Source organism: Sphaeramia orbicularis, chromosome 19 (assembly GCF_902148855.1).
Source record: "Sphaeramia orbicularis chromosome 19, fSphaOr1.1, whole genome shotgun sequence".
Lineage (NCBI taxonomy): Eukaryota > Metazoa > Chordata > Actinopteri > Kurtiformes > Apogonidae > Sphaeramia > Sphaeramia orbicularis.
The window spans coordinates 23,102,268-23,246,446 of record NC_043975.1 but is presented as its reverse complement, the minus strand read 5'-3'; the positions used below and the strand labels follow the sequence as shown (position 1 = coordinate 23,246,446).

The 144,179-nt window shown below is 37.7% G+C and overlaps 1 protein-coding gene and 1 long non-coding RNA gene across 2 annotated transcripts; both read right to left on the bottom strand.

Moving 5' to 3' along the window:
- Window positions 1–81,127: 81,127 nt before the first annotated feature.
- LOC115410158 (uncharacterized) lies at window positions 81,128–100,785 on the bottom strand. The gene is made up of 3 exons (XR_003934066.1): window positions 100,775–100,785; window positions 96,352–96,356; window positions 81,128–81,551 (listed from the first exon to the last, which is right to left on the bottom strand). It is a non-coding gene; the product is annotated as an uncharacterized LOC115410158 (long non-coding RNA).
- On the bottom strand, window positions 88,297–134,073 carry cdc42ep4b (CDC42 effector protein (Rho GTPase binding) 4b). Its single transcript, XM_030121635.1, has 3 exons — window positions 133,857–134,073; window positions 89,863–91,486; window positions 88,297–88,795 (listed from the first exon to the last, which is right to left on the bottom strand). Exon 2 carries the CDS (start codon window positions 91,289–91,291, stop codon window positions 90,281–90,283), a length of 1,011 nt encoding a protein of 336 aa, XP_029977495.1. The 5' UTR covers window positions 91,292–91,486; window positions 133,857–134,073; the 3' UTR covers window positions 88,297–88,795; window positions 89,863–90,280.
- Window positions 134,074–144,179: the final 10,106 nt, after the last annotated feature.

Sequence of the window (144,179 nt, the reverse complement as noted above, 5' to 3'; positions counted from 1 at the left end):
GGATACTTGCAGTGCCATTGTAAATAAACCCTTCACCTAAAATGGAGACGTGGGGTTCCTCTGTGTGTGGTCCTTCTGCTCATGTCTTTGCCGCTTGCAAGTCTGACAAGAAGGTTCCTGGAAATGAGCAGAATTGAGGTTAATCGTTGAACTCTGGAAGTCTTTGTGGTCCACCTCACTATTGTACCAGTCTTTCCACATTCATAGGCTTTTATCAGTAATTTATGCGATCCATCTTTGTAATGTTTAACCCTTTCATGCACGAATTATGAGAACCTTAATCAAATTTTTTTTCTTGAGTGTTTTTATTCTTCTTCAGGCATGAAAAAAACAATGCGATTGAAAATTTTCTTCTAAAAAATAAATAAATAAATAATAATAATTTAAAAATGTTTTAAAAAAAATACATTAAAAAATAATAATGAAAAAAAAAAAAAAAATTCTTATAGACCTATTTTTCATGAAGTTGCAAAAATGTCCACTCAGCTGGACACCACATATTTAATTTTTGACGCACAGAAACATGTATTTACTGATAAATTGTGTGAAAACTATGGGGAGGGCTTTGTGATTCTAGGGGTTTATGCTCAAAAGAGATCTACATAATGTTACCAATTCATGTCAGAAAAGATATGTAGAGTCGTAAAACTTTAATAAAGATATGTGTGGAAAAAAAACAAACAACGGAAACAACAAAATCCATGAATATAGAAGAGAAAAGCTGTAGAATAGCTGTCCACTGTAGTGACCAGTATGCATGAAAGGGTTAAAGTTTAAGCTGATTAAAACACACAACAGCTGAGTACATGACTTCATTTGTTGCTTTAAATTCTCTGTAGCAGATACTACATAATCTGCTTTACAAATTATTATGCTTTAACCCGGGGGTGTCAAACTCATTTTCTTTCATGGGTCATATTCATATTTACGTTTACATTTATGCATTTGGCAGACGCTTCTTTCCAAAGCGACTTACAGGGGAAAACCAATCAAATCAATCAATCAATCAATCAAATTTTATTTATATAGCGACAGATCACAACAATTTGATCTCCAGTGGGCCGGATGAGTAAAATAATAGCATAATAGCCTATAAATAATGACGACTCCAAATTTTTTAGTGCAAAACATAACATTAAATGAAACTATTTCTATCCAAAACAAAAAAAAAAAGTGAATAACTGGGAAAAAAATGAAATTTCTGAAGAAAAATAAGTACAATTTGATCAATATTATGCCTCAACTTATGGTTTCTACATGTGCATTACAGATCAGATCTACCAAGACACAAAACAGGCAGAATATTGTTAAAATTGTATTTATTTTTCTTTAGACATTCCAGGTTGTTCATATTTGTTCAGGTCATTGCCATTTTATTGTTAATGGAGATCAGAATTTAATGTTCTTTGCAATAAATCAAAGAGAAAAAAATGATGTTGCCATTATTTTGAAGCATAATATCATATTATTTTTTTCACATTAAACCAAGAAGAACATTTGGAGTCATTATTTGTAGGTTATTATGCTGTTATTTTTGAGTTTTATACCCTTGACTGTTAATATGTTCAGGGTAATTTTTGCATTTTGCACTTTGTAAATTCATCTCGCGGGCCACATTGGAACTTTTGGCGGGACGGTTTTGGCCCCCGGGCCGCATGTTTGACACCTGTGCTTTAACCCATAAAGACCCAAACAGCCACTGGTGACTGAAACCATCTACTGATCTAAACTGTTTAATATCTGTTGATCCATTAATTCTATCAATACATGTAAATAATTGGTGTAAAATACAGTTTGTCGTCTTTTCATGGTCATCTGATATGACCCATTTGGATGTTCAGAGGCTCCGTAGTTACCATGGAAACACTGTCATCTTCTACAAAAAGGGGTTCCCAAAGTGGTGTACGCGTACCCCCAGGGGTACTTGGAAGACGCCCAGGGGGTTTATTGTTACTTTCGCCACAAGGTATTGTGATCACTTTGCTTTGTGTTTGTTTGTTAGCATCTTTACGGGAAAACTATTACAACCATCTTTACCAAATTTTACCCACAGATACAGGGTGGGGAAGCAAAATTTACAATGAACATTTAGTTGTTTTTTCTCAGCAGGCACTACGTCAATTGTTTTGAAACCAAACATATATTGATGTCATAATCATACCTAACACTATTATCCATACCTTTTCAGAAACTTTTGCCCATATGAGTAATCAGGAAAGCAAACGTCAAAGAGTGTGTGATTTGCTGAATGCACTCGTCACACCAAAGGAGATTTCAAAAATAGTTGGAGTGTCCATAAAGACTGTTTATAATGGAAAGAAGAGAATGACTACGAGCAAAACTATTACCAGAAAGTCTGGAAGATACTATTAAAGAAGAATGGGAGAAGTTGTCACCCGAATATTTGAGGAACACTTGCGCAAGTTTCAGGAAGCGTGTGAAGGCAGTTATTGAGAAAGAAGGAGGACACATAGAATAAAAACATTTTCTATTATGTCAATTTTCTTGTGGCAAATAAATTCTCATGACTTTCAATAAACTAATTGGTCATACACTGTCTTTCAATCCCTGCCTCAAAATATTGTAAATTTTACTTCCCCACCCTGTAGGCCTAGGCCCTGGGATGAACCCATTAAATTTTGGGCCAAGTAGGCCAAAGTTCAAGGTCACAGCAAGGTCACAAAATCTACAATTTTCCTATCACTCACCATTGAGCAATTTTTGAAAATTCATAAAAAAATTTCAAAACAACTCCAATTAGCCTCCAATTTGATCCACTCGTAGCTTATAACAATATCTTGTATCTGGAACAACATTGTCCACATCCACTGTGGAATGTGGACTCCGTGGACATTTCAATTTCACATTGAAAATCCCATTTCTGACACATTTTTCATGAAAACTCAACAAATATTGATTGGAATTTAATATAATTTGACATACACATGACTGGTACCAAGCTTCAACTTTTTCTGCTGTATGGAACAACCTGGAAACTGTTTAATTTAAAAAGAAATAGTCGATCCACACATGCACACCGTTCGGAGTGCTTGGCGGAGGTTCGTATTATAGTAATGAGATTGTTAATTTCCCTGTATTAGATGATGTCCTGTGCATTGGGCTACTGTGTTATGTACTGGTTTATGCTAGTTTTGGTTGTCTGTTTCAGTTGTCAAGTGTTTAGTTGTGTGTTTTTTGATTTGATATCTATTGTTGTATACAGTTGCGGAAAAAATTATTAAAACCATCCCTTGTTTTCTTCAATTTCTTGTTTCTTGTTTATTTGGATCCCCATTAGCTTCCACTATAGTGGTTGCAACTCTTCCTGGGGTCCGTTAAAATACAAATACAGTTATAAAATACATTCATAAATAAAACAAGTTTACAATTCATTGTTATCAACAGCAAATTAAAAATTTCAGTTCACCACATAAACCTGAAAACATTTAAACTTTATCTTTACAGCAACTTGGACTGCAAGACGGGTACTTCAAATACATTAAATAAGTCATCATGTAATGAATACAAAATAAATAATGTGAGTTAATGCTGAAATATAAAACACAATAAACATTCATATAATAGTTCTATTGTCAATCATCTTGTTTATGCTTTGGTAGCATTTTAAGAACATTTGGATTTGATATTATTTAAAATGAGTTCATTTGAGTAGCTAAGTAATTATTTTTTGTTGATGAAAGGTTCATTTATTAATTAATGACCAATTTATTTATTTTTCTTATCAATGAAAGAGGGCACTTTTCAGTTTATATTCTGAACACAAATACTTTTTTAATTTAAAAAAAAAAAAAAAAAAAAAAAGGATTATTTTTTATGTTACAGTCAAATATATGTTGTTTGTTTACAAAGTTTTGAAAATATAAACAGAGACCTTTGGCACAGGAACAAATTTTGCCTATTTTTTTTGTTTGTTTGTTTGTTTTTTAATCAAAAATGCTGAAGCAAGAGTTGGGGGTACTTGGCTAAAAAAAAGTATATTTCAGGGGGTACTCCACTGTAAAAAGTTTGAGAGCCACTGATCTACAACTTTAATTCACCAGGAAAAAAAAAAATTGGCAAAAATGACAGTGGGTGGAAACACTTGGTTTATGTTATTTTTGCTGAAAAAGTCACTTTTTCTTCAGATTTCTCCATTTCTGATATAATAACCCTCGACTTTAATCTGAGCTTTTATGAAGATCTACATAATTGATTAATTTATTATAGAAAAATATATGATTTTCACATTAAAAAAACATAGGATATTATTATAAAAAATACTGATAAACACTTAACCCATAGACCCAGCGCTACTTTGGAGGCACTTCCAAATTTTTTTTTTTTTCTTTATATTTGACTTTGCTTAAGTGATTTATCACCATTTATTCTAACATTATCCTCTGTATTTTGTGTTTTCTCAGTGTAAATCATGTATTTTTCTACATTTAATTCACAGATCATGTAGATGTTCATTAAACCTCATATTAAAGTTGAGGGTTATTTTATAAGAAACAGAGAAAACTGAAGAAAAACTTGACTTTTTCAGTAAAATATATCATTAACTGAACATAAAACAAGTCTGTCCATTCACTCTCATTAATCCAACTCAATGGGTTTTACTAGTGAATCAATGTTGTAGAAGATGGCAGTGTTTCCATGGTAACTGCGAAGCCTCTGAACGTCCAAATGGGTCATATCTGATGATAATGAAAAGCATTTTACACCAATTATTTACATGTATTGATAGGATTAGTGGATCAACAGGTATTAAACAGTTTAGATCAGTAGATGGTTTAAGTCGATAGTGGATGTTTGGGTCTTTATGGGTTAAAAAATGGTTAAATAGAGAGAAAACAAAAGTAGCGCTGGGTCTTTATGGGTTAACTAGTACGAGACGATGCTGTTTTCATTGCCTGCCAGCAGTGTTGTTGGTAATGCATGACAGAAAACCAGCCAGGGGTTTAGCATCAGGCTAACAAATCTGCCAGTTGTTTTGATCATCGTCAGTCAACATGGGAATTTCATGGTTTGCAAAGTAAACGTTAGGAATTAGGTATCAAGCATTTAGACTGTTATAAATTCTTCATCATAAAAGTATCTCATAGCACACTGGTTGGTATGTGCAATATTTTAATCTGGAGGTTTAGAGGCCCTGTCCTCTGTAGTGGAAAAAACTCATAAAATAAAACGTAGGCCTGACCACATAAGAATTAAGCTTTAAATGTAATGACTTCTGAAATGAATCCAAGCTCTTCAGTGACTCTGCATTCTACAGGAAACGTCTACGAAGAACTAAGCAGCGCTCAGCAGTACCCGGTGAGATTCCAATATGTCAGGTACTAGTCTTTTTAGTCTAAGGCAGGGCTGTCAAACTCATTTTAGTTCAGGGCTCATATTCAGCTAAGTTTGATCTGAAGTGGGCCAGACCAGAAAAATAATAACATAATAACATATATATATAATGACAACTCCAAATTTTTGTCTTTGTTTTAGTGTAAAAAAAAAAAACCCATTAAATTAGGAAAATACTTACTTTTATAAACTATCAAAAAAAAAAAAAAAAACCTGAAAAAATTGAAATTTAAATTAAAAAACGTAAGAAAATTTAGTGCAATTTTAACAATATTATTCCTCAACTTATCATTTCTACATGTGCATTATGGATCAGATCTACAAAGACACTAAACACGTCGTCTGTCGTCTAGAAAAAAAAAATGAGATTTTGGTCCAACTTTTTATTTTTTGCTCAAAAACACTTCTAAACAATCCCAAAGGCATCAATTAGTCACATGTGAGGTATTTCAGACTGCTTAAAACCATTTTTCAAGAGGGTCATTTTCGACCACCGATACGGAAAATCGTAAGAGCGCAATATGTCGTCTAGAAAGAAAACAACAAGAAGATTTTGGTGCAATTTTTTTTTTCCTTAAAGATACTTCTAAATAATCCCAAAGGCATTAATTAGTCGCATGTGAGGTATTTCAGACTGTTTGAAACCATTTTTGAAGAGGGTCATTTTCGACTACCGGTACGGAAAATCGTAAGGGGGGGGGGGGGGGTCGTCCCGAAAAAAAAAATGGAAAATCGTAAGGGGGGGGGGTCGTCCCGAAAAAAAAATGGAAAATCGTAAGTGGGGGGGGCGGGGTATGTCATTCCATTACAGGATACTACCGACTTTACACTACCTGGTCGTCATAGCGATGCGGCGCGTTACTTCCGTGTCGTCTGTTCAGAGAGTTGCTGATAAACTAGCTCGTTGCGTGTTGTCTCGTCTGAATTTTTACGTCTGCCACCAAAGACTGAACCACCTCGACTTGTTTATTAATTGACAAATATCTTGTGTAATTACAGGAGGTTTCACAACAAAAATGTGGAATAAATGTGTTTTTGTGAAAGTATAACATGTATAAGCACTGATAAACTGTCCAAATATTGTTTTTATCAGTGGATTGTACAACTTAGTGTCATTGAAAATTTTATATATATATATGTAATTTGATTGCTTTAATACAGGGGTGTCAAACATGTGGCCAGGGGGCCAAATATGGCCCCCCAAAGGGTCCAGTTTGGCCCCTGAGATGTTTTTGCCAAGTGCAAAAATTCCACAGTCTTGAATTGAATTAAGTAAAAAAAAAAAAAAAAAAAAAGCTTAAATTAAGGAAAAAATCTTGAATTAAGCCAAAATAAAAAATAAAATAAAAAATCTTGAATTAAGCCAAAAAAATATCTTCAATTAAGTAAAAAAAAAAAAAAAAAATTGAATTAAGCCAATAAAAAACTTCAATTAAGTAAAAAAATCTAGAATTAACAACTTAATTTTTTAATTTGTTTTAGTGCAAAAAATAACATTAAATTATGAAAATATTTACATTTCCGAACTATCCTGTAACACTAAAATGTGACTAACCTGAACAAATATGAACAACCAGAAATGTCTAAAGAAAATTCAGCCCAATCTGAGCTATTTTCTTCCTGTTCCTCAGTGTTTAGTGTCTTTGTAGATCTGATCCATAATGTACATGAACAAATGAGAAGTTGAGGAATAATATTGTTTAAATTGCACTAAATTTTCTTACGTTTTTTCATTTAAATTTCAGTTTCTTCAGGCTTTTTTTTTTTTTTTTTTTTGGATAGTTTTCAAAAGTAAGTATTTTCATAATTTAATGTTTTTTGGGTTTTTTTTTTTTTTTACACTAAAACAAAGACAAAAATTTGGAGTTGTCATTAGGTTATTATGTTATTATTTTTCCGGTCCAGCCCACTTCAGATCAAATTTAACTGAATGACCCCTGAACTAAAATGAGTTTGACACCCCAGTTTTAATACATGTAAATATTCTTTATTAAACATTAAAAAGTCAACAACAACAAAAAACAAAAGCAAAATCTCATGTAAAGTTAGGGCAAAAAACTATATTTTAATTATGGAAAATTACCGTATTTTTATGTTATTTTCCATTATTTAACAGTATTTTGTGACACCCCTGCTGCCGAAATAATGCTGTTTTTTTTTTTTTGTTTTTTTTTACAGTGTGAGTTTTCCTATATTCAATTTACTGATCATGTCGATGTTCATAAAAGCTCATATTAAAGTGGTGCGTTATTTCATCAAAAACGGAGAAAACAGAAGAAAATGTAATTTTTCAGCAGTGATATCAATAAATGAACATAAACCCAGTGTGTCCATCCACTGTCATTGATCCAACCCCACAGTGTTTCCACGGTATTCTTTATTAAACATTAAAAAGTCAAAAAAAAAAAAAAAAAAAGCAAATCTCATGTAAAGTTAGGGCAAAACACTATATTTTAATTATGGAAAATTACCGTATTTTTATGTTATTTTACGTTATTTAACAGTATTTTGAGACACCCCTGCTGCCGAAATAATGCTGTTTTTTTTTTGTTTTGTTTTTTACAGTGTGAGTTTTCCTATATTCAATTTACTGATCATGTCGATGTTCATAAAAGCTCATATTAAAGTGGTGCGTTATTTCATCAAAAACGGAGAAAACAGAAGAAAATGTAATTTTTCAGCAGTGATATCAATAAATGAACATAAACCCAGTGTGTCCATCCACTGTCATTGATCCAACCCCACAGTGTTTCCACGGTATTCTTTATTAAACATTAAAAAGTCAAAAAAAAAAAAAAAAAAAAATTTAATTATGGAAAATTACTGTATTTTTATGTTATTTTCCATTATTTAACAGTATTTTTTGGCACCCCTGCTGCTGGAATAATACTGTTTTTTTATGTTTGTTTGTTTTTTTGTTTTTTTTACAGTGTATCCAAACACACACACTGACACACATCTGGCAAAAAATAAACACTAGAAGGAAGAGGGAGGTGCTGATGTTGGAGAAGTGAAGTATGAGTCCGTTCCGTTTCCTCCGTGTGTTTCTTTGTGGAATCCCTGTGGACCCCACCCCAGCTTCTTCACTCATGTACGTGACGCAGGAGTTTTCTGGAAATATGTGGGGTTTGCTGGGTGCCACCTCCTCCCAGGGCATAGATGGAGCCGAACATCTACCCCCACCTCCTCCTCCTCCTCCTCATGGGGAAGGAAGCTGACCCTCTCCACCCAGTAGAGGTTAAATCCCATGGGGCGGAAGAAGCGGGTGTCACCCTGGACCCTTCAGCTGACAGCAGGAAACACTAGGAGGAAACAGAATGGAATGGTGTGTCTGTTTTTCAATAATAACAGGCAGGATGTGGAATGTCAGAGTGGTGTTTCAACGCTGAGGCATGTGAGCGAAGTGTGGAAACACCCACAGCTTCACAGCATTATAGATCTGAAACAACCAGTGGTTCTCTGAGTTTAAGTTCAGGTTTCCCAAACGGAAATGTACCGTACGACATATACTGCTCTGGACCAGGACTGATGTTCCTGTAGAACGTATGTTCAACTGTAAGTGATTATTATCATTTCTGTTGATATGTTTAGAAATTATGCCAAATATCTGTAGTGAAAATTGGGTTTTTTTTATGTACAATATATGGACAAAAATATTGGGGAACATCTTACCTACAGCTTATTCCCAAAACATCGTCATGAAAAAAAAAAAAGTTCCTGTCAGTTGTCCAATTATCACAATAAACATGTAGAACATTTAAAACAATTATAGTGATTAAAAATGTCCAATACTTTTGTCCATCTAGGGTATATATAGGCCTCCATATGTACCCATAATGCAACTGTTTCACTATCTATCTATCTATCTATCTATCTATCTATCTATCTATCTATCTATCTATCTATCTATCTATCTATCTATCTATCTGTTTGCCCACTTGCCCATCCAACTATCCATCCATCCATCCATCATCCAACCACTTGCCCATCCATCCATCCATCCATCCATCCATCACCCAATCATTTGCCCATCCATCCATCCATCCATCCATCCATCCATCCATCATCCAACCACTTGCCCATCCATCCATCCATCCATCCATCCATCCATCCATCCATCCATCATCCAACCACTTGCCCATCCATCCATCATCCAACCACTTGCCCATCCATCCATCCATCCATCCATCATCCAACCACTTGCCCATCCATCCATCCATCCATCCATCTAACTATCCATCCATCCATCCATCCATCCACTTGCCCATCCAACTATCCATCCATCCATCCATCCATCATCCAACCACTTGCCCATCCATCCATCCATCCATCCACTTGCCCATCCAACTATCCATCCATCCATCCATCCATCCATCCATCCAACCACTTGCCCATCCAACTATCCATCCATCCATCCACCCACTTATTAGGGTGGTCTCAAATTTAGCAAAAAATCTTGAATTAAGCAAAAAAAAAAAAAACTTCGATTAAGTAAAAAAAAATCTTCAATTAAGCTAAAAAAAAACTTCAATTAAGTAAAAAAATTTTCAATTAAGCAAAAAAAATCTCAAATTTAGCAAAAAATCTTGAATTAAGCCAAAAAAAATCTCCAATTAAGTTAAAAAATCTTGAATTAAGCAAAAAAAAATCTTCAATTAAGAAAAAAAAATCTTGAATTAAGCCAAAAAAAAAAAAATAATCTTCAATTAAGTAAAAAAAAGTCTTGAATTAAGCCAAAAAAAATCTCCAATTAAATAAAAAAAAATCTTGAATTAAGCCAAAAAAAAATCTTCAATTAAGTAAAAAAAATCTTGAATTTAGCCAAAAAAATCTTCAATTAAGAAAAAAAAAAATCTTCAATTAAGCCAAAAAAATATTCAATTAAGAAAAAAAAAAATCTTCAATTAAGTAAAAAAAATTCTAATACAGCCAGGTTCTGACTTTGCTTCTTACATAAGTGCTTGCCTTTGGGAATGCACGATTCATGCTCGAAGAGGGGCACGCGGGGGGGGGGGGGGGGGGGGGGGGGGAATGGCAGTTGAGTTTGATTGACATATCACCATTCAATCATTTTGAGTGGGCGCCAAAATGATTGGATGGTGTTTTTTCAGTCCTGTCCATTCCACAGGTGACTGATTTTTTTTTTTATTTTTGTGTTAGAGCATTTAATTAATTAGTTGTAATCGGGGTGTGAAGGGGATTTTCAGGAGTATAGTAAAAAATGCTCCAGAAAAACATCTCAGACCCCACCTTTAACCCTTTCATGCATGAATTGTGCGAACCTTAGTCAAGATTTTTTTCTTCAGTGTTTTTATTCCTCCTTAGGCATGAAAAAAACAATGCAATCAAGTTTTTTTTTTTTTTTTTCCTACGGAGTTACAAAACTATCCATGCATTTAATTTTTGAAGTACAGAAACATGTTTAAAACCCAATATCAGAAAGTGATATGAAAACAATGAAATAAAAACATTTTTAATGCTGCTAATCTGATGTCTTCTCACATTTTAACATATTCTAATGCTAGTAATTACTCACTTCATGGAGATAATATGCAAAAAAAAAAACTTCTTGTCTAATAAATAACAACTGACTTACACTTAAACATGTTAGTGCAGATCAGGTTTATCAACAACAGCGAAGTTACAGTAATGGTCTGAATGTCAGTGTATGGGATGGTGCGTAAGTGTTCACTGTGTTGAATGATATGAAACTAAAACATCAAAACCAATTATTATACAAGAGACCATCTGGAGAAGAACTGTCCACTGTAGTGACCTATGCATGAAAGGGTTAATTATTCACCAAAGTGTTTCTGCAGCGACCTCAGCTTGTAGCTTTTTACCGCAGACGTCGAAGCCTAACCACCAGGAACAGGAAGACCCACAAATAAAGACCAGAAGGCGAGTCCCACTGCGGAGCTATTCATCTTTAAAACATGCTTAAATATTGTGCATTAGCATACTTTCAATATTTATACGGAAACACAGGATAATAACACTTTTAATTGTGCCACCTGGATAAACTTGAGCGACGGGTCGGTTTGAGGGTTCCCAGAGCCTGAAGCCTACTTAAAAGAACAAAGGCTAGGAAAACAGTTCCATCCAATGCAGTCAAACTTCCACAAAGGGGCCATTTCCAAACCTCTGCTTCCCTAAAGTGCTCCACTGAAAGCCCTTAATGCGCGGCTGTTAACCCTTCAGTCAAATGTGCTTTGCTCAGCTGAAAGTGCCTGAAATGGTTTGAGGAAAAAAAAAAAAATAAAAAAAAACACCTGCCAGATTCATTAAATATAATTTGAGACCTTTATAGACCTTCAGAATGGATGGATCAAAATCAGCCAATACGTTGATGGAGGTTGTAAACACAGCAGCACCAGCATCAAATGTTCTGTGAATCGTCTTTCCCGTCACTGTTTTTCCGTAATCTCAATCGCGCTCCAATTCGTATTTCGGAGCTGGTTTCATTATGGTTTGTTTGACCGCTCTCTCATTTAAAGAGATTAATTGTGTGGCTCAGACCGCCTGGGCTCAACTAAACTAAATATTTAAGTGTTTGAGGTGCGTGTGGTTGGTTTCAAACCCCTCTGCGATGGGTCGACACTTGAGCGTGGGTTGGTTTTCGTAACCAACGCAGCCGTCGCAGCTCTCCGTACGACAGTTTATAGTGTTCACGTGTCGGATAAAAATGTGGAAAATGCTCTCACGTGGGCTTGATTCTCTCTCTCTCTTTTATAATCTGTTTTATTAGGACACATTTTCAGTATTCATATTCTCTCAGTACAGGAAGAACCGTGTCCAGTTTTCCAAAAACCAACTAACAACTAGGGATGTAACGATTACTGGTAATAATAATAATAATAATAATAATAATAATAATAATAATAATAATGATAATGATAATGATAATGATAATAATAATGATGATAATGATAATGATGATGATGATAATAATAATAATGATGAGGATGATGATGATAATAATAATAATAATAATAATGATGATGATGATAATGATAAGAATAATAATGATGATAATGATAATGATGATATAATAATAATAATAATGATGAGGATGATGATGATAATAATAATAATAATAATGATGATGATGATGATAATGATAATAATAATGATGATAATGATGATGATGATGATGATGATGATAATAATAATGATGAGGATGATGATGATAATAATAATAATAATAATAATAATAATAATAATAATAATAATAATAATAATAATAATAATAATAATAATAATGATGATGATGATGATAATAATAATAATAATAATACATTTTATTTATAGGCGCCTTTCAGGACACTCAAGGTCACGGTACAAAGTTGTTAAAAATAAATAAAACACAATTAAAATTACACATATACATATATAAAACACATAAGTTATTAAGATAGCAGTATGGTGGTATATCGATAAACCGCGGTAAAATTGCCAACGGTTAGTATTACCATTTAAGTTCTAATTATCATGATAACTGTGCTTGATTACCGCACTTTTCCGGAGAAAACGCCAATGTAAAGATCTGCTTTTATGTCAAATATTTAAGTATAGTTTTAATTTATTACAATTCTAATTGTATACACCGAATATTTGGAACCAATATTCACTTTTAAAGTCTTTGAAAAGGTTCATTAAGTATCTTTGTGTTATTTATGCAATAAATTATATACATTTTTCAATCAGATTTTATATATTTTTTGTGTGTTTTTTGGCCTTTCATGTTGATATCGTAGGTTAAAGTGAAAAAAATATTAGGCAGTTGATATAAATGAAATTGTGCTGAAAAAAAGATCCCAAACATGGGTAATATAAACATGTGTTTATATAGTATATAAAGGCAAAATCGAAAGGACTGAAAAGAGGACAAAATAGGCTCAGACCACTAAGGGTTAATACTTGAATGTTTCTGCAACAGAAGGTACATTGTGTCGATTATTATTATTATTATTATTATTATTATTATTATTGTTATTATTATTATTATTATTATTATTATTATTATTATTATTATTATTATTATTATGTATTTTGTTTTTTGTTTTTTTTAACCCTTTCATGCATGAACTATTAGAACCTTAATCAAGATTTTTTTTTTCCTGAGTGTTTTTATTCCTCTTTAGGCATGGAAAAAAAACAATGTGATTGAATTTTTTTTTTTTTTTTTTAAATCATCCTGTTTTTCATGGAGTTACAAAAATGTCCACTCAGCTACACCATGAATTTTATTCTTGAAGCAAAGAAACATGTATTTAAAACCCAATATTATAAAGTGATACGAAAACAGTGAAATGAAACCATGTTTAATGCAGCTGATCTGATGTTTTCTCACATTTTAACATATTCTAATAGTAGTTATTACTCACTTCATGGAGATTATATGCAAAAAATAAATATTAACAATTGATTTCCACTCAAGAACCAACCAAGAACAGCAAAGTTACAATAATGGTGTGAAATGCAGTTTATGAGATGATGCATAAGTGTCCATTGTGTTGGTTGATATGGAACTAAAACAACTAAACCCATGAATGTACAAGATTAAAGCTGTAGAGTAACTGTCCACTGTAGTGACCACTATGCATGAAAGGGTTAATACAACTTGGTTAAATATTATTTCAGTGTGTGTATAAGTACTTTCTGAACATTTTGAGCACAATTTCAACAATACTGCAATAATAATGAGAACCGTGATATGAAAATTTTATATCGTTACATCCCTACTAACAACAAAAAAAACCTTAAACTAAAAAAAAAAAAAAAAAAAAAAAAAAAGAAGAAAGCCATTACATCCATTATCCAGGTGTGTTCTACTGGAGGTTTAGGCGACTTCCAGTGTAGGAGGATACATGTGTGCTTGATTCTCATGTATTTTATTCACCTGTTCTTGTATTAAAGTCTGTTGTGTTTTAAGTGACTATTTCTGCTCTTTTCTGCACACATTCACATTCTAAGACAGTGATAGCTCCAGTTCCAGTGAGGACAGTGAGTCAACAATCTCAGGTCCAATGTGGTCTACAGGGTCTGTAAGGTCCACCTCTGCATGAACAGTGAGTGGACCTGCTTTGTTAGGTACCATGAAGTAATGGTACTAATGTAAGGAATGATGTTCAAAGGGGTAATGTGGATGTGGACAGGGGTCTGGATCAGAACTAGGGATGTAACGATGTGAAAATTTCGTATCACGGTTATTGTGACCAAAATTATCACGGTTATCATTATTATTGCGGTATTGTTGAAATTGTGCTGAAAATGTTCAAAAAGTACTAATACACACACTGAAATAACTGAAACAAGTTGTATTTTGGAAAAACAAACAAACAAACAAAGAAAAATAATAATAAAATAATCGACACAATGTACCTTCTGTCACAGAAACATTCAAATATTAACCCTTAGTGGTCTGAGCCTGTTTTGTCCGTTTTTCAGTACTTTTGATTTTGCCTTTATATACTATATAAACAAATGTTTACTATACCCATGTTTGGGATCTGTTTTTTTTTTTTTTAGCACAACTTCATCTATCTCATCTGTCTTTTATTTTTTTCACTTTAACCTACTATATCAACACAAAAAAACAGAAAACAAAAAAAAAACAAAAAACAAAATCCGATTTAAAAAATGTATATACTTTATTGCATAAATAACACACAGATGCCTAACGAACCTTTTCAAAGACTTTAAAAGTGAATATTGGTTCTAAATATTAGGTATAGAAAAGTAAAATTATAATAAATTAAAACTATACTCAAATATTTGACATAAAAGCAGATCATTACATAGGCGTTTTCTCCCCTAAAAGTGCAAGTAATCAAACACGGTTATCATGATAATTAGAATTTAAACGGTAATACTAACCGTCTGCAATTTTACCGCGGTTTATCGTTATACCGGTAATCGTTACGTCCCTAATCAGAACACATGTTTTTTGAATGTTCCAAATGTGATGTTCTATTGTTCAAAAATACATGTTCCTTTCACATTACAAGTGTTTTTGTCGTATTTTGTGTACATACTTCTTGGATTTATTTTTTTTTTTTTTTGCCAGTTATGAGTAAGGAACCAAATATGGTAACTTCATTGACCTTGATTTTCTATATAACAATAAAAAATGTTGAAAAAATTCCCAAAAGTACAGTCTTGTTACGTCCTCCGATAACCCACTAAGGTTGAACGTTTTAATTTCAGAGTATTTCTGCGAGTGCCCTTTAAAGGGTTAACACAGTATTGTCTCATTACAGGCCTGAGGGTGGATTACAAGGAATACACATCTGCTCAGACTAAACAAAGGCCAGAGTGATGGTCGGTGAGTCTGTGAAAGATTTTCACTGTTTACTTAAATGTGTATTTAAGTGTTGCAGTATTAAAGGACTGGGCTGGGCTTGTTGATAACAATCGTTCTGAAATAAATGAGCTGTAATCTTAAACTTCCAAAATTACAGCCCAGGTAGGATTTGAGCTGAAGTCTGCTTCGTCAAGTTAGAGTGTGTTAGTTAAGGGGCGAGGACTCTAAAATGAAGCTGATGTTGAAGTTGTAATACCGGGAACGGCCACTAGACGCAGGTTTGCTCTCTCAGAACACTAACATTTGTATACAGTGGTGGGTTTTCTCTGCTGGATTTAAGAATCAGAACCAATGACCGACAGTTACACTAAGTTTTTATATTTGTTCCATGAAGATGTATGTGTGTTATTATGACCCTGGGTCATAATTTATGTTTATTTATGTTTATATGTATATATGTGTATATATACATGTATATGGATATATATGTTTATATGTATTTGTGGAATTTAAAGTATTTTTTACTATTGTGTTTTTACTACTGTTGTTTTTAAGTTTGTGACACTCCTGGAACCTGGAAATTTCCCTATTGGATGAATAAAGTATCTATCTATCTATCTATCTATCTATCTATCTATCTATCTATCTATCTATCTATCTATCTATCTATCTATCTATCTATCTATCTATCTATCTATCTATCTATCTGCCCACACACCCATCCATCCATCCATCCATCTACCCACTCACCCATTTATCATCCATCCATCCATCCATCTGCCCACTCGCCCATTTATCATCCATCCATCCATCCATCCATCCACTTGCCCATCCAACTATCTATCCATCCATCCATCCATCTGCCTACTCATCCATCCATCCATCCATCCATCCACACACCCACTTGCCCATCCATCCATCCACTTACCCATCCAACTATCCATCCCATCCATCCATCCACTTGCCCATCCAACTATCTATCCATCCATCCATCCATCCATCCATCATCCTATCTGCCTACTCATCCATCCATCCATCCACCCACCCACTTGCCCATCCATCCATCCATCCATCCATCCATCCACTTGCCCATCCAACTATCCATCCATCCATCCACTTGCCCATCCAACTATCTATCCATCCATCCATCCATCCATCATCCATCCATCCACTTGCCCATCCAACTATCCATCCATCCATCCATCTGCCTACTCATCCCTCCGTCCCTCCCTCCCTCCCTCCCAACCACCCACCCACCCACCCACCTATCTATCTATCTATCTATCTATCTATCTATCTATCTATCTATCTATCTATCTATCTATCTATCTATCTATCTATCTATCTATCTATCTATCTATCTATCTATCTGCCCACACACCCATCCATCCATCCATCCATCCATCTACCCACTCGCCCATTTATCATCCATCCATCCATCCATCTGCCCACTCGCCCATTTATCATCCATCGATCCATCCATCCACTTGGCCATCCAACTATCCATCCATCCACTTGCCCATCCAACTATCTATCCATCCATCCATCCATCTGCCTACTCATCCATCCATCCATCCATCCACACACCCACTTGCCCATCCATCCATCCACTTACCCATCCAACTGTCCATCCATCCATCCATCCATCCATCCATCCATCCATCCATCCACTTGCCCATCCAACTATCTATCCATCCATCCATCCATCCATCCATCCATCCATCCATCCATCCCTACTCCATCCATCCATCCACCCACCCACTTGCCATCCATCCATCCATCCACTTGCCCATCCAACTATCCATCCATCCATCCACTTGCCCATCCAACTATCTATCCATCCATCCATCCATCCATCCATCCATCCATCATCCATCCATCCACTTGCCCATCCAACTATCCATCCATCCATCCATCCATCCATCTGCCTACTCATCCCTCCGTCCCTCCCTCCCTCCCTCCCTCCCAACCACCCACCCACCTATCTATCTATCTATCTATCTATCTATCTATCTATCTATCTATCTATCTATCTATCTATCTATCTATCTATCTATCTATCTATCTATCTATCTATCTATCTATCTATCTATCTATCTATCTATCTATCTTCTGGCCTAGTGTGTATTTTCCCTCCAGTCCTGCAGGGTGCTGTGCTTTTTGTTTCTTCTTTATTTCCCATGCAGGTGAAGCTGCTGATTGGTGGAGCCAGATGAGCCCGCCCTTTAAAAATGGCCGTGGATGCAGCAGCTCATTCTCTCTCTGTTCTCTGTCAGGTTGAAAAAAAGTTGAAAAACACTGTTACATAGCATAAATATTCCCTAAAATTAACATGTATTTGCAACGTGGTAGAGCAAACTATTACATTATCAAAAACAAATTAATTTTAGCAAAATAAATAAATAAAAAAGTCTCTGTTTTGAATGTTGGGGGTCACCAGAAATTTGGAGTCACGAGACAAAAAAGGTGGGGAACCACTGACCTAGATAGTTGTTAGGTTAGAAATGGAGTTAGCTAAAAAAAAAAAAAAAAAAAAATCAACAAACAACCAGCACAACATAAAGTTCATGGTTATGATATATGATAAAAAAGAAAAATACATATTTAAAAAAAAAAATTGCAACTGAGAAAATCGGGGAAGGCGTTTATTTTTATAGTAGCCTTAGATCCGTTCACATATTGGAAATTAAAACCAATACATGCATATTTCTTCACGTATAAGTTCCCCAGTCCGATATAAACCTAACACTAATCTTCGCATATTTGTGTATATTTGTGCATTACTTCTCAAAATTATCAAGTATTTCTGAAAAAAAAAAAGAACAGGGCAGACTGGTTGAGATAAATACGTGTTTATAACTGCACACCACATTTGTTCGGACCTTTTGACTCCATAATTCTATCAAAATTCCTTAACACACATGGCAGTCATTATTAAATACTAGATTGCTCCAATTTATGGAGTGAAAACATGGCCGCTGTGGATTTACTTGTTGTCAGAGGCTACTTTTGGTCCAAGAAAAGCAAAAATTACCACATGTGAAAGGAAATACCTACAGCAACGCCAGCATTACAGACATAGTGTACACTGTGAGAACCACACGTTCTGGTTCATGTGAAGTGATTTTCCACAAAGGATTTATTTAGGAAATCACCCTGTTTGTGAAGCATTCGATAGTGGGTAGAAAAGGGTTGAGAAGTGAAGACATGAGGCAGAAAGGGAAACAAACTGCATGGATTTGGTTTGATGGTATAGAGCAGAGGTGTCAAAGTCATTTAAGTTCAGGGGTCATATTCAGCTAAATTTGATCTGAAGTGGGCCGGAGCAGAAAAATAGTAACATAATAATGACAACTCCAAATTTTTGTCTTTGTTTTAGTGTAAAAAAAAACATTAAATTATGAAAATTCTTACTTTTCTAAACTATAAAAAAAAAAAAAAAAAAGAAATTTAAATTAAAAAACACAAGAAAATTTAGTGCAATTTTAACAATATTATTCCTCAACTTATCATGTCTACATGTGCATTATGGATCAGATCTACAAAGATACTAAACACTGAGGAACAGGCAGAAAAATTTTTTGTGTACAGTGTAATGTTACAGGATAGTTTATAATGTAAATATTTGCATAATTTAATATTTTTGCACTAAAACAAAGAAAAATAATTAAGTGTTTAATTCTAGATTTTATTTGGCTTAATTCAAGATTTTTTTTACTTAATTGAAGTTTGGTTTTTTTTTAGCTTAATTGAATATTTTTTTTAAATTAAGTTAAGATTTTTTTTGGCTTGATTCAAGATTTTTTTTTTTTTAAATTAACTGAAGGGTTTTTTTTTTTTTGCTTAATTCAAGATTTTTTACAAAATTTGAGTTTTTTTTTTTTTTGCTGAATTGAAGATTTTTTTTTTTTTACTTAATTGAAGGTTTTTTGCTAAATAGAAGATTTTTTTTATATTTAATTGAAGAATTTTTTTTTGCTTAATTCAAGATTTTTTGCTAAATTTGAGATTTTTTTTTTTTGTCTTACTTGAAGATTTTTTTTTTTCACTTCATTGAAGTTTTTTTTGCTTAATAGAAGAATTTTTTTATTTAATTGAAGATTTATTGTTTTTGCTTAATTCAAGATTTTTTGCTAAATTTGAGTTTTTTTGTTTTGTTTTTTTTGGCTTACTTGAAGATTTTTTTTACTTAATTGAAGTTTTTTTTTTGGCTTAATAGAAGTTTTTTTTTTACCTAATTGAAGATTTTTTTTTTTTTTTTTTTGTTTTTGCTTTATTGAAGATTTTTTTACTTAACAGAATATTTTTTTGGGCTTAATTCAAGACTTTTTTTTACTTAATTGAAGATTTATTTATTTTTGGCTTAATTTAAGATTTTTTGCTAAATTTGAGTTTGTTTGTTTTTTTTTTTGGCTTAATTGAAGATTTTTTTTTACTTAATTGAAGTTTTTTTTTTTTTTTTTTTGCTTAATTGAAGATTTTTTTTTTTAACTTAACTGAAGTTTTTTTGGTTTGTTTTGGGGTTTTTTCGGTTTAATTCAAGATTTTTTTTCTTTAACTCAAGCTACATTTTTTTGCTTAATTAAATTCAAGATTGTGGAATTTTTGCACTTGGCAAAAACATCCCAGGGGCCAAACCGGACCCTTTGGCGGGCCACATTTGGCCCCTGGGCTGCATGTTTGACACCCCTGGTATAGAGACAGACCACAGTGATGACAGGTAATAAAGAGAGAATTAATACAGTGGAATAAAAGCCACTGGCTCCATCTACTGGTCATTAGAAGACATGACAAGCATGTGTGCAGCACATGAGTGTAATTCTGGAGTTTACTTTGCATTTTTTTGGTTTGGTAACGACTGTATGAATGAATATTTAACTGATTTACTAAAGAGGAAAGGTGTCTGTGTTATTTTTACATATGAACTCAGGGGTAAAGGATAATTAGTTGCTTATATTATATTGTTGTTGTTTTTTTTAATGCATAATCGTATCCATGTTCTAATCTTTTATGTTGTAAATTAGGGATTTCCAAATTTTAAAACCTTGACAAGACTCGGAATAAAAATAAGAACATCAAAGACGGTGTTGTTTTTTTTTTTTTCGTTTTTTTTTCTCTAGTTTTAATATTTAAAGCCCGTCACACAGTCATTAATGTTTAGTGGAATATTTCATCTCTTTGAACACAGACTGTTTCATACAGAAGCTCCGCTGACTCACTGTTCTGATCCAGCTATTTGTTCTTCTCCAGACAGACTGAACGAAAACAGAGACATTACTGAAAGCACAATTGAAAATCCTCTTAGCAGTCCATGCAAATACGTTTTGCACGCTTTTGGCTGCATTGTTATAAAGAAGCAGCATAAGGGTAGGGGTATTATAGGAAATTAGAGAAACGTAAACAGACAAGAGTAAAGCTCTTAGATATTCTCTGTACTCGTTCGGTGACTGAAATAGAAACAGTAGGATTCTTTACAGACTTCATGTCCTTCTTTCAACAAAAACGTCAATATTATTGATGTCGGTTGAAGATGCCGTTTTCAGACGAGGGAATGGCATCTATTAAGTGGAACTTCCTTTCACATACTAACACAGATTCAAGCCTCACAGCTACTGTATCCATTTATTTCTTTAAAAGATAATTCATCTCCAGCTCCAAAAACTTACAAGAATGTTTTTTATGGTTGTTACAAAGTTGCTTAAATAGAACCTCTGCTCCTCAAAGAGTCAGCTAAGAATCTAAATGAACAAAAAGTGTAGTCTGGTGCACGATAAAAACATGTTTGTAAGACTTTGACGGTAGAAATATAATAATTCATAAATAATTATCTTGTACACTTTTTAACCAAATTTAATGATGTGTCCAGAATGACCACTAGATGGCACTCTGAAAAATTTTTTATTACACGGTTATGACGCGTCGCACGACAACGCCTTTATTACACGGTTGTGACGCGTCGCACGACAACGCCTTTATTACACGGTTGTGACGCGTCGCACGACAACGCCTTTATTACACGGTTGTGACGCGTCGCACGACAACGCCTTTATTACACGGTTGTGACGCGTCGCACGACAACGCCTTTATTACACGGTTGTGACGCGTCGCACGACAACGCCTTTATTGCACGGTTGTGACGCGTCGCACGACAACGCCTTTATTACACGGTTGTGACGCGTCGCACGACAACGCCTTTATTACACGGTTGTGACGCGTCGCACGACAACGCCTTTATTACACGGTTGTGACGCGTCGCACGACAACGCCTTTATTACACGGTTGTGACGCGTCGCACGACAAGGCCTTTATTACACGGTTGTGACGCGTCGCACGACAAGGCCTTTATTACACGGTTGTGACGCGTCGCACGACAAGGCCTTTATTACACGGTTGTGACGCGTCGCACGACAAGGCCTTTATTACACGGTTGTGACGCGTCGCACGACAAGGCCTTTATTACACGGTTGTGACGCGTCGCACGACAAGGCCTTTATTACACGGTTGTGACGCGTCGCACGACAAGGCCTTTATTACACGGTTGTGACGCGTCGCACGACAAGGCCTTTATTACACGGTTGTGACGCGTCGCACGACAAGGCCTTTATTACACGGTTGTGACGCGTCGCACGACAAGGCCTTTATTACACGGTTGTGACGCGTCGCACGACAAGGCCTTTATTACACGGTTATGACGCGTCGCACGACAACGCCTTTATTGCACGGTTATGACGCGTCGCACGACAACGCCTTTATTGCACGGTTATGACGCGTCGCACGACAACGCCTTTATTACACGGTTATAACGCGTCGCACGACAACGCCTTTATTACACGGTTATGACGCGTCGCACGACAACGCCTTTATTACACGGTTATAACGCGTCGCACGACAACGCCTTTATTACACGGTTATAACGCGTCGCACGACAACGCCTTTATTACACGGTTATAACGCGTCGCACGACAACGCCTTTATTACACGGTTATAACGCGTCGCACGACAACGGCCTTTATTACACGGTTATAACGCGTCGCACGACAACGGCCTTTATTACACGGTTATAACGCGTCGCACGACAACGCCTTTATTACACGGTTATAACGCGTCGCACGACAAGCCTTTATTACACGGTTATAACGCGTCGCACGACAACGCCTTTATTACACGGTTATAACGCGTCGCACGACAAGGCCTTTATTACACGGTTATGACGCGTCGCACGACAAGGCCTTTATTACACGGTTATGACGCGTCGCACGACAAGGCCTTTATTACACGGTTATGACGCGTCGCACGACAAGGCCTTTATTACACGGTTATGACGCGTCGCACGACAAGGCCTTTATTACACGGTTATGACGCGTCGCACGACAAGGCCTTTATTACACGGTTATGACGCGTCGCACGACAAGGCCTTTATTACACGGTTGTGACGCGTCGCACGACAAGGCCTTTATTACACGGTTATGACGCGTCGCACGACAAGGCCTTTATTACACGGTTATGACGCGTCGCACGACAAGGCCTTTATTACACGGTTATGACGCGTCGCACGACAAGGCCTTATTACACGGTTATGACGCGTCGCACGACAAGGCCTTTATTACACGGTTATAACGCGTCGCACGACAAGGCCTTTATTACACGGTTATGACGCGTCGCACGACAAGGCCTTTATTACACGGTTATAACGCGTCGCACGACAACGCCTTTATTACACGGTTATAACGCGTCGCACGACAACGCCTTTATTACACGGTTATAACGCGTCGCACGACAAGGCCTTTATTACACGGTTATAACGCGTCGCACGACAAGGCCTTTATTACACGGTTATAACGCGTCGCACGAAAAGGGCCTTTATTACACGGTTATAACGCGTCGCACGACAAGGCCTTTATTACACGGTTATAACGCGTCGCACGACAAGGCCTTTATTACACGGTTATAACGCGTCGCACGACAAGGCCTTTATTACACGGTTATAACGCGTCGCACGACAAGGCCTTTATTACACGGTTATGACGCGTCGCACGACAAGGCCTTTATTACACGGTTATAACGCGTCGCACGACAAGGCCTTTATTACACGGTTATAACGCGTCGCACGACAAGGCCTTTATTACACGGTTATAACGCGTCGCACGACAAGGCCTTTATTACACGGTTATAACGCGTCGCACGACAAGGCCTTTATTACACGGTTATAACGCGTCGCACGACAACGCCTTTATTACACGGTTATAACGCGTCGCACGACAACGCCTTTATTACACGGTTATAACGCGTCGCACGACAAGGCCTTTATTACACGGTTATAACGCGTCGCACGACAACGCCTTTATTACACGGTTATAACGCGTCGCACGACAACGCCTTTATTACACGGTTATAACGCGTCGCACGACAACGGCCTTTATTACACGGTTATAACGCGTCGCACGACAACGCCTTTATTACACGGTTATAACGCGTCGCACGACAGCGCCTTTATTACACGGTTATAACGCGTCGCACGACAGCGCCTTTATTACACGGTTATAACGCGTCGCACGACAACGCCTTTATTACACGGTTATAACGCGTCGCACGACAAGCGCCTTTATTACACGGTTATAACGCGTCGCACGACAAGGCCTTTATTACACGGTTATAACGCGTCGCACGACAAGGCCTTTATTACACGGTTATAACGCGTCGCACGACAAGGCCTTTATTACACGGTTATAACGCGTCGCACGACAAGGCCTTTATTACACGGTTATAACGCGTCGCACGACAAGGCCTTTATTACACGGTTATAACGCGTCGCACGACAAGGCCTTTATTACACGGTTATAACGCGTCGCACGACAAGGCCTTTATTACACGGTTATAACGCGTCGCACGACAAGGCCTTTATTACACGGTTATAACGCGTCGCACGACAAGGCCTTTATTACACGGTTATAACGCGTCGCACGACAAGGCCTTTATTACACGGTTATAACGCGTCGCACGACAGCGCCTTTATTACACGGTTATAACGCGTCGCACGACAAGGCCTTTATTACACGGTTATAACGCGTCGCACGACAAGGCCTTTATTACACGGTTATAACGCGTCGCACGACAAGGCCTTTATTACACGGTTATAACGCGTCGCACGACAAGGCCTTTATTACACGGTTATAACGCGTCGCACGACAAGGCCTTTATTACACGGTTATAACGCGTCGCACGACAAGGCCTTTATTACACGGTTATAACGCGTCGCACGACAAGGCCTTTATTACACGGTTATAACGCGTCGCACGACAAGGCCTTTATTACACGGTTATAACGCGTCGCACGACAAGGCCTTTATTACACGGTTATAACGCGTCGCACGACAAGGCCTTTATTACACGGTTATGACGCGTCGCACGACAAGGCCTTTATTACACGGTTATAACGCGTCGCACGACAAGGCCTTTATTACACGGTTATAACGCGTCGCACGACAAGGCCTTTATTACACGGTTATAACGCGTCGCACGACAAGGCCTTTATTACACGGTTATAACGCGTCGCACGACAACGCCTTTATTACACGGTTATAACGCGTCGCACGACAGCGCCTTTATTACACGGTTATAACGCGTCGCACGACAAGGCCTTTATTACACGGTTATAACGCGTCGCACGACAAGGCCTTTATTACACGGTTATAACGCGTCGCACGACAAGGCCTTTATTACACGGTTATAACGCGTCGCACGACAAGGCCTTTATTACACGGTTATAACGCGTCGCACGACAACGCCTTTATTACACGGTTATAACGCGTCGCACGACAAGGCCTTTATTACACGGTTATAACGCGTCGCACGACAAGGCCTTTATTACACGGTTATAACGCGTCGCACGACAAGGCCTTTATTACACGGTTATAACGCGTCGCACGACAAGGCCTTTATTACACGGTTATAACGCGTCGCACGAAAAAGGCCTTTATTACACGGTTATAACGCGTCGCACGACAAGGCCTTTATTACACGGTTATAACGCGTCGCACGACAAGGCCTTTATTACACGGTTATAACGCGTCGCACGACAAGGCCTTTATTACACGGTTATAACGCGTCGCACGACAAGGCCTTTATTACACGGTTATAACGCGTCGCACGACAAGGCCTTTATTACACGGTTATAACGCGTCGCACGACAAGGCCTTTATTACACGGTTATAACGCGTCGCACGACAAGGCCTTTATTACACGGTTATAACGCGTCGCACGACAAGGCCTTTATTACACGGTTATAACGCGTCGCACGACAAGGCCTTTATTACACGGTTATAACGCGTCGCACGACAAGGCCTTTATTACACGGTTATAACGCGTCGCACGACAACGCCTTTATTACACGGTTATAACGCGTCGCACGACAAGGCCTTTATTACACGGTTATAACGCGTCGCACGACAAGGCCTTTATTACACGGTTATAACGCGTCGCACGACAACGCCTTTATTACACGGTTATAACGCGTCGCACGACAAGGCCTTTATTACACGGTTATAACGCGTCGCACGACAAGGCCTTTATTACACGGTTATAACGCGTCGCACGACAACGGCCTTTATTACACGGTTATAACGCGTCGCACGACAACGCCTTTATTACACGGTTATAACGCGTCGCACGACAAGGCCTTTATTACACGGTTATAACGCGTCGCACGACAAGGCCTTTATTACACGGTTATAACGCGTCGCACGACAAGGCCTTTATTACACGGTTATAACGCGTCGCACGACAAGGCCTTTATTACACGGTTATAACGCGTCGCACGACAAGGCCTTTATTACACGGTTATAACGCGTCGCACGACAAGGCCTTTATTACACGGTTATAACGCGTCGCACGACAAGGCCTTTATTACACGGTTATAACGCGTCGCACGACAAGGCCTTTATTACACGGTTATAACGCGTCGCACGACAAGGCCTTTATTACACGGTTATAACGCGTCGCACGACAAGGCCTTTATTACACGGTTATAACGCGTCGCACGACAAGGCCTTTATTACACGGTTATAACGCGTCGCACGACAACGCCTTTATTACACGGTTATAACGCGTCGCACGACAACGCCTTTATTACACGGTTATAACGCGTCGCACGACAACGCCTTTATTACACGGTTATAACGCGTCGCACGACAACGCCTTTATTACACGGTTATAACGCGTCGCACGACAACGCCTTTATTACACGGTTATAACGCGTCGCACGACAACGCCTTTATTACACGGTTATAACGCGTCGCACGACAACGCCTTTATTACACGGTTATAACGCGTCGCACGACAACGCCTTTATTACACGGTTATAACGCGTCGCACGACAACGCCTTTATTACACGGTTATAACGCGTCGCACGACAACGCCTTTATTACACGGTTATAACGCGTCGCACGACAACGCCTTTATTACACGGTTATAACGCGTCGCACGACAACGCCTTTATTACACGGTTATAACGCGTCGCACGACAACGCCTTTATTACACGGTTATAACGCGTCGCACGACAACGCCTTTATTACACGGTTATAACGCGTCGCACGACAAGGCCTTTATTACACGGTTATAACGCGTCGCACGACAACGCCTTTATTACACGGTTATAACGCGTCGCACGACAACGCCTTTATTACACGGTTATAACGCGTCGCACGACAAGGCCTTTATTACACGGTTATAACGCGTCGCACGACAAGGCCTTTATTACACGGTTATAACGCGTCGCACGACAACGCCTTTATTACACGGTTATAACGCGTCGCACGACAACGCCTTTATTACACGGTTATAACGCGTCGCACGACAACGCCTTTATTACACGGTTATAACGCGTCGCACGACAACGCCTTTATTACACGGTTATAACGCGTCGCACGACAACGCCTTTATTACACGGTTATAACGCGTCGCACGACAACGCCTTTATTACACGGTTATAACGCGTCGCACGACAAGGCCTTTATTACACGGTTATAACGCGTCGCACGACAACGCCTTTATTACACGGTTATAACGCGTCGCACGACAACGCCTTTATTACACGGTTATAACGCGTCGCACGACAAGGCCTTTATTACACGGTTATAACGCGTCGCACGACAACGCCTTTATTACACGGTTATAACGCGTCGCACGACAACGCCTTTATTACACGGTTATAACGCGTCGCACGACAAGGCCTTTATTACACGGTTATAACGCGTCGCACGACAAGGCCTTTATTACACGGTTATAACGCGTCGCACGACAAGGCCTTTATTACACGGTTATAACGCGTCGCACGACAAGGCCTTTATTACACGGTTATAACGCGTCGCACGACAACGCCTTTATTACACGGTTATAACGCGGCGCACGACAACGCCTTTATTACACGGTTATAACGCGTCGCACGACAACGCCTTTATTACACGGTTATAACGCGTCGCACGACAACGCCTTTATTACACGGTTATAACGCGTCGCACGACAACGCCTTTATTACACGGTTATAACGCGTCGCACGACAACGCCTTTATTACACGGTTATAACGCGTCGCACGACAACGCCTTTATTACACGGTTATAACGCGTCGCACGACAACGCCTTTATTACACGGTTATAACGCGTCGCACGACAAGGCCTTTATTACACGGTTATAACGCGTCGCACGACAAGGCCTTTATTACACGGTTATAACGCGTCGCACGACAACGCCTTTATTACACGGTTATAACGCGTCGCACGACAACGCCTTTATTACACGGTTATAACGCGTCGCACGACAACGCCTTTATTACACGGTTATAACGCGTCGCACGACAACGCCTTTATTACACGGTTATAACGCGTCGCACGACAACGCCTTTATTACACGGTTATAACGCGTCGCACGACAAGGCCTTTATTACACGGTTATAACGCGTCGCACGACAACGCCTTTATTACACGGTTATAACGCGTCGCACGACAACGCCTTTATTACACGGTTATAACGCGTCGCACGACAACGCCTTTATTACACGGTTATAACGCGTCGCACGACAACGCCTTTATTACACGGTTATAACGCGTCGCACGACAACGCCTTTATTACACGGTTATAACGCGTCGCACGACAACGCCTTTATTACACGGTTATAACGCGTCGCACGACAAGGCCTTTATTACACGGTTATAACGCGTCGCACGACAACGCCTTTATTACACGGTTATAACGCGTCGCACGACAACGCCTTTATTACACGGTTATAACGCGTCGCACGACAAGGCCTTTATTACACGGTTATAACGCGTCGCACGACAAGGCCTTTATTACACGGTTATAACGCGTCGCACGACAAGGCCTTTATTACACGGTTATAACGCGTCGCACGACAAGGCCTTTATTACACGGTTATAACGCGTCGCACGACAAAGGCCTTTATTACACGGTTATAACGCGTCGCACGACAAGGCCTTTATTACACGGTTATAACGCGTCGCACGACAAGGCCTTTATTACACGGTTATAACGCGTCGCACGACAAGGCCTTTATTACACGGTTATAACGCGTCGCACGACAAGGCCTTTATTACACGGTTATAACGCGTCGCACGACAAGGCCTTTATTACACGGTTATAACGCGTCGCACGACAAGGCCTTTATTACACGGTTATAACGCGTCGCACGACAAGGCCTTTATTACACGGTTATAACGCGTCGCACGACAACGCCTTTATTACACGGTTATAACGCGTCGCACGACAAGGCCTTTATTACACGGTTATAACGCGTCGCACGACAAGGCCTTTATTACACGGTTATAACGCGTCGCACGACAAGGCCTTTATTACACGGTTATAACGCGTCGCACGACAAGGCCTTTATTACACGGTTATAACGCGTCGCACGACAAGGCCTTTATTACACGGTTATAACGCGTCGCACGACAACGCCTTTATTACACGGTTATAACGCGTCGCACGACAAGGCCTTTATTACACGGTTATAACGCGTCGCACGACAAGGCCTTTATTACACGGTTATAACGCGTCGCACGACAAGGCCTTTATTACACGGTTATAACGCGTCGCACGACAAGGCCTTTATTACACGGTTATAACGCGTCGCACGACAAGGCCTTTATTACACGGTTATAACGCGTCGCACGACAAGGCCTTTATTACACGGTTATAACGCGTCGCACGACAAGGCCTTTATTACACGGTTATAACGCGTCGCACGACAACGCCTTTATTACACGGTTATAACGCGTCGCACGACAACGCCTTTATTACACGGTTATAACGCGTCGCACGACAAGGCCTTTATTACACGGTTATAACGCGTCGCACGACAAGGCCTTTATTACACGGTTATAACGCGTCGCACGACAAGGCCTTTATTACACGGTTATAACGCGTCGCACGACAAGGCCTTTATTACACGGTTATAACGCGTCGCACGACAAGGCCTTTATTACACGGTTATAACGCGTCGCACGACAAGGCCTTTATTACACGGTTATAACGCGTCGCACGACAACGCCTTTATTACACGGTTATAACGCGTCGCACGACAACGCCTTTATTACACGGTTATAACGCGTCGCACGACAACGCCTTTATTACACGGTTATAACGCGTCGCACGACAACGCCTTTATTACACGGTTATAACGCGTCGCACGACAACGCCTTTATTACACGGTTATAACGCGTCGCACGACAACGCCTTTATTACACGGTTATAACGCGTCGCACGACAACGCCTTTATTACACGGTTATAACGCGTCGCACGACAACGCCTTTATTACACGGTTATAACGCGTCGCACGACAACGCCTTTATTACACGGTTATAACGCGTCGCACGACAACGCCTTTATTACACGGTTATAACGCGTCGCACGACAACGCCTTTATTACACGGTTATAACGCGTCGCACGACAACGCCTTTATTACACGGTTATAACGCGTCGCACGACAACGCCTTTATTACACGGTTATAACGCGTCGCACGACAACGCCTTTATTACACGGTTATAACGCGTCGCACGACAACGCCTTTATTACACGGTTATAACGCGTCGCACGACAAGGCCTTTATTACACGGTTATAACGCGTCGCACGACAAGGCCTTTATTACACGGTTATAACGCGTCGCACGACAAGGCCTTTATTACACGGTTATAACGCGTCGCACGACAAGGCCTTTATTACACGGTTATAACGCGTCGCACGACAAGGCCTTTATTACACGGTTATAACGCGTCGCACGACAACGCCTTTATTACACGGTTATACCGCGTCGCACGACCACGCCTTTATTACACGGTTATAACGCGTCGCACGACAACGCCTTTATTACACGGTTATAACGCGTCGCACGACAACGCCTTTATTACACGGTTATAACGCGTCGCACGACAACGCCTTTATTACACGGTTATAACGCGTCGCACGACAACGCCTTTATTACACGGTTATAACGCGTCGCACGACAACGCCTTTATTACACGGTTATAACGCGTCGCACGACAACGCCTTTATTACACGGTTATAACGCGTCGCACGACAACGCCTTTATTACACGGTTATAACGCGTCGCACGACAACGCCTTTATTACACGGTTATAACGCGTCGCACGACAACGCCTTTATTACACGGTTATAACGCGTCGCACGACAACGCCTTTATTACACGGTTATAACGCGTCGCACGACAAGGCCTTTATTACACGGTTATAACGCGTCGCACGACAACGCCTTTATTACACGGTTATAACGCGTCGCACGACAAGGCCTTTATTACACGGTTATAACGCGTCGCACGACAAGGCCTTTATTACACGGTTATAACGCGTCGCACGACAACGCCTTTATTACACGGTTATAACGCGTCGCACGACAACGCCTTTATTACACGGTTATAACGCGTCGCACGACAACGCCTTTATTACACGGTTATAACGCGTCGCACGACAACGCCTTTATTACACGGTTATAACGCGTCGCACGACAACGCCTTTATTACACGGTTATAACGCGTCGCACGACAACGCCTTTATTACACGGTTATAACGCGTCGCACGACAACGCCTTTATTACACGGTTATAACGCGTCGCACGACAACGCCTTTATTACACGGTTATAACGCGTCGCACGACAACGCCTTTATTACACGGTTATAACGCGTCGCACGACAACGCCTTTATTACACGGTTATAACGCGTCGCACGACAACGCCTTTATTACACGGTTATAACGCGTCGCACGACAACGCCTTTATTACACGGTTATAACGCGTCGCACGACAACGCCTTTATTACACGGTTATAACGCGTCGCACGACAACGCCTTTATTACACGGTTATAACGCGTCGCACGACAACGCCTTTATTACACGGTTATAACGCGTCGCACGACAACGCCTTTATTACACGGTTATAACGCGTCGCACGACAACGCCTTTATTACACGGTTATAACGCGTCGCACGACAACGCCTTTATTACACGGTTATAACGCGTCGCACGACAACGCCTTTATTACACGGTTATAACGCGTCGCACGACAACGCCTTTATTACACGGTTATAACGCGTCGCACGACAACGCCTTTATTACACGGTTATAACGCGTCGCACGACAACGCCTTATTACACGGTTATAACGCGTCGCACGACAACGCCTTTATTACACGGTTATAACGCGTCGCACGACAACGCCTTTATTACACGGTTATAACGCGTCGCACGACAACGCCTTTATTACACGGTTATAACGCGTCGCACGACAACGCCTTTATTACACGGTTATAACGCGTCGCACGACAACGCCTTTATTACACGGTTATAACGCGTCGCACGACAACGCCTTTATTACACGGTTATAACGCGTCGCACGACAACGCCTTTATTACACGGTTATAACGCGTCGCACGACAACGCCTTTATTACACGGTTATAACGCGTCGCACGACAACGCCTTTATTACACGGTTATAACGCGTCGCACGACAACGCCTTTATTACACGGTTATAACGCGTCGCACGACAACGCCTTTATTACACGGTTATAACGCGTCGCACGACAACGCCTTTATTACACGGTTATAACGCGTCGCACGACAACGCCTTTATTACACGGTTATAACGCGTCGCACGACAACGCCTTTATTACACGGTTATAACGCGTCGCACGACAACGCCTTTATTACACGGTTATAACGCGTCGCACGACAAGGCCTTTATTACACGGTTATAACGCGTCGCACGACAACGCCTTTATTACACGGTTATAACGCGTCGCACGACAACGCCTTTATTACACGGTTATAACGCGTCGCACGACAACGCCTTTATTACACGGTTATAACGCGTCGCACGACAACGCCTTAATTACACGGTTATAACGCGTCGCACGACAACGCCTTTATTACACGGTTATAACGCGTCGCACGACAACGCCTTTATTACACGGTTATAACGCGTCGCACGACAACGCCTTTATTACACGGTTATAACGCGTCGCACGACAACGCCTTTATTACACGGTTATAACGCGTCGCACGACAACGCCTTTATTACATGGTTATGACGCGTCACACGACAACGCCTTTATTACACGGTTATAACGCGTCGCACGACAACGCCTTTATTACACGGTTATAACGCGTCGCACGACAACGCCTTTATTACACGGTTATAACGCGTCGCACGACAACGCCTTTATTACACGGTTATAACGCGTCGCACGACAACGCCTTTATTACACGGTTATAACGCGTCGCACGACAACGCCTTTATTACACGGTTATAACGCGTCGCACGACAACGCCTTTATTACACGGTTATAACGCGTCGCACGACAACGCCTTTATTACACGGTTATAACGCGTCGCACGACAACGCCTTTATTACACGGTTATAACGCGTCGCACGACAACGCCTTTATTACACGGTTATAACGCGTCGCACGACAACGCCTTTATTACACGGTTATAACGCGTCGCACGACAACGCCTTTATTACACGGTTATAACGCGTCGCACGACAACGCCTTTATTACACGGTTATAACGCGTCGCACGACAACGCCTTTATTACACGGTTATAACGCGTCGCACGACAACGCCTTTATTACACGGTTATAACGCGTCGCACGACAACGCCTTTATTACACGGTTATAACGCGTCGCACGACAACGCCTTTATTACACGGTTATAACGCGTCGCACGACAACGCCTTTATTACACGGTTATAACGCGTCGCACGACAACGCCTTTATTACACGGTTATAACGCGTCGCACGACAACGCCTTTATTACACGGTTATAACGCGTCGCACGACAAGGCCTTTATTACACGGTTATAACGCGTCGCACGACAAGGCCTTTATTACACGGTTATAACGCGTCGCACGACAAGGCCTTTATTACACGGTTATAACGCGTCGCACGACAACGCCTTTATTACACGGTTATAACGCGTCGCACGACAAGGCCTTTATTACACGGTTATAACGCGTCGCACGACAACGCCTTTATTACACGGTTATAACGCGTCGCACGACAACGCCTTTATTACACGGTTATAACGCGTCGCACGACAACGCCTTTATTACACGGTTATAACGCGTCGCACGACAACGCCTTTATTACACGGTTATAACGCGTCGCACGACAACGCCTTTATTACACGGTTATAACGCGTCGCACGACAACGCCTTTATTACACGGTTATAACGCGTCGCACGACAACGCCTTTATTACACGGTTATAACGCGTCGCACGACAACGCCTTTATTACACGGTTATAACGCGTCGCACGACAACGCCTTTATTACACGGTTATAACGCGTCGCACGACAAGGCCTTTATTACACGGTTATAACGCGTCGCACGACAACGCCTTTATTACACGGTTATAACGCGTCGCACGACAACGCCTTTATTACACGGTTATAACGCGTCGCACGACAAGGCCTTTATTACACGGTTATAACGCGTCGCACGACAACGCCTTTATTACACGGTTATAACGCGTCGCACGACAAGGCCTTTATTACACGGTTATAACGCGTCGCACGACAAGGCCTTTATTACACGGTTATAACGCGTCGCACGACAACGCCTTTATTACACGGTTATAACGCGTCGCACGACAAGGCCTTTATTACACGGTTATAACGCGTCGCACGACAACGCCTTTATTACACGGTTATAACGCGTCGCACGACAACCCCTTTATTACACGGTTATAACGCGTCGCACGACAACGCCTTTATTACACGGTTATAACGCGTCGCACGACAACGCCTTTATTACACGGTTATAACGCGTCGCACGACAACGCCTTTATTACACGGTTATAACGCGTCGCACGACAACGCCTTTATTACACGGTTATAACGCGTCGCACGACAACGCCTTTATTACACGGTTATAACGCGTCGCACGACAACGCCTTTATTACACGGTTATAACGCGTCGCACGACAACGCCTTTATTACACGGTTATAACGCGTCGCACGACAACGCCTTTATTACACGGTTATAACGCGTCGCACGACAACGCCTTTATTACACGGTTATAACGCGTCGCACGACAACGCCTTTATTACACGGTTATAACGCGTCGCACGACAACGCCTTTATTACACGGTTATAACGCGTCGCACGACAACGCCTTTATTACACGGTTATAACGCGTCGCACGACAACGCCTTTATTACACGGTTATAACGCGTCGCACGACAACGCCTTTATTACACGGTTATAACGCGTCGCACGACAACGCCTTTATTACACGGTTATAACGCGTCGCACGACAACGCCTTTATTACACGGTTATAACGCGTCGCACGACAACGCCTTTATTACACGGTTATAACGCGTCGCACGACAACGCCTTTATTACACGGTTATAACGCGTCGCACGACAACGCCTTTATTACACGGTTATAACGCGTCGCACGACAACGCCTTTATTACACGGTTATAACGCGTCGCACGACAACGCCTTTATTACACGGTTATAACGCGTCGCACGACAACGCCTTTATTACACGGTTATAACGCGTCGCACGACAACGCCTTTATTACACGGTTATAACGCGTCGCACGACAACGCCTTTATTACACGGTTATAACGCGTCGCACGACAACGCCTTTATTACACGGTTATAACGCGTCGCACGACAACGCCTTTATTACACGGTTATAACGCGTCGCACGACAACGCCTTTATTACACGGTTATAACGCGTCGCACGACAACGCCTTTATTACACGGTTATAACGCGTCGCACGACAACGCCTTTATTACACGGTTATAACGCGTCGCACGACAACGCCTTTATTACACGGTTATAACGCGTCGCACGACAACGCCTTTATTACACGGTTATAACGCGTCGCACGACAACGCCTTTATTACACGGTTATAACGCGTCGCACGACAACGCCTTTATTACACGGTTATAACGCGTCGCACGACAACGCCTTTATTACACGGTTATAACGCGTCGCACGACAACGCCTTTATTACACGGTTATAACGCGTCGCACGACAACGCCTTTATTACACGGTTATAACGCGTCGCACGACAACGCCTTTATTACACGGTTATAACGCGTCGCACGACAACGCCTTTATTACACGGTTATAACGCGTCGCACGACAACGCCTTTATTACACGGTTATAACGCGTCGCACGACAACGCCTTTATTACACGGTTATAACGCGTCGCACGACAACGCCTTTATTACACGGTTATAACGCGTCGCACGACAACGCCTTTATTACACGGTTATAACGCGTCGCACGACAACGCCTTTATTACACGGTTATAACGCGTCGCACGACAACGCCTTTATTACACGGTTATAACGCGTCGCACGACAACGCCTTTATTACACGGTTATAACGCGTCGCACGACAACGCCTTTATTACACGGTTATAACGCGTCGCACGACAACGCCTTTATTACACGGTTATAACGCGTCGCACGACAACGCCTTTATTACACGGTTATAACGCGTCGCACGACAACGCCTTTATTACACGGTTATAACGCGTCGCACGACAACGCCTTTATTACACGGTTATAACGCGTCGCACGACAACGCCTTTATTACACGGTTATAACGCGTCGCACGACAACGCCTTTATTACACGGTTATAACGCGTCGCACGACAACGCCTTTATTACACGGTTATAACGCGTCGCACGACAACGCCTTTATTACACGGTTATAACGCGTCGCACGACAACGCCTTTATTACACGGTTATAACGCGTCGCACGACACGCCTTTATTACACGGTTATAACGCGTCGCACGACAACGCCTTTATTACACGGTTATAACGCGTCGCACGACAACGCCTTTATTACACGGTTATAACGCGTCGCACGACAACGCCTTTATTACACGGTTATAACGCGTCGCACGACAACGCCTTTATTACACGGTTATAACGCGTCGCACGACAACGCCTTTATTACACGGTTATAACGCGTCGCACGACAACGCCTTTATTACACGGTTATAACGCGTCGCACGACAACGCCTTTATTACACGGTTATAACGCGTCGCACGACAACGCCTTTATTACACGGTTATAACGCGTCGCACGACAACGCCTTTATTACACGGTTATAACGCGTCGCACGACAACGCCTTTATTACACGGTTATAACGCGTCGCACGACAACGCCTTTATTACACGGTTATAACGCGTCGCACGACAACGCCTTTATTACACGGTTATAACGCGTCGCACGACAACGCCTTTATTACACGGTTATAACGCGTCGCACGACAACGCCTTTATTACACGGTTATAACGCGTCGCACGACAACGCCTTTATTACACGGTTATAACGCGTCGCACGACAACGCCTTTATTACACGGTTATAACGCGTCGCACGACAACGCCTTTATTACACGGTTATAACGCGTCGCACGACAACGCCTTTATTACACGGTTATAACGCGTCGCACGACAACGCCTTTATTACACGGTTATAACGCGTCGCACGACAACGCCTTTATTACACGGTTATAACGCGTCGCACGACAACGCCTTTATTACACGGTTATAACGCGTCGCACGACAACGCCTTTATTACACGGTTATAACGCGTCGCACGACAACGCCTTTATTACACGGTTATAACGCGTCGCACGACAACGCCTTTATTACACGGTTATAACGCGTCGCACGACAACGCCTTTATTACACGGTTATAACGCGTCGCACGACAACGCCTTTATTACACGGTTATAACGCGTCGCACGACAACGCCTTTATTACACGGTTATAACGCGTCGCACGACAACGCCTTTATTACACGGTTATAACGCGTCGCACGACAACGCCTTTATTACACGGTTATAACGCGTCGCACGACAACGCCTTTATTACACGGTTATAACGCGTCGCACGACAACGCCTTTATTACACGGTTATAACGCGTCGCACGACAACGCCTTTATTACACGGTTATAACGCGTCGCACGACAACGCCTTTATTACACGGTTATAACGCGTCGCACGACAACGCCTTTATTACACGGTTATAACGCGTCGCACGACAACGCCTTTATTACACGGTTATAACGCGTCGCACGACAACGCCTTTATTACACGGTTATAACGCGTCGCACGACAACGCCTTTATTACACGGTTATAACGCGTCGCACGACAACGCCTTTATTACACGGTTATAACGCGTCGCACGACAACGCCTTTATTACACGGTTATAACGCGTCGCACGACAACGCCTTTATTACACGGTTATAACGCGTCGCACGACAACGCCTTTATTACACGGTTATAACGCGTCGCACGACAACGCCTTTATTACACGGTTATAACGCGTCGCACGACAACGCCTTTATTACACGGTTATAACGCGTCGCACGACAACGCCTTTATTACACGGTTATAACGCGTCGCACGACAACGCCTTTATTACACGGTTATAACGCGTCGCACGACAACGCCTTTATTACACGGTTATAACGCGTCGCACGACAACGCCTTTATTACACGGTTATAACGCGTCGCACGACAACGCCTTTATTACACGGTTATAACGCGTCGCACGACAACGCCTTTATTACACGGTTATAACGCGTCGCACGACAACGCCTTTATTACACGGTTATAACGCGTCGCACGACAACGCCTTTATTACACGGTTATAACGCGTCGCACGACAACGCCTTTATTACACGGTTATAACGCGTCGCACGACAACGCCTTTATTACACGGTTATAACGCGTCGCACGACAACGCCTTTATTACACGGTTATAACGCGTCGCACGACAACGCCTTTATTACACGGTTATAACGCGTCGCACGACAACGCCTTTATTACACGGTTATAACGCGTCGCACGACAACGCCTTTATTACACGGTTATAACGCGTCGCACGACAACGCCTTTATTACACGGTTATAACGCGTCGCACGACAACGCCTTTATTACACGGTTATAACGCGTCGCACGACAACGCCTTTATTACACGGTTATAACGCGTCGCACGACAACGCCTTTATTACACGGTTATAACGCGTCGCACGACAACGCCTTTATTACACGGTTATAACGCGTCGCACGCCCACGCCTTTATTACACGGTTATAACGCGTCGCACGACAACGCCTTTATTACACGGTTATAACGCGTCGCACGACAACGCCTTTATTACACGGTTATAACGCGTCGCACGACAACGCCTTTATTACACGGTTATAACGCGTCGCACGACAACGCCTTTATTCGAAAATGACCCTTCTTCAAAAAGATTTCAAAATGTCTAAAATACCTCATAGGTGACTAATTGATGCCTTTTGGATTGTTTAGAAGTATTTTTAGGCAAAAAAAATTTTGGAGCAACATCTCTTTTTTTTTTCATATCGCGCCCTAACGATTTTTTGTACCGGTGGTCGAAAATGACCCTCTTCAAAAAGGTTTCAAAATGTCTGAAATGCCTCACATGTGATTAATTGATGCCTTTGGGACTGTTTAGAAGTATTTTTAAGAAAAAACAATTTTTGACCAAAATCTCATTTTTTTACGATTTTCTGTACATTTCTTTACATTTCTTACAATTTTCTGTACCGGTGGTCGAAAATGACCCTCTTCAAAATGGTTTCAAAATTTCTGAAATGCCTCAAATATGACTAATTGAGTCCTTTGGTATCATTTAGAAGTATTTTTAAGCAAAAAAAATTTTGGACCAAAATCTCATTTCTTTTCACATCGCGCCCTTACGATTTTTTTTGCCGGTGGTTGAAAATGACCCTCTTCGAAATGGTTTCAAAATGTCTGAATAACCTCACATGAGACTAATTGATGCCTTTGGGATTGTTTAGAAGTATTTTTAAGCAAAAAAAATTTTGGACCAAAATCTCATTTCTTTTCACATCGCGCCCTTACGATTTTTTTGTACCGGTGGTCGAAAATGACCCTCTTCAAAATGGTTTAAAAATCTCTTAATTACCCCAAACGTGACAAACTGATGCCTTTGGGATTGTTTAGAAGTACTTTTAAGCAAAAAAAAATTTGTACCGGTTTGTATTTTTTGTACTGTTGGTCGAAAATGACCCTCTTCAAAATGGATTTCAAAATTTCTGAAATACCTCACCGGTGACTAATTGATGCCTTTGGTATCATTTGGAAGTATTTTTAAGAACAAAAAATTTGGACCAAAATCTCATCTTTTTTCATACCGCGCCCATACGATTTTTTATGGTGGTAGTCGAAAATGACCCTCCTCAAAATAGTTTTAAAATGTTTGAAATATCTCACATGTGACTAATTGATGCCTTTGGAATTGTTTAGAAGGTTTTTTAAGCAAAAAAGTTTTTTTTCCAAAATCTCTCTTTTTTTTTTTTCATACCGTGCCCTTAAAATTTTTTGTACCGGTGGTCGAAAATGACCCTCTTCAAAATGGTTTCAAAATCTCTGAAATACCTCACAGGTGACTAATTGATGCCTTTGGTGTCATTTAGAAGTATTTTAAGAAAAAAGAAATTCATACCAAAATTTCGGGTTTTTTTTTCATACCGCGCCCTTTTGATTCTTTGTACCGGTGGTCGAAAGTGCCCCTCTTCAAAATGGTTTCAAAATGTCTGAAATACCTAACACGTGACTAATTGATGTCATTGGGATTGTTTCGAAGTATTTTTAAGCAAAAAATATTTTGGACCCAAACCTCATTTTTTTTTCATACGATTTTTCCTTACGATTTTTTGTGTTGGTGGTCGAAAATGACCCTCTTCAAAATGGTTTCAAAATGTCTGAAATACTTCAAATGTGACTAATTGATGCCTTTGGGATTGTTTAGATGTATTTTTAAGAAAAAAATAATTTTGGACCAAAATCTCATTTTTTTCATACCGCTGTTATGACCCTGGGTCATAATTTATCTATTTATATGTATATGTATGTGTTTTCTGTTTAGTGTGTGTGTGTTCTCCCCCGTCCTGTAGGTGTGCTGTGCCCCTTTTGTGTCTGTTTGTTACAGGAAGCTGATTGGTGGAAGGTGATTTCCCGGCCCTTTAAAAATGGCCCTGGAACTTCCGTCCTGGCTCTCTCTTACCTTCTTCCACCTTCCAACCCTGTGTTCGTGTGTGTGACCGTCAGTCTTCCTTCGATAATTCGATTGTACATTTATAGTTGTAAATAGTTTTGTTAAATTGAACCCTTTTCTGGTAGGGGAGGTCGGCTCTTTTGTTTTCCCGTTTTCTCCTGGTTTTGGTTAGGTAAGTTTTCTGTATTTTATTTCTTGCATTTATTTTGAGTAGGTAAGTTAAACTTTAAAGAAGATATTTTGTTTGTTGTTTTAGCCGCCCCCTCCCCTAACCCTTCCTTAGTTGTTGAGAAAAATACTAATAATAAATATTGTGAAATTTTAGTTTTGACTGACGTGTGTGCTTGGGAGCTGGGAGGGGTCAAAGTTGAGCACATTATGTTCGCCCTGGTGAACCCCTAGGCCGGGGCAAAACATAATTTGGGGGCTCGTCCGATTTTTTTTCCGAGTGTGTGTTTTTTTTGCGGTAAGTTTTGGTGAGTATTTTTTGACACATTTCTGGTCTGTGGTTTTTCTGTGTAAAATGGATTTTGATTTGGAAGCGTTTACCGCGCATCCTACACTGGAGCGGTTAGACACCTGTAGGACAGTGGATTTAATGCTGGTTGCCACTCGTTTTGGTGTGCATTCCTACTAATATTAGGAAGGAGGAGCTGCGGGAGCTCCTCATTGAGAAGCTTCGGGAGAGGGGAGTGTTGACAGCAGGAGCTGGTGACGTGGAGGAGGAGCTCCGTCAGCCTCAGCCGTCGTCACCCACCGCATCAGCGGAACCTCCGGTTGTACAGAGGATGTCGGCGGAAGAACTCCGACTGACTCTGCGCATAAAGGAGGTGGAGGTAAGACATAAAGAGCCGGAGGTGGAGGCCATGCTCCTCAGGGTGAAAGCCCTGGAGCTGGAACGTCAGCCTGTTACTCCCCACTCGCCTGTGGAACACACATCCACACACTCTCCCCGTGACAGCTTCCATGTGAGCCGGCACATAGCACTGGTGCCTCCGTTCAGAGAGGCGGAGGTGGACTGTTACTTCAGTGCTTTTGAGCGCATAGCAGGCACCCTGAACTGGCCAAAGGATGTTTGGTCTGTGCTGCTCCAGTGTAAGCTGACAGGAAAAGCACAGGAGGTGTGTTCCACACTAACTGTTGAACAGAGTTTGGATTATGAGGTTGTTAAAGCCACTGTTCTCCGTGCTTATGAGTTGGTGCCGGAGGCTTACCGGCAAAAATTTAGAAAGTGTGTAAAAACCCCTGACCAGACATATGTGGAGTTTGCGCGGGAGAAAGGTGTTTTGTTTGACAAATGGTGTCACTCCAGTAAAGTAAATGATTTTGCGCAGCTGCGAGAACTCGTCCTGTTAGAGGAATTTAAACAGTGTTTGCCGGAGCGCATAGTTGTGTATCTGAATGAGCAGAAAGTCGGGTCACTTTCTGAAGCTGCTGTTCTCGCAGATGAGTTCGCTTTGACCCATAAAAGTGTCTTTATGACTCTGGTGCGCCGAGAGGCTTCTGATGGTGAACGGGTGCGTTCTCCTAAGGACGCCCGGCGTGCGTTTGTGTCTGAAGGTGGTGAGAGCCGGGAGTGTTTTTACTGTGGGCAGCCAGGCCACCTGACTGCAGTTTGTCCGGTTTTAAAGAAGAAAGAGCAAACAAAAACCAAACATCCCTCTGCTGTGGGATTAATACAGTGTACATCTGCGTCTCCCACAAAACCGGCAAAATGTGTACAGTCTGTGTTTGATGAGTTCCGCCCTTTTATTTCACATGGTTTTTTGTCATTGGGTGAGGGGGACCAGGTTCCCATCACCATTTTGAGAGATACCGGTGCGAAGAACCCGTTTTCAGATAAAACTTATTGTGGTTCTGATTTGTTGGTGTGGGGAATAAAACTGAGTGTTTTCCGCATGCCGCTGCTCTCTGCTGTACTCTCCTGTCCACTGGTCTCCGGCACCGTGCGCGTAGGTGTGCGTGATCAGCTGCCCGTGGCAGGGGTTGATCTGATCCTTGGAAATGATTTGGCCGGTCAGAAAGTTTTTCCTTCCGTACCCGAAGTAACCGATTGCCCCGTTGCTGATTAGGGTAATTCCATTGCCGTCTGCGATCCAACCGTTTTTCCGGTGTGCGCGGTGACGCGTGCCCAGGCTCGCCGGCTAGGAGATCTGCCGGATCTGTCCGACTCCTTTTTGTGCGCGCCGTGTGAATCCAACAGCCCTCCTTCTGAGTTAAATGAAACTGTGTGTATTGATGTAAAACCAGAGTTTGAAAACTTGCATTTAGATGTGTCCAAAAAGAAGCTTATCCCATAAAGACCCAAACATCCACCGACGACCAAAACATCTACTGATCTAAAATGTTTAATATCTTCTGACCCACTAATTCTATCAATCCATGTAAATAATTGATATAAAATGCAGTTTGTCATCTTTTTATGGTCATCAGATATGACCCATTTGGATGATCAGAGGCTCCGTAGTTACCGTGGAAACATTTTCATCTTCTACAGCATTGATTCACCAGTAAAACCCATGGAGTTGGATCAATGACAGTGGATGGAGACACTGGATTAATGCTCAGTTAATGAGAGATTTTGCAGAAAAAGTCACTTTTTCCTCAGTTTTCTCTGTTTCTGCTATAATAACCCTCAAACTGAATCTAAGTTTTAATGAACATCTACATGATCAATAAATTAAATATAGGAAAATACCTGATGTTCACTGAAAAAACACAAAATACAGAGGATTATGTCATAAAAAATTGTGATAAATCACTTAAGAAAACTTAAATATGGAGAAAAAAATATTTTGGAACTGACACAAAAGTAACACTGGGTCTTTATGGGTTATAGAGTCCCAGCAGGTGGATGAAACCTTAACCAGCTGTTTATCTGCTGCTCAAAGTGATCCTGTTAAATCGCCTGTGCATTCCGTAACATACTTGGTTGAAGACGGAGTGTTAATGTGTAAATGGTTTCCTGTGTCCGGAGCGGAATGTGATGCAGTCTTACAAATTGTTGTGCCAAAACAATTCCCTCTCCAAGTGTTAAGTTTAGCTCATGATCATCATCTTTCTGGTCATTAAGAAAACTTATGATCAGGTGCTCCGATATTTTTTCTGGCCAGGTTTAAAGTCTGACGTCATCAAATTCTGTCGTTCGTGTCATGTGTGTTAAGTGTGTGGGAAGCCTAACCAGGTCATTCCCCCAGCTCCTTTACATCTGGTCCCAGTTATTTCTGAACCATTTGAACATGTCATTGTGGACTGTGTTGGCCCATTGCCAAAAACAAAATCTGGAAATCAATATCTGCTCACCATAATGTGTTCCGCAACCCGGTTCCCAGAGGCGGTTCCGCTGTGCGCACTAAGGGCAAAAGCTGTGGTAAAAGCCTTGGTTAAGTTTTTTTCTACTTTCGGCTTACCCAAACGTATTCAAACTGACCAGGGATCTAACTTTATGTCAAATGTGTTTTCCCAGGTGATGGAACAATTGGCCATTAAGCATCGATTCTCCAGTGCGTACCATCCTGAGGGCCAGGGCGCACTGGAAAGATTTCATCAAACCCTTAAGTCTATGCTTCGTAAATTTTGTGTTGAATCTAAGGCCCCGTTTACACGGCATAGGATTCGGTCGACTCCAGGAAGATTTCATCGCGGATTAGCCTTCTGTTAACATGGAAACGGTGCCTAGAGTGCCTGAATCCGGAAACTTTTGATACCAGGGTCCAGGGTGGAATGTTATCGATACGCTCCGCATTTCAGCTCCGTGTTAACGCGAATCGGAGCGTTCCGGGGTAAAATATGACGTCACCGCATGCGCACGCAGCCAAGCACCGCCAGTTAACCCACTCCAGGCCAGTTGGTGGCGGTAATGCACCTCCAAGCTGGTTTGCCAGCCTCTATGACACAATAAAGCTGCAGAAAAAGAAGGAAGAACCACAACAACAATGGCCGGTTTCAGAACAACATACGTGCTGCTAACTGTGCTCAGCTCGTCTGTCCAGACAAAGAAGTCCTGCGTCTTTGTACGACCACTCGCCATTGTTGTTTGTAAATAGTGTTGTCCGCCTCTTCTTCTTCTTCTTCTTCTTCTCCTCATTTAAAGGCTGTCTAAACCGGAAATCGTTTGTGCGCAGGCGCGTGTTTTACCGCCACTGTTTCACTACAGCTCTACATCGCCAGCTACTGGTCTGGCATGGACACTACAGCGTATTCAGCCGTCCTCGCGGACTCATGTTAATGCAGATCGTTATCATAGCGGCTTCGTCTTAACGCGGAATGATTTTATAACGCAAAGGAGAAATCTTTGCGGAGTGTTGCCGTGTAAATGTACCCTAACAGGGAGTGGGATGAAGGTCTGACCCTGTTAATGTTCGCTGTCCGGGAGACTACTCAGGAGTCTCTCCGGTTTAGTCCTGCAGAGCTGGTTTTCGGGCACACTGTGCGCGGACCGCTGCGGCTGCTGCAGGAGAAGTGGCTGACGGATAAGCCGACCCCCGTGCACAATGTGTTGGACTATGTCAGTTCGTTTAGAGAGCGGTTCCATACTGCTTGTGAGACGGCCCGTCAGTGTGTCTCTGCTGCCCAGTCTAAAATGAAACAGAATTATGAGAAGTGTGCGCGTAGTCGTCAGTTTCAGCCAGGTGATCTGGTGCTTGTGTTGTTACCTGTTGTGGGTTCTAGTCTCCACGCAAGGTTTGCTGGTCCTTATAAGGTGGAGTGGAAAGTGAGTGACACGGATTATGTAATTAAAACACCAGATAGACAGAAAAAGTCACGTGTTTGCCGTGTGAATATGTGTTGGTCTCAGGGACGTGCACAGGATTCTAGAGGGGCAGGGGTTCAAAGTCACAAAAGGGCAGTATGTGTGTGCCAGATTTTTTTCAGGCCTTAATAACGCAATATGTGGCTTAATGTAAAATTAATAAAGTAGCCATAGATAACAACAACAACATAGCTGTGTATATTGTGCAGCTGTGAGTGATGCAATTGCTGTTTCTCTTGAGTCAGCAAATTATTGTCAAAACATATCATAATACTGAAGTTTGGAGGACATGCGATTCAGCTGCAATTCTAAAAAGCAATAAAACATTGGCCTATAACCTTTAACCTTTGATAAGCAACAAAGGTTGAAGTCAATCCACTGTCCTGTCTCATCTGTGCAGGTACTACACAGTAGAGGTGTGACCGGCTTGTACTACTCTCTCTCTCTCTCTCTCCGCCCCGCTCCTCAGAGACAGCGGACAGAGAAGCGACATCAGACTCAACACACGTACGTGCTATAACAAGGAAATGCGTACGGTAGATAACCGTGGCGTTTTTATACAGCCGTTTTCTTTTAAAAGTAAAAAGGGCACTTTTTCTACGATGAGAAAAGGGCAGGGGCTCAAGCCCCCTTTGGGCCCTATGTATGCATGTGCCTGGTTGGTCTTATGTCGTTTCAGATGGCGCAGATAAGACAGCCATAGCCCCGTTGTCCTGCGTCACCCCTGTTCAGAGTGTATCTACCCCGTCCTACAGTCCTGAGGACTGTTTAAGTGGACAGCGTATTTCAGGTCCATGTGCCCAGTTGGCGAACTTCAAAGCTTTAAAAGGATTTTTTCATAGGTTAGAGGGGGCTGCGTTACCTATCCACCCAGCCCAAGGTATCCCAGGAAAAGCTGTTGTCACCTGTCCGAGGAGCCGGATGTGGCTGCGGCAGGTGCGCCGCCTGGTGGCGAAAGTGCAGGCGATCTTAGATTTCAACAGCTGCACCTTTTGGCCAACTCACTACTTTGATTACTTTCTTGTGTATCAGGAATTATTTGAGTCCTTGGAAGCCCTTTTCTGTCCTGGGTTTTAGGGTTTAAACATTTCCTTAGGGGCGGAAATGTTTAAACTTAGGTGGGGGGGGTGTTAGGACCCTGGGTAATAATTTATCTATTTATATGTATATGTATATGTATGTGTTTTCTGTTTAGTGTGTGTGTGTTCTCCCCCGTCCTGTAGGTGTGCTGTGCCCCTTTTGTGTCTGTTTGTTGCAGGAAGCTGATTGGTGGAAGGTGATTTCCCGGCCCTTTAAAAATGGCCCTGGAACTTCCGTCCTGGCTCTCTCTTACCTTCTTCCAGCTTCCAACCCTGTGTTCGTGTGTGTGACCGTCAGTCTTCGTGCGATAATTCGATTGTACATTTATAGTTGTAAATAGTTTTGTTAAATTGAACCTTTTTCTGGTAGGGGAGGTCAGCTCTTTTGTTTTCCCGTTTTCTCCTGTTTTTGGTTAGGTAGTTAGGTAAGTTTTCTGTATTTTATTTCTTGCATTTATTTTGAGTAGGTAAGTTAGTTTAAACTTTAAAGAAGATATTTTGTTTGTTGTTTTAGCCGCTCCCTCCCCTAACCCTTCCTTAGTTGTTGAGAAAAATACTAACAATAAATATTGTAAATTTTTAGTTTTGATTAACATGTGTGCTTGGGAGCTGGGAGGGGTCAAAGTTGAGCACATTATGTTCGCCCTGGTAAACCCCTAGGCCGGGGCGCAAAAACCGCCCCCTTAAAATTTTTTGTGCCGGTGGTCGAAAATGACCCTCCTCAAAATGGTTTTAAAATGTCTTAAATACCTCACATGCGACTAATTGATGCCTTTGGGATTGTTTAGAAGTATTTTTAAGCAAAAGAAAATTTGGACCAAAATATCTTTTTTTTTTCATACCGCTCCCTTATGATTTTTTGTACCGGTATTTTAACATGACCCTCTTCAAAATAGTTTCAAAATGTCTGAAATACCTCACAGGTAACTAATTGATGCCTTTGGGATTGTTTAGAATTATTTTTGAGCAAAAAAAATTTTGGACCAAAATCTAATTTTTTTTTTTTTCATATGGCGCCATTAGAATTTTTTAATCCGGTGGTTGAAAATGACCCTCTTCAACATGGTTTCAAAATGTCTGAAATGCCTAACATGAGACTAATTGATGCCTTTGGGATAGTTTAGAAATATTTTAAAGCAAAAAAAATTTTGGACCAAAATCTCATTTTTTTTTTTTCATCGTTCCCTTACGATTTTTTGTACCGGTGGTGGAAAATGACCTTCTTCAGAATGGTTTCAAAATATCTGAAATACCTCACAGGTGAGTGATTGATGCCTTTGGTATCATTTAGAAGTATTTTTAAACAAAAGAAATTGTGCACCAAAATCTTTTTTTTTTCATACCGCACCCTTACGATTTTTTGTACTGGTGGTCTAAAATGACCCTCTTCAAAATGGTATCAAAATGTCTGAAATACCTCACAGGTGACTAATTGATGCCTTTGGGATTGTTTAGACGTGTTTTTAAGAAAAGAACATTTTGGACCAAAATTTTATTTTGTTTCATACCGCGCCCTTACAATTGTTTGTACCTGTGGTCGAAAATGACCCTCTTCAAAATGGTTTCAAAATGTCTGAAACACCTCACAGGTGACTAATTGATTCCTTTGGTATCATTTAGAAGTTTTTTTAAGAAAAAAAAAATTTTGGACCAAAATCTCATTTTTTTTCATACCACGCCCTTACGATTTTTTGTACCGGTGGTAAAAAATGACCCTCTTCAAAATGTTTTCAAAATGTCGGAAACACCTCACATGTGACGTATTGTTGCCTTTGGGATTGTTACCTCCGCCAAGGAGGTTATGTTTTTTCCAGGGTTTGTTTGTTTATTTGTTTGTTTGTTTGTCTGTCCGTTAGTGTGCAACATAACTCAAAAAGTTATGGACACATTTGGATGAAATTTTCAGGGTTTGTTGGAAATGGGATAAGGAAGAAATGATTAAATTTTGGTGGTGATCGGGGGTGGGGGGGCCCACGGGGGGGGGGGGGGGGGGCAACTGATCAGCCTTGGCGGAGGTCTACGCTGTCCGAGTGCTTCTAGTTTAGAAGTATTTTTAAGCTAAAAAAAATTTTGGACCAAACTATCTTTTTTTTTTTTTCATCGCTTAATATTTTTGGTACCGGTGATCGAAAATGACCCTCTTCAAAATGGTTTCAAAATGTCTGAAATACCTCAAAGGTGACTAATTCATACATTTTGTATCATCTAGAAGTATTTTTAAGAAAAAATTTTTTTGGACAAAAATCTCATTATTTTTTCATGTCGCGCCCTTACGATTTTTTGTACCAGTGGTTGAAAATGACCCTCTTCAAAATGGTTTCAAAATTTCTGAAATACCTCACACGTGACAAGTTGATGCTTTTAGGATTGTTTAGAAGTATTTTAAAGCTAAAAAAAAATTTGGACCAAAATCTAATTTTTTTTTTAATATCGCACCCTTACGATTTTTTGTACCGGTCGTCGAAAATGACCCTCTTCAAAATGGTTTCAAAATTTCTCAAATACCTAACATTTGACTAATTGATGCCTTTTTTTATCATCTAGAAGTATTTTTAAGCAAAAAAAATTTTTGACAAAAATTTAATTTTTTTCATATCGCACCCTTACGATTTTTTTTTACCGGTGGTCGAAAATGACCCTCTTCAAAAGGGTTTCAAAATGTCTGAAATACCTCACAGGTGACTGTTTGATACCTTTGGTATTTTATAGAAGTATTTTTTTAACAAAAAAGATTTTGGACCAAAATCTTTTTTTTTTCACATCGCGCCCTTACGATTTTTTGTACCGGTGGTAAAAAATAACCCTCTTCAAAATGGTTTCAAATTGTCTAAAATACCTCACACATGACTAATTTATGCCTTTGGGATCATTTAGAAGTATTTCAAAGCAAAAAAAATTTTGGACCAAAATCTCATTTTTTTTTCATATCGCGCCCTCACGATTTTTTTTACCGGCGGTCAAAATGACACTCTTCAAAATGGTATCAAAATGTCTGAAATACCTCACAGGTGACTAATTCATACATTTTGTATCATCTAGAAGTATTTTTAAGCAAAAAAATTTTGGACCAAAATCTCTTTTTTTTTCATATCGCGCCCTTACAATTTTTTGTACCGGTGGTCGACAATGACCCTCTTCAAACTGGTTTCAAAATTTCTTAAATACCTCACACGTGACAAATTGATGCCTTTGGGATTGTTTAGAAGTATTTTAAAGAAAAAAAAAATTTGGACCAAGATCTAATTTTTTTTTTTAATATCGCGCCCTTACAATTTTTTGTACCGGTGGTCGAAAATGACCCTCTTCAAAAGGGTTTCAAAATGTCTGAAATACCTCACGTGTATATTTATTACCTTTGGGATTATTTAGAAGTGTTTTTGAGCAAAAAAAATTTTGGACCAAAATCTCATTTTTTTCATACTGCGTCCTTACGATTTTTTTTACCGGTGGTCAAAAATGACCCTCTTCAAAAGGGTTTCAAAATGTCTGAAATACCTAACAAAGTGACTATTTGATGCCTTTGGGATTATTTAGAAGTATTTTTAAGCAAAAAAAATTTTGGACCAAAATCTCATTTTTTTCATACCACGTCCTTACGATTTTTTGTACCGGTGGTCTAAAATGACCCTCTTCAAAATGGTTTCAAAATTTCTGAAATACCTCACACGTGAAAAATTGATGCTTTTAAGATTGTTTAGAAGTATTTTAAAGCTAAAAAAAAATTTGGACCAAAATCTAATTTTTTTTTCATATCGCACCCTTACGATTTTTTGTACCGGTCGTCGAAAATGACCCTCTTCAAAATGGTTTCAAAATTTCTGAAATACCTAACATTTGACTAATTGATGCCTTTTGTATCATCTATAAGTATTTTTAAGCAAAAAAAATTTTGGACCAAAATCTCATTTTTTTTTCATATCGCGCCCTTACGATTTTTTTTTTTACCGGGGGTCGAAAATGACCCTCTTCAAAAGGGTTTCAAAATGTCTGAAATACCTCACGGGTGACTGTTTTATACCTTTGGTATTTTTTAGCAGTATTTTTTAACAAAAAAGTTTTTGGACCAAAATCTCATTTTTTTTCACATCGCGCCCTCACGATTTTTTTTACCGGCGGTCGAAAATGACCCTCTTCAAAATGGTTTCAAAATTTCTTAAATACCTCACAAGTGACTATTTGATGCCTTTGGGATTATTTAGAAGTGGTTTTAAATAAAAAAAATTTTGGACCAAAATCTCATTTTTGTTCATACCACGTCCTTACGATTTTTTTATACCGGTGGTCTAAAATGACCCTCTTAAAAAAGGGTTTCAAAATGTCTGAAATACCTCACAAGTGACTATTTGATGCCTTTGGGATTATTTAGAAGTGTTTTTAAGCAAAAAGAATTTTGGACCAAAATCTCATTTTTTTTCATACCGCGTCCTTACGATTTTTTTTTACCGGTGATCGAAAATGACCCTCTTCAAAATGGTTTCAAAATGTCTGAAATACCTCACATGTGATTAATTGATGCCATTGGGATTAATTAGAAATATTTTTAAGCAAAAATAATTTTGGACCAAAATCTCATTTTTTTTCATACCACGCCCTTAAATTTTTTTTTACCGGTGGTCAAAAATGACCCTCTTCAAAAGGGTTTCAGAATGTCTGAAATACCTCATATGTGAGTAATTTATGCCGTTGGGATTGTTTAGAAGTATTTTTAAGCAAAAAAATTTGTTGACCCAAATCTCTTTTTTTTCATACTGCGCCTTTACGATTTTTTTTACTCGTGGTCGAAAATGACCCTCTTCAAAAGGGTTTCAAAATGTCTGAAATACCTTACATGTGACTAACTGATGCGGTTGGGATTGTTTAGAAGTGTTTTTCAGAAAAAAAAAATTTTGGACCAAAATCTCATTTTTTCCATACCGTGTCCTTACGATTTTTTGTACCGGTGGTCGAAAATGACCCTCTTCAAAATGGTTTCAAAACGTCTGAAATACCTCACATGTGATGAATTGATGCCATTGGGATTGTTTAGAAGTATTTTTCAGCAAAAAAAAATTTGGACCAAAATCTCATTTTTGTTCATACCACGTCCTTAGGATTTTTTGTACCGGTGGTCTAAAATGACCCTCTTAAAAAAGGGTTTCAGAATGTCTGAAATACCTCATATGTGAGTAATTTATGCCGTTGGGATTGTTTAGAAGTATTTTTAAGCAAAAAAATTTTTGGACCCAAATCTTTTTTTTTATACCGTGTCCTTACGATTTTTTGTACCGGTTGTTGAAAATGACTCTTCAAAAGGGTTTCAAAATGTCTGAAATAACTCACAGGTGACTATTTGATGTCTTTGGGATTATTTAGAAGTCTTTTTAAGCAAAAACTTTTTTGACCGAAATGTCATTTTTTTTCATACCGCGTCCATACGATTTTTTTTACCGGTGGTCAAAAATGACCCTCTTCAAAATTGTTTGAAAATATCTTATATACCTCAAATGTGACTAATTGATGCCTTTGGGATTGTTTAGAAGTATTTTTAAGCAAAAAAAATTTTGGACCAAAATCTCATTTTTTTTTCATACCGCGTCCTTACGATTATTTTTACCGGTGGTAGAAAATGACCCTCTTCAAAAGGGTTTCAAAATGTCTGAAATACCTCACAAGTGACTATTTGATGTCTTTGGGATTATTTAGAAGTGTTTTTAAGCAAAAAAAAATTTGGGCCAAAATTTTTTTTTTTCATTCTTTACGTCCTTACGATTTCTTGTACAGGTGGTCGAAAATGACCCTCTTCAAAATGGTTTCAAAATGTCTGAAATACCTCACATGTGATGAATTGATGCCATTGGGATTGTTTGGTGTTTTTTAGCAGTATTTTTTAACAAAAAAGTTTTTGGACCAAAATCTCATTTTTTTTCACATCGCGCCCTCACAATTTTATTTACCGGCGGTCGAAAATGACCGTCTTCAAAATGGTATCAAAATGTCTGAAATTCCTCACAAGTGACTATTTGATGCCTTTGGGATTATTTAGAAGTGGTTTTAAATAAAAAAAATTTTGGACCAAAATCTCATTTTTTTTTCATCCCGCGTCCTTACGATTTTTAGTACCGGTAGTCTAAAATGACCCTTTTCAAAAGAGTTTCAAAATGTCTAAAATTCCTCACAAGTGACTATTTGATGTCTTTCGGATTATTTAGAAGTCTTTTTAAACAAAAAACTTTTGGACCAAAATGTCTTTTTTTTTCCATACCGCGTCATTACGATTTTTTTTTTTTACTATTGGTCAAAAATGACCCTCTTCAAAATGGTTTCAAAATGTCTTAAATACCTCACATGTGACTAATTGATGCCATTGTGATTGTTTAGAAGTATTTTTAAGCAAAAAAAATTTTGGACCAAAATCTCATTTTTTTTCATACCGCGTCCTTACAATTTTTTGTACCGGTGGTTGAAAATGGCCCTCTTCAAAAGGGTTTCAGAATGTCTGAAATACCTCATATGTGAGTAATTTATGCCGTTGGGATTGTTTAGAAGTATTTTTAAGCAAAAACTTTTTTGACCGAAATCTCATTTTTTTTCATACCGCGTCCATACGATTTTTTTTACCGGTGGTCAAAAATGACCCTCTTCAAAATTGTTTGAAAATATCTTATATACCTCAAATGTGACTAATTGATGCCTTTGGGATTGTTTAGAAGTATTTTTAAGCAAAAAAAATTTTGGACCAAAATCTCATTTTTTTTCATACCGCGTCCTTACGATTATTTTTACTGGTGGTAGAAAATGACCCTCTTCAAAAGGGTTTCAAAATGTCTGAAATACCTCGCAAGTGACTATTTGATGTCTTTGGGATTATTTAGAAGTGTTTTTAAGCAAAAAAAAATTTGGGCCAAAATTTTTTTTTTTCATTCTTTACGTCCTTACGATTTCTTGTACAGGTGGTCGAAAATGACCCTCTTCAAAATGGTTTCAAAATGTCTGAAATACCTCACATGTGATGAATTGATGCCATTGGGATTGTTTGGTATTTTTTAGCAGTATTTTTTAACAAAAAAGTTTTTGGACCAAAATCTCATTTTTTTTCACATCGCGCCCTCACAATTTTTTTTACTGGCGGTCGAAAATGACCGTCTTCAAAATGGTATCAAAATGTCTTAAATACCTCACATGTGACTAATTGATGCCATTGTGATTGTTTAGAAGTATTTTTAAGCAAAAAAAATTTTGGACCAAAATCTCATTTTTTTTCATACCGCGTCCTTACAATTTTTTGTACCGGTGGTTGAAAATGGCCCACTTCAAAAGGGTTTCAAAATGTCTGAAATACCTCACAAGTGAGTATTTGATGCCTTTGGGATTGTTTAGAAGTATTTTTAAACAAAAAAAATTTTGGACCAAAATCTCATTTTTTTTCATACCGCGTCCTTACAATTTTTTGTACTGGTGGTTGAAAATGACCCACTTCAAAAGGTTTTCAAAATGTCTGAAATACCTCACAAGTGAGTATTTGATGCCTTTGGGATTTGTAAGAAGTGTTTTTAAGCAAAAAAAATTTTGGACCAAAATCTCATTTTTTTTTCATACCGCGTCCTTACAATTTTTTGTACTGGTGGTTGAAAATGACCCACTTCAAAAGGTTTTCAAAATGTCTGAAATACCTCACAAGTGATTATTTGATGTCTGAGATTATTTAGAAGTGTTTTAAAACAGAACAAATTTTGGACCAAAATCTCATTTTTTTTTCACACCGCGTCCTTACGATTTTTTGTATCGGTGGTCTAAAATGACCCTCTTAAAGTGTTTCAAAATGTCTGCAATACCTTACAAGTGACTATTTGATGCCTTTGGGATTATTTAGAAGTTTTTTTAAGCAAAAAGAATTTTGTACAAAAATCTCATTTTTTTTCATATCACGCCCTTAAATTTGTTTTACCGGTGGTCAAAAATGACCCTCTTCAAAAGGGTGTCAGAATGTCTGAAATACCTCATATGTGAGTAATTTATGCTGTTGGGATTGTTTAAAAGTATTTTTTAGCAAAAAAATTTTTGGACCAAAATCTCATTTTTTTTCATACCGTGGACCCAAATCTCTTTTGTGTTCAAACCTTTACGATTTTTTTTTACCCGTGGTAGAAAATGACCCTCTTCAAAAGGGTTTCAAAATGTCTGAAATACCTTACATGTGACTAACTGATGCAGTTGGGATTGTTTAGAAGTGTTTTTAAGAAAAAAAAATTTTGGACCAAAATCTCTTTTTTTTTCATACCGTGTCCTTACGATTTTTTTGTATCGGTGGTCTAAAATGACCCTCTTAAAAAAGTGTTTCAAAATGTCTGCAATACCTTACAAGTGACTATTTGATGCCTTTGGGATTATTTAGAAGTTTTTTTAAGCAAAAAGAATTTTGTACAAAAATCTCATTTTTTTTCATATCACGCCCTTAAATTTGTTTTACCGGTGGTCAAAAATGACCCTCTTCAAAAGGGTGTCAGAATGTCTGAAATACCTCATATGTGAGTAATTTATGCTGTTGGGATTGTTTAAAAGTATTTTTTAGCAAAAAAATTTTTGGACCAAAATCTCATTTTTTTTCATACCGTGGACCCAAATCTCTTTTGTGTTCAAACCTTTACGATTTTTTTTTACCCGTGGTAGAAAATGACCCTCTTCAAAAGGGTTTCAAAATGTCTGAAATACCTTACATGTGACTAACTGATGCAGTTGGGATTGTTTAGAAGTGTTTTTAAGAAAAAAAAATTTTGGACCAAAATCTCTTTTTTTTTCATACCGTGTCCTTACGATTTTTTGTACCGGTTGTTGAAAATGACCCTCTTCAAAAGGGTTTCAAAATGTCTGAAATACCTCACAGGTGACTATTTGATGTCTTTGGTATTAGTTAGAAGTCTTTTTAAGCAAAATCTTTTTTGACCAAAATCTCATTTTTTTTTCATACCGCGTCCATACGATTTTTTTTACCGGTGGTCAAAATGACCCTCTCCAAAATTGTTTCAAAATATCTTATATACCTCACATGTGACTAATTGATGCCTTTGGGATTGTTTAGAAGTATTTTTAAGCAAAAAAAATTTTGGACCAAAATCTCATTTTTTTTTCATTCTTTACGTCCTTACGATTTCTTGTACAGGTGGTTGAAAATGACCCTCTTCAAAATGGTTTCAAAATGTCTGAAATACCTCACATGTGACTAATTGATGCCATTGGGATTAATTAGAAATATTTTTAAGCAAAAAAATTTTGGACCAAAATCTCATTTTTTTTCATACCGCGTCCTTACGATTTTTTTTGCCGGTGGTCAAAAATGAACCTCTTAAAAAAGGGTTTCAAAATGTCTGAAATACCTTACAAGTGACTATGTGATGCCTTTGGGATTATTTAGAAGTGTTTTTAAGCAAAAAGAATTTTGGACCAAAACCTCTTTTTTTTTTCATACCTTACGATTTTTTTTTACCGGTGATCGAAAATGACCCTCTTCAAAATGGTTTCAAAATGTCTAAAATACCTCACATGTGACTAACTGATGCCATTGGGATTGTTTAGAAGTATTTTTGAGCAAAAAAAATTTTGGACCACAATCTCATTTTTTTTTTTCAGACCGCGTCCTTACGATTTTTTGTACCGGTGGTCGAAAATGACCCTCTTCAAAAGGGTTTCAAAATGTCTGAAATACCTCACATGTGAATATTTATTACCTTTGGGATTATTTAGAAGTGTTTTTAAGCAAAAAGAATTTTGGACCAAAATCTCATTTTTTTTCATATTGCGTAATTACGAGTTTGTTGTACCAGTGGTCAAAAATGACCCTCTTCAAAAGGGTTTCAAAATGTCTTATATACCTCACATGTGAATATTTATGACCTTTGGGATAATTTAGAGGTGTTTTTAAGCAAAAAAAACTTTGGACAAAAATCTCTTTTTTTTTTCATACCGCGTCCTTATGATTTTTTTTTACCGATGGTCGAAAATGACCCTCTTCAAAAGGGTTTCAAAATGTCTGAAATACCTCACAAGTGACTATTTGATGCCTTTGGGATTATTTAGAAGTGTTTTTAAGCAAAAAGAATTTTTGACCAAAATCTCATTTTTTTTCATATGAGATTTCATTACGAGTTTTTTGTACCGGTGGTCAAAAATGACCCTCTTCAAAAGGGTTTCAAAATGTCTGAAATACCTCACATGTGAATATTTATTACCTTTGGGATATATTTGAGGTGTTTTTAAGCAAAAAAAATGTTGGACCAAAATCTCATTTTTTTTTTTCATACCGCGTCCATATAATTTTTTTTACTAGTGGTAAAAAATGACCCTCTTCAAAATGGTTTCAAAATGTCTTAAATACCTCACATGTGACTAATTGATACCATTGGGGTTGTTTAGAAGTATTTTTAAGCAAAAAAAATTTTGGACCAAAATCTCATTTTTTTTCATTACGCATCCTTACGGGGTTTTTTTTACCGGTGGTTGAAAATGACCCTCTTCGAAAGGGTTTCAAAATGTCTGAAATACCTCACAAGTGAGTATTTGATTCCTTTGGGAATATTTAGAATTGTTTTTAAGCAAAAAAAATTTTGGACCAAAATCTCATTTTTTTTTCATACCGCGTCCTTACGATTTTTTGCACCGGTGGTCGAAAATGACCCTCTTCAAAAGGGTTTCAAAATGTCTGAAATACCTCACAAGTGAGTATTTGATTCCTTTGGGATTATTTAGAATTGTTTTTAAGCAAAAAAAATTTTGAACCAAAATCTCTTTTTTTTTTCATACCACGTCCTTACGATTTTTTGTATCGATGTTTTAAAATGACCCTCTTCAAAAGGGTTTCAAAATGTCTGAAATACCTCACAAGTGACTATTTGATGTCTTTGAGATTATTAAAAAGTATTTTTAAACAGAAAAAATTTTGGACAAAAATCTCATTTTTTTTCATACCGCGTCCTTACGATTTTTTACACCGGTGGTCGAAAATGACCCTCTTAAAAAAGGGTTTCAAAATGTCAGAAATACCTCACAAGTGACTATTTGATGCCTTTGGGATTATTTAGAAGTGTTTTTAAGCAAAAAAAAATTTGGGCCAAAATCTCATTTTTTTCATTCTTTACGTCCTTACGATTTCTTGTACAGGTGGTCGAAAATGACCCTCTTCAAAATGGTTTCAAAATGTCTGAAATACCTCACATGTGACTAATTGATGCCATTGGGATTAATTAGAAATATTCTTAAGCAAAAAAAATTTATACCAAAATCTCATTTTTTTTCATACCGCGTCCTTACGATTTTTTTTACCGGTGGTCTAACATGACCCTCTTCAAAAATGGTTTCAAAATGTCTGAAATACCTCACAAGTGACTATTTGATTCCTTTGGGATTATTTAGCAGTGTTTTTAAGCAAAAAAAAATTTTAGACCAAAATCTCTTTTTTTTTTTTTTATACCGCGTCCTTATGATTTTTTTTACCGGTGGTCGAAAATGACCCTCTTCAAAAGGGTTTCTAAATGTCTGAAATTTCTCACAAGTGACTATTTGATGTCTTTGGGATTATTTTGGATTTTTTTCAGCAAAAAAAATTTTAGACCAAAATCTCATTTTTTTCATACCGCGTCCTTACGATTTTTTTTACCGGTGGTCAAAAATGACCCTCTTCAAAAGGGTTTCAAAATGTCTGAAATACCTCACATGTGAATATTTATTACCTTTGGGATTATTTAGAAGTGTTTTTTAGCAAAAAAAAAATGTTAGACCAAAATCTCTTTTTTTCGTACCGCGTCCTTACGATTTTTTTTGTACCGGTGGTCGAAAATGACCCTCTTCAAAAGGGTTTCAAAATGTCTGAAATACCTCACATATGACTATTTGATGCCTTTGGGATTGTTTAGAAGTATTTTTAACCAAAAAAAATTTTGGACCAAAATCTCATTTTTTTTCATACCGCGTCCTTATGAATTCTTGTACCGGTGGTCGAAAATGACCCTCTTCAAAATGGTTTCAAAATGTCTTAAATACCACATGGGTGACTAATTGATGCCTTTGGTATCATTTTGAACTATTTTTAAGAAAAAAAAAATTTGGACCAAAATCTCATTTTTTTTCATATCGCACCCTTACGATTTTTTGTACCGGTGGTAAAAAATGACACTCTTCAAAATGTCGGAAATACCTCACATTTGAGTAATTGATACCTTTGGGATTGTTTAGACATGTTTTTAAGAAAAGAAAATGTTCGACTAAAATCTCATTTTTTTTCATTCTGCGCGCGCCCTTACGATTTATTGTACCGGTGGTCGAAATTTACCCTCTTCAATATGGTATCAAAATGTCTGAAATACCTCACACGTGACTAATTGATGCCGTTTGGATTGTTTAGAATTATTTTAAAGCAAAGAAATTTTGGACCAAAATCTTATTTTGTTCCTTACGATTTTTTGAACCGGTGGTTGAAAATGAGCCTTTTCAAAATGTCTGAAATACCTCACAGGTGACTGATTGATGCCTTTGGTATCATTTAGAAGTATTTTTTAACAAAATAAATTTTGGACCAAAATCTCTTTTTTTTTTCATATCGCGACCTTATGATTTTTTGTATCGGTGGTGGAAAATGACCCTCTTCAAAATGGTTTCAAAATGTCTGAAATACCTCACATTTGACTAATTGATGCCTTTGGGATTTTTTAGACGTGTTTTTTAGAAAAGAAAATTTTGGACCAAAATCTCTTTTTTTTTTTTATACCGCACCCTTACGATTTTTTTATTACCGGTGGTCGACAATGACCCTCTTCAAAATGTCTGAAATACCTCACATTTGACTAATTGATTCCTTTGGGATTGTTTAGACACGTTTTTAAGAAAAGAAAATTTTGGACCAAAATCAAGCCTTGATTCAGACATTCATGGGAGTCCCCTGGTGGTCAAATGGTAAGGCTAAAGCTCCAAAAAGGGTCATTTTTTGACCATCTTCAAATCTAATGAAAAACTGATCTAGATAATTATACTCGCCCACCTAATTGTTTCTGGAGGTTTGCTCCAAAAAGGGTCATTTTTTGACCATCTTCAAATCTTACTAAAAAGTGCTCTACATCATTATACACGCCCACTTACATGTTTCTGGAGGTGTTTCAAGATGTTTCGTGCCCTTATTAAAACATTCATTGGAGTACCCTGGTGGTCAAATGGTAAGGCTATGTGCTCCAAAAAGGGTCATTTTTTGACCATCTTCAGATCTGATTAAAGAGTGATCTAGATCATTATACACACCCACCTTGGTGTTTTTGGAGGTGTTTCAAGATGTTTTGTGCCTTTATTTAAAAATTCATCGGAGCCCCCTGGTGGTCAAATGGTAAGGCTATATAGTATGTTCCCCAAAAAGGGTCATTTTTTTACCATCTTCAAATCTAATTAAAACGTGATCTAGATCCTTATACACGCCCACCTACATGTTTCTGGAGATGTTTCAAGATTTTTCGTGCCTTTATTCAAACATTCATTGGAGAACCCCGGTGGTCAAATGGTAAGGCTACAGTATGTGCCCCAAAAATGGTAATTTTTTGACCGTATTCAAATCTTCTCAAAACGTTATCTAGATCATTATACACGCCCACCAAAGTGATTCTGGAGGTTTTTCAAGATGCTTCATGCCTTTATTAAAACATTCATCGGAGCACCCTGGTGGTAAAATGGTAAGGCTATGTGCTCCAAAAAGGGTCATTTTTTTGACCATCTTCAGATCTGATTAAAGAGTGAACTAGATCATTATACACACCCACCTAGGTGTTTCTGGAGGTGTTTCAAGATGTTTTGTGGCTTTATTTAAAAATTCATCGGAGCCCCCTGTTGGTCAAATGGTAAGGCTCCAAAACGGGTCATTTTTTGACCATCTTCAAATCTAATTAAAACATGATCTAGGTCATTATACACGCCCACCTAAGTGTTTCTGGAGATGTTTCAAGATGTTTCGTGCCTTTATTCAAACATTCATTGGAGCACCCCAGTGGTCAAATGGTAAGGCCCCAAAAAGGGTCATTTTTTGACAATCTTGAAATCTTGCTAAAAAGTGCTCTAGAATCATTTTACACTGCCTCCTACATGTTTCTGGAGGTATTTCAAGATGCTTCATGCCTTTATTCAAACATTCATCAGAGACCCCTGGTGGTGAAATGGTAAGGCTATACAGTCTACTCTCGTTAAACCGCCCGCCGTTATACCGCCATTTCTGCTTATCGCCATCCGCCAGCCCAGTTCCATGCACAAACAACACTTATACCATTGATTTCCCGACCGTTATACCGCCAGCGGCGTGGCGCGGCACCTCCGAGGTGCGGCACCCAGTGTTGTCTTTTCCGTGGAAACCGGGTCGAAATGGCTCTTTGAGTGTTAAAGGTTGCCGATCCCTGCCGTACAACATAACAGAATCAAGATTTATTTAGAAACGTAATTAGAACGGGTTAACGGAGGCAGCATAGACATCATATAGTAAAGACATGCACATTATGGACGCAACCCGTTGTAACGCCATTTTCGCTATACCGCCAATTTGGCCGTGAACGGAAGTTGGCGGTATAACGAGAGTAGACTGTAGTATGTTCTCCAAAAAGTGTCATTTTTTGACCATCTTCAAACTTTGTTAAAAAGTGAGCTAGATACACGCCCACCTAATTGTTTCTGGAGGTGTTTCAAGATGTTTCAAGTCTTGATTCAAACATTCATGGTAGTCCCCTGGTGGTCAAATGGTAAGGCTAAAGCTCCAAAAAGAGTAATTTTTTACCATCTTCAAATCTAATTAAAAAGTGATCTAGATCCTTATACACGCCCACCTACATATTTCTGGAGGGGTTTCAAGATGTTTTGTGCCTTCATTTAAAAATTCATCGGAGTCCCCTGGTGGTCAAATGGTAAGGCTACAGTATGTGCCCCAAAAAGGGTCATTTTTTGACCATCTTCAAATCTAATTAAAACATGATCTAGGTCATTATGCACGCCCACCTAAGTGTTTCTGGAGATGTTTCAAGGTGTTTCGTGCCTTTATTCAAACATTCATCGGAGAACCCCGGTGGTCAAATGGTAAGGCTACAGTATGTGCCCCAAAAATGGTAATTTTTTGACCGTATTCAAATCTTCTCAAAAAGTTATCTAGATCATTATACACGCCCACCAAAGTGATTCTGGAGGTGTTTCAAGATGCTTCATGCCTTTATTAAAACATTCATTGGAGCACCCTGGTGGTAAAATGGTAAGGCTATGTGCTCCAAAAAGGGTCATTTTTTGACCATCTTCAGATCTGATTAAAGAGTGAACTAGATCATTATACACATGCACCTAGGTGTTTCTGGAGGTGTTTCAAGATTTGTTGTGCCTTTATTTAAAAATTCCCATATTGAAAATTATGTGCTCGAAAAAGGGTAATTTTGGACAATCTACAAATCTCGTTAAGAACTTTTCTGGGATCATTTAGGACACCCATCAGCATGTTTGTAGAGGTTTTTCAAGGTGTTTTCAGCCATTATCCAAACATTCATCGGCGCCCCCTGGTGTTCAAATGGTAAGTTTATAGTATGTGTTCAAAAATAGAAATTTTGACCATCTTCAAATATCATTAAAAACTTTTCTAGATCATTTAGGACACCCTTCTGGATGTTTCTAGAGGCATTAAGAGGTGTTTTGAGCGTGTATCATAAAATTCATCGGTGCCCCCTGGTGTTCAAATGGTAAGGCTCAATGCACAATTCAAATGGTATGTGTTCCAAAAAGGGTAATTTTCAACCGTCTTCAAATCTTATTAAAAAAGGTTCTAGATCCCTTTAGATACTCTTCAGCATGTTTCTAGAAGTGTTTCAAGGTGTTTTGAGCCTTTATCCCAAACTTCATCGGCGCCCCCTGGTGTTCAAATGGTAAGGCTACAGTGTGTGCTCCAAAAAGGTAATTTTTGACCATCTTCAAATCTCATTGAAAGAGGTTCTAGATCACTTTAGATTCTCTTCAGCATGTTTCTAGAGGTGTTTCAAGGTGTTTTGAGCCTTTAACCAAAAATTCATCGGCACCCCCTGGCGTTCCAATGGGAAGACTATAGTATGTGTTCCATAAAGCGTAATTTTGGACCATCTTCAAATCTCATTAAAAGGTTTTCAAGATCACTTAAGACACACATCAACATGTTTCTAGAGGTTTTTCAAACTTTTTTGAGCCTTTATCCCAAAATTCATCAGCGCCCCCTGGTGTTCAAATGGTAAGGCTATAGTATGTGCTCCAAAAAGGGTAATTTTGGACCATCTTCAAATCTCATTAAAAAACTTTTCTAGATCATTTAGGACACCCATATACATGTTTCTAGAGGCGTTTCAAGGTGTTTTCAGCCTTTATCCCAAAATTCATCGGCGCCCCCTGGTGTTCAAATGGTAAGGCTATAGTATGTGCTCCAAAAAGGGTAGTTTTCGACCATCTTCAAATATCATTAAAAAATTTTCTAGATCATTTAGGACACCCTTTTCAATGTTTCTAGAGGTGTTTCAAGGTGTTTTAAGCCTTTAACCAAAAATTCATCGGCACCCCGTAGTGTTCAAATGGTAAGGCTATAGTATGTGCTCCAAAAAAGGTAATTTTGGACCATCTTCAAATCTCATTAAAAAACTTTTCTAGATCATTTAGGACACCCATATACATGTTTCTAGAGGCGTTTCAAGGTGTTTTCAGCCTTTATCCCAAAATTCATCGGCGCCCCCTGGTGTTCAAATGGTAAGGCTATAGTATGTGCTCCAAAAAGGGTAGTTTTCGACCATCTTCAAATATCATTAAAAAATTTTCTAGATCATTTAGGACACCCTTTTCAATGTTTCTAGAGGTGTTTCAAGGTGTTTTAAGCCTTTAACCAAAAATTCATCGGCACCCCGTAGTGTTCAAATGGTAAGGCTATAGTATGTGCTCCAAAAAGGTAATTTTTTACCATCTTCAAATCTCATTAAAAAAGGTTCTAGATCACTTTAGATTCTCCTCAGCATGTTTCTAGAAGTGTTTCAAGGTGTTTTGAGCCTTTAACCCAAAATTCATCAGCGATCACTGGTGTTCAGATGGTAAGGCTATAGTATGTGCTCCAAAAAGTTTATTTTTGGACCATCTTCAAATCTCATTAAAAACTTTTCTACATCATGTAGGACACCCTTCTACATGTTTCTAGAGGCATCTCAAGGTGTTTTTTGCCTTTATCCCAAAATTCATCAGCGCCCCCGGGTGTTCAAATGGTAAGGCTATAGTATGTGCTCCAAAAAGGTACTTTTTGACCATCTTCAAATCTCATTAAAAAAGGTTCTAGATCACTTTAGATTCTCTTCAGCATGTTTCTAGAGGTGTTTCAAGGTGTTTTAAGCCTTTAACCAAAAATTCATTGGCACCCCCTGGTGTTCAAATGGTAAGGCTATAGTATGTGCTGCAAAAAGGGTAATTTTGGACCATCTTCAAATCTCATCAAAAACTTTTCTAGATCAATTAGGACACCCTTCTCCATGTTTCTAGAGGTGTTTCAAGGTGTTTTAAGCCTTTAACCAAAAATTCATTGGCACCCCCTGGTGTTCAAATGGTAAGGCTATAGTATGTTCTCCAAAAAAAGGGTAATTTTGGACAATCTTCAAATCTCGTTAAAAACTTTTCTAGATCATATAGGACACCCATCAGCATGTTTGTACAGGTTTTTCAAGGTGTTTTCAGCCATTATCCCAACATTCATCGGCGCCCCCTGGTGTTCAAATGGAAAGGCTATAGTATGGACTCAAAAACTGAAATTTTGACCATCTTCAAATATCATTACAAACTTTTCTAAATCATTTAGGACAACCTTCTACATGTTTCTAGAGAAATTAAGAGGTGTTTTGAGCGTTTATCATAAAATTAATCGGTGCCCACTGGTGTTCAAATGGTAAGGCTATAGTATGTTCTCCAAAAAAAGGGTAATTTTGGACAATCTTCAAATCTCGTTAAAAACTTTTCTAGATCATATAGGACACCCATCAGCATGTTTGTACAGGTTTTTCAAGGTGTTTTCAGCCATTATCCAAACATTCATCGGCGCCCCCTGGTGTTCAAATGGTAAGGCTATAGTATGTGCTCCAAAAAGGGTAATTTTCGACCATCTTCAAATTTCATTAAAAAAGGTTCTAGATCCCTTTAGATGCTCTTAAGCATGTTTCTAGAGGTGATTCAAGATGTTTTGAGCCTTGAACCCAAAATTAATCGGCTCCCCCGGTGTTCAAATGGTAAGGCTATAGTATGTGCTCCAAGAAGGGTAATTTTGGACCATCTTCAAGTCTCGTTAAAAAGAGTTCTGGGTAACTTTAGACACTAATCAGCATGTTTCTAGAGGTGTTTCAAGGTGTTTTGAGCCGTTATCCTAAAATTCATCGGCGGCTCCTGGTGTTCAAATTTTAAGGCGTATGTGGGCGTATGTGCTCCAAAAAGGGTAATTTTGGACCATCTTCAAATCTCATTAAAAACTTTTCTAGATCATTTAGGACACACTTTTAAATGTTTCTAGAGGTGTTTCAAGGTGTTTAAAGCCTTTAACCAAAAATTCATCGGCACCCCCTGGTGTTCAAATGGTAAGGCTAGAGTATGTGCTCCAAAAAGGTAATTTTTGACCATCTTCAAATCTCACTGACAGAGGTTCTAGATCACTTTAGATTCTCTTCAGCATGTTTCTAGAGGTGTTTCAAGGTGTTTTGAGACTTTAACCAAAAATTCATCGGCACCCCTGGCGTTCCAATGGGAAGACTATAGTATGTGCTCCAAAAAGCGTAATTTCGGACCATCTTCAAATCTCATTAAAAGGTTTTCAAGATCACTTAAGACACACATCAACATGTTTCTAGAGGTTTTTCAAACTTTTTTGAGCCTTTATCCCAAAATTCATCAGCGCCCCCTGGTGTTCAAATGGTAAGGCTAGTATGGAGTAGTTTGGAGTATGTGCTCCAAAAAGGGTAATTTTTGACCATCTTCAAATCTCATTAAAAATTTTTTCTAGATCATTTAGGACACCCATATACATGTTTCTAGAGGTGTTTCAAGGTGTTTTCAGCCTTTATCCCAAAATTCATCGGCGCCCCCTGGTGTTCAAATGGTAAGCTCCAAAAAGGGTAATTTTCGACCATCTTCAAATCTTATTAAAAACTTTTCTAGATCAATTACGACACCCTTATCCATGTTTCTAGAGTTGTTTGAAGGTGTTTTAAGCCTTTAACCAAAAATTCATCTGCACCCCCTGGTGTTAAAATGGTAAGGCTATAGTATGTGCTGCAAAAAGGGTAATTTTGGACCATCTTCAATTCTCATTAAAAACGTTTCTAGATCAATTAGGACACCCTTCTCCATGTTTCTAGAGGTGTTTCAAGGTGTTTTAAGCCTTTAACCAAAAATTCATTGGCACCCCCTGGTGTTCAAATGGTAAGGCTATAGTATGTGCTCCAAAAAGCGTAATTTTGGACGATCTTCAAATCTCATTAAAAACTTTTCTAGATCATTTAGGACACACTTTTAAATGTTTCTAGAAGTGTTTCAAGGTGTTTTGAGCCTTTATCCCAAAATTCATCGGCGCCCCCTGGTGTTCAAATGGTAAGGCTACAGTATGTGCTCCAAAAAGGTAATTTTTGACCATCTTCAAATCTCATTGACAGAGGTTCTAGATCACTTTAGATTCTCTTCAGCATGTTTCTAGAGGTGTTTCAAGGTGTTTTTTGCCTTTATCCCAAAATTCATCAGCGCCTCCTAGTGTTCGAATGGTAAGGCTATAGTATGTGCTCCAAAAAGGTTATTTTTGGACCATCTTCAAATCTCATTAAAAACTTTTCTTGATCAATTAGGACACCCTTCTCCATGTTTCTAGAGGTGTTTCAAGGTGTTTTAAGCCTTTAACCAAAAATTCATTGGCACCCCCTGGTGTTCAAATGGTAAGGCTATAGTATGTGCTCCAAAAAGCATAATTTTGGACAATCTTCAAATCTCGTTAAAAACTTTTCTAGATCATATAGGACACCCATCAGCATGTTTGTACAGGTTTTTCAAGGTGTTTTCAGCCATTATCCCAACATTCATCAGCGCCCCCTGGTGTTCAAATGGTAATGCTATAGTATGTGCTCCAAAAAGGGTAATTTTTGACCATCTTCAAATCTCATTAAAAACTTTTCTAGATCATGTAGGACACCCTTCTACATGTTTCTAGAGGCATTTCAAGGTGTTTTTTGCCTTTATCCAAAAATTAATCAGCACCCCCTAGTGTTCAAATGGTAAGGCTATAATATGTGCTCCAAAAAGGGTAATTTTGGACAATCTTCAAATCTCGTTAAAAACTTTTCTAAATCATTTAGGACACCCATCAGCATGTTTATAGAGGTGTTTCAAGGTGTTTTCAGCCATTATCCCAACATTCATCGGCGCCCCCTGGTGTTCAAATGGTAAGCTACTACCATGGTAATGGTAGTATGTACTCCAAAAAGGGTAATTTTCGACCATCTTCAAATCTCATTAAAAAAGATTCTTGATCCCTTTAGATACTCTTCAGCATGTTTCTAAAGGTGTTTCAAGGTGTTTTGAGCCTTGAACCCAAAATTTATCAGCGCCCCCTGGTGTTCAAATGGTAAGGCTATAGTATGTGCTCCAAGAAGGGTAATTTTGGCCCATCTTCAAATCTCGTTAAAAAATATTCTGGGTAACTTTAGACACTTATCAGCATGTTTCTAGAGGTGTTTCAAGGTATTTTGAGCCGTTATCCAAAAATTCATCGGCGCCCCCTAGTGTTCAAATGGTAAGGCTATAGTATGTGCTCCCAAAAGGCTAATTTTGGACCATCTTCAAATTTCGTTACACAGCTTTCTAGATCATTTAGGACACCCTTCTCCATGTTTCTAGAGGTGTTTCAAGGTGTTTTAAGCCTTTAACCAAAAATTCATTGGAGCCCCCTGGTGTTCACATGGTAAGGCTATAGTATGTGCTCCAAAAAGGGTAGTTTTCGACCATCTTCAAATCTCATTAAAAAAGATTCTTGATCCCTTTAGATGCTCTTAAGCATGTTTCTAGAGGTGTTTCAAGATGTTTTGAGCCTTGAACCCAAAATTTATCAGCGCCCCCTGGTGTTCAAATGGTAAGGCTATAGTATGTGCTCCAAGAAGGGTAATTTTGGACCATCTTCAAATCTCGTTAAAAAATATTCTGGGTAACTTTAGACACTTATCAGCATGTTTCTAGAGGTGTTTCAAGGTATTTTGAGCCGTTATCCAAAAATTCATCGGCGCCCCCTAGTGTTCATCTGTGTCCTGCCCTGTCCTGTGTCCTGACCCCCTCCCCCACCTGTCTGGATGGACGTCCTCGGCCTCACCACTGTGGATGGGCCTCCTCGCCCCTGCCTGTCTCATCCAGCGGGATGGACCCCCCATGTGTCCACCCTACTGCATCCTTGTAGACTAGAACTACATCTGCAAATGGACGTCCATCAGTCCTGGTGCATCTATAGCCTGTCCGTCCATGGGAGTGGATCTCTCCTTCACTGTGGTTCTCCCCGAGGTTTCTCCCTTTTCCCACTGGGTTTTGAGTTTTTCCTTGCCGAGAAGGAGGGTCTAAGGACGGGGGATGCCCTGGACACTACTCATTTTCTTGCTGTTCATTTGACTGTTGTTTACTCTAACTGACTCTGTAAAGCCCTTTGAGATAACCTTGTTGTGATATTGGGCTATACAAATAAAGTTGAATTGAATTGAATTGAAATGGTGAGGCTATAGTATGTGCTCCAAAAAGGGTAATTTTTGACCATCTTCAAATCTCATAAAAAACTTTTCTAGATCATTTAGGACACCCTTTTCCATGTTTCGAGAGGTGTTTAAAGGTGTTTTAAGCCTTTAAAAAAAAAATTCATCGGCACCCCCTGGTGTTCAAATGGTAAGGCTATAGTATGTGCTCCAAAAAGGTAATTTTTGACCTTCTTCAAATCTCGTTAAAAAAGGTTCTAGATCACGTTAGATTCTCTTCAGCATGTTTCTATAGGTGTTTCCAGGTGTTTTGAGACTTTAACCCAAAAGTCATCGGAGATCCCTGTGTTCAAATGGTAAGGCTATAGTATTTGCTCCTAAAAGGGTAATTTTGGACCATCTTTAATCTAATTAAAAACTTTTCTAGATCATGTAGGACACCCTTCTACATGTTTCTAGAGGCATTTCAAGGTGTTTTTTGCCTTTATCCCAAAATTCATCTGCGCCCCCTGGTGTTCAAAGGGTAAGGCTATAGTATGTGCTCCAAAAAGGGTAATTTTCGACCATCTTCAAATCTCATTAAAAAAGGTTCTTGATCACTTTACATTCTCTTCAGCATGTGTCTAGAGGTGTTTCAAGGTGTTTTGAGACTTTAACCCAAAAGTCATCGGCGATCCCTGGTGTTCAAATGGTAAGGCTATAGTATGTGCTCCATAAAGGGTAATTTTGGACCATCTCCAAATCTCGTTAAAAAACTTTTCTAGATCATTTAGGACACCCTTCTACATGTTTCTAGAGGCATTTCAAGGTGGTTAAAGCCTTTAACTAAAAATTAATCGGCGCCCCCTGGTGTTCAAATGGTAAGGCTATACTATTTGCTCCATAAAGGGTAATTTTGGACCATCTCCAAATCTCATTAAAAAACTTTTCTAGATCATTTAGGACACCCATATATATGTTTCTAGAGGCATTTCAAGGTGTTTTAAGCCTTTAACCAAAAATTCATCGGCACCCCCTGGTGTTCAAATGGTACGGCTATAGTATGTGCTCCAAAAAGGTAATTTTTGACCTTCTTCAAATCTCGTTAAAAAAAGTTCTAGATCACGTTAGATTCTCTTCAGCATGTTTCTATAGGTGTTTCCAGGTGTTTTCAGACTTTAACCCAAAAGTCATCGGCGATCCCTGGTGTTCAAATGGTAAGGCTATAGTATTTGCTCCTAAAAGGGTACTTTTGGACCATCTTTAATCTAATTAAAAACTTTTCTAGATCATGTAGGACACCCTTCTACATGTTTCTAGAGGCATTTCAAGGTGTTTTTGGCCTTTATCCCAAAATTCATCGGCGCCCCCTGGTGTTCAAATGGTAAGGCTATAGTATGTGCTCCAAAAAGGGTAATTTTGGACCATCTTCAACTCTCATTAAAAACGTTTCTAGATCATGTAGGACACCCTTCTACATATTTCTAGAGGCATTTCAAGGTTTTTTTTCCTTTATCCCAAAATTCATCGGCGCTCCCTGGTGTTCAAATGGTAAGGCTTTAGTATGTGCTCCAAAGAGGGTAATTTTGGACCATCTTAAAATCTCATTAAAAACTTTTTTAGATTAATTAGGACATCCTTCTCTATGTTTGTAGAGGTATATCAAGGTGTTTTAAGCCTTTAACCAAAAATTCATCCACACCCCCTGGTGTTCGAATGGTAAGGCTCCTAAAAGGGTAATTTTGGACCATCTTTAATCTAATTAAAAACTTTTCTAGATCATGTAGGACACCCTTCTACATGTTTCTAGAGGCATTTCAAGGTGTTTTTTGCCTTTATCCCAAAATTCATCGGCGCCCCCTGGTGTTCAAATGGTAAAGGTGAATCAACATTTACATCTGAACAGTTGAACTTTAAACTGTACATCTTCACAATATTAAAATGTAAAAAAGCCAAAAGAATTAATACAAGAATCAACACGTAAAAACCACATTTACCATGAACAGTTTAAACATCAATAAAACAACAAAAATCCTCCAAAATGACATAAAATACTTGAAAAAGTCAATTGAAAATTAGGTGGAAATGAAAATGTTTGTGCTCCAAAAAGGGTAATTTTCGACCATCTTCAAATCTCATTAAAAAAGGTTCTTGATCACTTTACCTTCTCTTCAGCATGTGTCTAGAGGTGTTTCAAGGTGTTTTGAGACTTTAATCCAAAAGTCATCGGCGATCCCTGGTGTTCAAATAGTAAGGCTATAGTATGTGCACCATAAAAGGTAATTTTGGACCATCTCCAAATCTCGTTAAAAAACTTTTCTAGATTATTTAGGAAACCCTTCTACATGTTTCTAGAGGCATTTCAAGGTGATTAAAGCCTTTAACTAAAAATTCATCGGCACCCCCTGGTGTTCAAATGGTAAGGCTATAGTATGTGCTCCAAAAAGGTAATTTTTGACCTTCTTCATATCTCGTTAAAAAGGTTCTAGATGACGTTAGATTCTCTTCAGCATGTTTCTATAGGTGTTTCCAGGTGTTTTCAGACTTTAACCCAAAAGTCATCGGCGATCCCTGGTTTTCAAATGGTAAGGCTATAGTATTTGCTCCTAAAAGGGTACTTTTGGACCATCTTTAATCTAATTAAAAACTTTTCTAGATCATGTAGGACACCCTTCTACATGTTTCTAGAGGCATTTCGAGGTGTTTTTTGCCTTTAACCCAAAATTCATCGGCGATCACTGGTGTTCAAATGGTAAGGCTATATAGTATGTGCTCCAAAAAGGTTATTTTTGGACCATCTTCAAATCTCATTAAAAACTTTTCTACATCATGTAGGACACCCTTCTACATGTTTCTAGAGGCATCTCAAGGTGTTTTTTTCCTTTATCCCAAAATTCATCGGCGCCCCCTGGTGTTCACATGGTAAGGCTATAGTATGTGCTCCAAAAAGTGTAATTTTCGACCATCTTCAAATGTTATTCAAAACTTTTCTAGATCAATTAGGACACCCTTCTCCATGTTTTGAGAGGTGTTTCAAGGTGTTTTAAGCCTTTAACCAATAATTCATTGGCACCCCCTAGTTTTCAAATGGTAAGGATGTAGTATGTGCTCCAAAAAGGGTAATTTTGGACCATCTTCAAGTCTCGTTAAAAAACTTTTCTAGATCACTTTAGATTCTCTTCAGCATGTTTCTAGAGGTGTTTCAAGGTGTTTTGAGACTTTAACCCAAAATTCATCGGTGATCCCTGGTATTCAAATGGTAAGGCTATAGTATGTGCTCCAAAAAGGGTAATTTTCGACCATCTTCAAATCCCATTAAAAAGTTTTCAAGATCACTTAAGACACCCATCAACATGTTTCTAGAGGTTTTTCAAGGTGTTTTGAGCCTTTATCCCAAAATTCATCGGCACCCCCTGGTGTTAAAATGGTAAGGCTATAGTATGTGCTCCAAAAAGGGTAATTTTCGACCATCTTCAAATCTTATTAAAAACTTTTCTAGATCAATTACGACACCCTTCTACATGTTTCTAGAGGTGTTTGAAGGTGTTTCAAGCCTTTAACCAAAAATTCATCTGCACCCCCTGGCGTTCGAATGGTAAGGCTATAGTATGTGCTGCAAAAAGGGTAATTTTGGACCATCTTCAAATCTCATTAAAAACTTTTCTTGATCAATTAGGACACCCTTCTCCATGTTTCTAGAGGTGTTTCAAGGTGTTTTAAGCCTTTAACCAAAAATTCATTGGCACCCCCTGGTGTTCAAATGGTAAGGCTATAGTATGTGCTCCAAAAAGCATAATTTTGGACAATCTTCAAATCTCGTTAAAAACTTTTCTAGATCATATAGGACACCCATCAGCATGTTTGTACAGGTTTTTCAAGGTGTTTTCAGCCATTATCCCAACATTCATCAGCGCCCCCTGGTGTTCAAATGGTAATGCTATAGTATGTGCTCCAAAAAGGGTAATTTTTGACCATCTTCAAATCTCATTAAAAACTTTTCTAGATCATGTAGGACACCCTTCTACATGTTTCTAGAGGCATTTCAAGGTGTTTTTTGCCTTTATCCAAAAATTAATCAGCACCCCCTAGTGTTCAAATGGTAAGGCTATAGTATGTGCTCCAAAAAGGGTAATTTTGGACAATCTTCAAATCTCGTTAAAAACTTTTCTAAATCATTTAGGACACCCATCAGCATGTTTATAGAGGTGTTTCAAGGTGTTTTCAGCCATTATCCCAACATTCATCGGCGCCCCCTGGTGTTCAAATGGTAAGGCTATAGTATGTGCTCCAAGAAGGGTAATTTTGGACCATCTTCAAATCTCGTTAAAAAGTATTCTGGGTAACTTTAGACACTTATCAGCATGTTTCTAGAGGTGTTTCAAGGTATTTTTAGCCGTTATCCAAAAATTCATCGGCACCCCCTAGTGTTCAAATGGTAAGGCTATAGTATGTGCTCCCAAAAGGCTAATTTTGGACCATCTTCAAATTTCGTTAAACAGCTTTCTAGATCATTTAGGACACCCTTCTCCATGTTTCGAGAGGTGTTTAAAGGTGTTTTAAGCCTTTAAAAAAAAAGTTCATCGGCACCCCCTGGTGTTCAAATGGTAAGGCTATAGTATTTGCTCCTAAAAGGGTAATTTTGGACCATCTTTAATCTAATTAAAAACTTTTCTAGATCATGTAGGACACCCTTCTACATGTTTCTAGAGGCATTTCAAGGTGTTTTTTGCCTTTATCCCAAAATTCATCGGCGCCCCCTGGTGTTCAAATGGTAAGGCTATAGTATGTGCTCCAAAAAGGGTAATTTTCGACCATCTTCAAATCTCATTAAAAAAGGTTCTTGATCACCTTACATTCTCTTCAGCATGTGTCTAGAGGTGTTTCAAGGTGTTTTGAGATTTTAACCCAAAAGTCATCGGCGATCCCTGGTGTTCAAATGGTAAGGCTATAGTATGTGCTCCATAAAGGGTAATTTTGGACCATCTCCAAATCTCATTAAAAAACTTTTCTAGATCATTTAGGACACCCATATATATGTTCCTAGAGGCATCTCACGGTGTTTTAAGTCTTTAACCAAAAATTCATCGGCACCCCCTGGTGTTCAAATGGTACGGCTATAGTATGTGCTCCAAAAAGGTAATTTTTGACCTTCTTCAAATCTCGTTAAAAAAAGTTCTAGATCACGTTAGATTCTCTTCAGCATGTTTCTATAGGTGTTTCCAGGTGTTTTCAGACAAAAATTCATCGGCACCCCCTGGTGTTCAAATGGTAAGGCTATAGTATGTGCTCCAAAAAGGTAATTTTTGACCATCTTCAAATCTCATTAAAAAAGGTTCTAGATCACTTTAGATTCTCTTCAGCATGTTTCTAGAGGTTTTTCAAGGTGTTTTGAGCCTTTAACCCAAAATTCATCGGCGATCCCTGGTGTTCAAATGGTAAGGCTATAGTATGTGCTCCTAAAAGGGTAATTTTGGACCATCTTCAAATCTCATTAAAAAGTTTTCAAGATCACTTAAGACACCCATCAACATGTTTCTAGAGGTTTTTAAAGGTGTTTTGAGCCTTTACCCCAAAATGCATCGGCACTCCCTGGTGTTAAAATGGTAAGGCTACAGTATGTTCTCCAAAAAGGGTAATTTTCGACCATCTTCAAATCTCATTAAAAACTTTTCTAGATCAATTAGGACACCCTTCTCCATGTTTCTAGAGGTTTTTCAAAGTGTTTTAAGCCTTTAACCAAAAATTCATCGGCACCCCCTGGTTTTCGAATGGTAAGGCTATATTGCTCCAAAAAGGGTAATTTTGGACCATCTTCAACTCTCATTAAAAACGTTTCTAGATCATGTAGGACACCCTTCTACATATTTCTAGAGGCATTTCAAGGTTTTTTTTCCTTTATCCCAAAATTCATCGGCGCTCCCTGGTGTTCAAATGGTAAGGCTATAGTATGTGCTCCAAAGAGGGTAATTTTTGACCATCTTAATATCTCATTAAAAACTTTTCTAGATTAATTAGGACATCCTTCTCCATGTTTGTAGAGGTATATCAAGGTGTTTTAAGCCTTTAACCAAAAAGTCATCCACACCCCCTGGTGTTCGAATGGTAAGGCTATAGTTTGTACTCCAAAAAGGGTAATTTTTGACCATCTTCAAATCTCACTAAAAACTTTTCTAGATCATTTAGGACACCCATCAGCATATTTGTAGAGGTGTTTCAAGGTGTTTTCAGCCATTATCCCAACATTCATCGGCGCCCCCTGGTGTTCAAATGGTAAGGCTATAGTATGTGCTCAAAAAAGTGTCATTTTTGACCATCTTCAAATCTCACTAAAAACTTTTCTAGATCATTTAGGACACCCTTCTCCATGTTTCGAGAGGTGTTTTAAGCCTTTAACCAAAAATTCATCGGCACCCCCTGGTGTTAAAATGGTAAGGCTATATAGTATGTGCTCCAAAAAGATAATTTTTGACCATCTTCAAATCTCATTAAAAAAGGTTCTAGATCACTTTAGATTCTCTTCAGCATGTTTCTAGAGGTGTTTCAAGGTATTTTAAGACTTTAACCGAAAGGTCATCGGAGCCCCCTTGTGGTCAAATGGTAAGGCTATATAGTATGTGCTCCAAAAAGGTTCATTTTTTGACCGTATTCAAATCTTCTCAAAAAGTTATCTAGATCATTATACACGCCCACCTAAGTGTTTCTGGAGGTATTTCAAAATGTTTCAAGCCTTTATTCAGACATTCATCAGAGCCCCCTGGTGGTCAAATGGTAAAGTATGTGCTCCAAAAAGGGTCGTTTTTTGACCATCTTCAGATCTTGCTAAAAAGTGATCTAGATCATTACACATGCCCACCTACATGTTTCTGGAGGTGTTTCAAGATGTTTTGTGCCTTTTTTCAAACATTCATTCGTGCCTTTATTCAAACATTGATGGGAGCCCCCTTGTGGTCAAATGGTATGTGCTCCAAAAGGGGTAATTTTTTGACCATCTTCAAATCTTGCTTAAAAGTGCTCTTGATCACCACCCACCAACATGTTTCTGGAGGTGTTTCAAGGCTTTTCATGCCTTTATTCAAACATTAATCGGAGCCCCCGGTGGTAAAATGGTGCTCCAAAAAGGGTAATTTTTTGACCATCTTCAAGTCTAATTAAAAACTGATCTAGATGATTATACTCGCCCACCTAAGTGTGTCTGGAGGTATTTGAAGATGTTTCGTGCCTTTATTTAAACGTTCATCTCAGCCCTCTGGTGGTCAAATGGTAAAGTATGTGCTCCAAAATGGGTAATTTTTTGACCATCTTCAAATCTTGCTAAAAAGTGATCTAGATCATTATACATGCCCACCTAAGTATTTCTGGAAGTGTTTCAAGATGTTTTGTGCCTTTATTTAAACGTTCTTTTGAGCCCTCTGGTGGTCAAATGGTAAAGTATGTGCTCCAAAAAGGGTTATTTTTTGACCATTTTCAAGTCTAATTAAAAAAAGATCTAGCTCATGATACACGCCCACCTAAATGTTTCTGGACGTGTTTCATGATGTTTCAAGTGTTTATTCAAACATTCATCGGAGCCCCCTGGTGGTCAAATGGTAATGGTAATGGTATGAACTCCAAAAAGGGTAATTTTTTGACCATCTTCAAATCTTATTAAAAACTGCTCTAGGTAACTCACCAACCTACATGTTTCTGGAGGTGTTTCAAGGCTTTCCGTGCCTTTATTCAAATGTTCGATGGAGCCCCCTGGTGGTCAAATGGTAAGGGTCCAAAAAGGGTAATTTTTTTACCATCTTCAAATCTAATTAAAAAGTTTTCTAGATCATTATACTCGCCCACCTAAGTGTTTCTGGAGGTGTTTCAAGGCTTTTCGTGCCTTTATTCAAACGTTCAACGGAGCCCCCTGGTGGTCAAATGGTAAGGCTTTAGTCTTCTGAAGTACGAAGGTTTTTAGGCCTTTCTGTGGTGGACACTCACAGTCTTCAGTCGGGGTTTAATGTCATTTTGGACATGTGTTTTTAAACGTGTTTCAGGTTATATAGAATTTTTTACAGGTGGTCATCAATGGCCTCTAATGGCAGAGGATTAACGATATGGAACACATGATCCAGTAAAGGTCATTTTAGACACATTTTAGAAATAAACTAATCTACTTAGGGTTATTTTTAAGGATTTTTTTTTTTTTTTAGGTAAATGCAGACAGCCTCTTGTGGAGAAATCAAAGACAAAAACATGGGAATTTGGGCAGGTTTTACTTCATGTTTCTGAAGAGATTATGATAAATACTCACTGATGCGTTTTGGGTCGTTTTTAATGCTTTGCCTGGTGTGGTGGTCTGAAAATGATGATTTAAGACAGACTGTTTATGGCTCTAAAATCTTTTTGATCACTGTTATGACAAGTACTCTGAGTGTTTCAGGTAAATTCTTTAACAAGTTGAGAAGTGAATGTGTGATCTGAAAATTAGTCACGGTACAGTTAATGTTAATGAGGTGTTAAGATAATATTAGATCCTAAATTAAGAAGCATGGGTGAACATACTGTACTGCAGGGGTTCTCAAAGTGGGGCCCACTGGAAGAAGCCCAGAGGGTACTTGACATTTTTTGGAGGAAAAATTCATTGAATAAGTTGTTATATACTGAATACAAAATAAATAATGAGAATTAATGCTGAAATATAAAACACAATAAATACATACATATAATAGTTTTATTGTCAACCATCTTGTTAAAGCTTTGGTAACATTTTAAGAACATTTTATATTATTCAAAATGAGTTTATTTGCTTATCTACTGATAAGTAATTATTTTCTGTTGATGAGGTTCATTTATTAATGACAAATGTATTTTTCTTATCAATGAAAGAGGGAACTTTTCAGTTTATATTTTGCACAAAATTTACTTTAAAAATGTGTTTGTTTGTTTTTTAAATATATATTACACTTAAGTATATGTCGTTTGTTTACAAAGATTTGAAAATAGAAACAGACACCTTTGACACAGGAACACATTTTGCCAAATTTTTTAAAAATCAAAAATCCTAAAGAGATGGGGGTATTTGGCTAAAAAAGTATATTTCAGGGGGTACTCCACTGTAAAAAGTTTGAGAAGCACTGCCGTAGTGTATATGCATATACAGTTATTGTAAATCAAAATGAGTTTATTTGAGTAGATAAGCAATTATTTTCTGTTGATAAGGTTCTTTTTTTTTTTTTACCAATAAAAGAGGGCACTTTTCAGTTTATATTTTGCACAAAATTTACTTTAAAAAGGTGTTTTTTTTTTTTATATATATATATATATATATATATATATATATATATATATATATATATATATATATATATATATATATATATTACACTTAAGTATATGTTGTTTGTTTACAAAGATTTGAAAATAGAAACAGACACCTTTGACACAGGAGCAAATTTTGCCAAATTTTTAAAAAATCAAACATCCTAAAGAGATGGGGGTATTTGGCTAAAAAAGTATATTTCAGGGGGTACTCCACTGTAAAAAGTTTGAGAAGCATTGCCGTTGTGTATATGTATGTATAGTTATTGTAAATCAAAATGAGTTTGAGTAGATAAGCAATTATTTTCTGTTGATGAGGTTCATTTATTTTTCTAATCAATGAAAGAGGGAACTTTTTAGTTTATATTTTGCACAAAAGTTACTTTAAAAATGTGCTGTTTTTTTTAATATATATTACAGTTAAGTATATGTTGTTTGCTTACGAGGATTTGAAAATAGAAACAGACACCTTTGGCACAGGAACAAATTTTGCCAATTTTTTTAAAAATCAAAAATCCTGAAGAAAGAGATGGGGGTATTTGGCTAAAGAAGTATATTTCAGGGGGTACTCCACTGTAAAAAGTTTGAGAAGCACTGCCGTAGTGTATATGCATATATAGTTATTGTAAATCAAAATGAGTTTATTTGAGTAGATAAGCAATTATTTTCTGTTGATGAGGTTCATTTTTTTTTTTACCAATAAAAGAGGGCACTTTTCAGTTTATATTTTGCACAAAATGTACTTTAAAAATGTGTTGTTGGTTTTTTTTTTTTATATATTACACTTAAGTATATGTTGTTTGTTTACAAAGATTTGAAAATATAAACAGACACCTTTGGCACAGGAACAAATTTTGCCAATTTTTTAAAAAATCAAAAATCCTGAAGAAAGAGATGGGGGTATTTGGCTAAAGAAGTATATTTCAGGGGGTACTCCACTGTAAAAAGTTTGAGAAGCACTGCCGTAGTGTATATGTATGTATGGTTATTGTAAATCAAAATGAGTTCATTTGAGTAGATAAGCAATTATTTTCTGTTGATAAGGTTCATTAATTTTTTTTTACCAATAAAAGAGGGCACTTTTCAGTTTATATTTTGCACAAAATTTACTTTAAAAAGGTGTTTGTTTTTTTTATATATATATTTATATATATATATATATATATATATTACACTTAAGTATATGTTGTTTGTTTACAAAGATTTGAAAATAGAAACAGACACCTTTGGCACAGGAACAAATTTTGCCAAATACTTTAAAAATCAAAAATCCTGAAATAAGAGTTGGGGGTATTTGGCTAAAAAAAGTATATTTCAGGGGGTACTCCACTGTAAAAAGTTTGAGAAGCACTGCCGTTGTGTAGCTATTGTAAATCAAAATGAGTTTACTTGAGTAGATCAGCAATTATTTTCTGTTGATGAGGTTCATTTATTTTTTTATATCAATGAAAGAGAGAACTTTTCAGTTTATATTTTGCACAAAATTTACTTAAAAAATGTTGTTGTTTTTTTTTTATATTACACTTAAGTATATGTTGTTTGTTTACAAGGATTTGAAAATAGAAACAACTTTGGCACAGGAACAAATTTTGCCGAATTTTTAAAAAAATCAAAAATCCTGAAGAAAGAGTTGGGGGTATTTGACTAAAAAAGTATATTTCAGGGGGTACTCCACTGTAAAAAGTTTGAGAAGCACTGCCGTAGTGTATTTGCATGTATAGTTATTGTAAATCAAAATGAGTTTGAGTAGATAAGCAATTATTTTCTGTTGATGAGGTTCATTTATTTTCTTATCAATGAAAGAGGGAACTTTTCAGTTTATATTTTGCACAAAATTTACTTGAAAAATGTGTTGTTGTTGTTTTTATACATATATATATATATATATATATATATATATATATATATATATATATATATATATATATGTATATATTACAGTTAAGTATATGTCGTTTGTTTACAAAGATTTGAAAATATACAAAGGAACAAATTTTGCCAAATTTTAAAAAAATCAAAAATCCTGAAGTAAGAGTTGGGGGTATTGGGCTAAAAAAGTATATTTCACAGGGTACTCCACTGTAAAAAGTTTGAGAAGCACTGCATGTATAGTTATTGTAAATCATAAGAAATCAACTAATTTGTGACTTAGACCAAACCATTTTCACTTTACAGCTAAGAATAGAGACCTATACGCTCATTGTCTGGATAGATCTATGACATTTCAGTCTGAGAATGCTTCTTTAAAAAAAAAAAAAAAAAAAAAAAAAAGGCCTTGAGCTGAATTTACAGAATCCAACACAAGAGGGTGGTAGAACCCCTGTCTAAACTCTCATCCATTCACTGTTATCATCACAACAAGCACTCGATTGTAAGGATTAGCTTTAAGTTTTGTATTAAGAAGACATAAAATAACAAAGCTTATTATTTGGAACTAAATTTGGTGTTTATCGCTGTCTGGTTTTGTGGACGACTGAGGTTTAGGAATGTCAAATGTTTCGACAGTAGAAAGTGGCAGAAACATCTTGTTTTTCTTTCAGACTTTAGACAAATATTAAGACTTTTCCTCAATTTTAAAACTTAATGACTGTGAAGCAGATTGAAATTCATATTCTCTGAAATAATAAAGTCCCACTTAATATAAGATACGGTTATAAAATTACTTTAATGGGCAGAAATTGGTTCAGTTTACAATGAAACCCAGGGTGCGCTTTAGAATTTTAAGCATCTTTAAGTTTTATTACCCGAGCTCTGAAGCCTGATAAAATCGACACCAGTCTGGAGAGTTGTAATGAGTTAACAAGACATAATTTAGAATCTACGAAAGAAGGATTTAGTTTTTCTTTCGACTATTGTGCGAGTAGAAAAATCCAGTTCAGGAGGGTGTGGGTTACAAACTGACAGTCTAAATTTTTGTTCATGTTCTACTTTTTTTGGAGAACCTTAACGAATATAAAACTTGCAAAAAATGAAGCGGCATCGAGGTGACAGAAAAAAACAAAAATAAAAACAGCTGAGGCGAAGTTAAAGATTACCAGCTTTGTCTTTTATTGAAAAATATAGCTGTTATTTCAAAAGAAAGGAAAGTGAGGGAGGTGAATATATTAATATACTGTAAAACCAGAGGAAAGAAAAGGAAAAGGAAACCGTACATACTTGGCAGAAAGAACACTACAGCCTTATAGAAAAAAAAGAAAACATTCTACAGCTGAACTTTGAGCCAGTTGGGTTTTGTTTTTGTTTTTCGTCTTCCTCTTCTCACAGTCCTTATCTTTTTTTCTTTTTTTCTTTTTTTTTTTTTGTTACTCACCAAACAACCATCAGGGCACAGAAAACTGTTCAGCAGACCCAGGCCTGAAAATTCTTTGATGTATTTTATTCTGGCCGACTGGAGTTTTCCCACAGAGAAACACAAAGTGCCAGAAAGTTACGACAATCACAATAAAGTCTTTTATTCCATGATTTAGAACCCTCTATATTTACCTTTTACACATTCTAACTCCTCCAGTCTTGTTAGCAAAATCGATCAGGGGGCTTTAAAACAAACAAACAAAACAAACAAAAAAAACTGCTTGTAAATATAATTTGGCCACAAATATGTGATTTAGTGTTAAAGCTAACATTCTTCTGCTTCTCACGCTACTATTACAAAGATTGTTTACTGTATTCACAGATGGCACAAATTATATTACATTCAATCAGGGGTGTCAAGTGGGCCGGACCAGGCAAATAATAATAATAATAATAATAAAAACCGAAAAATAATCCACATTTTTCTTTGTTTTCATGTGAAAGTTAAATTACTTAATGAAAATGTCAATAACCTGAACAACCGTGTACTTTTTAAAAAATAAGTGCGATTTTGCCGATTTTATAGCGATTTTGTAGGCAAATGTGGCCCAAAACTGATTTTTTTGCCCGATCTGTTAAAGAGAAAAATTTGGAAATGTGGAGTTTTTTTTACTTTTTTGTGTGCTCGTGTGTGCAAAAGAGGTACGCACTGTTTTCGGAAGTAAATAGGTTTTTTCCGCCGCTTCTCCTCCTGGGACGCAGAATTGTGACATTTGTCGCATTTCAATGACGTAAAGGTCCGATAACTGTGACCTGGCCGTTCAGACTGAAGTCGCACTGCAACGTATCAGACACGTATCGGATTTAGGACCACATATGAAAGTGGCCTGTGTCGGATTTAAAAACATCGGATTCGTGATGTTCAAACTGTCTTTGTTTGGGTGTGAAAGTTACTTTATGAAAATGTCAATGACCTGAAATACACTCTGAAATATCTTCTTAAAAAATAAGAGCGATTTCGCTAATATTATGGCTACGTTCAGACTTCAGGCAAATGTGGCCCAAATCCGATTTTTTTTGCCCATGTATCCGATCTGTTAAAGACAGTTTGAACATCACAAATCCGATGTTTTCAAATCCAACCCATGCCACTTTCACATGTGGTCCTAAATGCGTCACGTATCTGATATTTTGCAATGCGACTTCAGTCTGAACAGCCAGGTCGCATTTATCTGACCTCTACATCTTTGAAATGCGACAAACGTCACAATTCTGCGTCCCAGGAGGAGGAGCGGCGGAAAAAACCTATTTACTTCCGAAAACACAGTGTGTGCCTGTGTGGTTACGCATTACGTCAGGAACTCTTTAGCGCATGCGGGTCACTTCAGTTCATACTCAAAACTGATAGAAGTCGCATTTAAGGTGGAATATGAACGAGCCCACAAAAAAGTTAAAAAAAAACTCCACATTTTTAAATAATACAAATTTTTGTCTTTGTTTCGGTGTGAAAATTAAATTACTTTATGAAAATGTCAACCCCGAAATATCTTTTTTTTTTAAAGTGCTATTTCGCTAATATTATGTCGCAGCTTAATATTAGCGCAATTTACAGATCAGTGGATCTACAAATGCAGAAAACATTTGTAACAGGCATTATATTGTTTAAATTACACTTATTTTTCGTAAGAAATTCCAGGTTTTTCATATTTCCTCACGTTACTCCCATTTTATTGTGACAGGATTTGTAAATGTAAATTATTTCATAATGTAATTCGACTTTTTTCACATTAGACATCAGACTGCTTTTCCTCAGTCTCATTTGCTAACGTTTCAGCAAGTTAAGGGTCGAAGCGAAGCGAAAACGCAGGAGAACATTCCGACACTCCAATGAAAACTCCACATTTCTAAATAATCCAAATTTTTGTCTTTGTTTTGGTGTGAAAGTTAAACTACTTTATGAAAATATCAATAATCTGAACAACCATGTACACCCTGAAATATCTTTAAAAAAAAAAAAAAAAAGTGCGATTTCGCTGATATTATGTCGCAGCTTAATATTAACGTACTTTACAGATCAGTTGATCTACAAATGCAGAAAACATTTGTAACAGGCATTATATTGTTTAAATTACACTTATTTTTCGTAAGAAATTTCAGGTTTTCCGTATTTGTTCAGGTTAGTCCCATTTTTTTGTGACAGGATTTGTAAATGTAAATAATTTCATAATGTAATTTTACTTTTTTCCACATTAGACCAAGTCGAAAATTTGGAGATGATTATGTTATTATTTTACTTGATATTGTATGTGGCTCCTAAATGCGATTAATTTTTGCACTTTTTGTGGGCCGTATCGGACCATACGACGGGCTAGTTTTGACCCGCGGGCCTTATGTTTGACACCCCTGTATTAAATGATAAAAACAGCTGCAGATAAGGAGTGTTTTTGTTGTTTTTTTTTTTGTTTTTTTTTTTACATGGACCGCAGGTTTCCAAACAATCTTTTCACAAATAATCAAAAGAATATAAGAAAAAAAAAACATCTTAATTTGGCCCATTTACATCAAAATATCAAAGATTCCTGACTCAAATGATACTGCATACCTATACATAAGTAAAAAAATAAACAAAATCCGATATCCTGCTAACATTACCCAGGAATATGCTTAAAAACACACTTGGCTATTTCTCCCATGTCACTTATTAAACTGATTTTCTTACAACCTCTTCATGTAAACATCGCAAATCAACGCAGGCAGAATTGCACAGCATCCTGGGATGTTTCTAGCAATGTTTGACACTCCACGCCACGACAAGGAAATTCAACGTTCCCCTTTTTTTTTTTTTTCACACATTACAGTTATTTGTTTCCCTCCCCTCCTCACGCTAAAAATAAAAAACGGCCAGGCATTAATCATAATTTCAGAATGTTATGTAAACCGTACACCTTTTAATTAACGACTGGAATCAACCTGGCGGAGAGCGATGAATCATAAATGCTCAACGCGAGGAAAAAGAAAACAAGAAAAAAAAAAAAAAAAGCAGAAGACAAACAGCACACCTGTCTGTTCTTGACCCTGCTGTTTCTGGATCAGTTCCAGCTTGTTAAGGGCCAATAATCCAGCACGTTTTAATGAGTAGACTGGGAAAGGCCGGATGATTGGTCGATTTAATCATCCGTTCCTACAGTGTGATTTGGCTTGTGTCAAAGGAGGAACACAGGTACGTATTATCACCAGTGGGGGCCAGTTTCAGGAAATATCTCCCACTTTCACTTTGATGCTCGCCCATAAACGCCCCCGAACATCCTTTTCCTCTGCCCTAGAGACGAGCGCGGACACGTGTCGGAAATATTATCCACAGGTATAATTATTATTCTCGATACGACAACAGCAAATCCCTTTCAGACGTTTCTTATGTCTCTCTGCTGACCTGCTAATCCTACCCACCTATCGACGCTGATGCGGAATGAAAAGAAATAATCATGTCCCCACAATCAGAACTTCCACTTTTGTCAGTTTTTTAAGTATTTGTACAGAACATAGAGAACACACAGGAACAAAAAAAAAAAAAAAGGCCTTTGTTTTGTTTTTGTTTTTTTTGACAATTCACATTTTTCTAATTAAAACGCAACAGCAAGTGATTTTTTAGAAAACGTACTGTCACCTAATACAGCCATACCATGACGGTGTTAACAGGAGTGAAGGAAGGTCAGTGTGTCTTTTGGGAATCTGATTTTCTTTTCAAAAACAAAAGAAGAACAAGTGGTTAATTGATTTTCGTTTCAAAATAGAAGAATTTAAAGTTAGCTATTTTAGGTGGAATTCTGGAAAGTTAAGAGGGAAATAACCGAAAATACCTCTTGTGAATTTTACTAACGGCAGCCGTTAAATGCATCACTATTAAGTGGTTGAAACCCTGAACCTTCTACATATAACATTTGGATTGAGAAAGTGAGGGAAATCTATCAGATGGAGCAAATTACATACACCGAACAAAAATATAAACGCACCACTTTTGTTTTTGCTCCCATTTTTCATGAGCTGAACTCAAAGATCTAAAACTTTTTCTATGTACACAAAAGGCCTATTTCTCTCAAATATTGTTCATACATTTGTCTAAATCTGTGTTAGTGAGCACTTCTCCTTTGTCCTTTGCTGAGATAATCCATCCACCTCACAGGTGTGGCATATCAAGATGCTGATTAGACAGCAGGATTATTGCACAGGTGTGACTTAGGCTGGCCACAATAAAAGGCCACTCTAAAATGTGCACTTTTACTGTATTGGGTGGTCCAGGGGGGTCAGAAAACCAGTCAGTATTTGGTGTGACCACCATTTTCCTCGCACAGTCTTCTTCCTGAATTCTCTGAAACAGCTTTGGAGATGGCTTATGGTAGAGAAATGAACTTTCAATTCACAGGCAAAAGCTCTGGTGGAGATTCCTGAAGTCAGCATGCCAATTTCATATTCCCTCAAAACTTGTGACATCTGTGGTATTGTGCTGTGTGATAAAACTGCACATTTTGGAGTGGCCTTTTATTGTGGCCAGCCTAAGGCACACCTGTGCAAAAATCATGCTGTCTAATCAGCATCTTGATATGCCACACCTGTGAGGTGGATGGATTATCTCAGCAAAGAAGAAGTGTTCACTAACACAAATTTAAACAGATTTGTGAACAATATTTGAGAGAAATAAACCTTGTGTGTACACAGACAAAGTTTTAGATCTTTGAGTTCAGCTCATGAAAAATGGGAGCAAAAACAAAAGTGGTGCGTTTATATTTTTGTTCAGTGTATGTACGTAGACTTCAGGGAGAGCTGTTTACAAAGAGTTTCGACCAACTCGATATGTAAAGTGTCATGAGATAACTTTTGTTATGATTTGGCGCTATCAGAGTAGCCAAAAATTAGACTCAAGTAAAAGTACTGTTACTTTAGAAACATATTACTCAAGTACAAGTAAAAAGTAGTCATCCAAATAATTACTCAAGTAAAAGTAAAAAAAGTACTTAATGGAAAAATTACTCAAGTGTTGAGTACTTCCTGAGTAACATCCTATTTATTGTTCTTTTAAATTCAACAATTAATGAATGAGATGCTACAGTAAAATATATAGAGTATCTATGGGAACATTACAGCTAGTTACAAATATTTCTCACAATAATCATTGTTGGTTCCATCACTTTAATATTTCTACTCTGTTCTTATGGAGGCAGATACTGTGCATGTTTTTCTATTTACTTTTACGAATTAGCCTAGATATCTTTATCTTAACATGTCTTCCCCTTCTGTCGAATTTCTTTAACTCATGTGAGTTTTTGGCGGAAATCTTTCTAACAAAACAAAACAAATGGTTCGTCCATTAACAAATGACCAAAAATAAGAGTAAAAAGTAGAATGTGCACCATTGTAATGGAGTAGAAGTAGCGTTCCTTCTTCATAAATATACTTGAGTAAAAGTAAAAAGTATGTCATATTAAAAGTACTCTTAAAAGTACAATTTATGTAAAAAGTTACTTAAGTAAATGTAATGGAGTAAATATAGTGCGTTACTACCCACCTCTGGGCGCTATATAAACAAAATTTGATTGATTGAGTCCTATGATTAAGCTTTTAATGCAATAAGCATCCAGAAGTGGTTGTACACGTGTTTTTTTTTTTTTTTTTCATGTTTTATTTGTGATTAATTGTAATCAATATGTACTGCAGATATACTTTTATTTTCATGTGTGCCATACGGGGATGTAAATGTTTGTAAAATGTGTTGTATATTTGTATGAGCAAAACCAAATAAAAAATTAAGTAAAAAAACAAAATAAAACAAAACAGAAGAATTAAAATTGAATTTCAAGGCGTTTTTCTTTTTCAGTGTCAAAACCGATAAACCAAATTTAAAAAACGGGTCGATTTTTGTTTTCTCTTTCTAATAACAAAAAAGAAAGTTACTATAATATGACAGAAATGGAAAAACAGACCAAAAACAGCTGTTTTTGTTTTTCATTTTCATTTTCTGAGACTGTCTTTTTATTCCTCTTATTTATATAATTTTTCATAGTTTTTTTTACCTTTTACTGTCTTTTATGTATTTTTATGCTGAGCTGCTGCAACTCCTTTTCCAACGCAATTTTTCTGCAAATGGCAAATAAATTTATATTGATTTTCAAGAAAAGAGCGCTAATACCTAGGTCACAAAGATTCTTACGAACAATGGGTTTGGAGTTCGTAGACATTCATGGAGGGAGCATGTCTACGTTGTCCAGATTTCGCACCAACTGGAAGATTCGTACAAACCCATCGTTCGTAAGAATCTTCGTGACCAAGGCATTAGCACTTTTTCCTTAAAAATGACAACATCGGTTGCAGAAAAATGAAAAAAAAAAAAAGGCATTTTTGGTTTGTTTTTCCATTTCTGTCAAGCAGTAACTTTCTTTTTTGTTATTAGAAAGAGAAAACAAAAATCAACCCATTTTTTAAAATTTGGTTTATCTGTTTTGACATTTGAAATCCAATTTTAATTTTTCTATTTAAAACAAAAATCAATTAACCACTAGTTTTTCTTTTGTTTCTGAAAAAAACACCAATTACCAAAACATACACTGACCACGGGACCATGTCAGTTTACCCAAGGACTCATTGTGTAGTACCACTTTGTCAGAAATTAAGTAAAAAAAAAAATAAAGTCAAATCTTTTAAGACCTAGCAGTGCATTTCAGTATCTGTCCCCTATGAAAATTAACAAATAAATAAGACAAAGTTTTAGGTCAATGAATGAATGAATGAACAAAACCTTTCTTCAACCACCAGGCGTCTCTGAACCAACCTCCAGATAATGTACAGAAAATATATGGATAGAAAAATAGAATCACTCCACGCTCCGATTACAAATCTCAGTTTCACTTCTGTTTTTTTTTTTTGTTTTTTTTTCTCTGTTCCTTCCTCACAGTCTGTAGTAGACTATCGCTGACCTCACATGACTTGTTTTTGGAGCCTCGTGCATGGTGCGTTCCATGTGGAATTCATGTGATTGACAGCTGTGGTACACTTCTCATGACCTTATTGTCACTTCCTTTAAGTTGAATGTGATAGATGGTGTTTATGAGCTTGAAGGAGTGTGTAGTGTAAAAACTGGGGCTGTGTTTTGAGTAAAGGGGGTCAGTCAGTCTAAAAACTTTTAACTGATTATCAGCCCCGCCGATTATCAGATCTGATATTCAGCATTTTTGCGATTATCTGTTCCCAATGTTTTTTTGTTTTTTTTTATATCATCCAATATTCGATAATAACTTCTTTTTTCTCTCCCCCAAGTCAAATCCTTCTCTACCCTCTGAAGCTGCCTCCTCCTTCTGTCTGTATCTTCACTAAGTGGCTGAGTCACTCGGCTTTCTGCTCCTCGATCTGCTCCTGCTAGACCAGCGGTGTCAAAACTCATTTTTTTCAGGGGCCACATTCAGCCCAATTTGACCTCCAGTGAACCGGACCAATAAAATAATAGCATAATATCTTAGAAATAATGACAAGTCCAAATTTTTTATATGCAAAAAATAAAAAATAACATTAACAAACTATCCAAACAAAAAAGATGTAAATAACCTGAAAAAACTGAAATTTCTGATGAAAAATAAGAAGAAATAATAAGAAAAATTTGATCAATATTATGCCTCAACTTATGATTTCTACATGTGCATTACAGATCAGATCTACCAAGACACGAAACAGGCAGAATATTGTTAAAATTCCACATATTTTTCTTTAGACGTTTCTGGTTGTTCATATTTCTTCAGGTTATTGACGTTTTATTATTAAAGGATATCGGAGTTTAATCTTCGTTGCAGTAAATCAAAGAGAACAAATTGAAGTTGTCATTAAGGAGCATTATATCTTAAAAATAATGACAACTCCAAATTTTTTATATGCAAAAAGTAACATTAACTTATGAAATCATGTACATTTTACAAACTATCCAAACAAAAAAAGACGTAAATAACCTGAAAAAAATGAAATTTCTGAAGAAAAATAAGGAATAATAAGAAAAATTTGATCAATATTAAGCCTCAACTTATGATTTCTACATGTGCATTACAGATCAGATCTACCAAGACACAAAACAGGCAGAATATTGTTAAAATTACACATATTTTTCTTTAGACGTTTCAGGTTGTTCATATTTCTTCAGGTTATTGACGTTTTATTATTAAAGGATATTGGAATTTAATCTTCGTCGCAGTAAATCAAAGAGAAGAAATTGAAGTTTTCATTATTTACAGGCATAACGTCATATTATTTTTTTCACATTACACCAAAAAGGACATTTGGAGTCATTATTTCTAGGTTATTATGCTATTATTTTTGAGTTCAACACCCTTGACTGTTAATTTCGTCTGCACTTCGCAAAGTCATCCCAAGGACCGGATTGGAACCTTTGGCGGGCCGGTTTTGGCCCCCGGGCCGCATGTTTGACACAAGACTACTAACGAGATTCACATTTCAGTCTAATTCTAGGTTTTTGTTTAAGTTAACTTTTCCGTTAACTTTATAATAAATGCTGCTGGGAGCTTCCATCACTCTTTGTTTGATGTTCATGTTGAAAAGTTCAATAAACATCTCCTTGAAGGCATTTCAATGGAGTTTTATGTTAGTGTTTGTGTTATTCTAAATTTCCATGTTTACTGCAAATGTATTGATAATGTGTCTCCTTGATTCTTAATAATTGTTATTGGCCCTGAATTAAAAAAAAAAAACATTCCGGTCCACCCAAAGTTGTAGGTAGGACTGATCTAATCCAAGCTTAAAGCCGATTTGGCCCATTTTTCATCTTTCCCAGCTTGTCTCCCAACACATCTCATTTGTGTCCATCCAGACTGTTCATGGCAGCGACACCAGATTAGCCTACACTCGAATCTCATCATCGTCATCTTCATCCATGAAGGTGAAATCCCTGTCCTCCTCCCCGCGTGGCGAACTGTACTTAGCGCTGTCTGTGTCGCCATCGTGCAGATGGTACTGAGCTTTCTCCTCGTTGGCGGAGCCGGAGCTGGACACAGAGCAGCTGTCCAGGTTGTGGTGGTTGTTCCTGGCGTGGAGCTCCGGCGTGTACGGGTCGACCAGCGCCGCCTTCTGTTGGTGCATACTGCGGGGGGGCCTGGCAGGAGCTCGCTCTTCGGCGTCGTCATCATCTATGTGAGGAATAAAAGTTGGCGACGCGCGGCCTTCGCTGCCCTTGCCTTCCTCGTAGCCCAGGTCGTCGTCCTCCCAGCCTCGCTTCTCCATCACGCTCAAGATGTCTCCGAGCATCGAGGGCCCCAGGTCGATGTGGAAAGACATCATGGACTCGGCGTGTTTCATCCCGCCTCCTTTGGGCATGGATGGAGGCAGATCTGTAAGCTCGCCAAAATTACGCTCCTCAAACTCTGAGTCGAGAGTCGCCATCGCTGCGGCTCCGTTCACCGGTTTGGTGTCGATCTCCGTCAGCGTCTTCATTGGACTCGATGAAACGCTCTTCGGCAGCTGCCTGCCTCTGCTAGCGTCGTCATCGTTAAGGTAAGGCAAGGATATCGCATTTTTCACATAAGTAGATGAGCCTCCAGACGGCGCCGTCACGTTGTATTCATATTTGTCCGCTCGGTTTACAGACTGAGAGCGCTTACTGCTCCTGAAGGTGCGGGACAGCAGCCCTGGTTTGGGGCCCGGGGAGCCTTGCTTCGTGTCCGGCTCCCGGGGTGGTTCCCCCGATCGGGTGCTGAGAAAAGAAGTGTCCCCGAAGGCGTCCCCTCCCCGGCCGACGTGCATTGTGTGGCGGAAGTCTCCCAAGGGAGCGCTAATCATCTCTGCAGTCAAGTCGGCACGAGACCGCCGCTTTGACTGGTTGGAGTTGGAAACCAGCTGCTTGAGGATGGGCATGATGGCAGTCTGTTAGATACAAAATAAAAATCCACAGAAAAATATAACTCGGTGCTGTGAAGAGTTCAGGGAGATTGTTTTCAAAGTTCTCTTGGATTTGTCGGAGGTGTCGTCAAAGCAAGTACAATTCCAGGAGTTTAATGCGGGCAGCCATGGTGATCCTTGAAGTTGAGTTCAGGTTTCATCTTGCGGAACCTGTGGAGGAAAAGAAAAGACTATTAGAGCCACGGCGGTAACTATGCAAACCAAAAGCAGCTATGTTCCTTTCCAGGAAACTTGAAACTAATTACATAACACAGCATTTTATTCTGATGAAATGCTAACGCCACCTCAGATTGACGCTGTTCATTCTTCATAACTTTCACGTCGCTCTGAAGTGATCTGAATCAGCTATGGAAACTTCTTTTGCAGCATTAAAAATGAAGTTTCACTTGAGCGGCTCTAAACTAAACTTTCTTTTTTTTTATTCAGAAGTCTGTAATGGTGTTATGTAATGGTGTAGAAAAGCTCTTTGGGCTAAAGTTCACAACACTTTCAATTTCTAACCAGTACTAATAGCCACAGTAAAGTTTGCCTCAGTGAAGTACGCTCCAATTCAAATGTTTCCGCACAATACTTACTTTCTTACAATGCTTCATTTTTGAGCTTTTTCTAAAACCTTTTAAAGGCCTCTGTCGTGTTTCACTTTTTCAAGTGGTTGCAGTGTCTGCTATCACTGCTGTGCTTCAGTTCCCATTCAGGCCCCTGACTGTTACATAACCAGCAAGACACAGGATACTGGGAGCCCAAACAGTTCACTCTGGCAGGAATTTAAAAAAAAAAAAAGAATGAAGAAGGGGGGAAAAAAAATGAAGTAGGGCAGCATTTCTTCAGCTTGGATCGACTTACTCACAAAGTCCAGATCTGCTGCATTCTGTTCTAAACCGTACTATCAGCGGGAGATAAAATGTTTCCACAGCCAGCTCTTCGTATTTGTCTTCTGATTTGCGCCTTTGTCTTTTTCAGGCTCGAAGGCAACACTTCAACACCTCCGACGGAATATTTTGCTCTGTCTATCACAGTCTCATTTTATCTGTATTTCACTCAACGCACATCGATGGGTAAACCCCCAGTGCATTTGTCTCATCAATTCAGTAATAGATTAGAGGCTGTTAAACTGCGAACAAAGTCGAGTGCTCTTGATTTAACGTGTCGTATTGATCCCAAACCTCCGATAGCGATCTTTGGGATTTTTTGAGTGAAGCAGACTGGAATACAATAGTCAGACACAGAGAATATAGACTTACGTCGCGTCTAATGAACCTAATTATCTGAACTGATCATGAATGACTGCAGGCCCCACATACACACACTAGGACTGGAAGAATAGATGAAGTCACTTGTACTACTGTCGGCTCTCTCGGTGCTTTCACTTTTTACTTTTTCTGCATATGTTGGGAGAGTGTTCCTTAGATTCTAAAAAGTGCATCGTATCAACATGCTGACAATATTGCTCGGCTAAAATTTGCTTAGAGGTCTTATTTATGTCTTTGTGCATAAGAAATCAATATAAGTGAATCTCCAAATTGCAAATTTACAGGATTTCAGTTCTGTTGCAACATGTTGATGGTCATATGAACTATGTTTTCAGGTCAAAAGTGTCTAATTTCATCACAGTTAATGCTATATTTTCATGTCACAAATGGCCAAGTTATATTTGAACTGAATTTACCTGAAAAACAAATATTCTATTCTTTTAGATTCCCCACTTTTTCTTACAAGATTCTATGCTACATATCACGTTTTATTTTTACAAGTTGCAATTTGGAGTATTGTGCTGATCCATCCTGCTTATGTTACGCCAATACATACATTAAGAATGTCACACGTCACTTTCTAAATCAACAGTTTTCTAATAATAAGCATTTTTATAAAGAAATAACACTTCTATATTGTTATTTACTCGTTAGTATGATGATAAACTACACAATAAATAATTCTGATCCTAGTTTTTGCACAGGGATCATTTGTGGAAACGGTGACATGGCAGCAGAGCGGGTCACAGAGAAAACTGCCTGACCAATCAGTGGTCTGCAGTGTTTACATGTCACGTTTTAGTATCTGGTCCCCAGTCCTGGAACCTTGCCGGAGGTGATACCAAAAAAAGTAGTACCGGGTACCAGATTCCAGGTCCTTTTTCGTAATGGAAACGCAAAAAAGGCCGAGCCAAGCTGAGTCGAGCCGATACCACGTAGTGGAAACGGGGCAAAAATGTCCTCAAGTCACCGATGATGCAATGAAACATGATCTGATAGTGAATGGAGAAGCAGTTTAAACACCCACTAGTGTGCTAGATGCAGTCCACTAGCTCCACGTGTTACTGACATTAACAAGGAGTTGGATTGTTTCAGCCAGACAGCGATCCCATCATTCTCCAGTGTTTTCAACCCGGAGCTGATGCCTACGCTCTGGGCCTTCATGCGTCCCCTCCCTGCTATGAATGGAGCTTCACTCAACAATATTCCAAAGCAACGTACGTCACCCATGAAAACATTTGCATCTCTGACAAGAGCCCATTCAATTGGAAAGGCAACAGTAGCACTAAAGGGAACGGGGGGGGGGGGTTGACAGATGATAAAAGCTAACCCTGCTTTTTCCTTCTCCTGAACTCTCTCTGATGACAGGGAAAAGTGGATTATATTCAACGACTTCATTCAAGATCCCTTCAGTAGATGTGGTGCCAATGGGGATATACATATTCACTAAAACAGGCAACACAAAAGAAAAAAAACAGAGTAAACGTCTGAACAATAGTGTTTAGCTCTCCAAGTTCTATTGTAAAAACCATTAGAATTGTTCACGGCCTCTGCATAACAAGGCTGAAAAAGGCTTACTGTTACAAAAGCTTCAACACGGTGCCAATTTATAAGATTATATAGCTTAGAGCAAACAAATGCCAAACAAGGCCCTCGGAGCAGATTCACACCAGTTAGATTAATACGGCATGATCTATCATTAGAAAGCCTTTATTACTTTATTCCTTGTGCAGTAGCCAATTAGTCTGTGCAGCACAAAAGGCTACTCAATGTGTGACTGACCACTCAAGACAGCTCTTCATCTGATATGTTCCTCCCCTGCTGCCCATAGTTTTGTGTTTCTCTATGGCAACATCAGAACGGAGCAGTGGCGACCAAGCGAGCTTCCTGTCTCTAAGCCGGAGACAGACAGAGCGAGGTTTTTATCCCCTACATGGAGAGATCACCATCATTGAAATGGATTAACCCTTCCCGGTGGTCACATGTGATGGTGGTGGTGGGGGTGGGGGTGGGGGGGTAAGACAGTCGCCTCATTGCTATAGTTGCGGAGTTACAGGGGAATGCTTTTGATGTGCCTCGTCACCAGAAGACATTCAACCTCTGCATAAAAGGCGTCAGTGGGTGCTCAGATATCAAAAGGTGCAGACTCACACCTTCAGTCATTCTAGGAAGTGAGCCGTTTTATGTCGTTTGGGGCCACTTGTTGTTTGATGGGGGAATAGTCTTGAACTCCCGCAACCCCCCCCCCCCACCACCCCAAAGGATCGTCAAGACCCTATTACTGTGAGCATGACAAAAGATGAAGTATAGCCTGCAGGCAGTCCTGTCATATTCTGTCCTTGCTTTTTCACTTGCTTGGAAATGCAGAGCACATTCTCTTATTTCAAAATACCACACTGGAGAAGATTTTACAGGGCTGAAAATGTGCTTTAACTGCGTTTCGGCAGGTTTGAGCAAGTTACATTTGAGACTTTTTAAAGACCATTATGAATGCATTTTAAGACCTATTTCACACCCATGCTGGAAAAAATGTACAAAGTATATGAAGGGAAATCCGACACACTTTGGTGACGCTCTTGTTGTGAATACCAAGTGATGTAGAGTACCGGCGTTAGTTGTAGGTTTTCCTGACTTTCATTGCGACGGAGCAAAACTGAACAGGGATTACATTTAACGATTTTCTCCAGAACTTCACATTCTTAACCAAACACTAAATGCTGATCCTCATCATGTTGTGCATTTCGGCAAAAATTTGCTTAGAGGTCTTATTTATGTCTTTGTGCATAAGAAATCAATATAAGTCAGGGGTGTCAAACATGCGGCCCGGGGGCCAAAACCAGCCCGCCGAAGGATCCATTCCGGCCTGTGGGATGAATTTGTGAAATTCAAAAATTACACTGAAAATATTCATCATTTTAGTTCAGGTTCCACATTCAGACCAATTCAATCTCAAGTGGGTCAGACCAGTAAAATACAGTTATAATAACCTATAAATAATGACAACTCGAAAATTTTCTCTTTGTAAATGTAAACATTTTATGTCATTTTACTGTATTTATACTAAAACAAACTATTATTTCTCATAAAAAAAAGAATAACCTGAACAAGTATGAACCTAAAATGTCTTAAGAAGTGCAATTTCACTAATATTCTGTCTGTTATTAAATGTTTTGTGTATTTGTAGATCCACTGTGATCTGTAAGGTATAATGTACATGTGAAAATGATAAGCTGAAGCATAAAACTGTTAAAATTGCAGTTATTTTTCTTAAGAAATTTCAGTTTGTTTCTATTATTCACATTGTTTTAAAGGACAGTTTGTACAGGGTGGGGAAGCAAAATTTACACTGAACATTTAGTTGTTTTTTCTCAGCAGGCACAACGTCAATTGTTTTGAAACCAAACATATATTGATGTCATAATCATACCTAACACTATTATCCATACCTTTTCAGAAACTTTTGCCCATATGAGTAATCAGGAAAGCAAACGTCAAAGAGTGTGTGATTTGCTGAATGCACTCGTCACACCAAAGGAGATTTCAAAAATAGTTGGAGTGTCCATAAAGACTGTTTATAATGGAAAGAAGAGAATGACTATGAGCAAAACTATTACCAGAAAGTCTGGAAGATACTATTAAAGAAGAATGGGAGAAGCTGTCACCCGAATATTTGAGGAACACTTGCGCAAGTTTCAGGAAGCGTGTGAAGGCAGTTACTGAGAAAGAAGGAGGACACACAGAATAAAAACATTTTCTATTATGTACATTTTCTTGTGGCAAATAAATTCTCATGACTTTCAATAAACTAATTGGTCATACACTGTCTTTCAATCCCTGCCTCAAAATATTGTAAATTTTGCTTCCCCACCCTGTAGGTTACTGTGTTGTTATTTTTACTTGAGATCACAATTGGTCTGTATGTGGAACTTGAGCTAAAATGATTTGGACAACCTGGACTGTTCAGGTTAATTTTTGCACTTTCATCCCGTGGGCCGGAATGGAACCTTCGGCGGGCCAGATCTGGCCCCCGGGCCGCATGTTTGACACCTGTGCACTAGCAGATCCAACAGTAGAAGTATTATTTCTTTACCGCTAACACCCCAAGAAGAAAAAGAAAAGCAAAATAAAGGCTGAATTACAAAACGATGATGTCTTATCTTTGCTGTTTTCTGATCATAACTTGGTTTTTAGCTCTCGGCCAACTCTGTCCAGAGGAGGATTGTAATCTGTCTGTCTGTCCAGTCCATTCAATGACATGGTTGCAGAATGCATTGATATCTCGGCATTAAATTTGTACTGTGGGTGCATCTTGGCATGGAGCAGAAGCCAATTGAAAATAATTCACCTTGACCTACTTTCAAGGTCAAACAGCGACATGACTTTTCAACAACATAACCGCTATATTTGGCCAAAGGGGTATTAAAAGTGTGCAGCACGTTATGTTCTATGATTTAAGTTTCTGCTATTGGCTAGTCCTTTGTTCTGTGTTAGCCTACATTGAAACGATTCCAAGTAAAAACAAATGCCCAAGTGTTTCACATGTAAACAGGAAAATAACTTCAGTCCACACTCAAATATGGTAGATAAGGTAATGCACCTGAACGCTGCACGCTGTCATAAAAAAAACTAAAAAAAACTCCATTCTGAACTAAAGTAAGAACATGATGACACAATGTGTGATTCTGTTCCCTCTGTAGATACAAACAGGCCATTGTTAAGAAAAGAAAAAAAAAAAAAAAACAACGCAACTAATATAATAATATAATACATTTCTACAATTAAATTGCCTCTAAATCCCAGACTCCTGAGCATCCCAGAAATTTTTAATGCACCTATAATGGTAACTTTAACTGTTTTTAAGACATTTTAAAGGTCTGACATTCAGATTATTGGATTCCTGAAATGGACTAGGGCTGTCACAATAATGACATTTTTGTTGACGGTTAATTGCAAGAAAAACGATTGCGGTTTATAACATAATTGTCTTTTTCTGTTCATTTCATGCCACAAGACTAAGGGGAGATTAATTATAAACACAGATTTCACATAAATACCTTAGATAAACAGAGCTTATTATGGAAGTAAACAAAACAAATTGCTGATAATGACAGGTCCCTAGAGGTAGGCAGCTGGTGTTGTTAAACCCTTCGTGACATTACAGTGTTTCCTACAGACCTACTCAGTGTAGGAAAAAAAATACCTTCACGTGCTGATCTTCTGATTACCTCAGAAAGGTGCGGTGTCACGTAAAATTTTTTGTCTTATTTTTGTACTTCGGGTGTTTTTGCACATGCACACTACGTGGGTAAATTTGGTACAGAACGTAGCGTGTTGGTTTTACACCTGAATTATCCACCCCCATTAACTGTGTAGTTTTGAATATCCAAATAAAGTGAAATTTACTATAGTATATGATAAATAAATGGGGTAAATTCAGTACGGCAGGTTTCACTACCGGATGTTTACATCGAAAAGAATGCAGTTGCACATGCCCGACAGTTTGGAACCTGCACATAATTCTTAGGGGGTAAAAACTGACATGACACAGAGTACACACGGCTTCTTATTGAAAACAGTAGGCCTATTACATATTATACATACTGTATGTATAATAAGTCTAATGTGACAGTGATGATTTTTTTTGTATCAAATGTATAGTGTCGCAGCAAGAACCTTACCAGCAGAAATGCTGCATTATTACCTCCACCAAAGAGGTGATGTTTTTGTCAGCGTTGGTTTGTTTGTCTGTTTGTTTGTCTGTCTGTGAGTGTGCAAGATAACTCAAAAAGTTTTCAATGGATTTGGATGAAAATTTCAGGAAATGTTGATACTGGCACAAGGAACAAATGATTAAATTTTGGTAGTGATCGGGGGTGGGGGGGCCCACGGGGGGGCCCACTGATCGGCCTTGGCAGAGGTCTGCGCTCTACGAGTGCTTTTCTAGAAAAGACAGCGCAGACCTCCGCCAAACCCCCACCCCCGATCACTACCAAAATTTAATCATTTGTTCCTTGTGCCAGTGTCAACATTTCCTGAAATTTTCATCCAAATCCGGGGCACTGATCTGCCTTGGCGGAGGTCTGCGCTCTCCAAGTGCTTCTAGTTAAAAAAGTGCGAGTCAAACCTGAAATCATGTGGAAACTGTGGTGAAATATGACATCTTCGTTAGTTTCATCCAACTATTTTTACACAGGCCAATGGAGATAATTATGATGATTATGCAAAAATAACTAGTAAACCAAAACCACTACAATAAGGTAATAAGTAGTGTTAGTTACTTCCAAACTGTAACACATTACAGATTACTTGTTACTGTTATTTAAAAGTAATTCCTTGCCTTACATTGTTACTGTCTCAGAATTGTAATGCGTTACATGACAGTACAAGAGACAGGAGAGCCTTTCGGATGCATACATTTGCGTCCTGAAGTACATGTGGACGGATAGCTCAGTAAGTAACACTTCAGTCTATGATGTTCGAATCCCAGTAGAAACGCTTGCATTTTTTCAACATTTTACATGTTCAAACAGGGGGCGTGGGACCGAGGATGCCGGTAGAAAAATCCACAATTGATAAAGAATTTTAACTAGTCATAGAAACGTTAGCTTACCTTGTCATTGCTGATCACAGGGATCATGCTAACATGCTTCTTAAAGCAGGGTTAGGGTTAGTAATGGGCACGTATTCACCCATTGGCTGAACACCAACAGGAAATAGAACTTTACAGACGCATTTTGGATTCCTTAAGGTCTCACAGTCTTGCTGTTTTTTTTTTTATTTGAGCAATTAAATTTAAGGGCAAAAAGTATGTTGTAATGCAGAGGTGTCAAACTCATTTTCTTCCGGGGGCCACATTCAGCCTAATTTAATCTGAAGTGGGCCGGCCCAGTAAAATAATAGCATGATAGCTGATAAATAATGACAACTTCAAATTGTTTTAGTGCAAAAAATACCAATTATGCCAATATTTACATTTACAAACTGTCTAAACAAAAAGGATGTGAATATGTGAAAAAGTATGTGAAAAATTGCATTTGTTAAGAAATGAAAGCACAATTTTAATCAGTGGTATGCCTTGACCATTACAGATCAGCTCTAAAAAGGCACAAAACATCTAGTAACAGGCAAAATATTGTTAAAATGGCACTTAAATTTCTTTAGACATTTCAGGTTGTTCACATTTGTTCAGGTTATTCACATTTTATTGTTAAAGGATAGTTTCTTAATGTAAATATTTTCATAATTTCATGTTTTTTGCACTAAATCAAAGAGAAAAAGTCGGTGTTGTCATTATTTATAGGTTATATTATTTTTTAGTTCGATGCCCTAACTTGCACTTTACAATTCATCCTGCGGGCCGGATTGGAAACTTTTTCTGGACCGGTTTTGGCCCCTGGGCCGCATGTTTGACACCTGTGTTGTAATGCAAGCCCTACTGAACATGTACCGAGTAAAATATTACTGAAAACTGATTAGTAATGCCTTACATTACAGCAAAAAAAAGTAATCTGTTACTGTAATGCATTACTTTTGTAACACATTACTCCCAACACTGGTAATAAGTAAACATAGTGAATGTCTAGACAAAGTTTCGCCTTTTCAGACACAAGTATACACGGCTCAACTTCAAGTGGTGACCAGGGATTTGAGCTGGACTCGTACGGTCCATAACACACGGCTCAAAGTGCAGCTGGGGGCAAAATTCCATCTCAGTTCTCTCATCTGACAGAGCTGTGCAGACAAATGGGTCATTACGCAAGTCCAAACACACATATACCCGAGCATGTTTGTCTTAGCGCATGAAATACACAGAAAAGCGCAATAAGTATTTTACTGCGTTTGCTTTAGTTGAGAGTTATTGCCTGAGCTATTGTGCCGCTCCCTTTATGTAAGCGAGCTACACGACTCCGGCTCAAACTGAGACGAGCGGTGACAGGGCCATGAATGATTAAGAGCATCTCGTGTCGCCCGCAGACTCTCCTGCGTGCACAGTGACATCACCAGCCACCACCGGAGGCGTCCAGGCGCTCTGTTGTAATCCCGTGGATCACAGGCGCCATACTGTCCTCGGCTATCCAGTGTCACTTTCTCTCCTTCCACTCCGTGCACAAGCAAAAAGAGGCTTTGGTTGATCGACCAATCGCAGCTCATCCGCCCACCAGATAAACCAACAGGAATACAGCAATACAGAGCAATTTTCTGCTTTTATTCCGAACAGCATCTGAATTTTTAAAAGGAAGAGAAGAGTCCATCACTTATTCACAAGGTAGAAGACGAGTGTAGAAGGATGTCAGCTAAAAGACGATTACGCAACAGTAGAGGGACCATGACTCCGCTGTGGCCTTCAGTAGAAAAACCTGCTGAAGTAAAACCCAGTATGCACCCATTATTACCAAACCCATCTTATTATTTTTCCAGATTAATACACGAATAAAAGCAGTGAACTGATTGCAGCAGGAGGCTTTATATCCGTCCTGCCAGGCTTGTTATTCTCACTGAATTTTCCAATGACAGACTTTCATCTGAACAACAGGACATGGTCACAAGGTCAGGGTCAGCCACTCCTCCCTCCATGGAACACATTCTGATAAAATGAAAAATTCAGGAGTGCATCAAGAACTTTATGAATGAAATAAGTAATATTTTCCTTGATTTTTTCATGCATAAATAAGATTTTTTACTAAGAATTCTGCTGCTAAAATGTTGTATGAAAAGTGTGTTTGAGTATTATTCATTTCCACAAAGAAAAACAGAATGAGTGAACACCAGAACACAACAGTTGTGTTACTAGTCGCTTGTCCATTCAACTTCAAATTGCGCAAATATAACTTCCGCATAAAAATTGACCTAATGGAAAAACAACAATTTCGCCAAAAGTCTCATTTTTTGATTAAAAGTTTTTGCGCTGGTAAGAGGTGGTTTTTCAGGCATAGCGCAAATGGCATATCACGCAAAACTGCAATAGAAAGACCTTTTTTCGCAACTAGAGTCAGGTGAATTAAAAAACGGATGTTGATGGAAGTTACAACAAGCAAAGAAGAAGAAGAAACATGTCGCAGTATGTGTGGACACACCAGGAAACCCGATCATTTTTTAATTTAGTACGATAGAGGGGTAATATATAATAATAATAATGAATATATCTGTAAATCAACACCATATTTATGTTCGTCGCCATGTTTATGGAATGACTTCTCGTGTCATCTCGCAATAATAAATAAACAAATTATCGCATTTGTGATTTAATGAAAAAACTGACATTACGCACTTCTGTTTTTTTGACATTTAGTAAATATCGGTAAAGTTTTGCGCAGATGTCCAATGGAAAAGTGACTACTGTTGTATGAATTGGGTAAGATGGAGTCCATCTGTTGTTCTGGAAGAAGTTAAGAATGACAAACCAACACACACTGAAGACAAACTACAACAGGGCTCTGACGAGTGGATCATGTTGTTTATCTCTATTTTGCTATCGACTTCTTTGGTAGAAAAAAAACACACTTTTAATTCATACTGATGGTCTTAAATACATTTTATACTTCACATACACCTACTTTCAGTCACAAATTTAAGCAAAATGTTGCACTGTTGAGCTCTGAAAGCTAGAACTTCTGAAATATTTATGATTGTAGACTTTTACACCCCCTGTGCAAGAAGGAGCGATTCTGCAGGTCATTCGTCCCCACAGCCATCAGACTACAGAACAGTTCTCAGTAAAACCCCCCTACCCCTAAATCACACCACATGTGCAACCACAATGTAAATATGGAAATACATTTAATTTTTAAACATTTTTTTTGTGAGTTTATGATTCTAAACCTCCTTCATTGTCTCAGTGCATTTAGGACACAGTATCTTTTCTTGTACCGGAAAAAAATCAAATACACAACAAGGGGATGCACTGAAAAGTTTTTTCAGAAGTGGCATTCATATTTGGAATTTTTTGCCTGTTTGAGAGTCCTGTTTGACTAGATGCTGTTGTTAAGATTGTCAAATATTTTGGTGAATAATGTGTGTATATGATTGAGTCAGGGTATGGGTTTGGGTGGGGGGCAGTTTATTTTTTTCCCCTATTTTTCTCTCTTTCTTTTCCTCTATTTGTGTTTCTTAATGTTCTAAATTTTAAAAATAATGAAGATATCTGAAAAAAAAAACAAAGCATGTTTATTATTCTAATTCTCTCTTTATATAAACTAGTGCTGTCAACGAAAAAAAATTATAATCAAATTAATCACAGGGTTGCTGTGGATTAATTTCGATTAATCACAATTAAATATCATTCATTTTTAATCTATATCAATCGCATTTCATTTTGCATAAGCAAACAGACTCACGAAAGAAGAGAATATATATGTACTTAACGTGTTTGTCACAAGCTGGGTCAACACATTACCTGAAGTGCTAGCAGAATCCCAGACAAACGTATGCTTCGCATTAACGTAGTATTTTCAGCTGGAAGTGCTTCAGTGAAAAGAAAACTCCTTCCTGCAGAGTGTGTATAATACTTTATGTCGGTCGACTGTTCTGTCTTGGTTTTTGTGTCCTCATATTTCCATCCAGAGGGCCAACGTTCTGTTTAGTGTCTTCCATCTTTATGGGTCAGTTCTGCTGCCTGTCACTACTGGATCAACTGTTCATGTGTGACGCTAACTCTACTTGGACAAACTGCCCTAAATGCATTAGCAGAGATGTTCAGAGTCAATTACATTAACATTTTTAATCAGATTAATCATGATGATGGATTAATCCACTTTAACACATTAATTTTGACAGCCCTAATATAAATACCAAATTTGTCCTTTTCTTCTATATTTCAATTCTCACTTGAGTTTTTTCCTCACCTCTTTTTCTTTGCACTTGTGTGTTGTATGTTGCCGCTATTAACTGTGAAATTTCCACATGGTGGGATCAATAAAGCCTTATCTTATCTTATCTTATCTTATGCTAGAATGACCAGTGTAGGTTTGTTTAAAAGTATCTTGTGGTGCAGCTTTAAACCCTTACATGTCCACTTTAAGAATATAACACTGAACTGTGACCGGTCTATGAAAGCATTAAAACTCATGCTTTCTTTAAACTTGAACTACCCACAATCTCTTTTGTTCAAATCATGAACAATGGGACTAAGCAGTCCTGTTGTGAGCACCATTGATGTGCAAATGCATATATACAAGTTCTCCTGCCCGCTCAATAACATTTCTAATCAATTAATCAATGAGGCTGCATGACAATAGAAAATTCCCAACTCTGACAAATAAGGTCAGCAAACTTCATTTGCCGCAACATTGTGAGGCCCGCGACCTCCACCCCAAACATCTGATTCTCACGGGGAGGGGGATGGGAGTGGCAAATGCTCTGAAAAACAACACAGAGGGCCCACTCTGTCCATCACAACAGTGTCATCCACAAGAGTGAAAGTAAAGCAACAAACTGTCTCTGGAAAGTACGTGTGATGCCTCCCTTTAGGATGTAAAATGAGTTGTAGTGAACGAGTGAAGGTTTTCAAAGCAGGGAGCTGATTTATGTCTTACTATTAGTGTTGAATTACCATGAAATCCCTTCTGCAGTGCTTTAAAGCAGCGGGGAGGGAAGGCAGTTTTAAGGTGTAACTTAAAACGATGCTTGTAGCCATTTAGAGAAAGGGTGTCAAACATAAGGCCCGCGGGCCAAAACCGGTCCGCCAAATGCTCTGATTGGGCCCGTGGGATGAACGTCAGAAGTGCAAAGTTTACACTGATAATAACAGCCAAGGGCATTCAGGGGCGACGTACAATATAATGTGATATCAAGTAAAATAATACAGTCTACTCTCGTTAAACTGCCCGCCGTTATACCGCCATTTTCGCTCACCGCCGACCAAAACCATTGCACAAAAATCCCCAATGCATTATTCCATTAGCTACCGCCATTTCCGCCTATCGCCATCCGCCAGCCCAGTTCCACGCACAAACAACACTTATACCATTGATTTCCCGACCGTTATACCGCCAGCGTGATTGCCATCGAGTACACATAAATTTTAACAATGCACTGAAACAAACGCGCCAGACGCTGATCGCGACAAGCTACGAGTAGGTCTACGGAACAGCCACCGTTCATTTATCGCAGAACACTCAGTTTGTCAGGATGTCGGGAAGAGGACGTGGGATTAAGCCAAAGCCTCAAGATGATGGGGTGTCATTTCCCGACACGGTATAATAATGCTTAAAATGTTTCCCCACTTTAAATGATCCCTTACAACATAACAGAATCAAGATTTATTTAGAAACGCAATTAGAACGGGTTAACGGAGGCAGCATAGACATCATATAGTAAAGACATGCACATTATGGACGCAACCCGTTGTAACGCCATTTTCGCTATACCGCCAATTTGGCCGTGAACGGAAGTTGGCGGTATAACGAGAGTAGACTGTAACATAATAATCTCAGAATAATAACAAAAAAATGAAAAAAGTACAATTACATTATAAGAATATTTACATTTACAAATCCTGTCCCAATAAAATGTGACTAACATGAACAAATACGAGAAACATGAACATTTGTAAGAAAAATAAGCGCAATTTCAAAAATATAATGCCTGTTACACATGTTTTCTGCATTTGTAGACCCACTGCGATCTGTAAATTGTGTTAATAATAAGCTGCGACATAATATTAATGAAGTGGCACTTACTTTTTTAAAAGATATTTACACGGTTATTCAGGTTATTCACATTTTCATAGAGTAATTCAACTTTCACACTAAAATAAAGACAAAATCTGGGTTATAGTTTAGAGGTTATTATGTATATCATTTTACTGGGTCGGCCCACTTGAAACCACATCGAGCTGAATGTGGCCCCTGAACGAAAATGACTTTAACACCCCTGGAGAACATTCCATATAGCGTTCACAAATGCAACTCTGCACGTTTTGCATATTTGATTTAATTGCATCCGTGTTAGTTGTTTGTCATGTTTCTTTAATGAGTCAGATGCTTTTCAGCTAAGCCTCACCTTAAACACTTGGACGTGAAACGGAAGAAACTCTGAAACTGTGCCATAAACAATCCAAGGGTTTTTTTTGTTTTGTTTTTTTGTGTGTGGGAGTGTAAGTGTGTGCTGCAGAAAAAACCGGTTCTTCTTGTTCGACCAAAGGCATAGCTCGTAGGCTTAGGTTCTATGACAAATGACGGAAATATCTTGAACTCAGAAGGAAACAATGGGCTTCAAGTTCCGCGACGGATGGAATTCAGGAACATACCTATTTCACACAGGTAAGTCTGGTTGGTAGAAAATATGAGTCTGTGGTAAAAAGGGCTGGTTTAAGATGACAGGAAGGAGCGCCTGGGGTGAACTTCGTCTCTGAGAGGAAATCCTAAAAGTAGCTAAAGGCTGGATCGTAGCTCCTCCTCTAACCGACCACACACCCAAATACTAAGACAAACAGGACAGTCACAAAAACAGTAAACAACAGCAGTAAAAGTATTTTTGATTCCTTATGGTATGACAGAGCTAGGGATGTAACGATTACCGGTATAATGATAAACCGCGGTAAAATTGCCAACGGTTAGTATTACCATTTAAATTCTAATTATCATGATAACCGTGTTTGATTACCGCGCTTTTCCGGAGTAAACACCAATGTAAAGATAACTTTTATGTCAAATATTCGAGTATAGTTTTAATTTATTACAATTTAATTTTATATACCTAATATTTGGAACCAATATTCACTTTTAAAGTCTTTGAAAAGGTTCGTTAAGCATCTGTGTGTTATTTATGCAATAAACTATATACATTTTTCAAATCGGATTTTATATTTTTTTGTGTTTTTTGTCCTTTTGTGTTGATATAGTAGGTTAGAGTGAAAAAAATAATCGACAGATATAAATCAGGGATGTCAAACCCATGTTAGTTCAGGGGCCACATACAACCCAATATGACCTGCAGTGGGCCGGATAATTAAAATAATAACAAAATAATACAAAAATAATATCAATTCCAAAATTTGTATATCTAATTTCTATGTTTTAAAGTGAAAAAGTAAAATTATATTATCAAATTTTTCACATCCTTTAAAAAAATGTGGAAAAACATGAACAACCATGACCAAAATGAAATTTATTAAGAAAAAAAGTGCAGTTTTAACAATTTATGCCATTATTTGGCCTCAGCTTCTCATTTTCACATGTTCATTACAACGTACAGATCACAGTGGATCTACAAGTACACAAAACATTTAATAACAGACAGAATATTGGTACAATTACTCTTAATTCTCTTAAGACATTTCAGGTTTTTCATATTTGTTCAGGTTTTTCACATTTTTTGTAAAAGGTTAGTTTGTAAATGTTAACATTTTTGTTTAATTTTACTTTTTTACACTAAAACAAAGAGAAAATTTAGTGGTTTTCATTATTTATAGTTTATTGATAGTATTTTACTGGTTTGACCCACTTTAGATGGAATTGACCTAAAATTATTTTTGACATTCTTGATTGTTAATATCTTCAGTGTAATTTTTGTGTTTCACTAATTCATCCCGCGGGCCGGACTGGACCCATTGGTGGGCCAGATTTGGTCCCCAGGCCGCATGTTTGACACCCCTAATATAAATGAAGTTGTGCTGAAAAAAAAGATCCCAAACATGGGTATAGTAAACATTTTTTTATATAGTATATAAAGGCAAAATCAAAAGGACTGAAAAACGGACAAAATAGGCTCAGACCACTAAGGGTTAATATTTGAATGTTTCGGCAACAGAAGGTACATTGTACCGATTATTTTATTTGGTTTTGTTGTTGTTGTGTTTTTTTTTCCAAAATACAACTTGGTTAAATTATTTCAGTGTGTGTATAAGTACTTTTTGAACATTTTGAGCACAATTTCAACAATGCCGCGATAATAATGATAACTGTGATAATTTTGGTCACAATAACAGTGATCTGAAATTTTCATATCGTTACATCCCTAGACAGAGCAAAGGTAAGAGTATTCTAATGCAGTTTTATTAAACATTAAAAAAAAAAAAAGTTTAGTCTCAAGGATATAGAAATGTATCATGTGCATAGTAACAGTACGTTCAGAAGGTAGGTCGAGTACAACAGGAATAAGGCGTAAAAATCTGTGAATTTGGATTTCTGTCACTTATTTCAGACTAGATCCTGTTAGCTTCATTTGGTGTTGATTAATCCTACGTACATGGTTGGTAGAGCCACTAAAGGCACTAAAATGTAGATAGTAAACATACAGGGTGGGGAAGCAAAATTTACAATATTTTGAGGCAAGGATTGAAAGACAGTGTATGACCAATTAGTTTATTGAAAGTCATGAGAATTTATTTGCCACAAGAAAATTGACATAATAGAAAATGTTTTTATTCTATGTGTCCTCCTTCTTTCTCAATAACTGCCTTCACACGCTTCCTGAAACTTGCGCAAGTGTTCCTCAAATATTCGGGTGACAACTTCTCCCATTCTTCTTTAATAGTATCTGTAAGAAAGTCGACATTGCTGTGTGATGTTCTATTGGTAGCATGTTCTAAAACGCCCCAAATAACATAATCCAGAGGGTTTAGATCTGGGCTAGAAGGCGGCCATAAACATGGTTCCCAAAAATTGCTAAAGTTGGATTTGTTGCTGTTGTCAACAAGTGTTTTGGTGTTCTTGTGTAAGATTTGAACTTCAAATCATATTTTACTACATTTCTAACGGTCTTGTTGTCTACCTCAAGTTCATTTGCCATTTTTCTCATGGATTTGGTTGGATCCTTTAGGATTTTGGATTTGAGAGCTTTAATAAAAGCTTTGGTACATTTTGTGTTGCTTCCTCCACTTCCAGACTTTCTGGTAATAGTTTTGCTCATAGTCATTCTCTTCTTTCCATTATAAACAGTCTTTATGGACACTCCAACTATTTTTGAAATCTCCTTTGGTGTGACGAGTGCATTCAGCAAATCACACACTCTTTGACGTTTGCTTTCCTGATTACTCATATGGGCAAAAGTTTCTGAAAAGGTATGGATAATAGTGTTAGGTATGATTATGACATCAATATATGTTTGGTTTCAAAACAATTGACGTAGTGCCTGCTGAGAAAAAACAACTAAATGTTCATTGTAAATTTTGCTTCCCCACCCTGTATATATATACCCTACAGAGTTTTCCTATATTCTGTGAAGGACTCAGATATTGAGAGGTTTTCTGTTATTTATTCTAATTGCATTTTTGCATCATTTCATACCCATGTTATCACCATACTCAGAAATCTAACTGTCTGAATCTGTGGATTAAAGACGTCATCACCCACATCTACCCACTCCACTCCTGTTGTAGTTCACTGGGAACCTGACGCTTTCCCACGCCACAGTTTCGAAAGAAGCAGGCGAGTCACCAAGTTCCTGTGTGTCACATGCACTCGCTACAGGGTGACAGTCAGTCAGATGCCAATCAGCTCGGGCTAAGCTCAGCATGGTATGTTGCTAACTTACTGAGGGTATAAAGATTAAGATTTCCCGATAAAATGATCTCTTCTGACATGTGGTTCTACAATGTTTTTTGCTGCCGTATGACTGCGTGTACCAAAGTGTTCGACTGTGAGGGTGAATACATTTAGACCTTTAAAATGGATGGTATAAAAGGTAAGTGTAAGAAAATACATACATAAAAAAACTGCTTAGCTTCAAACCTAAAGGGTATTTCATTTCTATGACAGCAGTAGGGGTGTAAGAAAATATCGGTCCTGCAATATATCATGATATTTCATTTCACGATACTGTATCAATAATAAAAAGTACTGTATTAACCCTTTCATGCATACTGGTCACTATAGTGGACAGCTCTTCTACAGCTGTTTTCTTGTATATTCATGGATTTTGTTGTTCTTTCTGTTTTTTGTTTTTTTTTTACACATATGTTTATCAAAATTTTAAGACACTACATATCTTTTCTGACATGAATTGGTAACATTATGTAGATCTCTCCTGAGCATAAACCCCCAGAATCACAAGCGTTACCCATAGTTTTCACACAATTTATCAGTAAATACATGTTTCTGTGCGTCAAAAATTAAATGCATGGTGTCCAGTTGAGTGGACATTTTTGCAACTTCATGAAAAATAGGTTCATAAGAATTTTTTTTTTTTTCATTATTACTTTTTTAATGTATTTTTTTTTTTTTTTTTTTTTTTATTATTTTTATTTCAATATTATTTTTGAAATTTATTTTTCAGAAGAAAGTCTTCAGTCACATTGTTTTTTTCATGCCTAAAGAGGAATAAAAAACACTTAGGAAAAATTTTTGATTAAGGTTCTCATAATTCGTGCATGAAAGGGTTAATATTTTTAGGTATTTATTCAAATGCAGATATGGCGGAAGTTCATTTTTGTTTTTTTGTTTTTCTTTGTTGTTTCTATTTGATATATTATTATTTAACGCTGTTTTATTTGAAGCATCCTAAAAGCACTTTTTACTATCTGAGAGGCAAACGGTAGTTCCTTTGTTGGGATTGCACCAAAATAATGTTCTGATGTTAGTTATGAACTAATAGAATATGAACATCTGAACAGGATCTTAATCTATATAATTATAATTGAAGTTTGAACACAGGAACATTTTGTGATATAGCATTAGATCCTGTTGTGATCAGATAAAAATGTGTTTAGTATTTCTGCAGATTTCTGGTGTAATTCAATTCTTCCAGGAAATAATCATTTAAAAAAAGAAACAAACGAAAAATTGCCTTTTTAACAGTATCATGACATATCGTGATATATCATATGGTAATCCTAGTATTGTGATTTGTATCGTATCGCTAGATTCTTCACGATACACAGCTCTAGACTGCAGACATGTTTTCTTAACATCTTAACCTCCTCTCCTTAAAGAATAAGGAGGTTACAGAAGATCTTAAACTTGCAAAAAATGCAAATACTTGGGAGACTAATTATAATTCTAACAAAGGTCTACTAAAGATGCAGAGATTATTAGGTTGATGGTGGTGTTTACTCATCAGTCCTGCAGCGGGTTGACCTTATCCTCGGGTCAGTGAAGCGAGGTACTCTCTCCCCTCTGGACTGTTTGGCGCTCCAGCTGACAACATGGTGAACAGTCATCATATTCATGCAAAAAGGCTTTGGGAGACAAGTTCTAACAGCTGAGCGGGGAAAATATACCTGCATCAGCAAGACCGCTGCCCAAGTACTACAGGCCCTCTATGTTTGTGCGTTAGTGTACAGTAGTGTATCAGCCTCCAGGGCCCCAATGCCACACAGGCAGAAACAAAACCACAGGAGGATTAAGGGCAGCGTGTTCGATGTGAGCAAATAAAACCAGCATGCCCGGGCCGGCCTCTGCGCTGTGTGATGGGAGCTCAGGACAGCCAACGCCACACCTCCGCCAAAAAAACACAAACACACTGGTCTCCCACTGTCACACCAGCCCCCCCCCCCCCTCGGTCTTTCTCCGATGACATCTCGTGTTCCTTGGGTGGGTTGCATGAGCTCCTGTTATCTAAGCTGTCAACCCCACTGTCATCACATCACCCAAATAAGTGATGTTTTTTTAATCTTTTCAAATCCTAATATCCAGAAGCAAAGGACTGGCCATCAAAATGGTGTTTTTGGTTTTGTACAGGCCTTTTAAAAAGCTGTTACTCCTGCTGGGTTGGATAAAGCATGTGGTTAAACGGTGTTTTTGGTTGATATGCTGCAAGAAACCATATACTGGACACTACGTACTGCATCCATACTGTATAGTACTCTATAGTGGTTAGAGATGTAACAATATGAAAATTTCATGTCACGGTTATTGTGACCAAAATTATCACGGTTATCATTATTATTGCAATATTGTTAAAATTGTGCTCAAAATGTTCAAAAAGTACTAATACACACACTGAAATAATTTAACCAAGTTGTATTCAAAAGAAATGATAATAAAATAAAATAATTTGCACAATATCCCTTCTGTTGCAGAAACATTCAAATATTAACCCTTAGTGGTCTGAGCCTGTTTTGTCCGTTTTTCAGTCCTTTTGATTTTGCCTTTATATACCATATAAACAAATGTTTACTATACCCATGTTTGGGATCTTTTTTCAGCACAACTTCATTTATATCATCTGTCTATTATTTTTTCACTTTAACCTACTATATCAACACAAAAGGACAAAAAACACACACACACACACACAAAAAAATCCAATTTGAAAAATCTATATAATTTATTGCATAAATAACACACAGATGCTTAACAAACCTTTTCAAAGACTTTAAAAGTGGATATTGGTTCCAAATATTAGGTATAGAAAATTAAAATTGAAATAAATTAAAACTATACTCAACTAGAAGCACTCGGAGAGCGCAGACCTCTGCCAAGGCTGATCAGTGCCCCCCCCCACCCCCGATCACCACCAAAATTTAATCATTTCTTCCTTATCCCATTTCCAACAAACCCTGAAAATTTCATCAAAATCTGTCCATAACTTTTTGAGTTATGTTGCACACTAACGGACAGACAAACAAACAAACAAACAGACAGACAAACAAACCCTGGCAAAAACATAACCTCCTTGGCGGAGGTAAATATTTGACATAAAAACAGATCTTTGCATAGGCATTTTCTATGGAAAAGTGCGGTAATTAAACACGGTTATCATGATAATTACAATTTAAACGGTAATACTACCCGTCTGCAATTTTACCGCGGTTTATTGTTATACCGGTAATCGTTACATCCCTAATAGTGGTATAATTATTGACATTAAAGGAACAATACGCAACATATGCCAAAAAAATTTTAAACAGGTATTAACATATGAACCACGCTTTTATTCCTTAATCATGACATACTCTAAAATAGGCACATTCCCCTGATAGTCAGACTTTTTGAGAAAATCCTTTTGCTCATTATCTCCCATTAGCAAACCCCAACACAACCACATAAGCCTATGCAAGTGCTTCCTTTGAAACATTACCTTACACCACTTGTCAGGTATTTTTCTTTAAATTTTTACATAGAAATCAAAATTTCAGTATTCCATATAAGACTGAAATATCAGTTACCACAGTTGAGTGCTTCCACTGCTGCTTATTAGCTTCTTTCAGTGGAAAAACTACAAGACTACGCCATTTTTTGCAGCAAATCAACATTTTTTTGTGAAATGCTAGCACAGAAATTCACACCCTAGCAGTATCAGTTACGTGTAGTAACTTTTGCCTCCATTTCTGGAGATGTACATCTTCATTTAGTGAACTCAGCCAATTGTAATGCACATATGTTGACATTACTACATACTACTATTGATTAGAATCAGTAGCTAGTAGTGGATAATATGAACTTTCAATTACAACAGTGAGTAACTTTTTTGGGGAGGAAAAGATAACACCAAAAAGAGGACTTGTTGGCAAATAAAACTATACTGAGTAAAAAATGTGAAGGGGCACAATCTTTCCCATGGAACATTACCACAGGGACTTTGAAAAACAGAAAGGCACAGATGGAGGCAATGGACAGAAGCCCCCCCCCTCCCAAAGAGGCCTGGGAGGGTGTCACCACTTTGGATTCAATCTGTAATCGGCCATGCCAACACAGTGACAGACGCTCTTTCACCGTGTCCTGCATGAAATGTACCCAAACCCTCATTATGCCTACAGTGGAGGGATTGTGCTGTACAGTCTATGTGAGTACCCATGTGCTCTTGAGAGTACATGTCTAATTAATCACTGAAATCCTCCCCATCAGCCTCTGACAAATAGAATGCATTCACGCCAAATACCAAAAGAGCAGACTCCAAGCCAAGCGGATGATTTAACCGTCCAATAGCTGCTGGACGACACGACAAAGCAGAATTTTTAGCGAGGGTTACATTAAAAAAATAACAGATTCAAAACTATGTTAGAGCAGCCAACACTGACTGTATCACTGTTAGCTTTTAGTCTGCTTCACTGACCTAAAAAAAAAAGGTGAGATGTGTTGAAAAGTTCCTCTGAATGAGGTCTTATGGGGAAAACGGTGCCAAATAACACAAAAGATAAGGGAGTATGTACAGTAGATGCCCATGTGGGAACCTTTGGACTCAACAAACACAAACATACAAACTTTGGTGGAATCAGCAAGAGGTTTTTCACTGTGGCTAAAAGATAAGTGACCATGTCTGCACTGAGTCAACTTTAAACGACTCCTGGGCTTTTTATCAGCTGCCTCCCCGCTGAAGCCAAGCACACAAAGCAACTAAAAAGGCCTGAGGCAGCGAGCCTTGACGTACAAGATGAGTTAATAAACCCCATGGTGTTAACTTTAATGACACCAACAGCGGACGACAAAGAGCGCGCACAAACATGACCGCTCCAACCCCGATAATAGACGTTCACAAAAGGAGCTTCGGAACAGGGCCGGGATCGAGACTTGAGCATGTACAGAGTTCCTGCTCTGGTAAAAGTACATTGTTAAAGTAATTACATCCTTGTTTGATTTACCTCCATCCACTGTGACGTGATTAGTGCGGTGTGAGAGGAGGATATAACGGCCTGTGAGTGAGTATATGTCATCCCAAAGTGACTCTGCAGGAATGTCTAGCTGAGGACGCAGGGGTAGGTTACGTCTCTGCAGCTCGGCTCAGCTGATTCTCAAAACGACACCAATCAATTAAACCCATGTGTACGCTATGGTGACGGCAGCAGGGTCGGTCCATAGCAGGGGCGTTAAACTCATTTTAGTTCAGGGGCCATGTCCTCCCAATGTGATCTGAAGTGGGCCGGACTAGTAAAATAAGAACATAATAATATAGAAATAATGCTAACTCCAAATATTTTAACCTGCTAAACCCTGACCATATTTTCAGGGGAAAAACGCCTAAAAAGACATACCCAAAGTAAATGAAGAATGACTTCACAATAATAAGGTTCATATGGATGTTCTTGGTGTCTGTGGACATTTACATAGAGACGTCACAGAATCTATTCCCATTGTCTAAAATATTGTATCTATTACTATGCCTGAGTAAACTGTAACAAACTAAAAGAGAAATTGGAATTTTTTATCCTCGCCTGTTTTTTTTTCGGCTGGATTGATGATGATATGCATAAATTAACTGTTCGTGTCGGAGATTTTTAATAGCGTATATTTCACCCCACCAAGATTAAAAATCATGTTTGAACATTAAAGTTTGCACTAAAATACACTTTTGATGTACTTTTGTTAACATTAGGGTCTAAACTTTGAGCAAAAGTTGAAAAAAACATTCATTGTCCTGATTTATTATATTTTGATAGTAGATGAATATTAATATTATTTTTTCGGCCCGCCGGCGAGCTGATAGGGCTAAAGGGGTTAATGTGTTTTATAGTGAAAAAAGTAAAATTACATTATGGAAATGTTTACATGTATAAGCTGTCCTTTTAAAAATGTGAATAACATGAACAACCATGAAAAAACTGAAATTTATTAAGAAAAATAAGTGCAATTTTAACTCTATTCTGCCTCTGTTCATCATTTGTAAATGTACGTTACAACTTACAGGTCATTATGGATCTGCAAATTTACAAAATATTTTAGTAACTGGCAGAATATTAGTAAAACTGCACTTACTTCTCTGAGGACATTTCTAGTTTTTCATATTTTTTGTAAAAGACTAGTTTGTAAATTTACACATTTTCATGTAATTTCACTTTTTTCTTTTACACTAAAACAAAAAGGAAAATTTGGAATTGTCATTATTTGTAGGTTTTTATGATAGTATTGTACTGATCTGACCCACTTGAGACTAAAGTAGGGCTTTTTATGGCCCCTAAAGTAAAAGAATTGACAGTAAATATCTTGAGTGTAGTTTTTGCATGTCACAAATTCATCCTACGGGCCGGAGTGGACCCTTTGGTGGGCCGGTTTTGGCCCCCGGGCCGCATGTTTGACACCTGTGGTCTATAGCTTTTTAAGTCTGTACTGCTACACAAGGGCCAAAGTACCCGACTCATTCTCATTTCATTGTTTTAAAATGCTCCAAACTGTCAGATTTGCTTCGTAACAAATTAAATATACAAGTAAATTGTTATATGTGTATTAACAGGGTTCATACAGGGTCAAATTCAAGCACTTTTAAGGGTCATTTTCAAATTTTTCCCAGCACAGCACTAGAGGTAGACCAATATATTGGGCTGATATATTGAATTTTTTCCAAAATCAGTCATCTGCCTTAAATTTTTTTTTGAAAGCCAATATTTGATCAGTAGAGCCTGACCAATATGGGATTTTTGGGGCAGATGTCGATACCGATATTGGGGGCTAAAAAAGCTAATATCCAATATATCGGCCGATATTCGATATTGGCCGATATATGAAATAAGAATGCTGATCTACACAGGATATAATAATCTTATATTATATAATTGTGGACAGGTGGATTAACAGTTGCATAAATCTTTGTTTATCTCACAAAGATAATGTACACAACTTTCAAATGCTAACTATGCAATCACAAAAATTAAAGTTAATCGGTCGGGCTCTACTGATCAGTAGTAAAAATGTTATGAGATATTTGATCAGGCACCTGTGTGGGCAGCACTTTAAGTTCAATAAATGTTAAAAAAGTACTGTGTACGGTCAATGTGCTTAAAAAAAAAAAAAAAAAAAAAAAAAAAAATCGACCTTAAATATCGGCCTTAAAAATGGGTGCAGAAAATGGCCATTGTCTGACCAAATTTTGTAAAAATCGGTATCGGCCTTAGAAAAACCCATATCGGTCGACCTCTGCACAGCATCTTATGGCTGGAGTAAAATACATATCTACAGGAATATATACTCATGGTTATGTTTTTCACTTAATATTAACCCTTTCATGCATAAATCAAGATTTTTTTTGTGAGTGTTTTTATTCCTCTTAAGGCATGAAAAAAACACTGCGATGGAATTTTTTTATGAACCTATTTTTCATGGAATTGCAAAAATATCCACTCAGCTGGACACCATGTGTTTAATTTTTCAAGCAAATAAACATGTATTTACTGATATACTGTGTGAAAACTATGAATAAAACATTTTAAAATGCTGCTAATCTGATGTTTTGTCATATTTTAACATACTCTTATATAAGTTATTACTCACTTTATGGAGATAATATGCACAAAAAAAACCTTTTGTTTAAAAAAAAAAACTGTTAATTACAGTCTCATAATAATGACAAGGAATTGATTTACTCTCAAACATGTTCCTGCAGATCAAGTTCATCAAGAACAGCAAAGTTACAGTAATGGTATAAATTGCAGTGTATGGGATGATGCATTTAAGTGTCCACCGTGTTGGCTGATATGGAACTAAAACAACAAAACCCATGAATATATAAGAGAACAGCTGTAGAATAACCACTGTAGTGACCACTATGCATGAAAGGGATAAAATAAATACATAAATCACATCACAGAGTTATAATTGCATGCACTTTCAAACACTTGAAATAAAATTCAAGCACTTTTCAGACCTTGAAAACCCAACATTGAAATTCAACCATTTTTTAAGGATTTTAAGGATTGTTCACAATGTTGGTTTTCGGGAACACACAAATCCACTATTTTTACAATCTAAAACTTTAAAACTCATTGACCTTGTGGAATTCAAAACTATTCAAATAATGCATAAAGCAAAGAATAACTTAGTGCCGGGCAATATTCAAGAAATGTTTTGTGAAAGAGAGGGAGGCTATGATTTACGGGGAAAATTTAATTTAAAGATTCATAAAGTACGCAGCACATTAAAAAGTTTCTTTATCACCATTTGTGGAGTAAAACTGTGGAACAAATTGTGTGTGGAGATAAAACAAATATCAAACATAATTCAGTTTAAAAAAAGATATAAAGAATTGATTCTTGAGAGGTACAGTATTTAATAATGACAATGAGGCCTGTTTGTTTGTGAATGATGTACTGATAAATATGCTGTAATTATTAAAGAAAATGGTTGATTTGTTGAGTCTGTTTGTATGACTGTACTGCCATGAACATTTTGTTGTGAATAATTCAGTTAATGCATCATGGATTGTTGTGGTTTGATCCTAAAATTAGGGAAATAGTATTGTTTGATTGTTGTATTAAGTTAATGATAAAGGTGTAAAAAGCACTGAGGGGTAGGATTAAATAAGTTCATACTTCTTCCTACTCCTTTTCGACCATGCAATATTCAGACTTGTATGTGCTTGAAGATAGATTCTGTCCATTTAAATGCTATTTTGTTTGTGTCTTAATTTGCTTTGTTTTGTTTTATTTTTCTTTGCATGTTCAAAATAAATAAATAAATAAAATAAATGAAAATGAATGAAATGATTTCCGGCAAACCCCGATTAAAAATAAAAATAATGAAAATACACAAAACGTAATACGATGATTTGTAATAATCTCATGTGTTACTGTGACAGAGAGTTTGCCAGAATGAAGTCACAACTATGCATCATCACTGTCATCATCAAGCTACACATATTTGGACAGAAGCTCAAACTGAGGAGGAACAAGGGGGCGGGGATTAGATGAAATGTGACCAAGTCTTGCTAATGGTAACCTGACAAATACACAGACCGCACTGCTGACTAGGGTTAGGGTTAAATAACAGCAAGTATTATGACCTACATGTGGTTAAACTATAAGAAAATGAGTTTGCAGAGGCTCAAGGTAGCCTATAATGATGCAATGAGGTTGCTGCTTCATAGTGCCAGTCAACCGTTTGTGACCACAGCAGTGCCAACTTGTGAGGCACAATTAAGAAAGTTGATGTTTAGTTTTATGTGTCGCCTGGATACATCAGACAACCACATTATAGAAGCTCTAGTTAGCCCCCTGAAAAGCTGCTATCGTTTCACCTCTAAACTGAGACGGCATTGGTGCAATAGTTTGTATATTTTAGAATGTGCTTAATTTTTGTATCTCCTTTTTATTCTTTTTATTCTATTTATTCCATACGTTGTGTGCTTGTAGTTTATGGACTTGCGTCTGCAATAAAGTCTGTTATTTATGTTCTGTACAGGGTGGGGAAGCAAAATTTACAATATTTTGAGGCAGGGATTGAAAGACAGTGTATGACCAATTAGTTTATTGAAAGTCATGAGAATTTATTTGCCACAAGAAAATTGACATAATAGAAAATGTTTTTATTCTATGTGTCCTCCTTCTTTCTCAATAACTGCCTTCACACGCTTCCTGAAACTTGCGCAAGTGTTCCTCAAATATTCGGGTGACAACTTCTCCCATTCTTCTTTAATAGTATCTTCCAGACTTTCTCGTAATAGTTTTGCTCATAGTCATTCTCTTCTTTCCATTATAAACAGTCTTTATGGACACTCCACCTATTTTTGAAATCTCCTTTGGTGTGACGAGTGCATTCAGCAAATCACACACTCTTTGATGTTTGCTTTCCTGATTACTCATATGGGCAAAAGTTTTTGAAAAGGTATGGATAATAGTGTTAGGTATGATTATGACATCAATATATGTTTGGTTTCAAAACAATTGACGTAGTGCCTGCTGAGAAAAAACAACTAAATGTTCATTGTAAATTTTGCTTCCCCACCCTGTATATGTTAGCAAACAGTTGTACTCGGTGACTGTAAGGTCAACTTTGCATTATTTATTGAGATGGGAGTTGACAATATAATGCAATGGCAAATTATTGCATTTCCACATATGCAAAATAGAAGTCAATTACACGCCAAGCCGAATAACAGCTGGTGTCAAGGTCAAAATGAACAAAAGAAGCTGGTGCTGATGCATTCATTAATACAATCAGGCTGTTTATCACTTTGATGCTCCGAATCACTGTACTTCAGTGTTATTTTCCAATCTGAGTCACTGCAGGTGTGTGTCTTACTTCTTCAGCAAAACTGTCATTGGTAGAAATTTAGAGGCATAAGAAGAAAAAACATTTACTCAATAAAAGCTCCGTTAAGCAATGAATAGATTCCATTTAAACACTAGAGGGCTTTAATTTAGAAATGGTTAAGGAAGTGTTGTGTTTGAGGGAAAGCAGATTGCAGTGCCGGATCAAAACAAGGTTTCATTATAAACAGGACAATTTGTACTTAATACAAGCCTCCATCTGCAGCTGAGGTAAATAAATTAAGGCCCAGAACACTATTTGAGAAAATATGGTGACAATAACATTAGTTAATGTAGCAAGGTTAAGCTAACAACTAGGTTCTGGTGCAGCTATGATGAAGAGCAGGTAAACTTAACACATGTAACAAAACACTGGTGGTCTTGTTATTTTTTTTTTTTTTTTTTTACAACTACCGTAAAGCTATAAAAAAAAAAAAAAAGCTGCAAAATCTATGAAACTACATCTTATTAGAGCAACACTTTACAAAAGCACCACCGTATAGACCGTATAGACCCTGGAAATAAACTATTAACATCATTTCAAGAGAATTTGCCATAATTTAGCATCCATCAGTAGTGTTATACTTAAAGCGACTAAAATTTGCTTAGAGGTCTTATTTCTGTCTTTGTGCATAAGAAATCAATATAGGTGAGTCCCCAAAGGAACTTTGTGTTGGTAAATGGAAGTTATGCAAATTTACAGGATTTCAGTTCTGTTGCAACATGTTGATGGTCATATGAACTATGTTTTCAGGTCAAAAATGTCCAATTTCATCACAATTAATATTTCCATGTCACAAATGGCCAAGTTATATTTGAACTGAATTTACCTGAAAAACAAATATTCTATTCTTTTAGATTCCCCAATTTTTCTTAAGAGATTATATACTACATATCATGTTTTATTTTTACAGGTTGCAATATGGAGTATGGTGCTGATCCATCCTGCTTATGTTATGCGAATAGATACATTAAAAATGTCACAGTTCACTTTTTAAATCAACAGTTTTCTAATAATAGGCATTTTTATACAGAAATAACTATTCTATATTGTTATTTACTCTTTAGTATGATGATAAACTATACAATAAATAATTCTGATCCTAGTTTTTGCACAGGGATCATTTGTGGAAACGGTGACATGGCTGCTGAGCATCAGTATGATGGGATCTGTAACAACCATGTCACATCCGCCCACTGCCACATTTTGTGTTTTTGTGTCAGCTGTTATTGTTTTAGATCCACAATACTAACATTTATGAATAAGAGGATAGTTAGCAATAGTAAGTATATAAGTTTATTCCTAATAAAGTACTGGTACTGACCAGATCATCATGGGTAATGTCACGTCTGTGCACCAACAAAAGTTTTCACATACATGTGCTATTCAAAATCCAATATTTCTGAAAATATAGCTTCCACTGTCAAATAATATCAGTAGTCTGTGCACAAATGTATTAACATTATTTCAACACAGTTCTATGCATTTCTTACAACTTTTTTTTTGACAAAAATGGCCACTCATTTGACCCCCTAAGTAAATTTTAGCTGAAAGATACTTCTGCATCAGCTTCAATTTCAAATAATGGTAGTTGTAAAAACACAAATGAAAATTCTACATTCTAATGTTAAACACAGTGATTCCAGCTACTTCTAAAAATAACAGAGCTGGATGCTGGTCATGATCAGGTAAATCAAAAACACACCTCTTTGTCAGAGCTTCCCCGAATCACTCTATGATTAAGTCTGGAAATCCTTTAAAGTATCATCAGTGTCGTCATCCTCTCTGTTGTGGTTCTTTTCATATGGTACGCTACTTGGATTTGGCAGTTGAGTTACAACTTGGATTTCCTGGAAATGAGCGGCATATGTCTGTACACATGATGTTGTCAGTGGTTTAGTACATACAGATGGCCTGTAGTGACTGTGTTTATATGTATATGTGTGTGTGTAAATCAACCCGAGTGTGCGTGGGTGGTATAAAGTCCAACAACTCCCGCTCGAAAGAGCCTCGTACTGCCGTCAGACGGACCATAAATAGGTTCGAGGGTCTTTAGGGAGAGGCGGCCTTTGTTCACTAAGCCTGTGGTTCGGTATTACAATAGACAGTGGAAAAACAAACACACACAGATACATAGACTGTTGGATCCCAAAAGGCAGATACAATAACTCTCCATTACTGAGGAAACCTGCAGTGTCACACCAAGCAACAACAGAGGCCAAAGAACAAAAAAAAACAAAGCAGTGTTCTGTACTGGATTCAGAGGAAGACCAAACCCTTCTGGCACGCCCAAACCACACACATGCACGAAGGACAACAAATAAATACACGTACGTACGTACATACGCACACATGATGGGATTGAAGAGGTGACCCACAGAACACCTATTCAATGTGATCACCCATTCACATTCATTTAATAACAATGATACAAAGGGCTGATGCTTATCTATGAAAGTATTGTTAACCTGTCACTGAAGTTTTTCACGGCACCAGAATGCTGACCTGGAAATCTCCTCTAGAGGCTCGGCCAGGAAAAGGTGTAAATCTAGTCTTTATTGAAAAGGAACAGCAATTCTCAAAGGGTTACAAGCAAATGTGATGATGGCAACTTTCTCCATCTCAGTCAACAGAATTAAAGAACTTCACAGGAGTGTTAGCATCTTAGCAGTTAGCCTTTTGTATGTGCACTTACATCATTCTCCAGGTGTGTTTTTCATAGGTTTTTAGCTAGCTGTCTGAAATAATGTTAATGGAGATTTTCCTCAACAATTGTGAAGGTTTTATGCATTTTTAAAAAGGTTCTTGCAAGGTCGACAAACACCATCAATGAACACCAATGCTCATCAATTTACTACAGGGTTCCTACAGGTTTCAACAAGCTAAATTTAAGACCATTTTAAAGGGGTCATATTTTGCTGAACCCACTTTTATTAGTTTGTGATACATTTATGTGTGTTCAAAAAGTTTGAATTTGAACCCCCCAGGTGCTGCAAAGCCATCTTTATATTCATTCCGGCAAAAATCATTTGGATTTCTACAACCTGTTTCAATTCCTGCTTAATTTGTTACGTATTATAACTAGTTAAGTCACGACATTTGCATATATACGGTCAAGACTTCTGATGAACATTTCTCCGACTGCGACATAATTTTTCGTCAGCAGCAGTGGTTGTAGTAAAAATTGAAAATATGTCCAAACTTTGAGCCGATTACCTAAAATGTTCGGTTGTTGGTTGTATTAACGAACACAAGTGGCTGAACGGGACAGAAAGCACGGTCAACAGCCTGGAGGGGGTGGGGTGTGAAGTAGCTCATTTGCATTTAAAGAGCCAGTGCACAAAACAACCTTTCTGGTGTCATTACTCAGAAATAGGGTTGAAGATGGACCTGCAGAGTTGAATTAATGAAGAATTCAGACCAAAGCATAGCATTTACAGTTTATGGAGACCACAGGGAAATGTTTTAAAATGCATAATTCCATTTAAAAAAGCAAAATATCACTCCTTTGAGATGAATTAGAGCTGAATTTAATACCCATTTTGTAGCCGTTTCCCTCCACTCGTGCTGACAAAGTCAAGAATGATCTTTTCTCCAAACAGGCATTGTTAAATTTGCTCTTCCCAATGCTTACTTTTCACTTGTGAGCCGTCCATTAAAGTTCTCAAACTCTGCTTTCTCGGGCGATGCACACAACTAACAGTTGCACATCTGTTGGGGTGAACATTCTGTGATTATTTCGCACCGGCGGCTGCAAAGTTAGTGACAATTGGTTCCTAATTTCAATATAAATTGTTGGGTTGGAATGGGTGGAATTGAGCAGACAAATTTTAGTTTCTTTAAAACTTGGAAGTTTCACAGACACATTTAAACACAATAAAGCCAACAAGTTAATGGCAACATGACTTAAGACCTACCATATCAAATTTAATACCTTTTAAAGACTTTTAAGGTATTAAATGCAGATTTGTAAATTCAAAACTTTTAAGACTATTTAACCCTGAACTACTCCACCTTTAGTCTGACTCACTGGAAATACTTAGCCGGCGAATATTTCCGTCACACAGCGATCGTCACTTTTTAAGTCCCTCTCACTATACAAAAGATAAATAAGCTCTAGAATAAGAACTATACCCTGAAAATGGCAAGTTCTGACAAAGCCACAAATCTGCCACATGCTGTGTTCTCTGGTAAGGATTTAGTCATTTTAATACCACAACAACTTCTCTTCATCTGCACCCAAGAAGTAGCATTTATTCCTAATGCAGATTGACAGTTGGCATAATACTAATGAAGGGTGAAGACAGAGTAAGTTTGGCTACTAGAGACTAGTCCACCTTTATGAACACAATGATTTGGACTCTTGCAAATCATATTAGACAGATCAGTTCACATGTTTTGTTTAAGATAGACCACTTTCTGCCCATTACCAATTAATAGTGTTACTTTATTTTATTTTTATAAATCTGATATTCTGTACATAACCATCAGTCCCATAGGTTCAATATGAAAACTCACGATAAGCCTAAACATTGTTGAAATATTACTGGAACGCTTTGTTAGTGTTTCAAAAAGGTTTCTGTAAGTTTTTTTTTTTTTTAATATATATATATATAAAAGATCACGTAGTCACGGGTATTGATCTTGAAAAACTATACCAGTGGTACCCAACCTGTTTTGGCTTGTGACCCTATTTTAACATCACAAATTTGGGGCGACCCCAGACATTCAAAACGGAGACATTTTTTTGCTAAAATTAATTTCTTTTTGATCATGTAATATTTACGTTGCAAATAAACATGAATTTTGGATGACATTTAAGCTATATAATGTATATAATGTAGCTTTTAAAATTTTTATTAAGAAAAGTGTGTGGTGTTTTAATTATAATCACGTATATATGGAATTATTAAAACATATTTTTTTATAAGTAAGTTTTTAAAATCAATTACTAGAAATTTCAGGCGACCCCATTTGAATTCCAGGCAACTCCATGTGGAGTCCCAACCCTAAGGTTGAAAAACACTGAACTATACTGATTAAGTAGTTTTTGTATTAGAGGTAAATGTGTGGCTTCTAATCTGTTGATAGCTTTCTACTTGTTAACACTGCTATATAACTAAAATGCTTCCAGACTAAAGGTAGTAAGACTGAGGATCACTAAGAAAGAAAAATTCCTTAAAAGTTGGCTATGGTTTTCAAGGCATTATAGTATATAAAATTGGGTGGAACTGTCAGTTGAGAGAATGGGTATTAGGCAAAAAATAAAAATAAAAAAGTTAGTATTTCAGCTCCCAAACCATTGCACATGACAATACTTCACTTTTCAGATTCCTTTCAGTGCATAATTTATAAATTATTACGTAAATGTGCATAAATCTAGATATACGTGTCATTCTAAATGTTGAAACCATTACCCCAGCACCTTGGACGCCTGAGTCCAAATCATTTTAAAGTATGTAAGTAGGAGTGGTTTACATTTCTGAAGATTATATTGCGGAACAAAATATCTAAGTATCATAAACTTCTGCTGGGCACAGAGCTTATTTTCTGTAATAACCCAAAAGCCAGTGGAAAAAATCCCATTGGATTCAACCTGATCCCATTAGCTTTTTCGGCAATGCTAATTTCCGGGTTGGTCTACAAAAATAGGTCATCCCTGCAGCACACTATTCATAAGGAAATCAAATATTCTCATCGGGTCATCAGGCAGCTCATGATGAGAGGACATAATAGATCATGTGACTTTCCCCATCTCACAAAGCTTCATTTCCCAGCGTGAATGTGTCACATAGTGCGGTCAGAGGTGTCCACAGTTAGGCCAACAGTCCCTCTTTGTCTTTCCAGTATACGCTTGAGAGAGACCACCTGTTTCTGTGTCCATACAGAGCTGCAAAAACAATGAAAACTCATTGGACTGTAAACAGACCCTGGCCCCAACTGGAGCGGCCAGCTGCGCACCACTACACGTGTGTTTTGTCAATATATTATCATCCAGGGAAGGTCTGGTCAACAAATTGCACAACCAAGCAACAGGCAAAGTCCTGCTGCTCGGAGGAGTAGTGTGTCAGTGACTTAGGGTGGAGTGGTAATGTATACACAGTTAACGCTCAACTGTATTCCACAACATCCTGGATCACAGATGGCAGAGCTCACTGAGCTGTGATTGCACTTGGATATTGGATTTCAACAGCCTTTTTAAAAGTCTTACACACTTCAACTGATGTGAGAAATTGCTTCATTGCTGCCACTTTGATTACAAAAAAGATGATAGGCTAATTTATACTCCTTTAGAAAAATCTGCTACTTTTTAGCAAAGACACATGCTGTTATTCTCATATTCAGGGTGCTTGCTCTTTATCCAAATTAAAATTCCAGACTGCTATTTTTTTCCCCCAAACCTTGGCTTTATGTACTTTTATGTCATGGTAGTCAGGGTCCAGTCATGGTAGGCTACAGCTTACACAGCCAATTTCAATGATAAGGGTCTGTATGCATTTTTCAAGGTCAAATTCAAGTACTTTTCTAGCACTTTTATGGGTCATTTTCAAGTTTTTCCAGCACAGCACCTCATTGCTGGGGTAAAATACATAGCCTATCTACAGGAATACACAAAGGGCTACTCATGATGTTTTTTCTTCACTTTTTATCACACTGATGTACATTGTATTATGCTATAAACACCTAAAATTATGTTTCGTAATACAAAAAGTTTAGGAATTAAAGGAGAACACAAAGTTTCATCCAAAAAAAGGTAAGCTACTTGGCGTTCTTCAGGCAAAGATTAAAGAAGATTAAAGATCTTGTCCCATGTTAAATTTTCCGTAAGTTCCCGGATCCAGAAGAAGATCCTGATCAGCATGTGGCCATTATGTTTTGGTCATCTCCCCATCAGGGCTGTACTGTAGAAATTTACACTTGATATCATTTATATTTACTGAGTTATTGCATCCATCCATTTCCTATTGCTTATAATGGGGAAACTTTTCAAAGTGGCACCAAATCCAGAATCAGATCCAGATCCAAATAATTTCGCTAACTTTTGTTGACATCATCATAAAGAAGCCAAGTTTGAAGTCAATCGGAATTGTAGTTTCAGAGAAGAAGATGATTGAAAGTTTTGTAACGGACAACGGACAACAGACGACGACGCCGGATGCCGCATGACGACAACAGCTTACAGCCTATCGGCCGGTAAGCTAATAAAAATGTACCTGGAGTCGACCTGAGAACACTTGCTAACTTTTCAAAATGTATCACCTCTCTGTAAGTAGCTTTGGCTTGACAGAGTTAATATTAAACATAAATAAATAAATAAACCGCATCACAGAGTTATAATTTCAAGCACTTTCAAGGACTTAAACTAAGATTCAAGCACTTTTCAGACCTTGAAAACACAACACTGAAATTCAAGCATTTTCAAGGATTTCAAGCACCCATATGAACCCTGAATAATGTTACAACTGCGGTCTTCAGGTCAACGTCGTTTCACGGAATGCGTGGTGGTCTACTTCCTGGATCCAGACACATGACGAATGACGACCTCCTCAAGTTGCACACATAGTCTACAAGAGCTTTGATTGGATATCATTCCAGTACCGACCGGTTAGAAAAATCATACTAAGTGTTTTATATGCTTTCCTCATGTATTTTTTATCTGACAAGATTATGTACCTTTGACCATACTCTCAAATTCGACAATGAGAGAAACTTTTTTTCCATATTTTATTAAGACTTTCACAAAAAATTCCAGACTTTTGAAGGTTTGGAAAACAGCATTTCAAAATCCCATCCTTTTTAAGACTTTCAAGACCTGCACAAGCACCCTGCATATTCCTGTTCGCCATCTAAAATAAATTTGTGAGATCGCAATCTGTAACAAGAAAGGATTGCGGTGTGTCTTCCTCTGACAGGTGTGTCAGCTGATGAAGGATGCTATTGTGATCTCAGATGGACTTACATAAGACAGAAACCACAGAAGCCACTGCGAACATCACACAGTGTTGAAACAACCCACCAGCTCGGCTACGTTCGGCCTCACTGGAACATCTTTCCCCATTATAATTATCTCCCGAACCGGTTTTACAACTTTAAACAACGCGGCTCAGCGCATAAACAATGGCAGGTGCCGCAAGAGTGAAGACGCCGAGCTCTAAATATGCAATAAATCTTTGATTGCGTTTGTTCTGAATGAGTGATATCCAAAGCACAAGTTTACAAGTTACAAGTCAAATAACTGTTTCATTCCGTCAACCAAGGACTGAAATGTCTCGAGTGTGAGGTTTCTTTACACCTCACAGGAAAACAATTCCGGTTGAACTGGTTATTTATCTTCACAATGGTCATGTTACACCGACAGTAACCAAAACAGAACGATCGAGTGCCTGCTACAGACAGACTTTTGCAAAAAAGAACACGAAAAAGTGGCTTCTTTTCCCAGACATGGTTATGTTTTATTGCGGTTTAATGAGGGAAGCTAAAGGTCAGTGTTGTCATTATACCATGGCTTTGCAACAAACCTTGAATACTGATGGATTATAAAGGGAGACCACAGCATGTTCTGGATCTCTTCTGCTACGAAAACCCCATAATGAAACTTCGTTCTTGAAAAACACAGCAAAAGACACACTATAGCCTACTGTGTGAGAGAGAATTCATTCTTTGGTGCAACTTAGCTTTACATAGTATTTGTTACAGAAGTCCTTACGCTGGATTCTGATTCGATATAAAAAGATCCATTCAAACCTCCTCAGCTTTGTTCCTCTTCCAAGTTTACACACCCCAGTACTGAGGTAGGCAGAGCATTGACAAAACACTGCTCCTTGGGGACTTCAATGATATCCTCAAAACTCTTAACCCATAAGGACCCAGTGTGACTTCTGTATCAGTTCCCAAATGAATTTTTCCACTCTATTTAACCTTTCCTAAGTGATTTATCACCATTTATTATAATATTATCCTCTGAATTTTGACTTTTTCCAGTGAAAATCACCTATTTTCCTATGTTTATTTGACTGATCGTGTAGATGTTCATAAAAGCTCAGAGTAAAGTCAAAGGTTATTGTATTAAAACAGAAAAAACTGAAGAAAAAGTGACTTTTTCAGTAAAATATAGCATTAATTGAACATAAACCAAGTGTCTCCATCCACTGTTATTGATCAAACTCAGTGGGTTTTACTGGTGAATCAATGTTGTAGAAGATGACAGTGTTTCCACGGTAACTACGGAGCCTCTGAACATCCAAATGGGTCATATCTGATGACCATGAAAAGATGATGAACTGCATTTTACACAAATTATTTCCATGTATTGACAGGATTAATGGGTGGACAGTTTAGATCAGTAGAATGCTTTTGGTCAACAGTGGATGTCTGGGTCTTTATGGGTTAAATATGAAAAACAGAAAAAAAGTGATTAATACTGCAGATGCTGAGTATAATTATGCAATATGTTGCAACACACTACCAGCCGATCCAGACTTTCTCATTTTAAGAGTTCTCTTTTTCTTCGATTTTCTGACCTTTTGTTTGAGCCAAGTAGCAGCTACGAAACCTAAAAAAAAAGGAGGACAAAATGTCAAGACATTCTCCCATCATTCCATCTCCTATGGAGCCTGGGATGAAGGTGGGTGGATTACAGAGGCCGAAAGCAATTTACATAGGCATTTCCTGAGGCATGGGAACCGAGGGCACGCAACGCACTGTAAATATCACATCTGATTACGGTTAAGTAACGCGCATTTCACTAATCATGTCAACAAAAGCGCAAAGTTTACGCTCCATACGTCGAACCGCCATAATATTGAATCCAGACACAAATAAAATACTGGAAAAGGAAGTCAGCTGGAGCCCTAAACTTTAATGAACTGCACAAGAAACAGCCTCGAGTACGTATTTTCATGTGAAACTGAGTATAAATGACTGTGTCTGCGTCTCCCCAACCCCCCACTCCACTTTCCAGTATAAAACTGTATGACCTCAGCGCAGAGTCGGGCAGGTAGCCAGCTTCCTCACTACGCAGCAGCAGCAGTATTGTCCAGAGCACACTGAAAAAGCCTCCACCATGAAAAAAAAAAGAGCACAGTCAGAGATGACACACTCACACATCCCCCCCAACCCCCCACCTCTCCCCTCTTAGTCCACACAATAGATCTTGATAGGGGAGATATCTGCCTGGCAGCTCTGGAGAAGCCCCCGAGTGTGTGTGTGACAATGCACTTATTATTTTAACCACGAAGAGACAGAAAAAAAGAAAAAAAAAAAAAAAAAGAGAGAACCAAGTCTGGTAATGGCAGTTTGATCACGCATGATAAATCTCATTTGCCTCAACTGTCTTTACAGCATCGGAGCCAAAAACTCACAAATAAATCTCAAAGGGCAGGTTTTAGGATTCATGTTTGGGTCTTTGTTATTAGTACAACGTGTACTCTTTCAATTTAAGGCTGATGCAAGAATGTTGGCCTTAAATGTCATGTTGTTGTGAGTAAAAGTTCATACTACCTTCGCTTAGTATTAGGCTTTTAGAAGAGGTTTATAGGTTTATAACAAGGGTCAGGGTTGGGTTTGTTTTAGCATGTTTTTTAGCCACATGCGAAACTCAGAAACTAGAATTTGATCCCTTTCAAGTGTGTTTCGGCTTTGGACTTTCATAACAAACCTAACACGAGGCAAAAGTTAATAGAACATCAAGGTTCAGGCTTCATGAAAACAGTGCATATTAAGTGGTTAATAAATGACTCATCCAGAAATATGACAAATACGGAAGAACTTTGCATCTGTTGTTAGGGTGTGGTTGTGTTTATATGTGTAAAGTCAGTGTTTGGAGTCAAAGGTCAAGACTCCAACTTCTGTTCCGGTGCTTTTACAACAGAAGCGTTGATTACCAACAATGTGCGAGGAACAATGAAAGCGATCGGAATCAAATGGACCCGCAGACTTTACAGCCATAGTAGTTAAAGTCAAGCACGCGCTATACGGCCGACAATTAGACCGTGATGAATGGGGGTGGGCAGGTGTAAAGCTACGGTGGCGATTCAAGAGTAAATTATCCAGTTCATCAGCCATGATGACCATGAGAGGAAGTGCCAAGTACAGGAACAGCTCATTAACGGCGTGTTAAGGTGGACAAATCCAACCGTCGGCGAATGGAAAACGGTGGCAGCAGATGCGAGCTCTTCGGTTTCACCCTGCGGAGTTATTAATGTTACGTAACTCTGGGTGAGGGGGGCTGATGCTTCTAGATTCCATCTGCCCCCGCTGTGATTAAACCGTGTCCCGTTCCGAAGCTGCAAATACTTATTTGGGACAATGATTTGAGCCCGGTTCCCTCTGCTGAGTGCTGAAAAAGTGATTAGAGATAAGTGCTCTGAGGGTCTATGGAGTCCTGGGAGACTTAAAACAAGGGCTTCCAGGGGCCAGGGGAATACAAACGAGCCCAGGTAATGACTCATTAACTGTGTTTTACTTGAAATATCATCTTTTAAAACAGAATATCTAATAAAATACAGAATATCTTGATGAAGCAACAAAGTGCAAGGTCTGTTTTGAACTTCACAATGACCATAAATGGAATTAAAAAAGAGCATTTCTCACAAATCCTGGAAAACATCCACAAATACAATGTTTAGACCACAACCTAACAGTATTTACACTACATGGACAAAAATATTAGGACACATCACTTCTCCAGCTTGTAGAACTTGCCATTCCTGTTGATTTTATCACAATAATAATGGTCGGGTCAGTTGTTGTCAAATACTGTCACAACAGATGTCAAATTACTATCTCGATTTTTGTTTATATGGTGAAAGATGAGTCATTTTTTGATTTATTTTGGATTATGCCATCATTTACACATGATGTTTGTCACTTTAAAAGACTAAGTCCCGAAAGTTGCAGTTTATGGTAAAACTAGTGAACTATCATATTGTTAAATGTTGTAAATACAAAGACTACACAGCAAAAAAAGTGATGTCATTGTAAACGTCTCTGTCCTCAGTCTGCAAGGATGTCTCGGCAGCTTCAACATGACTTCACTGAAGTAGTTTTCACTGCTTTTAATAGTTTTTCCACTAGTGAGAGTTGAGGTAAAATGTGGAAGCAGTCATTTTAGGGTTGGTGACAGTGACGTGTAGCCTATCACATGTGGCAAGAGACGCAGTCCATTAAGCTGAAAAATATTACTACTAACAAAAAACTACATGCCTTATTATCAGTTTGTAAGTTTGTGGAATTTGTGAATTTCCCCCTAGGATGAATAAAGTATCTATCTAATTTAAGCTAATATAAATAATCATCTCTCCGTTGACTGTACTTCATTATTTTTCCAAAGTTAGGTCTCATATGGCATGGGGAATGGGGTACGACGTTGCCTTTCTAGACACCAAATAAACCTAAAATGCTAAGATATTTATAATAAAATAAAATTAGCTCAGGCTCACTGGCATCTCTGAGAAGCCAAAAATTAATCAAGCATAACATTCAACCAATAAAATTAAGTCCTCGGTTCAGGAATGCCAATAAATAACAATAAGTACAACTTTTTTTTTAAAGAGGTTATCTGCCTCAGATATTAAATGTGCTAAATCTCACATATGTTAGAGAACAAACGATAAAAGTGCTGGTAAGCTGATGTTTTCAGTGTGTGACAAAATGTTATGGCACATTTGGTTATGAATTTCCTACTAGAAAGAACATGAAAAGTAAACGTATTGTAATGTGCAGACAGTGTTTAGAAATAGATCTGGTAGTTCTGAGTCAAACATTCCATTGGAGGAAAACCCACTCTCTCAAAGTGGTGTAGTGAGTCAACATTAGAACATTTGTGTCACTGTCAAACAGGGAAAACTGATTAAAAAGTGACTTTTTCAGCAAGCAGTAGCATTAAATGCATTAGCACTATGCATTTTGTCTGAATTATTTCAATGTATTGACAGAATTGGTGGTTCAACTGTATGAGGTGGTGCGTTCCCCTGTTCTGTTTTGTATTGTTATTGCTTTAACTGGAAAATTAGTGGGCTGTAAAAGGAAATCCTGGAAGGGTAGTATGGACATAACCACTGAAACTTTCTGCATCCATCTTTTTTTTAACCCTTTCATGCACAGTGGTCACTGAAGTGGACAGTTATTCTACAGTTGTTCTCTTATTCATGGGTTTTGTTGTTTTAGTTCCATATCAGCCAACACAGCGGACACTTACACATCAACCCAAACACTGCAATTCATCCCATGACTGTAACTTTGCTGTTCTTGATAAACCTGATCTGCACTAACATGTATGAGTGGAAACCAATTGCTAATTGTTGTTAGACTGTAATGAACATGGGTTGTTGTTTTTTGTTTTTTTTTTTTACACAAAAAGGCTTATTTTTGCATATTATCTCCATGAAGTGAATAATAATTAGTATTAGGATGTGTTGAAATGTGAGAAAACATAAGAGTCGCAGCATTAAAAAAGTTTTTATCGCATAGTTTTCCATATCACTTTCTGATATAAGGTTTAAAATACATGTTTTTTTTGCTTTAAAAATTAAATGCATGGTGTCCAGCTGAGTGGACATTTTAGTAACTCCTTAAAAAAACAAACAAACAAAAAAAAAAAAAACTCAATCACATGTTTTTTTTTCATGCCTAAAGAGGAATGAAATCACTCAGGAAAAATATCTTGACTAAGGTTCTCATAATTCATGCATAAAAGGGTTAATGTTCTTGAATGACTAAGGCTGTAATTAATGTATGTGATGGACATTTGTCTTTCCAAATAAAAAAAAAAAAAAAAAAAAAAAGAATTGGTGGTCCAAAAGTTATAAAACATTTTAGACCAAAAGATGCTTTTAGTCACTGATTGTTAATAATTCATCTGTTTACCACTGTCAGTAAGTTACAACAAAACAAACCCGGCTTTTTCCATTAAAAAGTAGCTCTAACCAGTCAGTAAAGTAAGGATAGTTGATAATTAGTCGATTAATTGCCATATATTTACATCTAATCCATATATTTACACTTGTTTTGAGAAAACCCTGCAGAGTTACAGAGAACAACACAAAACAAAAACACAACACTGGGTAGTTCAGGGTCCAATAGTAGAGGTAAGTTGAATCCTGTTGTCTGTCCGTTTCTATCCGTCTTCCTTAATGTGACAGGGGACACTACAGAGCCGGAGCCTCATTGTTATGTCTCCATATGGGGCAGACCGGAGCCGCATTCAGTGCCAGGCGCTGATTGTACACAAACACACTTGACATTCAAATGAGATGCAGATTTTTTTTTTTTTTTTTTTACACCGTAGCCTACTTTACCGACTCTTTACCTGGACATTAAACGCATCTCCAATACATAAACAACTGCTATACAAGCTAGCTTTAGCTGCTAAAGTGTCCCAGAACAGACAGCGGAGCTCATATTATGACTTCAACAGTGACACATGGGTAAAGTTACCTTGTTTAACAGTCGGGCTGGATGGAGAAGTTCCAGGTTTATGTCCAAACTTTCCGTAAACAAAGCAGGAGAAGGTGGACACAGGTGAATACAGGTGAGTACGCCTTTAGCTCCCCGCCGGTTCACCTTAGCTTCCTCAGCCGGAGCAGAAGCGGTGCAGTCCGGTCACTGGTGTGTCCTCTGGCCGTTTGCTTTGAGTCTGTGTGGCGCATAAAGCGGCCAAACCTCCACCTCCTCCTCCTCCTCTTCTTCCTCCTCCTCCGCTGCGGGAGAGCACCGCCCCCTGCCGCGGTTTAAAGCGACACACACCCGTTTTAGCCCGCATCGGTCCGCACGACTTCATGGAGCTCCTAATAGAAACGGCCAGGTCAGAAGTAGAGATGGGCGGTTTCAGAAAATACTTTTTTGGAGTCGAATAATTACGCTGCTTCAAGTCGATTAGTCGTGACGTCATTACTAACACTCAATGCAAAATGATGACAGTTGACAATTATATATAGGAAATGTAAAATATTTTGTGAAGAGTGACTATTTGTTTTCATACTTTGGTGTAATATTATTATGTATATATTTTGTTCAGTTCAAAAAAAAAAAAAATACAAAAAATGATAATAATAATAATAATAATAATAATAATAATAATAATAATAATAATTGTTAGAGCCATTTTTTGGTGTTTCAGTTAAAAACTCATATTTATATTTAGGTTTGATTTATCATTAATAATTTATGTATATTATATGAATGTTGAGTAGTAATAGTATAAGTCTTGATATAATTTTGTGATGCAATCCTATTGGCTGCTAAGATTATAAATATGTAAAGAAAAAGGAGCGGAACCGGAAGCCTGAAGCCTGGAGCATCACAGTCTCTTGACCGTCACGTAATTTAATTTAGAAATTCATCTTTTGTTTGTATTATTCTAAGTTTTCAGTAAAGACCGCAAACAGAAAAGTTGGATTCCAGACCCTTTTGTTTACTGATATGTGTCGGGTAAGAAGAACTCCGAGGTTCACAGCTAGTGAGTTATACGCTGCACTCACAATAATAATAGTAATAATAATAGTAATAATAATAATAATAGTTAACAATTGAAGAACAAGATTAATTTTGTGGCCACTTTGACTAGAATTTTTCTCCAGATGTAAGCTTTCCCCAGTAATTTATCATCATTTATTATATGGCTAAAATTTACTTAGGGGGTCGAATGAGTGGCCGTTTTTGTCAAAAAAGAAAAAGAAATGCATAGAATTGTGTTGAAATAATGCTAATACATTTGTGCACAGACTATTGATATTATTTGACAGTGGAAGCTGTATTTTCAGAAATATTGCATTTTGAATAGCACGTGTATGTGAAAACTTTTGCTGGTGGACGGACGTGACATTACCCATGATGATCTGGTCAGTACCAGTACTTTATTAGGAATAAACTTATATACTTACTATTGCTAATTCTCCTCTTATTCATAAATGTTAGTATTGTGGATCTAAAACAATAACAGCTGACACAAAAACACAAAATGTGGCAGTGGACGGATGTGACATGGTTGTTACGGATCCCATCATACTGATGCTCAGCAGCCATGTCACCGTTTACACAAATGATCCCTGTGTAAAAACTAGTATCAGAATTATTTATTGTATAGTTTATCATCATACTAAAGAGTAAATAACAATATAGAATTGTTATTTCTTCATAAAAATGCTTATTATTAGAAAACTGTTGATTTAAAAAGTGACGTGTGACATTCTTAATGTATGTATTGGTGTAACATAAGCAGGAAGGATCAGCACCATACTCCATATTGCAACCTGTAAAAATAAAACATGTGATATGTAGTATATAATCTTGTAAGAAAAATTGGGGAATCTAAAAGAATAGAATATTTGTTTTTCAGGTAAATTCAGTTAAAATATAACTTGGCCATTTGTGACATGAAAATATAGCATTAATTGTGATGAAATTGGACATTTTTGACCTGAAAACATAGTTCATATGACCATCAACATGTTGCAACAGAACTGAAATCCTGTACATTTGTATAACTTGCATTTACCAACACAAAGTTCCTTTGGGGACTCACCTATATTGATTTCTTATGCACAAAGACATAAATAAGACCTCTAAGCAAATTTTAGCCAGTATGTATAGCACGCCAAATGCCATAAGAACTGGCGTGACATACAACGCAATTTCATGAGATCAGTCTCTGTATTTCACACCTGTATATTTTCAGCCTGTTTTCTGTCTTCCTTGCACTTTATTTTGTATTTGCTGCTGTAATCTGTGAAAAATCCCCATGGTGAGATCAATGAAGTCTTATCTCTCTCATGTTAAGATTTTGTACTGTCTTCACTAACTCTGCGGAGTTTTCCCAAAACTAGTGTAAAAATATGGGTTAGTTGTAGAGATGTGATGATTAATCAACTAATTGTCAAGTATACTTACTTTTTCTTACTGGTTAGAGCAACTTTTTTAGTTGTAAGTTGCGGAAACTAAATACAGCACCCCTTAATGAACATCAATGGTAATTACAAACATAGCTTTTTAGGTTTCCAGTATGATTAATACACCAGTATGTAGACACTCTTTATCCAAAATGATATTTTTAACGCTAAAACATAATTATGAATAAAATGCCTCCAGAATAAAAGACGTGAAACTGACAATTTTGAGTCACTAATAAAGGAAAACTACAAGTGGAAAAATGCTGGTTGGCTGTAGTTTCCAAGAGACAGTCTTGGGTTAAAATGTTAAATTGTGAGAATTAATGAGAGAATGGGTTTTACTTCAGATGAGTGTTTGTCGCAGAGCTTCCAGAATTCTTTCAGAAAACAGTGTCTGCACTTTACAATACATTCACTTTACAGGTTCTTTCTTGTGGAAGATAAATGTATTCTATAAATCAGTGGTTCTTAACCTTTTTTGAACAAATGCCCCCTTACATCATCGGGGGTGGGGTGGGGTGGGGGGGTTGAGGAGCAGTGCAGTAAGTAACGCAACGGATCTCAATGCAGAACACTGGGCTGGGTGGGAGGGTGCAGGAGACATACATTTGCCATTGAGATAACATGGAAAAGTTCAAGCAGCACTGGAAACAACATTTCTTCTGATATGGATACGTATGACCATGTGAGATGTTTGAAGGTACTATCATTATTCTATTGTTTTTATTTGGCAGTGGTTAATTGTTCTTATTTATCTATTTTCTTTATTTATTTATTTTGTTTTTAATTGTATGGCTTTTTAATCTATCTTTAATTTAATCTATCTATTTTATTCTTTTATTTGGTTTTATTTATTCTTCTGAATAGCACTTTTTCCTTTTTGTACAGTGTCTATGTCTTTAAATCTATTCTGTATTTCATTCTTCTATTTTGGTTTTAATTATTCTTCTGTACAGCACTTTGGTCCACTGCAGTTGTTTTAAAGTGCTTTATAAATAAAGTTGGATTGGATACTTATACATTGTGATGAACAACATTGACTAATGCCCCCCATTTGGGCCTCAGCACCCCCCTCTCAGCTTTGTCCTTCCAAACGCCCCCCCAACGTTGTCCCAGTGCTTCCTAGGGGGCGTCTACCGCCCTCGTTGAGAAACACTAGCATAAATGGACATGAAAATATCAGCTAACCAGCACTTTTGTCATTTGTTTTCTAATTCATCTTATAAAGTCTATAAGATTTGGTAAACTGAATCTCTAAAGCTGATAATTTCTTTAAATAAATAAATGGAGACCAGTGTTATTATATCAAAACAAAGAAAACTGAACAAAAAGGGACTTTTTTTGTGCAAAATGTATCATTAACTGAGCATAAACCATTACAGCCACTGCCACTGGTCAAACTCCATGGGTTTTACTGGTAAATCTATGTAGCAATATTTTACACTGTTGCTACGTTCACTACAGAGCCTCTGAATGTCCAAATGGGTCATATCTGATGACCATGAAAAGATGATCAACTGAATGTTACCTGAATTATTTCCATGTATTGACAGGATTAGTGGTCCTAAATAGGGCTGAAAGATATATCGTTATCGTATCGATATCTAGACATGAACATTCAAGATATTTCGAAAAAGCAATGATATAAACGATATAGATTTCTGCAGTAAAAAAACATTTTCTGCAGTAAAATGTTTGACTTGTAATTTATCTATTCGTACTTTAAGTTAATGTTGATGACTGGCAGTGAGTTCTTATAAATAAAACTGCACTTTCCACATTCTTTTGTATTATGATGTTTGTATTTTTCTGAAAAATGCTTGGTTTTCACCGAACCCGTAGTCATATCATATCGTATCGATATCGAGATATCTGGCATGAATATCGAGATATGAAATTTTGTCCATATCGTTCAGCCCTAGTCCTAAAGTTGGTCCACATTTTAGATCAGTAGATGCTTCTTGTTGCTAACGGCGGTTAAGATCATTGAGGGTTAAACAACCAACCACAAGTTTACCATTTAATTAAAAAAAACAACAACACTGTTTTAAACTCTTTTTCAGCCTTTACTTAACAAATGCAGGACTTGGATAAAAACAGTGACGTTAATAATAGTTATGCATCTTAATAAAATAGACAACCAAGGTTATTATCATTAACGAAAACTAACGAAATGACGAAAACTAGAATTGTAAAAACATTTTCGTTAACTGAAATAAATAAAAACTATAATTCAAACAAAAAAAAACGATAACTAACTGAAACTGTATTGTGTGCTTACAAAACTAACTCAAACTTATAAAAATAATGGATAAAATTCCCTTCATTTTTGTTTTTGTCAGAGTGGGACTGATATGAAATCCATTTATTTCGCTCTAGAAATTTTAACTGACGGCACCATACGACACTTCACAGTCCGTCATTTAGAGTCGTTTTCTCGTCCCCACTCTACCTGGAAACATGGAGACTAAAGTTGGGAGAAAGCAGCAGAGTCCTGTCTGGGATTTATTTGAATACGACGGTGAAGAAGATAAAAGATATGGAAAAAACTAAAACTAAACATTTAGAAAATAACAAAAACGAATAAAAACTAGCAAACCTGCTCTAAAAATGAATGAAAACTAACTGAATTAGAGACAAAAAATTGAAAACTAAATAAAACTAAACTATACTGAAAAATCCAAAACTATTATAACCTTGTAGACAACTGAAGAAGTCCTACCCTTTCCAGTTGTGCCCCATGGGACTTAACTTTGGAATAAAAAAATCAATAAGAGACTAACCCTTTTTTTTTTTTTTTTTTAGCCTGTTTCTATTGTGCCATGATGTTTGTCAATTTAAAAGATTATTTTAGGAGTTAAGAAAGTTGCGGTTTGTGGCAAATATGGTAAAGAAACATCATCACACATGATTTACATTACCAACACCAATGTGGCTGAAATAAGGTTCGATGGTGAAAAAATAAAAATAAAAACTGCTTTATAATTAATGTGAGAGACAATTTACTTTTTAATGCTGTTAGCTATGTTATGCTTCATTTACTCATATGACCTTTTTGTCAGTTTAAAATATAGTTTTATAAGTCAAGACAGTCGCGGTTTGTTGTTAAACTGTTGAACAATCAGACTATGAAAACAGGGAAATTACAGACTACACACCAGAAGGTCACTGAGGTTACACTTCTGTCGGCCGAACTGTTTTTCTCTGTGATCTGTTCAGTTGTTAAAGATGTTCCTGCAGCGTCAACATGACCAGACTGTTAATATGTTCCAACCTCTTCACCTCAGTCTGAAACACTGACGTAAACAGCTGTTTTGGTGTTGCTCATGTGGATCTCCTGCAACAAGACATGCAGACCTGGATGCTCTTGAACATCCACTGAACTGTTTCATTACTATCTTTGCCGTAAAATGACTTTATTAGCTCGTAAAATGATCTTGTAAATAGACAAACGTAATATTTGTCTCTGACCATTGACCGCCATTTGTACTTTTTTTTTTTATAAAACGAGGTCTCACGGGAAAGAACCGGACAGAGTGTGACATGGGCTTACTATTGGTCGACTAAAAAGAAGATGTCGACGATATTTACTGTTTTGACTCATCAACCAATCACTTATTCTTGTTCATCCCTAGTCAGGACTGTCTGGACATGAAGGAAATTAATAAAATGACAAATTCTGGACACTTTTTTACAACCTCAGACCAGTATTTTTCGGTAAAATGACATTTTCAGAATCCTTACTTTCACTATTATATAAAGAAATTGGAGTGCATTATAACCCCCCAGCTTTGAAATAATTTTTTCGATATGTTTACCCCACCCCTTAAAGGGTATTGTTTTTGGTTTAGTTTGTTTGTTTGTTTGTGAACATTCTGGCAGCAAAATTATTGGTTGAATTCATCCCACATTGGGTTTATAGATTGCCAGTGACCCACAATACATGTCATTATATTTTGGGAACAGTAGGTCAAAGTTCAAATTTTTTATGAATTAAAAAAAAAAAAATCTCCCATTTACTCATAATGGGCGAAATTTCAAGTGTCTATTAAAATATGAATTTTGTATCAATTTACTTCAAACTTGGTACATATACACAGAAGATGATTGTTGTGTTAGCGGTCAGTGCGGACACAACTACGAAACATTTTTTGCACGTGATGTGTTTTTGCTCTTCGTCTTCTTCATCAAACCCAAAGTGATTCCATACAATTGAATTTGACTTGCCTTTTTTGTTTACCAAGCACTTCTGCTGTGATTCTCCTGCCATTTTTCCAGACCGCTAGGTACAACTTTCCTGGTGGGGTGGACCTGCCGGCTAGCTGGCAGCTGTAGCTTAGAGGGGGGCGGGGCAGAGCAGCTCATGGTAGCTTGCGTGCGCGTGAATTAAAACGACTCAAAATTAATAATCGTTTTTTCTCAATTACATAATTTTTGTAATCGTTGCGTGTGATAATCAAAATCGTAATTGAATTTCGATTAATTGCACAGCCCTAGGTCAAAGTTTAAATTTTTTATGAATTTAAAATTTTTTTTTTTTTTTAAATCTCCCATTTACTTATAATGGGCGAAATTTCAAGTGTCTATTAAAATATAAATTTTGTATCAGTTTACTTCAAACTTGGCACATATAGTGACCTGAATAGATGTCATTACATTTTGGGAACTGAAGGTCAAAGTTCAAATTTTTTATGAATTTAAAAAAAAAAAAATGAGCCCATTTACTTATAATTTTTTTATTATAATGAGTGAAATTCCAAATGTCTGTAGCAGCAAAACTATTGGTTGAATTCCAAATTGGGTTTATAGATTTCCAGGGACCCACAATACATGTCATTATATTTTGGGAACAGTAGGTCAAAGTTCAAATTTTTTATGAATTTAAAAAATTAAAAAAAAAAAATCTTCCATTTACTTATAATGGGCGAAATTTCAAGTGTCTATTAAAATATGAATTTTGTGTCAATTTACTTCAAACCTGGCACATATAGTGACCAGCAAAGATGTCATTACATTTTGGGAACAGAGGGTCAAAGTTCAAATTTTTTATGAATTTTTCCAAAAAATGTGCCCATTTACTTATAATGGGCGAAATTCCAAATGTCTGTAGCAGCAAAACTATTGGTTGAATTCCAAATTGGGTTTACAGATTACCAGTGACCCACAATACATGTCATTACATTTTTGGAAAAGTAGGTCAAAGTTCAAAAGTTCAAAAAATTTTTATGAACTAAAAAATAAATAAATTCTCCCATTTCCTTGTTATGGGCGAAATTTCAAATCTCTTTAAAAACATAAATTTTGTTTCAGTTTACCTCAAACTTGCCACATGTATAGAGACAATTGATATGATGACATCACCACACGCATACAGCTGGATCGATGCCAAAATAAGCTTCAATATGTGTGAGGGGCGGGGTTTGTTGTGCCTAGCACCACTTGTTAGCATTAATTTAACCCTGTAAAACCTGAACCATTAAATCACTGACAGAAAATTCCAGTTCTTTGAAACCGGAGCCTTTATTGGTCCTTCTGAACAACGGGAAAAAAGTTTTGTTTTTTTCTTTTCAAATATCATTTTCCGTGTATGAGTTTCAATTTTGTATCATATTTGATACATCGGGTATCAATGCTCAAATCTTCTTATTTTTGAACAAACGAAAACACAATAGAACACAAACATGTCTAACAAATTGGTAATTCCTTTTCAAAATTGCCAAAGTTCTGCCTCCTTCCTCATTAATGACAGTCTTGTAGTGTCACTGGAAAGGCCTCTGGTGAACGCATTCCTCCCCCCTGGTGGATTATCTGTGTATTGCATGTATCTAATTGTATACATCAGTTTTTTCAAGACAAAAAATATCACACTGATCATGTAGAGCAGGGGCCTCAAACTTTCTTTCTGGGGCCACATTCAGCTGGATTTGATCTCCAGTGGGCCGGACTAGTAAAATAATAGCATAATAACCTATAAATAATGACAACTCCAAATTTTTGTCTGTGTTTTCAGTATGTTTTCACATTAAATTATGAAAATATTTACTTTTATAAATTATCCAAACAAAAAAGACGTGAATAACCTGAAAAAACTTAAATTTCTTACAAAAAATAAGTGCAATTTTAACAATATTATGCCTCAACTTCTCATTTCTCCATGTGCATCATGGATTGGATCTACAAAGACACTAAACACTTAGTAACAGGCAGAAAATTGTTAAAATTGTGCTTAATTTTCTTTAGACATTTCAGGTTGTTCATATTTGTTCATGTTATTCACATTTTATTGTTACAGGATAGTTTGTAAATGTAAATATTTTCATAATTTAATGTTATTTTGTGCACTAAAACAGACAAAAATTTGAAGTTGTCATTATTTGTAGGCATAGTGTAAAATTATTTTTTCACATCAAACCGAGAGGAAAATATGGAGTCATTATTTTTTGTAGGTTATTATTATTATTATTATTATTATTATTATTATTATTATTATTATTATTATTATTATTATTATTATTATTTTACTTGAGATCATATTGAACCTAAACTAAAATGAGTTCGACCGCCTTGACCACAGGTGTCAAACATGCGGCCCGGGGGCCAAATCTGGCCCGCCGAAGGTTCCATTCCGGCCTGCGGGATGAAAGCGCAAAAATGAACCTGACCAGTCCACGTTGTCCAAATCATTTTAGCTCAGGTTCCACATACAGACCAATGTGATCTCCAGTAAAAATAACAACACAGTAACCTATAAATAATGACAACTACAAATTCTATGTGAAAAATTATGTGGAAAAAATTTCAGTGGAAAAAAATAACATTACACTGTGAAAATATTTACATTTAAAAAACTATTCTTTTACGATAAAATGCAAATAAATACATAAATAAAAACAAAGACGAACAACCTGAAATGTGCAATTTGAACAATATTCTGCCTGTTACTAAATGTTTTGTGCATTTATGGATCCACTATGACCTGTAGTTGTGTTAATAATAATAATAATAATAATAATAATAATAATAATAATAATAATAATAATAAGAGATGTAATATTGTAGAAATTGTTCAAATTTTAGTTCCAGACTCCAAAATTTCAACAATATTCTGCCTGTTACCAAATGTTTATGTAACATTGTGTTTAAATGTACATGTATAAATAATAAGTCAAGGCATAATGTTGTTCAAATTGCACCAATTTTTCAGATGAAATTTCTGTTTTTTCAGGTTATTCACATATTTTTTGTAAAATGTAAATATTGTCAGAATTTAATTGGGGGGTTTGTTGTACTAAAACAAAAAGAAAAACTTGGATTTGTCATTATTTATATGTTATTAAGTCATTATTTTACTGGTCTGGCCCGCTTGAGATCAAATTGGGTTGAATGTGGCCCCTGAACCAACATGAGTTTGACACCCCTGGCCTTGACTGTGGAATTTTTGCACTTTGCAAATTCATTCCACGGGCCGGATTTGAACCTTTGGCCCCCGCATTTGGCCCCCGGGCCGCATGTTTGAGACCCCTGAAGTAGAGGGCTTGAAAACTCATGTATCAAATATGACACATTGGGCATTATAGGGTTAATGATATTTTCTAGGCAAACGTACTGAAACTGATTCTGTCTGCAAGATCTAAACGTGCTTTTATGTGAAGTTGGTGTTGGAGTCGGTTTTGTCAGATCATTTTGGTGGTGCTAGGGGAAATTATGATATAAAACTGAAAATTAATGAAATTGAAAGGGTGTATGAAACAAAATTTTTGGGAGTGGTTATTGACCATAAACTCTGCTGGAAACCACAAATAGAATATATCAAATGTAAAATGTCCAAGGCTGTTGTGATTCTTTATAAAACTCGAGACTTGTTAAGCAAAAA

Bases quoted from the DNA above. Each gene is read 5' to 3' on its own strand.
- cdc42ep4b (XM_030121635.1), bottom strand. From the start codon at position 91,291: ATGCCCATCCTCAAGCAGCTGGTTTCCAACTCCAACCAGTCAAAGCGG.